Here is a 132,031-nt window from a genome sequence, read left to right on the forward strand (position 1 = left end):
AAGCACCCAACCAATCCAATGATATTCTGATTTTCCCCAGTGATCAATATAAGCCTTAAACTCTCGTTGCCTCATAAAGAGGTACACATTGGTCTACAAAGAAAATTTGTATTGAAGATAAACGTAGAATACACATTTGTTCAAAGTCTTGGCAACACTTTAATGTCATGTAACTGCCATGTTACTGCCAAGCTGTTGGCCGTCGCATTTCGACGTGTTTTTGGCAGATGAAATCATACCCCAATATACCGTTGCACATTTTTAGTCGGAGTAGCATTTTCACCTCATACAAAGGAAACAAAGAAGATAAAAAAAACCGAGATCACTTCAATCTCATACTTGACGCACAAGAAAACTTGGAGCAGATCTTCCTCGACGCTGCATGACGCTCCAGCACAGGTGTAGGCGTTTTTTTTCTACGATTATCAGGACAAAGAACATACTTTCACTTTTAAATATTTCGCCGACGCACCTGTCCGTTCTTGGTGTATGTTTCACAAGCAGCCAGTTGTGTAAATTTCAGCCGCAAAATAACTTCGGTTCTTCTTATCTTCATCTTAACGATGAGATCTTCCTTTTTTTTTCTAAAACACGTGCGCATTTGTAAGGTTAAGTACCGCGATCTGCAGTTACTCCATGTTCAAGCAATTGCCAAGTGCTGACACTGGTACTATTTAGTTTAGTACTCGCACAGTCTAAACTAAAACTGAAACGGGAATTGCTGAAGTATCTCCAGGAAAGGCAGGGGGTGGTTTCAATGCATCGTGCAGATTTTTTAAATTAAAAGAAAAAAGAAAAAAAAAAGTGATGGCACAGGTGGAGAGATATCGGCGCTTAGACAACCCCAAGTTTTCACTGGTTTATCTCCTTCGTGCATTTTGGCACATGTGAATCCAAGATTATAGAGGGATGGGCCCGTTTCTATATTCCAAGGGTCTGCTTTTTCCAAGGCCCGCTATTCCAAAGGTCCGCTTTTCAGAGGATCCGCTGTTACGAAGTTACATTTCACATATATAGGGCAAACAGCCTAAATATAGCATATGAATGCGCTTCTTTGACACGAAGGTCAGAGCCCGGATTACGCAACATTTAAAATCCGTTTAAACGCTGCTATAGCATCAATAAACTTTTTCGGAAAGGCGGACCTTCCGAATGGCGGACCCTAAGAATGGCGAACCCTCGGAATATAGGGCTGCCCCCGTCCGCTCCAAACCATCATCGTGTAAACGTAACAAATCTGGCACTTCAACGGCTGAAAATTTATGCCTCCACCTGTCAAGAGTCGAGGTGGAAATACAAGACACTCAAAAATGCTTTTAATGATATTGATCTCAATTTGAAATATGGGCTTTGTAAAATCATGCCATCCGTTTGCCATATCGGTGGTTCAACGCGCAAATCTTAAGAGACGCTCTAAAAAAATCACTAAATAAGGAATTGTGATACGTGAGACAAAAGATCGCATGCGTGCACTCTATTCATTAAGACTGAAATGGGAAATCTATAAATGCATGGACGATGTATATGTCCCTTAGCATTTCTCTGCCAGGGAGCATTTTTGTTTCCCAGCTTCTCGTCCTGAAATTATCAATAAAATGTCATCTTCACAAATGGAAGTTTGTAGTGGTAGGTCGTGAAAAATGACTTCCACTATGTTTTATTAAACGAAAAGGGGTGTTAATTTGCTTTGGCAATGTACCTCTGATCACTTACATATATTTTCATTATTCAACTTTTTATAAATTATATTTGCATATTTTTTCAATAGTCTTCTTATTGCCCAACCTATGGTGTTGAAAACTAAATACAACCGGAATCCACACAGAATTTCAAGAAACTCTGCTGTAGTAATGATGATAGAAAAGCATAAGCTTATCAACACAAAACTGAGCACGTGAGCGCATGATTGTGCAAGCAGGCACGCGCGAAATACCACGCGCCTGTCGTAGCTACTGTTTTCTGGAGTTATCACGATCACATGGATTTTTTTTTTTTTTTTTTTTTTTGCAATATCTCGCTCGTAAATGCCCATTAATGTAAAGTGCACTTGGACCACCCATATTGGAATTTCATAAAACCTTCTCACACTACTGTGCGACACGCAAAAAAAGAAGAAAAAAACGACTTAAAGGGATAATAACTCTTCGTTTCGGCCAAAAAATGAATTTTCCTGGGGTAAACAACAATTTTTCCATACTTACCAATGGTTAATGAATCCATTTTTACATTCAAAGTTAGTCCCTGTTTTTTTTTCTAAAAAGTTTGGTTTTTTGTTAAAATCTCTTAAGAGATTTTAACAGAGTGTAGCCATCAATGGAGGTCACGTGGTCTAAAGACAAGCTCAGATATCAGAATAATAGCTATAACTGCCTTTTTGTGGTAAAACAGAATATGTTATATTTCTATGAGTTATTCACAATGTTTTTATTGTGAAATCATTTAATGTAGATTTCATACGAAGAGTTATTATCCCTTTAACTTCACCAACTGGCATAAAACCAAGCTTAGATATGAAGGACCGAATAAGCATTGTTTTCCTTTCTCTAAATTTTTAATTTTCCGGTCAGTTCTTACGGGCGTTCGCACTTCCGCGGTCCATCGTTACCAATTAATACTAGAAGGTAAAGACCTTGAAATTTGCTCACATTTTTCCTGATGGTTTATCAACGGCAGATTTTACGGCTTCGATTCTACAAGTGCGTTCTAAAATGAAATGCTGTCGACGATTAGACCGAAATGAGCTACAATTAAAATAGAGAATATTAGCAATTACCTGATAGACATTCCGTTGTTCACTTTAGACGTGTCATTTATTAGCTAAAAACATCTTGCTTGCTTATATGTGGGATAGACGACACTTATACCTCAGACCACCAATAACATAAAGTATTTCAATACTGTCCATATATCTTACATTATCGGCAATGGTGAGCCCATGGTTCAACAAAGAGGTGAAAGGAACACACTTGATTCTCTCTCTCTCTCTCTCTCTCTCTCTCTCTCTCTCTCAAACACACACAAACACACACACACTTTTTATACCCCACAATTCAAATCCCTCAGGATTCATAACCATAGTGTAGGACACGCTTCAAGAAAAAGGCAGCAAAACACGAAATAAAACGTTTTCACATCCCCATTAAGCTAGGACCCCCGGGCGCCAAGACGGACAGGCGACATTTAACGAAGCATCCGCCGATCTCCGATAACGTTGGAATTTTTCTAAGGGGCAAGGCACACACTTAACACACTTTTCACTGAGGTTGACTAACGGTGCGTTAATAAAGCCTGAGATTAAACGCATTCTGCTTGGCGTTTATCACTCGATTGTAATGACTACTTGGTAGCCAGCTCAGCAGAAAGCCAACTTTACCAAGAGTGTGACGTTGTGCGGAGGTCATGTCAGCACTAGAGAGAGTTATCTCACTATAGTCGACTGATGTTATTAGCAAAGTCGCTTAATCTTGGCCTGTGTTAAAAAATGTTTTTATTTCTTTTTTAGTACTTGCGTCTTTATTGTATTTCGGTCTATTTATCGTTTTGCGTTTCTTTAAAGCTAGTTAGCACCTTGTTCGTTTGTTTTCGAGGTCATGTGAGTATTCAGTCATTCATTTGCCCGTCGGTGTTTTTTTATTTTTATTTTCATTTCTTTTTCACTGTTTGATTGTTTATTTCCAAATTCGTCCGTTTCTTTGTCTGTCATCTGTGTTCTTGTTTTTTAGTGTCTATTTGCTTGATTGTGAGTTCAGAAAATGGACACTCGCAGGTAATTAAAAGCGATAAAGGGTAAACGTGAGATTCAAGCACGCCGAAAGATATCCGTGGACTGGGTTTGGGGCGCTGGACGACCTCGGTCCTCGTCACCCCCCGTCATCATTATTTACCGTCCACACGGACAAACTGCGCCCTCTTTACCTCATATCACCCCAGACCTCGACCTTCTGGGGTCTGTTCCAACAAGGAACTTAAAAGACCGAAACTTGGTCTTAACTTGTACATAAAAAATCGGCTGCTTCAATTCAGGAAAATCTGCAATGGTCTAGATACTAGAGCTACTGTTGGTTTAAATTGATAGATAATTCTTCTTTATTATAAAACAAGCGCTACGTTTCATCTTGTCGCATTGCTTATTTATCTGGAGTCAAAAAAGACTAAAAGTTTGGACCAATGTCTGTTGTACAGTTCCTGCTTTAAACAGGCCCCCTACCGTGACTGATAAGGACTCGAAACTTGGGCAATGACGTACGGATTCTTTCTCTATCTAGAAATTTTGGTGAGCCCTTCTTAAAAATATTTGAAATATTTCCTAGAGAAAATCAATTATTTTGTAGCAAGCAAACAGACACTCCCCATCACTTCTCTAGAATACTGATACAGTTTTTTTTACATGCACTTGTTTATTTTTTGCACAGAGATAAGATACTGGTACAGATTTTCTTACATGAACTTCTTAATCTTTTCTATTTGTTTTTTTTTGTTTTTTGTTTTTTTTTTGTTTGTTTTTTTTTTTTTTGTTCATGTACTTATGCACAGAGCGAAGATACTGATGCAGAATTTTGTTATACGTACTTGCTTATCTATCCTATTTGTATTTTTCAGTTCATATATTCATGCACTTGCTCATTTGTCCATTTCTTCATTTTTAGTCATTATTTATTATTTATGTTATCATAATTTACTTAACTGATCATTTTTTCCGGGGTGTACTTTTAACAAACTATCTGTTTTTAAGTTAAGGTCATGGAATTTCTAGTACGCGTCTGGAATATTTCAAAAAGACACATGTCCTAATAGGCAGGGATGTTGTTGCTTGTTAAATTTACGAGCGCCCTCGATTTTTTTCCTATGCCCTCGTGGCTCCTAAATGGTGTACAACGATCGCTGAAAACATGAAAAAAGAGGGAATCCTAGAAATACACCACCGCACCACGCCTTCGTGATTACTAGCCCTAAAGAATGTTTACGTTTTTTGTCCATTGTCACATAGCTGTGTCACAATCGTTTAGAACAGTGCCCGCGAAAAAAACACCACCAAGTTTAATTCATTGACCCTGAGTTTCAAAGTCCAAGCTGGAAACTCTTCTCTAAGGGTTCATTCCCAATACAACTATGGTTCTACGTGAATTAATCGATTCAACTTCGCAGGGACTCTCGCTGACTGCAATCAGCTTAATTGAATGGCATGCCTCCTCCTGGCGTTGAGTAGATAACAGAAAAGCTTCTGATTATAAGAGTACGTTGGAAACAACAAGAGACGTGTTAAACTGTGAAATTGATTGCATTCAGCGAGAGTCCCCGCACAGTTGGATCGATCCACGTAGACCGATGGTGATTATGGGAATGGGGTCTAAGTCACCCAGTGCTCCAGACTCCATTGGAAGCGTTTTTTTTTATTCATGATGCCCTCACTGCCCTCAAAAAGTAACCCTTCTCTACATTTATCAGCATGCACTGTATACGCTTTTGCCATTAAAATAAAGCGTAATATGGGTAGTTGTCACTGAAAAGGAGAACACCGGGTGTAGAGAATCGGGTGTAAAATTCCTTTGAGGTCCCCATTATACTTGCTGGATACAAGAAGGTCGCCAAATTTTGACCCAAATTCAGGGTGATTGAGATGACGCGTGGAATGTATGGGGGATGACAGTGTCTAATAAATTAGTTATTCTGGCTATTTAGCTCTAGGTATGTTAGTACTTTGGCATTGTCCTGTGTTTGGTGACACATGTTGTACTAATTGGTACAAATATGTTAGACATTCGGGAGTGTGTACTGGTCACTTGGGGATAAGTGGTTAACACGGCTGTGAGATGTGTAATCCCAAATTAAGAGTATTATATTCGATAAACAGTATTTTCTGTAGTTGTCATAGCTGTAAAATATAGTAGCCAAAGAGAGTGTGGAGTGTTTACCCCCCCCCCCCCCCCCCCCCCCCCACACACACACTCACACATTTTTTTCTGCCACGTTAGTTGAAAGAATACGCAGGGTGGTTTTTATAGTTACCCACCCCTCCCGTCGCTTTTTCTTTCTGAATAGTTAGCTCCTTACGTGCATTTTGTGACTTTTGGATCGTCATTGGTTCTATCACATGTCACATGTGTAGCCTCTCTCTCTCTCTCTCTCTCTCTCTCTCTCTCTCTCTCTCTTAGTATTTGTGTCTAGTGATAAATTGCTCAGCCCATCATTAGAGACAGCTTGCGAGGAAATCCAGAAAAAAGAGAAAAGAGATTATCTGATTACATTAAAAGTTGCATTAACGTTATCCAACGTACCTCTATGGATTTAAAAAAAGCTGAACACAGATATTTCTAATCCTATAAATGATTAATGGTAATTTGTGGGAGCGTAAATATTCAGAAGGTAAAAAGATAATGGCTGACCCGGTAAAAAGATGAGCGCCATATTTTCCATCTTGAACATTTTTGAAAGACAGTAAGATAATAATAAATAAATATGTATTTTTTATCTCTTAAAGAAAAACGACTAACAATACTACACACACACACACACACACACACACACACACACACATTAGTATTGTTAGTCGTTTCCCTAAGATAAACATCGTCACTGAACGTTAAACTATCTATAAATAAAACTTAAAAGTAATATCAAAACTTAAGACTGTTCAGGCATAAAAACTAATCAAAACTATAAGTTTACATGTATATCCTTGAATATTGAGGTATTGCTATAGAATTCGAGGATACGTATGTAACCCCTAGTATCTCAGAAAAAGCAAAAATAAATAAATAAATAAATAAATAAATAGATAGATAGATTAGATAGATAGATAACGGAGAATTGCACCACTTAAATGATGTTAAACCATACTTTGTGTGGTAAAGGAATTCTGGATAGGAAAAACCCGTGCCAAACACCACAGTTTAAATATGTCATCAGACAGAAGTCTAATATTTGATATACCACATATACCAGTGTTGGTAGATCAAAGTATTGATTATATTTATCTATGTCTGGAGGCTCAATAATATCCACTAACTAGTGATTTTGATATTTATAACTGTTCTATATCGATAAAACTTTTGGATTATATTTATTTTTAGGAGACAATGGAGGATCTAGTATAAAAGGTGGGGGGGACGACATGCATGTGTCCATCTCCTTCCTTATCTTTTAAGCCCCCCCCCCAAAAAAAAAAAAACAAAAACAAAAAAAAGAAAAAAACAACAACCTCTGCCCACCCACCCCCAAAGAAAGATAAATAATAAAGAGTATGAGGAACTTGATGAGACAAAACAAACTACAGTTTCATACTTGCGCCATACAATTTGTAGTACGAATTGTGTTTCATATTTATATATCTTTATCCCCCCCCCCCCAAAAAAAAGGAAATTCTCGGTGCGCAGTCGGTAGATGCTTTCAAATATAACCCAGAAGATTTTATGAGGCCTTTGTCTGAAATGGGTGGTATTATTCAGTAGTGATCGTGAGATATATTTGGAAAAAATTATCTCTGTTATTGGAAAAGAGATCTCCCAAAATAGCCGAGACAATGTAAATGGAAGTGTTCAGACTTTTTTTTTTATTTTACGCCGGAGGAGTGCATGCGTGTGAGTAATTAGTCAACCGCTAGCTATGAACATGAAGTTAGCTACATCTCACAGTAAACAAACAAACAAAAAACAACCAAATAGCAAGGGAGTAACTAGGTTAAAGTTAAATATTTCTTAAGCTCTAAACGCTGGTTACCTCCCTATTGATCCCCTTTCCAATAACCATGAAAAAATATCGATCTTTTTTATCGTACTTACAGAGTTAGTGCTCTAAAATGCATCTCGTAAACCGGCGTGATAGGAATGGTAGTCCGCTAGGAACTTTAGTCCGTTCTTCATTACTTTGTACAGGTGACATGCGTCCCATATACTAACCCTAATATTTCAGCTAACCCAAACCTGTACAGATCTTTGAGACCCCAATCCTTGGACTGCCGTTCCTGTCACACCGGTTGTGACGAACGTAGCTGAGCACTTGTTACCTGCTCGTGCGCTGAAGAACTGCTGCATTGCGGTAGTTGTGAAGAACACATTGTATGTCTCAACAGCTCCAAGTGAATTGTGTTATATGAAAATTTGAGCACCCCATTGTGTTGGCTTCTCCACCTCCCCTCCCCCCCCCCCCTCTCTGTTTCTCTCTCTCTCTCCGTCTCTCTCTCTCTCTCTCTCTCTCTCTCTCTCTCTCTCTCACTACCCTGAGTGTCAGAGAAACGTAAAAGCTAGCTTGCTAAATATACCTCGTGGTGGAGTCGCGCTGACAATACCGGAATCTAGAACCTAGGGTATCTCTCACACACACACACACACACTCACTCACACACACACACACACACACACACACACACTCACACACACACACACACGGTCCCACGTAATTTCCAATCCAGGATGTAATGCGTTTCCCATTGACAAATTATAGTAAATGATAATGTGAACATGTGTCACCTTCCCTCCTCTCCTGTTATCTTTCTGGACCCGCCAAACCGTCTATGTAAAAAGTGATTGGTAAACAGGTTGTCTATTGGCTTAAAAGGGGATTTTCACTTTCACTCAACGTGAATAAAAATAAATAAAAAAAAAAAAAAGATCACTCGAAACTTAATATATTTGTTTTATTCTAAACATGGGATTATCGGCTTATACAAACTCAACAACACGTGTCATATGTATATTTTCTTTTATAAAAATATCAAAATTGAGCTGATATAGTATTCTAGAATTTGTCTTGAATAAAGAAATACATATGTAGATGGATAGTGAAAGAAAGAAACAGACATGTAACTAGATGAAACAAAAACTAATCGAATATATAAATAGAAACTAAAATGCATCCATTTAAAAAACAAAAACACATTGATAAATTGTTAAATAAATAAGATAAAGAAACAAACAAATGAACAAATCAATAGATAAATACACATCGATTATTTAATCTAAGTTTCCTTGCTGCTTACATGATTTATTGCATAGGCGTGCGTTCAATGTTTATCTTTTTAAGGTAGTTTAAACCAATACAGTCTTCGTTAACACCATGCGCGCTCTAAAGCTCCTAAGGTAAAGCCGTTTCAAAACCCAGATAAGCAGTATTTAATACGAGCTATAAGATCTTATCTTTACTTTTTCCCCTCAAATAATGAAACTTATACACGCTCAATATCAAGTGAGTAAAATATTTATTTGTGGAAAAATATGAGATCTTAAAGCAGTTTACCAACCAGCTCACTTGTTTCAGCATATATGAGAACAATCACGATTATGCTTTTTATTTACAGGCTCACGCACAAACATATTGCTGTCTTTTTTTTTTAATAAGATGCACCAGATGTAGATGTTAGCTCCTACCAGTTAGCTGTCGATCAGTTTGGTCACTGTGTCCGCTTACATCTTCACAGGTCAGTCGTCATCCTTAATTAGAAACAAAAATTATCATGTTTTTTTTTTTTAGAAAATCAAAGGCGTTATAAAACGTATGAATCATTATTTTTAGAATTATGAGTCACTGTCTAGAAATCTTAAATTTAAAATTCGAGCTATAATACTATAATTCATATAGATATGATGCTGAAAAGATTTTCGATCATGATGACTGCTATGTGAGATTCGAATTATTAGATATAGATATATTATATAAAATAAAAATGCCATTAATAGCTTCATGTTCTGCAATTGTAATTCCAACTAGCATCTATAAGAGCATATCAGACTTTTCCCCCCTCTCTCTCTCTCTACCCTCTCTCTCCAATCTCTCTCTCACTCTCCAATCTCTCTCTCTCTCTCTCTCCAAACTCACTTGCTCATAAAGCTGTTCTTCTTAGACCGTCTCCTCCGCCACCACAAGATGACAAACATTACGATTAGGAACAGAATGACCCCGACGACGATTCCACCGTAGATTAAGGGGTCCCGTTGCCAATTAAGTCTTGACTCTGTGCAGTGACTATCTGTATAATCGATCTTAACGAAAACATGGTTCTCTGACCGGCACCTAGAAAATAAAAAACAACATTATTTTACAGCTCACTTAATGATAAATGAAGTTCGAATTGATACATTGTGCCGTCCTAAAAGGCCAGATCTTGGTTAAAAAAGTAATCGTTTCTAAAGAGAGTTAACAGGTTTAATGCACATGCCAACACAGTGCACCCTTCACCAGTGGATGTTGAGTGACTTGTCGAAAACAAGAAGTTATAAAGTGACTTACAACTTCTTGTCGAAAATAAGCATCTCATCGTGGCTGGTGGGGAGGGGTGGCTGCAAGCCCCGTGCGAGTTTGGAGAGAGAGAGATAATGTGTGTGTGTGTGTGTGTGTGTGTGTGTGTGTGTGTGAGAGAGAGAGAGAGAGAGAGTAAATATGGGAAGAGAGAGAGAGAGAGAGAGTAAATATGGGAAGAGAGAGAGAGAGACGGAGAGAGAGATATGCTTTTACAGGTGCCTGGTCAGACTTCATTAGTACGCAAAATATCTCCGTACACTCACGAGAGGCAAATCCATACAACTACGCAAGTCAGTACGCTTAATGAAACGTTACACTACGTCACAGCGCTATGAACTCACGTGCACGTGGCTTCGTTACTCGAAGAGGACACCTGGCATTCGCCCCGGCCATTACAATCCCAGTTTTCACACTTGCGGGCGCAGGTGATCGTTGGGTCCTGCTCGTTGTTTTCGCATCTGTATTCATGTGGATTTTTGGGTATTAGCTTTTCGCAAGAGTCTGCGCCATTCAGAGAACAAAGGTTCTTAAAATTGCCCACTGAAAAAAAGGCAATTATTGGCTGAGGTCAATATGTTATCTTGCATGTATAAAAACTATTTGTTTTTGTTTTCTCGTTTATTTATTGAAAAGAGAAAAAAAATGGACGTGACTAACACTAAGTATTACAAATATTATTAAAATTGAAGTTCAAAAAGCCTATAATGCAAGGCGAGACTTATCAAATATGTTAGTGTCGCAACAGCTGTTTAACCAACCCAATGTACTGTATTTCAATTCAAATATCTTATAAAGCAGCTTAAGAAAACACCTTTCCCTTACGGTGTGTCCATTATTCAAGAGTCTTCACATACCTTGACGGTCAAAGCTGGCTCGGGCCCGAGTTAGGTCAGCTGTAAGCTCCTTCCCATTTGTAGTTAATCTAAAAGTTTGATTTTTGAAAAGAATGTCTTTGATTTGCTGTATCGCAGATGTAATGTTCTTTTGATCTCCCAGGAGGAATTCCAGAGGAAATATAATCGAGTAAGTGACATTTATCTCTCCAAGTACGTCCGTATCTCTAGAAAAAAAAGAGCAGTGCGTTTTTCATATTATCAGTATAGGGGTAGGAGCGAACTGTGTGTTCACAATAAGAGAAAAAAACGCATCAACCCTATAAGCGCACGAAGCAGGGGGCGATTAAGGGATTTTTTACTTCTTTAAGGCAAATTTACATATAAATCAGCCATTGGCGTATTACGAGGAGGGAGGATAAAAGAGGGAGGATGTTAAAGTCCAGGAGGTTCTATGCCGTCCTCCAGCTTTTCCTAATGAGTCCCCCACTAAATAATAGTATAATAATAATTGTATTAAATACATAAGTTACATGCTAGGGGCACTCTATGGCTGTGTTCAGAATAGAATTTATCGGTCCAGCAGGATCGATCTATCTCAGCGGGAATTCTCGCAAAGGCGCAACCAATTTAATCAGCTTAATAAAATATTATAAACTTGTACGTACATTGAGTTGATTTCTACGTCTTCATGTCCAATAACACCTTTAAATTTATCTCTAAGCTGAAAATCGGTAGACAAGTGTTCATGTATTAATGCCATTTATTTTGTTGATCTTATGTACAATTTAAATGATTTATTCAACCATGAACCTATTTTGACTTAAAAGTATATAAACAATAGGTAGTATAAGGTAAAAAGTCGCAGATTAACGAGGTTAGGCAATTGAGTAAATAATTTCATTTAATTTAATCTAATCTAATACACTGCTCTTTTAACAGCAGCTAAAACCTGAGTTTTTTTACTCCAAGGTTTTGACTTCTGTCAAGATCTCTCTGAAAACGGAACTGCAGTTGAACAAGTTGTTGGATTCTAGGACAATTCCCCCCCCCCCCGGACAATTCCCCCAGGACAATCCCCCCCCCCCGGACGAGACCCCGCCGCCCAAGAAATATATACTAATATACAAATATAAAGTAAATTAGCGTTAAGCTCAAAACATTTCATCCAATTTATAATATTTTAGTGTGATAATACAACTTCATCATTAAAGAAATTACTTTGTAACAAAAAATCCTTTTACGTTGAGTACAAGTACAGAAAGTATTATCTAATCAAAGTATAACCACCTATCCTTCAGGTAAAGGTGGGGTAAACAGATGAACAGGTAAACAGATATTTTATGAATATTTTCAGTGTGATTGGTAGTGGGTAAGTAGGTAGCAGTCAAGCAATTAAAGGTGACAGATAATCAAAGGAATACCTAGATAAGCAAGAATCTGTTTACCCCACCTCCCCTAAAGATGCATCTTGAATCAAGGATTACTTAATCAAGGGTGGGGGGGGGGGGGATAATGAAACAATTATAAGTAACAGTTAATTCTTCAAAGGGGTTACATGAGAGTGAGATCATCTGTTTACCCAAACTTTACCAGGAGATATACTTTGATCAGATTATTTTAAATAAAATTTTCTGTACTTTCATTTCTAAAACTTTCTGTACTTGTACTCCATGAAAATAATTTGTTTAATGGAATTCACTTTCTCTAACCCGGAGTTGCATCATCACACTAAAAATATTCATAAAATGGATGAAGAGATTTTAACTTTATACTCTTTCCTTTATATTAGTTCATAAATGTATATTCTTCGGGGGGGGGGGGGGGGGGGGGGGTCCTGGGGGGGGGGGGGTTGTTCTGATACCTGTCATACCAGATTGTTGTGCCTCTGTGTAATTAACAAGGTATATATCCAGATTTCAAAATACAGCAGATATCACATAAAAAACACATCCGGCTGGATATTGGAAATTGGAGTACAAACAATTCTGATCTTAGCTGTTTTTGTGCAGTAACTATTTAACAGTTATAATTTTTTAAAGAAATTTTAACAGATTTAATTTTCAAGATGACAATATATCCTACCTGCTGCTCAAGATAATCTGTTATATCATCCTTTTGCTTTTCATCTGTTTTATTGAATGCTGTCGAAGTCGAATTCAGTATAAAGGAAAGATGCAAACCTTTCGTGAGATTTTTTATTTCCTCTGATCCTAGAAATAGACACATATGTACATTAAGGAATCTGATCGCGTATACTGGATGAGGTCAGCATCTACTACCTTGCAAAATAAGCGCCGAAATGTGCGTCCCTCCTCTTCACTAAAAGCAAACAATAACACAAAACATAAAAAGAAAGAAGTAAATAAATGATAATGAACAGACAAAAACAATCGCCAGCCCAAGGTAACAAATTAACAAGGCAGCAAAGTCACCACCCAATGCCGTTTCACCCCTAAATTTTCATTCTATGATGATTAAGTTTATTTTAAATATTTTATTTTTGATTATTGATTGATTGATTAATGATCCGTATCATCACCAAAAACTAATCGTTTGTTCCTTGCCCCCTCCTGACAATTCCTGAAAATTTCATTAAAATCGGTCCATAATTTAGATTTTTTATTATTTTTGATTATTGATTATTGATTGCTTATTGATCCTGATCACCACCAAAAACTAATCATCTGTTCCTTGGCCCACTTCTGACAGTTCCTGAAAATTTCATCAAAATCGGTCCATTACTTTTTCTGTTGCTAACAGACAGACAGACAGACAGACAGACAAATTAACGGAACCAAAAACATTGGCGGAGGTAATTAACAGATAAATAAAGAAGCAACACACACACACACAAACACACACACACACACACACACACATATATATAAAGCCTACCTTTGGTGAAGATCTTTGAAGCATATATCTTTGGGGATGGCGAGGTGGGGCTTGGCTTAGAACTTGCTGATTTACTCGAAGTAGTTTTGCTTTCGTTTGGTTTGTCCGATACGGCGGGTGTCACTTTTGTTACTGATGACGAAGGAGTTGGCTGTTTTTCGGTAGAGAGAGCGCTTCCGTCTGTACTGGCACCTGGCGATAACGTTGGTTGAAGCGATGATGGTTCTGTCGACTGGTCCTTTGGTCCTGTAGTCATCTTGCTTGAGACAGTCGTGTCGTCCCCTTGAGAACCCGGCGTGGTGGATGTTGGCTTTGTTGGCGTGGTAGTCGGCACTGTGCTTGATTCAGCGGATTTTCCCTCCGATGATTGAACGGCAGAAGACGTTGTCAAGGGTCCGCTTTGTGTAGTAATTGGTTTGTTCGACTCGGTAGTGCCTTCCGATGTTCTGGCAGTGGTTGCTTTGATTGTCGGTGTGGTATTAAACTCTGTACTGGAATCAGAGGTGGTTACTGGGTTTGCACTAGAAGATATTGATGTCGATTTACCTGGTGGTAATTCCGTCGAGACGGATGTGGTTGTGGTTGATGGTCCAGTCGAAGTGGATGTGGTTGTGGTTGGTGGTTCCGTCGAGACGGATGTGGTTGTGATTGATGGTCCAGTCGAAGCGGATGTGGTTGTGGTTGGGGTAGTAACAGTGGGTGTGGTTGGTTTGGTTGTACTGTTTGGTTGCCCAGTAGAACCAGCAGTAGGGGAGGTTTGACTACCTCCAGCACTAGCTGTTGATGAATACGTATGTTTACTAGTGGTTGATTCATTTAAAGTTGTATCAGCCACAGTTGTCGTAGTTGTAGGAGCATTTGTAGACGTAGACGTAGACGTAGAATCTGATGCACTTTCCGTGGATGACAATGTCTGCGTTGATGCATCTGTTGCAGTGGTCGTTGTACTGGTGTCATCCGCGCTTGTTGATTCTTTTGACGTCGTAGAAACCGACGTACTTCCCGAGGGTGACGATTTCACCGTTGATGCATCTGTCACAGTAGTCGATGTATCAGCGTTATTCGTGGTTGTACTTTCTGAGGATGACGACGCAGATGTATTGACAGTTGTCGTGGTATTTGTATCCTGACCGCTGACCGGTGATAAACACAATCTGCATATCACGAGCATCATAAGAAGCAGGGACGTGATCGTCATTTTTAAACCGCCGTTATGGATGTCCGCTTAGCAAAGTGGTCTTTGATCATAATCAGAAAAAAATATAAAGTAACTTATAAACGATCATTTCAATAGCCGAGAAAATTGGTTTAAGTTGAGAAAGACAGTTTTCACAGTTTTTGTTACCCAATTCAGTGTCTCCTGTCTTTATAACAGAACTCTTTTTAAAATAGTTAACCTTTTTATTGTTTTATTTCCGTTTTTCAAAAACCAGAGGATCAGTTAATTTAGAAATATTCTGTTTGAAACGGAGTTAATTACTAGTTTTGCAAATATTTACTTAAAATGTTTATCTTAAATTATTGTATTTTATTCAGTTAAACAAATACTATACCAAACAGAATATAATGGAAAACTCCAATATATACCCTCAAGATCATACAATTTTTTCTAATTCGTTTGTAATTTATTCATTAGTTTTAAGGTAAATACACACTATAAATAAACCTTTTCATCTGCTTCTTTAAGTCACTTTTTGAGAACAACTGGACTTGGTTTTATTTCAACTATTAAAATATCTAAGTCAACGGCGAACCGCTGAAATTGAGCGCGTCACCTCAACCTACCTGTTGAACTGGGTGTCCGCCAATTCAGTAACGATAACTTAACTCTTCTTCTTCCAACTTCTAAACCAATATACCCCAAGGCTAACATACAAATTGAAACGATTCAAAATAATCAATAAGAGTGTCGCAACAAAATAAAGCTTGATGCCTTTTGAAAACGAGTATCTCCAGAGAGAGTAAAATAACTGCCGGGGTCGCTTGAATATTTCAGTTGTTACTCCAGCACGTTTTATCGCAAGTTCCTGGTTGTTCTTTTCAGTAAATATAAGCCAACACGTTTGTGTAAACACACATTTTGATAAAAACTCAATAGATAGAACCCTCTTTCGTGGCTGCCCAACAACGCATTGCGAATTAACACACAACTGACATATTAAGCACCCCTGTGCAAACCTAAACTTATCACGTACTATTTAGGTCTATGTGTAACACTTTAGATAAAACAACTTGTAACGTAAATTAATGAGTCTTAGTCTGAGGAGAGTTTGGGCATGATTTATTGTATTTCTTTTGTAATTGCTTTAAGTGATTAATGGACACACGGGGAGATTTATGAGGTAGAAGAAGGCGCGCTGTTGCGTTGGGAGAGACAACTCAATCTTAATTGTGACAGCGCAACACATGCAATTTGGAACCTGAAATCGAAAAGGAGCCGAGATTTCCTTATTCAATGGCCCACCAAGACGAAAATAAAGTATCTACCCCACCTCCCATCCCAAACAAACGCTCCACTAGCCTCCGTGATATCCGGTTTTAGAATTGTAGCAATATGGCACGAGACTTCATGATTACTCCTCCATTTTCTACTGACCTGGGTTCTATCCGACCACCTCTCACCATAATGCTCACCTGATTTGCCAGAAAGTATTAATAGGTTACTTTCTTTCCGTATAGAAGCCTCGGATTGAACTTTACTTTTTAAAATCAGACGCAAAAGCTCCCCCATCCCGGGAAAGGGATTCGGGTTTGATGAAATAATTATGACCACCCCCCCCCCCCCAAAAAAAAAACTTTATATTGCCATTAAACTTGGTATTACGTGATCAGGCAGAGCAATGAAAGTTCATATGTCTAATGAACGAAATACAGTGGGATTGTGTTAGAGAGGATAAGATGCAGTTTCACCCTTTCTACCAGTTACTGATATTTATTTTTGTCATTATAATTTTATTTTTAACTGTTACAGCTATATATGCGTTTTTGTACGTTACCAAGACATAAACTCATGATTAAAAATAAACACCTCGAGGTGTTTTATGTTCAACTATTTTGACAAGTTTTTTTTTTCTTTCATACGGCAGTTGCGGGGGATTTTTATTAGATCATTTTTGTAGCGTAAAGTGACTTATACTCTAAGACGGCTAAGCCCTTTAGTAGCCCTTCGCCACTGCACTTGTGGTTGCATTGAATTACATTGTGTTTTACATCACTGAATGTATATAAATAATTACAATATAGACGGCTAGAAATGCCGATGTGACAGGAATTGTGGTCAGCTTGAAACCGTAGACTGTTCCCCATTACTTTGTACGGGTGACATTTGTCCCAAATACTAACCTCAATTCTCCGACTAACCCTAACCTGCATGTAATGAGCATATGGGACCTCTGACTTCCATTCCTAGGACCTTCATTCTTTTTTTTTACGTGCGTATTGACATATTCATATAAAACAAACAAGAACAACTGAATTAGATGTAAATTTATTTTGATCATTACAACGTCTTATTTATCAAAAATGAATGTATCACAGTGGACGTTACACACAATGGTATCGAACAATAACAGGCGTTACTGCTTACAGTTATTCAAACCCACTTGGCGTTAATACGTCATGAATGAAATTTATCTTTTCTCGCCATTATGGCGTTGTCTGGTATAAACATTGGTACAACATACAAAATATATATAAAATAAATGCTGTCAGCTTGATTTTTTACTGTAATTGTATTTAGTCAAATAAACGTGTCACACCCATATATAAAATTGGTACCTACGTAACTCACGTAATACAGACCGGATACATTATTAATGACGTCATCAGAAGATCCACTCTCTTATGGACCTTTTCAGCAATACCCCGACTCTGTTTTCAATCTATTATAAACACCATGAGCATACAAAGTTACTACAAATTTCCCTCTACAATTAGCATGCCTATGCTAATACATTTTACGAACGTGAATACGATTTAACTTGCAAAACGTTCACAAAAAATCCCGGATCATTCTTAAACATAGCAGCAATTTTTTAATGACTACGTTGCAGTTTTTCAAACTTTTTCTTTTGCTCATTAGGCCAAAAATAATTTTAAAAAAATGCACATCCAAAAATTAAAATGATAAGTTGCTGTCGAGTCAGCCAGGAAGCGTTCCTTCACAACTGGGTGTTTTGAATCTACATATAATAATGTAAACGGAATGAGGGAGGTATTTAAAAGGAATAATGATAGGTTTCCATGTCCAGAGTATTATTAACAATCCATTTATCAACAGACACTTATAATAGGTCTGTTAAGCAACTTCCATCTCGTCTTTAAACTTTGCCGACGTCGTTTACTCAACATTTCCCCCTAAACGAGAGGTACATCTTTATTATATACAAACACTTAAATACTGTGAAAGTAAAATCCTGTAAATATTTGTTGTCCCGACCCGTGGGGGCAAACGTCTTTATCACCTAATGACGTCACATACGTTTGTTACGTCAAGTCGACCGCATCTTGATTTAAACAAAAAGGGTACTGCAGTCTTAAACAAATTTTGATAGCTGCTTTGCTAACACATACTTTCATGACGCCTTAATCCACATTGGTCATGGATACGTCATATTTGATGGCGACTTAATCCACATTAGTCATGAAAACATCACATTTGATGACGACTTAATCCACATTGGTTAAGAATACGTCACACTTGAAGGCGAATTTATCCACATTGGTCATGAATACGTCACATTCCTGAGGTAGTTTGAGCGCAAGACTTGAACTCTTGTGTTCACGTGGTAGATTTCCGCACTTTATTTGAACATCCCGCATGGAGTCTCATCTAAATAAAAGTCCATGTATTTTTCCAAATGGAAGTGTATAGATGCACAATTTTAAAAAAATTATTTGACTAACAAGTTTCATCTTTCTGCTGTAAGGTAAACACGTGGATCATGTTTACAACACTCCCAAATTTGAAAAGGACTCATGTGCGGACAGATTGCGGTCCATAATTTCTTAGTGTGAACACAGCAGCTCATTCATGGATGGCATCCAGTGTGCGTGCTTCCCTAATCACTTCATCGAAATACCTCCGGACATCGATCGACGTTGGAGAAGGACCTCTTGCTCCTCGGGGTCCCCCTCTTCGCAATGAGGCTTTAAGGGAAGATCCTTGGACAAAGAACTACCGCTTTCGTTCCCGGAGTCTCGGTGAAGCTTCTTTGGCAGAGATTCGATGACGGCAGTGCAGTTGTTATTGGGTAATAATACTGTAGACTGATCCTTCCCAATGGAATCCGACAATTGTGAGTCCGAGTCAGCCCGTGAATTGCTTCTCCCAACAGTGACGTCATTTTCCGTGGTAGTGAAGTCATTTTCGATAAAATCGACGTCAAGCGTGACGTCAGCAACCCCATTGCTTTTGCCAAGAACACCATTCGACTTTCGTATTGGCAGTTCTAAAAGCACATTATTGTCTTTAACTTTGCGCGTTTGTGACGGCCGGTCGCTTGGTATATTGTTCCTCCCGTTTATCGGAGGAGAATCTCGTTTGATCACATTATTTGAGTGTATGGAGTAGTCCGAATGTCTGTTTCTACTCAGGTAAGATATTAAGGTGTTAATGTTTTTGGAGGAGCGGCGATCGTCGCCGAACCTGGACAGTTTGTATCTCTCCCATCGTTTACGTATCTCTGTTTTCACCTCGTTGTTGAGGAAACAGAACAGGAAGGCTATCACGGCTCCCTGGAAAACACATATTGGAAAAGTCTCAGTAATGTCCAGGTTAAATTAATGGTTTTCCAAAACAAAAGCTGAACTATGACTCCAATATCTGTGTGTGTGTGTGTGTGTGTGTGTGTGTGCATATGTGTAAGGGCGAGCATGTGAGTGTGTACATGTGCGTGCGTGCGAATGAGCGCGTGGGTGTACATGCCTGTAATTGCGCGTGTGTGCGCATTCCTAAAATGCTGAATTACTTACGGAGAATGATGTAAAGAACATTTCTAGGTAGAGGTAGGCCACCTCGACTTTCTCGTCCAGCTGTCCGTAGAGCAGGGTAAAGGTGATGAAGAGAAGATAGTAGACGCCAAACAAGGGCATAAGAACTAGGGTGGATTTGGCCAGTCTCCTGTAAATAGGAAGCGGAATAAGAATCAAATATTAGGTAATCACGTGGTATCTTTTGAAATTGGAATAAAAAAGGTTCTCGTTCGGTTTCTATGTAAGGGTACAAAAAATTACTCGAGTGGTGATGGCTTGTAAACAATGGCGTAAGACCAAGTTCGTTTTAAGGTTTCTTTTTCATTTTAACAAGTGAAGTTAAGCGGAGAAAGCAGCTCAATTTCCGGATACGTGTGATTTATACATTCTTAAATCATTTTTATTTTACTATATTTATTTATTTGTCGGGACGTGGCAAAATACAAAATCTACAGAGCGAAAGAATTTTGAGCACGGAGATTTTTTCATAAGTCGATTGTTAGAATTTCCCACATATCAAACCTATCTCCAATGCATTTTCCACAGACAAGAGACAATGAACACTGTTAAGGTTTTATGTAATTCTATTTTGCCCATTAAGACCACCTCTCAGATAAAAATAAAATCAAACTGATTGAAAAGAGACACCCCAGGTCTGAGAGTCGGTATTTTTCTTTCTATATACACACATACGCGTATGACACAGCGCATGCGCCATTTGCCAAGTTAATAAAGCGCTGTATATGATAAAATCTACTGGTTAAAATAGTGTGTGGGGGAGATATAACGGTCGTAATGCCAAGCACATTTTGCGTGCAGCAGGTCACACAGGTTTCTAAAAAGCTCATTGCGTTCATTCAGATTATGTATAGTACTTGTATATTTAATGCAACTTATGCTATATATCTGATCACATGCAAAGAGCGTGCACTCTTGCCTACCTAGCACTGTGCCGGTTTGTCTACGTGTGAGGTCATACTCTGCTCCATACTTACCACAAATAAAACCCTAAACCAATCTAAGTGAAAAAAAAATAAAAAAAAGGGCAACTGGGAAAAACTAAATGCAGAAAAACGCTGTGTGGTTTGCTGGATGTCTTGTACATCTTCTTCAACGCAGGGACAGGAATCAAAACGCAGTTTTCATTTGAATAAAATGGCATGGCATTTGAATAAAATCATCATGGCGTGTGAAGCAATCAAATTTGGAATTATAAAGAAGAGACTTTGTTCAGAGGCTCGACAGCTCCATTCCAGATGCAATGGCGGCAACCCCCTCTACCAGCTCCCTCCCCCCCCCCAAAAAAAAAAAAAGAAAGAAAGAAAAAAAAAAGAAAGAAAAGAAAAGAAAAATGTCAACCTCGATTTCCCTAAAATCTTGGTTCCGCCACATGCAGCTAGAGGGAATCCAAGGAGAGGAAAATATTTCGTTAAATAGCACTACAGGGGCCTGTTTCACAGGCTCCTTTGGATCAGTTTCAAAGAAAGTCTAAATTTTTGGGCTAATACCTTAGCCTACTAAGACTTCACCAACTAGGTTGTGTTTCCAGAAGAATCATACACGCTGTTCCCCTTGTCTTTGTTTCTATATCTTAACAAATCCGCTGAGCAAATTATGGTAGCCTTCATTGCGTTTTAAAATCTCAGAGGTAAAATAAGTCCATTCAAAAATGTAAATAAAATTACATTTATCGTGTGTAAACCAACCTCTAAATTCCCATAGACTAATATCTAAAAATCGACATAGCATGTAAAGTCGGCTATCCATTTAGCCGTCTAAGCCAGCCGTCTAGCCCAAAAACTTTTAGCCTTTCTTGTGAAACCGGCTTCGCTAGCCTACGGGGCGCGTGCCTAGCAAAACATGTACCTGTACTTGTACCTCCTTGCCTGCTGGGAGCTACTGGCGCGTAGCTTGATAAACAGCACGCGGACGATGTTCAGGAAGATAATAATGTTTACCTGGAAGAAAGAGAGAGAGATTTCAGTATAATTTATGCGGTAAAGTTAGTGTGAAAAGCATGTCGGAATTCCCATCGCTACCCCACTCTCAGATGTGGTCGACACAGGTTGGTAAACAAGTTTTTTTTATGTATCACGTTTGAGTTTCAACATTAGCAGTTTAAAATAATCATTACATTTTACAATATTATTATTTTTGTTGTTGTTGTTGTTGGTGTCATTCAGTTTCTGTTTTATAAAAATATGTTATACTTACCAGACATGTTAACACGTGGGATCCACGTAACACCCAGCTATACGGTTTGTCCGTGTGAGTGTTCCAACAGCTAAAACGAGAGTGATGATTTCCAAGCCTTAAAAACGGATAAGGAGTTTGCTAGCGCGAACTTTACGACTCGAGCCCCAGCGTAAAATTACTAGCCGCGAACACAGCGATAAGACCCCCCCCCCCCAAACCGTAAATCCAAATCGTCTGTGTGTTTCAGTTGTCCTCGCTGCTACTTATTTTACGTTGGGGTACATTATTCCTGGCTCGAATCGTTTGTAATCTTAAATCTAAGGCTGGCGTTAGCAAGTGGCAATTATCGTTTATGAGGCTTGATTTCATTTCAGACTGTTTTGGAAAATTAATGACATGAAAAGTTGACTGTATCCGCGGTGTCCATTAGAAAGCTTATGTAATCAGCGTTCTGCAAAACAGAATTTGTCTTTTTTTTTGTAAACTTGTCCATTTTTATTATCAATGTGTAAAGTCGATTTTAAGCTATCATTTTATAAAAACACTCAACCTGCGTCCCGACAGTGATTGCGTTAATGTTCAAGATAAGTTCCAGTCTGAAAACATTGAGCTATAGCACCAACGTATGTGGAAAAAATCAACAGTAACTTCAAAATGAAAAAAAAAACTTTATACAAATATCAAACGAAACATGTGCGTCACTGACGCGATTCAAAGAGGCACGATATTTGTGGAAAGACTCAGATAGCATTGGATACTTACTCCTGGTCGTCGTATGTAGCCTTAAGGATCGCCCATGGTATCACAAACAGCAGTGGATAACCTGAAACATCATATACACACAGTAATTACTCAATACATTTGGATAACTTTTAAACTTTTAAAAACATATCCCACACGCGGTTCTTTTAGTAAAAAAAGATAAAAACATCTGTAAGGGCCCATTCCCAATAAAACTATCGTTCTACGTAGATTATTCTACCGAAATCCTTAGGGACTCTCGCTGAAAGCAATCAGATTGAAATATTATCTGGACGCATCATCACCATTTACGGGAAGAAGGGCCATAGATCAAAATTATAACAACATTAAACCTGCATTTGGAATTCTTGTTATTTATCCTTTCATTAATTAATTTATTAATTTCACCCTACTTTATTATTTTATCATCTCTTTTTCTTATCCATAGAAGCAGTGAAAAACAACTGATCTACTCACACCATCCTAGAACTATGTACCACCGAATGCTGCTGTTCTCAGAGAAGACAGCCACAAAGATCAGCATGTGAAGGTACAGTCCTTCCATCAGAACCCAAGAGTAGTTGGCTCCAATGGCGTAGTGGAGCATCACGAAGAGAAGCTTGCACTCCCAATGCTGGAGAATCAAGAAAGAGAATGTTTCATCGCTTTCAGTGTCTCAACTAACACAATGGCGATGCGTCCATCAGACTAGTGTATTCAATTGGATGGAAAAAGTTCGCTAGGAATAGTGGTCTGTTTCCCATTACTTTGTAAAGGTAACATTCGACTAATACTGACCCTATTATTTCTAACTAATTGTAACCTGTATTCATCATATGTTAGAAAAGGAACATTAAATGCACGACCCATTGAACCGCTTGGCTGCGACGCGGGTTAAAAATAATAAATGAACCACAAAAGAAATGAAAATAAAAACAGAGTCTGACTTCTGGCATGATTAGATAATATTGAATGAATTGTAAACAAAAAATATTCCTGGAGCAATGATTGTGTTCATTTATATTTAAAACTCAGACAGGGTTTCCTGCCTGATTTCAAAACATGAATATAAATATTTGCTCACGGCTTGGACGATCATTATCTCTTTGAAACTTAATACCAAACAGAGTTTGTAAAAAAAAGTTTTATATTTGATGCAAGTTTAAAATACATATTCTATTGTCTAAAGAACCCTCGTTCCCTTTTTAAAATTTGGACAAAGGTATATCTAGTAAAGTTTGAAATCAGGAATCGAACACAGCAGATGGAAAATTTCACTTCCGGGAAAAGGAAAGAAATGATACAATAAAACGGTTCCCTGGTCTTCAAAAACACAATGACAGCGTATTATATCAGACAGCAGTCTCCGTTGTCAAAGTTTGCCGATCAGTATTATAACGGTTTAGAGTGGTTTTGTTCAAATATTCATAGAGTCGAAATAAATGTTTGATGGCCAAGATTTCGATTACAATAAATTCGTATTGTATCTGAAAGTGGGCGTTAACGTAAAATAAGACCGATTTTTTCTGCCTCATGGTACCAAGTGCAATACATTAACCTAGTGAAAAAGGGTTCGCCAACAATGACGAAACGACCTTGCTTATTATGTAGATTCAAGCACCCGCTATTACACTCGAAGAAAAAAGTTCGGAGGATTTTTATCTCAGGCAGAAATCAATGTCTGTCGGTGACCGTGACCTATAGATTGCATATGCATTAATTACAAGTTACTCAGTCGAGCTACGTGCGACAATTTTACGTGGGCACGGCGGGTACACAGGGGTACTAACATTTAGACTCTCAATATGATCTTAACTTTTTTCTTGCAGAGACTCAATCAACTCCGCTTTTCTACTTTGCATTAATACGTTGAAATAATGATCTCTTTTTCAATAACACCAACAATTTCTTTTTTTATTAATTAGTTATAATTAATTGATTAATTTGTTAGCTTGATTTCATTAACTGTTTGTTTCGACCCTAGAATATTTTATAATGACATGTACCATTGAGTACGATTACGAATAAATAGGCGCCAAACAACGAGAGATTTAACTCGTAAATGGTTGATTGTCACCTCTAGCTACCAGGTTGAGGTCAGTCGATTTTATTTGACGGTAGCCATCAATAAACTGGGACATCTAAACCCTTGGAACAATTACGCTGTGAAAATGGTGTAGCAAAAACTTGACAAATCGTTATTTACATTCTTTTTGCGTTGACCGATATACCCAAAGGAACGTTATACTAGTAAGTGCTAGACGTATCTTATTCATAAGGTCACAGGAAATGCTGCAAGCGATGTGACATTTCTATCAGAGACAGCTGACACTGGAACAATTACCAAAAACCTTCGCAATTGTTTCCCAATAAACACACTTGCATAAAGCTTTCTAGCCGTTCTTATTCATTGATTTTCACATCCTTTCCGGCAAAAGAATCGTATATCTTAGACAATAAATGTAAATTATTGATGGGGTGATTATAACATAATTGAATAAGTATTTAACCAATGCAGTCAGAAAGCTGTTTCTTAATTTCAGGTTCTTAGCTGTTCTAAAAACAAAAGAAAACTCTCTGAAAGAGAGAGAGAGAGAGAGAGAGAGAGAGAGAGTGAAGCTCCGTCGAAGTAAAATATAACTGATATCAAAATACTATGAAATATTATGCGGCCTATATTAAGTTGAAAGTGTAATCACTGCAAAAAGTCGTTTCGCTCAAGGAACGCTTCATTCAGGAAATCTGCTTAAGCTGCCAACCATCTGAATAAATTGCTCCCCACCATTTTAGCGATGTACGCAAAAATAGGTTAATAAGGTTAGTGAAATTAACGTTTCAGGGAACCCCCAAAACCCCACCCCTGCGCTCTTTTTCTGTCCCCCTCGTCTACATTCATCATTATTTTAACAGTAAGACAATTGGGCAAGAAAAAAATGTTATAAATATAACTTGGTGATGGCACAATATCACGTGTTGTTCATATTATTCTCAGTCTATTTCCTATTATATATATATATATATATATATATATATATATATATATATATATATATATATATATATATATATATATATATATATTTTTTTTTTTTTTCAACTCAACAATAAAGACATCGCTGTGATGACCGATATCCTGTGATTTCGGCAGTTATTCTTGCGTTTTATTTTCATCATTTTTGAATAACCATGCAATTTCGAACTACTGCTATAAAATGACTGAATTGAGAAAACACACGATAACCCACGCACCTGTTCTCGTCTTATTAATTTTCAGAGCTTAAATGTTAAGTCATTTGCTAATGGACTCACCGACACGACAGGAATTCAACATGGGTGGGATTCGAGTGACGGGGGTGGGTGCGTGCGTGTTTACAACGTGATTAAACACTCGTTGTAATTGCCATGACGTACACGTGTTAAGAGAGCAACAAGTCGACGTTTATGACAGCCAGGTGAGGAAAGGTGATGAGTGCTTGTCACTTAATGTAAATAGTTAAAGAATCATTTTTACCGCGTGTAAAGTGCTTTTAAAGCACATGAAATGATATCTGCTTTGCGGTTGCTTCATGCTGTCTAAATGGGAACTGAAACGAAGGTCGGAGCTGCGGTTTAGAGACTGAGTGTGTTCACATAAAAAGACAATTTTCAGACAGTTTTGCGAACTCTTGAAATTACTGAAGATATTTATTTTCAAATTATTACGAAATTCACTTGTATTTGTCTTAAGGAGGTTGGATAAATCTACCAATAAATACCAAGAGTTGCTTCCATAGATTCCGAGTGCGATTTACTTAACATATGAAAACTCGGGTAGTTATATAAGGTGTAGTTATTTGGTGCGATATTCGACCTAATTAGGTCCCGTTTGACATAAACATATAGAAAAGCATAAAAAAACACGTTCACTTAAAAAATGACGTGATACTTGTTTTACGAGGGGGGAGGGGGGGGGGTCGGAATAGTGGCTCATAGATTTACAAACTGGAGCCAACTACGTCTTGACTACGCACTCCACCTACCGTTCCGTTTCCTAGGAATTCATAGATGCCGTTGGTGCGTTGCACCACATCGTTGGGGAGGCCCAAGTCACCCTCCAGTATGTTGTCCTTTAGAAGTGTTATCCCCGCTCTCAGTGCGAATGACAAGAACAGGTTGCAGTGAATGGTGTTTCTTGGACAGTGGAGACGCCTACAGTCGAGTATTAATAAAAATAATAATAATAATAATAATAATAACAATAACAATAATAATAATAATAATGATTGTAATTTTAATAATAATAATACTTATTTTGTGTAAGCCTTACATAAAGATGTTTTACATCTGTCAAATATTCAAGGGAAAATCTTTCGGGCGAAATGAAATCATAACCATTGTGCATCTATGTGAAAAAATAGAAAAATCCTTAGTGTAGCGTTTGGTAACTTCAAACATTTATTATATAGCTTTTCGCGGGTGGCGTTGATGGTAATGGGATTTCATGCAGTGTAGTGAATTTGTGACCAGATTGTACATTTTGTGTAATGATAAATATAGTAGACAGAAAGTGCGAAAACGGTCATTGTGTCTCTTTGTTTCCTTTTGAGACAGATGTTCCTTTATACTGCAACTGGCGAAATAAATATACTCACCTGAAACTAATCATGACTACTAGCGCCACCACCAGGCAGATCAGCGAGATACCGTATCCAATACTGTACAAGAGCTGAATGTTATTTAGATGATCCTAAAAAATAATAATAATAATAATAATAACATGTATACTTATTTAAAGTCTAAAATGTTGTGTAGACCTTACAAATTAAAAACATTTCATATACGAATAAAATACATAGTTAAAAGGGTTTAATTTATGTTCAAATGTAATGGTATAAAAAGTAAAGAGAATAGATGACGATATTCTTTTTAATCACCATGATGTCACAAAATATAGACTGGACCTCCACAGAACGTTTAAATGTACAATGTTTTTTTGTTTTTTTTTTTTAATTTAAACAATTCTTCAGAAATATCGAAATATATAACCCAATGACTAGCAGAGGAATTACGGCCAGGATTTTACAGAAAATTTTCAGTTGCGCATTTAGCTATTCATTCATGTATTTTATCATGTCGTTTTGATGAGTCCACGAACACATAAACACATCAAAATAAACAACCCGTCACGAAATACTGACAAGTCTTTTATCAAACATTTATAAAACATTCATCCGTGTGTTCATTTATCATTTGCGTTATTCATGTGTTAATTTACCGATTGAATGCTTGGTTGATTGATAGGTTGTTTTTCCTTATTTGTCTATTTCCTTCATATAAATTGACAATTTAAGCATTATAAGACATCTGTTACGTAACATGTTTCAGATTGATAGAAAATATTTTATTGAGAATCCCCAGAGGTATCTGACATCGCATAAGATATAAATCAAAAAGAAGCCCAAAATGACACCAGACGCAAATGATGTGGCAAAGTTCCAAACAAACGACGGTAAAATGTTATCTAAATGCACCGTCTGATCGTCCTATGATAAAATCCAATTTCTTTCTTATCTATCATCCTGATGTTTCTATCAGTGCATTCAGAATAACCCTTCTAGGGGTTTAGGTCTAAATGGCGTCAAAGGAAAATCATGTTACTCTTTTCCAGCAATAACATTATATAACTACTGATATTCCAGAATCCCAAAGATTACCAAACTGCTGTAACCAAACTGTTACCCAGCCGATTGTAAATTTCCAGATGAAGCTGTAGTACAACTACCTCAAACTGGGGATGTTGTGCTCAGGTCACATGTGCGTCATTCTGCTCATCTGATCACGTTATTCCCAACAGGGTAACACAACATGAATAAAGGCAAAATAGGGCAACACAACATAAGTAAAGGCAAAATAGGGTAACACAACACGAATAAAGACATTCAGGGCAACGCAAAAATATAAATATTACGAAAAGTGTTAATATTACGAACGGGGTGTCTGACAAACATAATAATACAATCTATGGGTAGTTTGTCGTGCGGGGTAACACAATAAACAAAATATTCAATCAAACAAAGTAATACGTACAGCATACACTGTATACGGTAGTGTCCCATACGGGCTAAAAACAAGCAGTTTACAAGAAGGGTAACACAAGCAGCAGGGTAGTCCAAAATCGGGTAACATTACCTTCATGAATGTCGAGAGGACCGGGATGTCCTTAATGTTTGCCTGACACGTGGAATAATTGGTCCAAGATCTATTGTAGACAGTACTGTAAAACCATGAACCGTCTTCCAGACACCTTTTGGTCGCAGACTCTGAAAATGTGCCCAAAATGAATTACATTAACAATATAATGGCAAATTAGTCCCAGTATACGCTTATATTAAACATGTTTTGAAGTGCATGGCGCCAAACTTTACAAAGTCATGTAAATGTATTTTGGAGCTTGACGTAATGACTTTTGCATCACTATTATCAGCGAGAAACTAAAATGACAAGCTAACTCGATCTCAACACTTTACATCCATGCACTGAGAGAGAGATATTCAGCCTGTGGCGCTTGTTATAAATCTTACCATTATCCTGTTTTTATTCAATAAGCAATGTGACTGCCGATCTATTTAAAATCTGATAACTTTGAATTAGGAGCACCGGCTTCTTGGGAGCGCGTAAGCTAAAAGCGTCTTTTTTGCTCCTAATTGGCGTATACAATCTCATTACGTTTGTCATACTGGAGAGCATTCTTTGGGATTCTGTAATAACTCCGGATAAAGAAGGCTTTTGATGGAACATAACAGACGTCGGGATGCCATAGATAACGAAGCGATTTCGAGATTGATGTTTTTCGGTTTTCGTTTCTAAGCTGAGCATATACTTAAAGTGAAACCAAGGATTTTTTATCCTTGTTCTCGTCTAGTCTTCTGTGTTTTATCTTTCCCCTTGCTCCCGCCGCTAACAAAATCGTGGATTCGGCAGAGCATTTTAAAATTCATTCCAAAGGTTCAGCGCTTTAATCACTATTATCATCCAAATAAATTACAGAACACCAAATGGCTTTCCGTACCGAACTTGGGCTCAATGAAATCCAAAAATGATCGTAGCTTACCGTTTTGCATTTTGGAGATAAGAAGGTCAGACGGTTCTGGCCTACGCGGCAATATCAAATGATTCTACGTGTGCATGTTGAAGGATTAAAGAGCACTTGTTACCTTCAGGTATCAAACTTTCACGTATATCTCGACAGGGGCACCGCTTGTAAGAATCGTCGGTGTTAGCAAGCCTATGGGGATTCTCAGAAAAAGCTTTCGAAATTCTTAGTTGAGAGCATCAGTTGTTCACATTGCATCTCTTATTTCACTTCATATTTGTTTCCATTCCGTTTATTCGTTTATTATTATTTAGCAAATGACTGAATGGCATAATACCGCAAGTAGGGCTATAACAAGCAATACAATATGCATAACATATCTATCGATTCTGAACATCAAAGATGTTAAGTCCGGCAAAAACATCGACAACATCGGTCGAGTCTCCTCAACCTCCTGTCTGAATCTCCTGCCTCGTCAAAGCTTGAAAAATGACTTAATCCGTTTGCTCCATAAATGGCTTACTAATCAAAAAGAAATTCTGCGGAAAATCTTTTCAGCTTCAACTAGATACCGGTACATTCAAGATTATATGTAAATTCCAGCGAAAACGACCGATAAAATAGAACAATTTTTAAGAGTACAAGTACACAAACCGAGCTCGAAGTCTCGCAAAAGGCATGCCGGTACAATTCAAGATTATATGTAAATTCCAGCGAAAACGACCGATAAAACAGAACAATTTTTAAGAGTACAAGTACACAAACTGAGCTCGAAGTCTCGCAAAAGACACGCTAATCGACTGATAGTTCACCGTATTAATCACATCTCCAATGACACACGCTTCAGCGAGCGAAAATGCAATCAACGCAGTCACTGTTGTAACGAAATCAGTACCCAGTGAACGGAACAGACAGATGGTGCAATGTACACGCAGATGTGCTCTGGTACATGTATCCGTGAATCTGAAATTACCGAACGAGACGGGACTCTCTGATTTGGCGTTCACTCCTGATAGTAATGTAGCCAACACGAATATTAAACATGTTTATTTTTTCCTTAACTCTAACTGTATATTTTCAGTCTATTATTATTATTATTATTATTATTAAATCATATACGGGTCCCAATATGGCAGGCTTTGTCTCCTAATAGTAAACGCACTGAAGTTGTCTCACTTCTTTAAGTGGCCAATACACACACTAACTTAACGGTGTCACGTTTTTCACCAGAAAAAAAGGATGCCATTTTGGATTCTGTCCGTTGCCAAGGTTACTTAACCACTTGTCATCCCCACACTATGACTAACTTTTTCCAGCAGACTCTGCGCTTTCAAATGATATATTATTTTGGTCTAAGGATGAAGGGACACTCAACTCCTTGAATAAGGTACTTTTTGTGGATTTGTCGCTCATCTACACGCAGATGATAAATCAATCAATCATTTTCAAAGGAAAAAAAAAACATTTGTTCACACTCTCACTTTCGCATAACACAGATACGATTTTGACCAAAATATACTGCATGGTCCCTATTTTTCATCATGTTCACTTCGTAATAATGACATGGATTTGACATTGGTGAATTTGATAATTAGTATAAAAGTAATGCAATATATATACATTGGATAACAATTCCTTCAATACGGAACATGTTGGGCATTTCTGTAAAATTCAATAATGCTCATTATATTACAGGCCCGTAGCGGGGGGTGGGGGTAGAGGGGGGAGACGGGGTGTTCGAAAGAATCCCCCTTTTTTGCTGGGGAAGTCCCCTTCTGGGTAAAACTTTATCTAGGTACATGAAGATGTCATGGTAAAAGGTCCAACTTTTCAGAAAAAAATGTTTGAAAGAGTTGACTATGGGCCTGATATTAATACAACAATTATTTACCTTCAATATTAAAACCGTTGACGTAGTTTGGACACCGCTGCTCGCTGGTGGTGCCCGCAGGGGTGTCCGGCCAGCACATCACTCCATCCCACGTCCTGTTACAATATGACCCTGGGGAACGGGAAAAATATAATAGTAATGAAGTAGGCATGACATCTGTATGCGTCTCTCTCTCTCTCTCTCTCAGTAGGCTGCATCCCATACTCTCTCTCTCTCTCTCTCGTTTCTGCAAATGGATTCAAAATTAAACACCTAATACCCCTATTTGCCGTATTGATAATCATAATATATACACACTGATGGATCGTTAACAATCTACCAATATCCCATGACAAATGTCAAGTACTGTTAATTGTAAAATTACGTTTGGTAAGTTACCATTAAGCAAAACATATCAAAATTCAAGTCAAGTCATATCAATGAACTAGTGCCCGGAAGAGATCCAATTTATAAAGATGATGAATTTTACACAATTGACATAACAGTCTGGGGATATCAATTGTAATTACTCAACCGTTTCTGTTGCTATTGTTAATACTCTTATGGACGAGACGAATTCACGGCACGAGCAATCTGACCTACAGGTCATAAAACAAATTACTTTGACTGAGAGAGCGTTTATGGCACAATTAACGGGCGCATTTCAAATCAACTTGAGAAGGTTTAACTTAGGACATTACGTGCATCTAAGCAGGTCGTTTGGTTTATATTTCTAAATACTGGTAGTCAACTTAATCATCCGGCTGTCAAGCACAAGAGTCCCTTTCACATCAGAGCTATATTCCAGAATCTTTTTGACTAAGAATAAAGATTATATAATACTCCAGAACTCTGGGGATGGGAGGTCAATTGTGACTGGTGGGTCCTTGTCATCTATATTAAAAAAAGGAATATTTCTATCTATTTAACTTATTCGCCCTCTTCCCCTCTTCTCCCCCCCCCCCCCCTCGATTTCTAATTCTGATAAAAAGGCCTTATTTTGATATGATTAAATTGACACTCTCATTTGGCATGTACTCGGTATAATCCCCAAAAAATTAATGCAATTATTGACAATAAACAGTAGCGTAGTCTTAACGCGCCGCGTCCCTACTGATATCAATTATAGAGCTATTTAAAAGTATAAAGAACAATTAGCACACAAATGCTCATTATTGATCTTACTAAAATCATTATGTTCGTGTTAACCTTTTCTCACTGGAGATACACCAGGATTCAGAATAATCCAACTCTTACCATAAAAAATACATAATGATTTATATTTAATGCAGTGCAGAGCGATCATATCGACTGTCAGACATCTGAATCTATTGTGCATTGGTCTTCTTTCAACTTAATCCTGAAACACCTTTACCTGTCTTATAATAACTGCAGCCTATGTCGGTAACACTCCTTAAGGTCGATTTTCATATTTATCTACATCACTCACTTTTCATATAAAATGCTAGTCCTCACGCCGTCAGTAGGAGTAGTACATGTAGTAGTAGAAATAGCAGTTTGAGGGCGATTCCAATTGAAGTTATCGATCTACATAGATCGATCCAACTCCACGGGGACTCTTGCTGAATGCACATAGATTAACAGATTTACATGCCTCCTCTTGTTTCCGACGTTTAATCGCATAATCGTGTAATCACCAGTTTTTCTGTATTCTACCCAACATAATGGAAACGAGCCCTTACTGCAGGGAAGATTAAAGGTACAATTTGCAAGCATTAAGGGGATCCAGGAACTTACCCGTAATATTGACAGGATCCGAGAGCATCCGCTTCCAACACTCGAACTCCTTGGATATCAACAGCTCCAGCTGTTCCTCTTTTTGTAAAAACACCACGTTCTGCAAAAGAATGAAATACGTTAGTGACGTAATCTATTGGCTGATGACGTGTCATAAGTTCAATGACGTCATATTTATCAGAATAAAGTAACGGATGATGTAATGCACATGGATGATTGTTGGTCAAGTTTAGCAATCTGTTCCAGATGTGGTCCAGTGTGAAACCCGCCATTAATTGAGATTTTATAAAACTTTCATACCTACAATAAAATTACTTATCTTATCTCAGAGCCAACATTTGTGATTTCTAATAAAAATCTAAAGATAGAGCGTAATGTTCCCAGAGTAATATTTCAGCATCTCGTTTGATTATCATCGGAAACATGGAAATGATGTTCTGTTTTACATAACTCCAAAAAAGGCTTTTATCTGAACATTGCTATAGCAGTAAGCGTTTGACGCAATAAACAGATATAACGAGTGACGAAATAACAAAATGACTTCGTAGAAAATAGGAAATGGATGGACAAGTATTATATAAACTTATCTCGTATGGCATGTGTATAATATGACTTATCTATTCCATAAATGAAGACTTAAAGTCAATTTTACTACATAAAGAGCAATGGTATTAATGGTATTCACATACATGCACTACATCCTGACTTGATTTTAAATTTGTCGTAAATTCATTCAGTAATAGATTTACACCCAGACAGGTTATTTTACCACGTAAATGTCAAATTTACTAAAAATAATCATCAGCCAGTCGACACACAAAAAGAATCAGATTTATCCTATTCAATTAGAATCGCTTTAAGAATCGCTTATTCAAGTTACACGTTCCTATAATATAACCGAGAAAAAAGAGTTCGCGGTTTGGAGTGTCACCGCTTTATATCATGATTAATACCAAAACTGTAGAATAACTGGTCTAAAAAATTCGAAAATAACTCCCGCATCTTATTCCTCTGGTTTCGCAATAAAATTTAAAAAAAAAAAAACATGCACGGTAACTGTATATACTTCATCCTTTCCAAAGTACATTCTACAGTTATATATATAAAAAAAGAAAATACTTGACGCTTTTTAAAAGGTTTTCGCTACAGGTTCAAATAAACATTCTGTACACCCTACCGGAGCAATAAGGCGGTAATCCATTGAGTAGCTAAGCATCTTCAGACGCCAAAGACACGAACACTCCGGTGTCGGCCTTTTCGATGTAACAGCAAATTAAGTCTTCTCGAATAAAAAGCGTACTGCTTATGAAATGAGATGACGCTTTAGCCGTAGCACGCAAAAATCGATCTGGGCTTATTTTTTCCCGTAGGTGTGAAGGTCAATACGAATCTGCAGGCTACAAATAGTGTTTGCTTACGGCTTAAATCTCCTAACAGTTTTTGAGCGTTTTGTTCGATTCCAGCGTTTAAGCAATGATTTCAAATTAAAAATCATCAGAATTGTTGATAGGCTTAGCAAACTGTGCAAGCATTTTTTCCATTCACCACCAACAATAAGACAGCTTCGGGTCAAACCGAATGGCCGCATTGCTCTTGTATGGAACACAATGCTAGTGTATACTAAACTATTGGTTTTATTACAGTTTACCGTGTTTGGCGGTTAACGGTTGAGTTGTGGCCGCTTTGTTTTCCCGGGCCGATGTCTATTGTCAAATTATAGATGTTACCATTTAGACGTGTTTACTGGGTTTATTAATAGTTGGCATCGATAGCTCTTAACGACTTTCTTAAGTGGAGGCTACCGTGTAAACAATTGGGAAGGTTTAAGCGTGAGAAACGCTGCCACGGGTTTGAAGAAGGATTTTGGCTTGAAATGCTCTGCTGGAGTTTTCTATATCGTTTGAGTATGAGAGATTGACAACTTAATAACCTGGTCGTTACCAGGGGCGGATCCAGAGCTATTTTCTAACCGTCTTCCAAATTTTCTTTGTTGATCCATCCTCTATTTTTGACCGTCTTCTGACAGAAAAAATTAGATACCCGTCAATGTAAACTTGAAAATCTGATGTCTTCCAGAAGACCCAGAAGACAGCCTCAATCCGCCCCTGGTTACTTAAAAGAGTAACTAAAACGGCGCATTGAGTTTTGCAAAAAGAAATGAACTCCTGTAACGGTATAACATGCTACAAAATGTAGGACCAGGACAACAGAAAACTGTACAGAAATTTGTAACCCTTGACGTGAGCAGGACTGTACACTCTCCATAATACCGCAAATTTATACATTTTGTACATACATGTATAGTTCCCGTTTCACTTTCAATTTCTCTGGTAAACATATTCGGTCCAGTTGCATCTAATTTTTAATTTTTTTGCCAAAAGATACGTAAAATTATTTTATAAATAAGATGGTCGTAAAATCTAAGCACGTGTGTCAGAGATGGTGTTCCCTATTTCTGAGAAAGCTACAAACAATGGTTTAAAAACAAAGACCAAAACAGACACGCAAGAAAACTTTGATTTGAAAATTACACAATTCGCACATCGCTTTTGGGGTACACAGAGTTCAAGGCATAAAAAAGAGTCAAACATTCCAAACTCTCCACGGCAAGTGCTTCAACTCTCTCCGAACACCGCTTGAAAGTATGCACACAATACACAAAGTTTGCGCCACGGCAGTGAGAGTGCGTTTTAACCTTGGTTAAGTTTGCTTTACCCTGGACGTTATAGACGACCAGAAGTGCGACTGAGCAGTCCGGGACTACTTAACAGCACAAACACCAAGCCATGTTGATATACAACAGTTTACTTCTGGCTGTTTAAATATGGGAATGAGTGTTGCAATTCCTCACCCCCTGCAAGGCAAGGACCTGCTCCGTGTAACCGGAGTGGAAAAGTTTGAATGCTTCTTCTGTTTCAAGATGTGTTTAAGTTTTCTGGCCATAGAAATAAACCCATTCAGTTTAGACTGCATTCATTTCAAGTGTTCCGATAATCTGAAGCAAATTGGTCGCTGTTTAAAAACCTCTAGCCACAGACACACGAAAAGTATAAACTGTCAATAGTTTAACCAATCATTTTGCCCTAAAAAGCAGGCTAATCATTTTTATTGTGCTTCTTTAGGTAACTTTAAGCACGCACATCTTGTCTCGAAACTCAGAAAAATATAATTGACTTATGTTCCTTTGTATCCAATATATAATTTTTTTCTTGGCATTCTGAATCATCTTCATTTTTGGATTTGAAAGATTCCTAAATATGCAATGCGGTACCTTTAACTGCGGATGTCAGTTTCTGTTACAAATAAAATGAGGAGTCTAAGGTATCGACTAAAAACAATTGCAGTGAATTGTCTACTTACAAAACTGATTCATTTGGCCAAATTATTGCCCGCCCCCCCCCCCCAAAAAAAAGGTTATATTATTCCTGTTTTATTGTACAATTTAATGACCACACATCTTTCACTTCATATGTCGTTTGAATGCGCGTTCAAGGCTTAGCAAAACTCTACCGATTTATTTTCATATTTGAATTCATTAGTATTCTCTTGAAGGAAGGCTGTCCTTGCATTTTTCTTATTGACCAGTTTGGGCTGAACATAATCACAGATTATAACTGGAACTGGTGGAAAAATATGGTTTATGACTGAAACCATAGCCCTTGGAAGGCATGAAATATCTGAAAAGATGGTAGTCCTTTTTTATAAGAAACGATGAGTTTTTTTTAAAAGTACGATGAGTATTAAGTTATAAACTTTAAACTGAAACCTCCATATTCAGACCACATCTTTACAGTAAAACACTAAGTATTTTGGCAACAGTTAGTCTTAGAATGTATTGTAAATTATTTACTTCTATGTAAAGCACGACCATTCGCTTCTCGAAGAAAGTCCAGACTTTTTCCCAAACCCATTTTTACCAGAAAACGTGTTAATGAACTTTGAACCAGTTTTTCAATGTCACGAAAAAAAAACACCTTTGTTTAAATTGAGACTTGTGTTGGTGTATTTTCAGCTTGGAGTTGGTCTAGTTTGGGAAGTATTTATAGCAACCGCTGAATTTATTATATGTTTTACCCTGGCTGTGTCAGTGCGGTGAAGGCAAGGCGCCTTTGATCCTTAAGCCTGCCTTGTGTCATTGACTGCCAGAATACTTGCATGTGCATGTACGGCATCTTCTGCAACGTCTGTTTGTAAGCTATGGCGATATGATAACAAAGAGGGCTTCATAGATCAAACGGAGTTGAAGGGTTTAAGTTGCGACCGTGGTGGTGGTGGTGTGTGTGTGTCGGGGGGGGGGGGGGGTGCGTGGTCTGGGGTTTTGGCAAGAAAGTTTGTCCAACTACCCCCGTCCTCAAAAACCAGTACACACGCGTTTTAACAAGGATTTCTACTGTAGGTCAATATATTTCATAATGAATAATAATAATAATATATGAAAAAATGGATAAAAGAAAATAACGTTATTTTCATTCGTGCCATCAACCTCATTTTATCGTCATTGGAGCTTTAACTATCCTACCAAGTCCAAGAAGCTTTGCTGCCCAGATGGAACTGACGGTAGAGTGCCCCAAACACGCCTCCGGTGAAGAAACCCATGGGGCCATTGCAAACGAAGGGGCCACACTAAAGCCAAACCTGAAGCCCAGTCAGCATATAGAGCAATGCAGGCAGGAAGCAGGGTGGAATGACCCGATCGTGATAGTGCTAATTGGTAAATGTACCTGACAATCTCCAGCGGCGTACACGCCGCTTAGGGAATTAAACGCTCCCCATGGCGTTGACATCGCTACAAGGCCGAGTAGATCCAAAATACTGGATATAAATTGTAAAACCGACTGATCTATTAAGAATTGCGCGCTTTAAAAGAAAATATACTTTTCCGTTTCTTTAGTACCAAAGCTCGTCTAACTGTACCGACTCCGTGGTATCCGTGGTACCTTCTTCTTACACAAGTCATTTAGGTACCAATTATCAGTAAAAATCCTAGTACGCGGCTGCGAGGTGTGATAGGGAGAAAATTCTTCTCAAATCATTAAAACGGCTACATTCCAGCACAATGTGGATTAGATATAGGCCCCTATTACTAAGGCAAAATTATAGGTATAACGTTCAAGAAAAAAATGATGGAGAATTCCTCTTCTGCCCTAATCAAACCGATTACGTTCCACCCTTTTTTTTTTTTTTTGTTACAGAATTTACATCGAAAATAAATAATATTAATGGTGTTATTATTATTATTATTGTTATTATTATTATTATTATTATTGAATTTAGGGCCAACATTTTTTCTATGTAGCTCTACAGCAACCATATCAAATCCAAAATGTTTTACGTTTGGAACAAGCAAGGTAAGGGCAACCATTCTGCATGGCGCAGTAATATACTACCAGAAGCATCACGTTAGATTTTGAGATATTGCAGCATTCAAATCATAACTTTCCCCTTCAAATGCAGCTGCGGTTTCACACCACACTATGAAACGATTTTGTAAATGTCAAAGATAGTGTTAGCTGTGTTAACATTTGATCTCATAATCATGTAGGCATGTTAATTTGCTCTTACGATAAGAATTGGCTTCGCTAAAGGTACTGCCTTTTTCGAATGATTTGAACTTGTAAGTTTACAATCCTGTTTTACATCGGTTCTTTTCACATAAACCACTTTTCAAGCCGTCAGCCTTGAGTTACAGCTACCATAAATGAATATATATTTATGGTCATTGGCGGCCATTTTGAATTTCAAATAAAAAAGCTGGTTGCCCGGTGACTTCACGAGGCAGGAATGGTGATTATATTGAAGGCAAGAGTTTGAGCCTCAATCATTAACCCAGTTAGTAGGGTAGATCTGAAAAACAAGATTAGGTTTGGTTGCACATGGTAACGAGTAATTACAAAATAAAGGATTTCTATTTCAGTGCCGATACAAGTGTAAAATGCCACCAAAGCATAAAAACCGTGTACTCGTTTACTCAAACAATTCAGAAAGAAGAAAAAGAAAAAACTGACTTATTCCACAGCGAGTTTCATGCCGAGTTTTTATGTAATTGAGTCGAGTCGGAAAACTGATATGCCTTTCTTATAAACTAAAACCCTATTACCGTTTTAAAAGTCAATTGGAACTTTATGTTTGCATTTTCATTAAACCGTACTTCAAGCCCCTGGAAAAAATAATCAAAGCTACCCTTTAAAGAAAACTGTGAGTTGCAGCTCATATTTGAATATTTGCAACATTCTAATCTACTTCTCCAGCTTTCCTTATTACCGTCTGAAACACTTTCGTAGTCTCCATAAGGTTAATCAAGGCGGTTTAAGAGAAATAAAAGTCCTAAAATCGGTTTATTAATTCGAGAATTTGCGTAACACAGTCATATCTATAAACGATAGACTTATCTAATAACATCTTCCCCTTTTAGCTTGCTACCAAACAGAGAGCATTCACATCGAGAAGAGCCGAGGTCTAGCGAGGCCGAGACCTAAATATGGCGGACTTACATGAGAGGAAGACCGCGTAATCCTTTAATGGTCTCTCAATGACATTCATGGATGGGTCACAAATAATTTGCTTTTGGGTATGATATCGTCACTGAAATGCACTTTGCGTCGAAGCTACCCAAACAAAATAGTATGTGTATCTTGACCGATTTAAATGGTACAGTGGACACGCTATAGGCGTTATTTACAAGCTTCACCGTTCGCCCTCTAAAATACAAATTTTTTGGGGGCCCGAGCCGCACGCCGGGGGGGTGGGGGGGGGGGCAGTGTCGGCATCGCATCCGAAGCCTATCATTCCTAAAACGGACCCCCTTCAAATAATCCTTGATCCGCCCCTGTATATTAAAGCGATACATGAAGTCAGCCTAGCGGTAATGGAATACTTAGTGTAAAGCGATACAAGGATGCGTCCTATCCCATGTGACAAATTTGCCGTTGTTATTGTAAGCAATATCATATAACCCTAGTTTAGTGAATTGAGGACGCAATTGAAAGCAGAAAACGGAGAACCCTAACAGTCAAATTGACGTTAAGTTCATGTTCTAATGGATCCGAACTTGTTTTTGGACGATGGAACAATCAAATTGGCAAATCTACCAAAACCACAGCTTAAAGATACAAAAGTGCACATATGAATGAATGAATAAATGAATGAACATGAGATGATGACTGAAAGAAAAATAACAAATACATGATTCAATAAGGAGAATCATATTTAACAAGAGAGAGAGAGAAAGAGAAAGAAATTTGACTTCCGACTGTTCACAACATCTCCCAATGAAACGCTAATTAAAATAATCACATGAACAGAAGCGTGCCGGTAATTCCCGCAAATCCCCTCATGATCCAGTTACAGCTTCATTACAAAAATCTTCACCGATAATTGCTTAAGATTATCATATATGTATGTCCAAACACGTGAAAGACGTAATCTCCGTACCTCTCCTCCTCCTCTTAATTAAAGGGATAACAACTGTTCGTGTGAGATTCACAATTCACAATCTATTCACTGTAAACAACTCATAGAAGTATAATAAATTCCACCGTACCTGTCAAACAACGGTTATTACAATAATTCTGGAATCTGTGTTTGCCATCAGATAGTACATGTACGGAACGTCAAAGATGGCATAGATGCCTCCGTTATAATTTCTTAAGAGATTATTACAAAAAAAAAAGTTTCTAGAAAAAAATATGGACTAACTTTGAATGTCTAAATTGATTCTTTAACCATTGGTAATTATGGAAAAATACGTCGTTTACCCCAGAAAAAAAAAACATGTTTTTCTGGGCCAAAACCAAGTTGTTATCCCTTTAACCTCTGCATCCGCCAGTGATAAATTCTTTGCATTCGTTCCAGAAACGTGAACCAGGTGCAACATTATCGTACATGTCAAACTTTGATGCGAATACACGTGATTACCGCGATTGCTGTTACATTTCCGGGGTTTAGTGCTCAATGTCGTAAATTTGCTGCTACACTGTAAAATACCAACATGTGCAGTCCTTCTTTGATAAGCACGGAATTTTGTGCTCGTTCTCAGCGATAAACAAAATGAAGCATTTTCCCTAGAATTGTGGTCTTTTGAGACCTATCTATTCTATTTCGTTATTGTGCCTTTCTTTATTACTATTGTGCTCTTCTTCTTTCAAATCCATGAATCTATTTGCAACTTTTTGACAAATATCGCGTATTAAATTACGTCTTCGTGACTACAACTTTGCGGAAGGGAAGACAGCCCTAACCATGTCAATTACTCAACCAATGTTCAAGCAAATGACAGACAGACAGACAGACGAACAAACAAACAGACGGAAAGACAAACAGACACACATATAAATAGCAGATCTCGATTTTGTATATACATTGATATCTACTAGGGTCATCTTATCAGATATCACAGAGAGGCCAACTACAATAATGTTAATAAAAGGACACCTACCCCATGTACATAATCCGGTAACTCCGGTGTCGTCGGGGTCGCACTCGTCCGTCCGATAAGCAGAGAGAAACACCCAACCGCTAACATTTGCCGTGCTAACGAAAACTTGATTGCCTCCATGCCCACTGAAGTACGTTGCCCGGGTTATAAAAGTCACAGTGTTACGCCAGATTCATCTCCAGAATTATCGTTATCCATCCATCAAGCTAAAAGTCTACTTCCTATTGCGTTTCTCTCCTGACAACGCTATTATAAAGTTCATTTGCCCGTAGAATAATCCTTTACTCAATTCGCAAACGTAAGTCTTCTATGCCGTTTTCAGACTCCGTTTTAAGTGCCGGGACATAAAAACTGCATCATGAGCAATTTCCATTTGATTGCTTCACACTCAATGATTTCATATCGTACACTAGCTGTTTCTTCGTCTGAATGCTGTGTTGCGTTTAAGGTGTAATCAGAGAGCTTCAATACGATCCACACTGAAATAAGTGTTTCTAGTTTGCTTCTGTGCTGTATATTTAACATGCAATGTTCACTTTTATGTAAGTTAATTTGCGTGTCGTGGGTTTCCTGCCGTTCTATGACGATATTCCTTCACCAGTTTTGAACCTTGTGTCGTTGATCAGTGACCATATATCGTCCGTCGTGCATCTATGTATCGTCTAAATCCAATCCTATGTCAGTGACTACCTATTGTATTACATCACTTATCGGGTTATTTTATACTGGGTTCACCACAACCGCCTAAAAACCACACTGCGTTTGTCCTTTTTATGGAAATAACTTTTCCCCGCAAATGCTGTCGTTTGCGGTTTGTATGTGGGTTTTACTGTCTTCTCACCTCGGACTCACACACTTCACTTGCGGTCAGTGTGCGTGTTCAATTCTCTCCACTTCTCCGCGGCGAAACTCGATCTCGTTATCAACCCACTGTGTGTTCGGGTGCACAGCAACGCTTTTTATTGCGCGTGCTAGGGCAAAGAATCAGCAAGAACAATTGCCTTGATAAGCAGGAATCGGTGCAGTGAATCTACCTTTCAAAATTTTTGATTATTGTTTTTGTTCTAAGCGGCCATCCCCATTTGCAGGCCAGGCCGAATGTGCGCGCGTGAGTATGCGTGTTTGCATGTGCGCGCACGCGTTCTGGTCTGTGTCTCTCCCTGTAGGGCGATGTGTTTTAGCTGTCTCACTTATAATCCGAATATGCGTGTATAAGTTTTCACCGTCGTACCTCTTATAGCGTTACTATTTTTCTCTCTGGCTCAAGTTCGAGCTGGTTATTCCTGACCTTGCCGTTCTGAGGCTATAGTCCAACAGTGTAAAGTCCGTGGGAACCACACATCTGTTACTTATCTGGAATGGATTAAATGAAAAAGTTAATACTGGTCATGCAAAATATAGTACTCATTGATATCTGTGGCAGATGGACATTTATTTATTACTTTTGCATAAATTGTGTGTAAGTGTACTGTAGATATAAATGTCTTAGTTGTCCAAGGAAAATTATGCTTGCTCAAATCTGCTTTTTTAAAGGAGTTTAATTTTTGCAAAGATGATGAAGACGAGGCGACTCCTATTGATTTCCAGGAGGTTGTTTTGCATGTTTCGAAATGTCCAGGTTTTGAAAATAAGTGTAAACATGTTATTGGCCATTGACAATTTAAAAATAATCTTCATTGTTTTTAATTTGTGATGTAGTATTAATGTCATGAAATTGCTTCAAGAGACATAAGGTGAGGACACCTGCCAATTTGCAAATTGTAATAGAGATTGGATCGATAGATTTTTGTGGGGAATGGAATCGATTTGAAGGCCCGGAAATCAGGATGATTCATTTATAGAAAGCTCTCTAGCGCGGCAATTTTGTCTCCATTCTCGACTCATTCTGCTTTTTGGAGGTGGGATCTCTGGGCTCGATAACTCGAAAATTGCGACCAAACGCAAACATTGTGATCCTTCGCTATTTGCGATGGCGATCCCCCCCCCCCCCCCCCCCCTTTGCTTACTCAAAGCCATGCAATCGCGCCGCATTATTTGAGTGGCCCGAAGTAGAATTATACATGTATAGATCCGAAACTTGGATCGCCGCATAAAGTGAAGTGTCACAATAACACACAATATAGTCTAATTTTATTTCATTAATTTTCTCATCAAGAAATAAAAATATATAAAAAATGCAAATACTGATATTTTTAGTGTTTGACACCAATAAAATTTCAAAACAATATTATTTGTAATTTATTTAAGTTGTTAGATATTTCATCAGCCCAACTATACCGCTATTCAATAAAATAAGCATGTTATTAATACTATGGACTTTATCTGATATATTGGTCTGTAGTGCTCAATCTCATAATAACACACACTGAGGAAGGTCACAGTTTAACCGAATGCTTTGTGTCTGCTTTTTCATTTTGTTTGGAAAGTGAAAAGTTTAAACTTTTAATAATTTTCCAGAGACTACACCGATGGACTTTCATCAGAAAATATGAATTTGTATATGGAATGTTTAATTTGAATCTTTTAATTTTATGAATAATAAAATATGAATTCATGTGCTTGCCAATCTCACATTGATGAATTGGAATGTGGCCTGTCCTGAAGATTGTTACACAAATAATATCGGATGATAGTATAGTACCCTTTTTACGTGCATGGCGCTATGTCGGTTTTTGTTTATGGAAACAAGCTGAAAGTGACCGGATACAATCATGCAACTTTGTTTTTTGTAAGCAAGAAATATGTCGCTGGTGATGCTGCAACATTCACATGTACAATAACTACACTTCGCCTCCAGGTAGATGACACAATAAACCGAGGAATATATTGTCTCCAAGATCCGAAGCACGGACACCGAGGACTAACTCAAACAACCAGTGAAGTCGGTACAGAACATCCATTAATTACAAATGCAGTTTTGGCGATAATAGACGTACTAGTACTTAAATAACCAGATGCTTAATACATTTAGGGATTAAACATTGGTGAGGAGCCATAGATGTCCGAATGTTGTAAAAAAGTTGTCTTCCTAGTGCATTCTTAATGTTTGAGGAGTGCTTAAATTAAACATTTGCATACAAAGTGAAATAACTCACAGTGGAGCAAACCCCATCAAATACCTGTACTTGTATTGTGAAAGTAGAAAAAGAAAAGTAGCTGTGTGTGACATAGAAGTTACCACACTGGAAAAACACCATCCAGATGCCAGTTTTGTAAAATGAGTTTATTTATGAAGATAAGTGTATAAAACAATGGAGAAAAAACACAATGGAGAAAAAACATTCCAGTGCCATTATTGTGATATGAGTTTTAAGCAGAAACGTAGCTATTTAAGGCATGAAAGGACACACACTGGAGAAAAACCATTCAAATGCCAGTATTGTGAAATCCGCTTTAGTTCCAAAGGTAACTGTACAAAACATGAGAAAATCCACACTGGAGAAAAACCATTCAAATGCAGGTATTGCATAAAGAGTTTTAATAACAAAAGTTCCTGTATAAAGCATGAAAGGATTCACACTGGAGAAAAACCATTCAAATGCCAGTATTGCGATAAGAGCTTTAGTGACAAAGTTTTATGTAGAGTACATGAATGGGTTCATGTCAGGGAAAAACCATTCAAATGCCAGTATTGCGGAAAGAGTTTTAGTACCAAAAGTAGATGTACACGGCATGAAATGATTCACACTGGAGAAAAACCATTCAGGTGCCAGTATTGTGAAATGAGTTTCAATTTAAAAAGTAGCCATGTACAACACGAAAGGATTCACACTGGAGAAAAACCATTCAAATGCCAGTATTGTGAAATGAGTTTCAATTTAAAAAGTAGCCATGTACGACACGAAAGAATTCACACTGGAGAAAAACCATTCAAATGCCAGTATTGTGATAAGAGTTTTGGTGATAGCAGTGCATGTAGAGAGCATGAATGGGTTCATGCTCTAGAAAAACCATTCAAATGCCATTATTGTGACAAGAGTTTTGGTGTGAAAAGTAAATATACACTGCATGAAAGGATACACACTGGAGAAAAACCATTCAAATGTCAGTATTGTGGAAAGAGTTTTAGTGTGCGCGGTAAATGTGCACTGCATGAAAGAATTCACACTGGAGAAAGACAATTTAAATGCCAGTACTGTGAACAGAGTTTTAATCAGAAGGGCCAGTGTATACAACACGAAAGGATCCACACTGGAGAAAAACCATTCAGTTGCAATTTTTGCGAAAAGAGTTTTAATCAGAAAATTCACTGTATACAACATGAAAGGATCCACACTGGAGAAAAACCATTCAGATGCAATTATTGTGGAAAGAGTTTTAATCAGAAGATTGCGTGTATAAAACATGAAAGGCTCCACAGTTGAGAAAAAAGATTCAAATATCAGTATCGTGAAAGGCCTTTTAATAGTAAAGGTACTAATACCTGTATACAGCATGAAAGGACTCACACTGGAGAAAAACCATTTAAGTGCCAGAATTGTGAAAAGAGTTTTCGTGTAAAAAATAGCTGTATACAACATGAAGATAGGATTCACACTTCTCCTTCACTGCAGTCTGTCAAAAAAGGAGATGAGGTAATGTCACCTGAAGCTAAAGTTTCTCTTCAGTCTCTTAAAAAGGAATTTCAAACTGAAGATTCATCTCTTGGGACAAAGAAACAAAGGGGTGTCTATACTGCTGAAGCTAAAATCAAAGAGGAGTGTGATGATAAGATTGCCCCAGAAGTGAGGTCTGAGATATATATCCTGTTGCAATATTTAGAAATATTTTTGCAGATGCTGATTTATAATGTTTATTAATACATAAAATCATGTGCTCTTTTATGTAAGTGTGTGTCTTCAAACATAAGAGAAAACAAACTTAATATGGTGTATTCCCACAGGTCCTATGCTTGTATATTATTTATACTTGCAATAAAAGTTTTGAAGTGGTTTGCTCGTTACTTGTAATGTGAAAAACAGCATTGTGTCAATTTGCAATAACTGTTGTATTATAATTTGCAAGTCCTTGCTCTTTTGGACAGTTTCATTTGTTAGATTTTTTTGTTCTTTTTTCTTTTCATTTATTTATTTATAAACCTATTTTGCCTTGCCCTCCATGAAATTTTATTAATATTCTGTCTTGTATTTCATCTTCTGGTTAACACTTTCATGCTTATTCTGGCCATTTAATGCAAAGAGATGCTGAGCCCAATGATTGCAAATAAAGGCACTTAAGCAATTACTTGCAGTAAATTAAGTAAATAAATTACTTTGGCCATTTGCTGCTTCCCTACTTTTCCCTGTCATTTTATCAACCAGCTCGCATTTCATTTCACTACAATTACCCGATATACAATGTAAAGGCAAGTCTAAATGGTTATCGTCTAAAGTCTGACGTAGAATCAAAGTACGTGTTAATTTTTTTCTGTACTTGGCGGCTTCTCTCGGTGAGTCTCCAATGTGACGTGACGGAGTCCCCCATGATAGAAAATTAGCACAGATAATCCTCGTCCTAGATTTTGACCCACTCATGTCAGGTTAACCCTAACCTGTATAATTAAATGGAGGATGAACTGTCTGTTACTCAGACCCTCCGCTTCGTCACACTCACATAAGGATATACCAGTACATAAATTGCTTAATGATCGATATCCCGCAGTAAGAATCCGATTTTAGCTTAAATTTTAGAAACATTTATACATGTTTTATTTTAGTAGAGTCTCAAGGTAAAAAATAATTTTAAAAAATAATTTAAAAAAACGTAGGTTTAACCACTTCTACCTTTTTTAAAAAAATTATTATGGTTTTGCATTAACGTCTTAAGCTATGTATGATATGGAATAAAGTTTGTGAAAAACCAAGTTGGGTGCTTTTCGTGACCTTGAGCATGACTTTTGACTTTACTCGCACAGAAACATATGGTACTGATTTTTTAAACTCTTATATCTTTTTATGTTTGCACTAGATGACATGCAGGAAGCTGTAAACCGTTCACCTGTTCGATGTTCGACCATACTTTCCAGAACTTGGGATTTATTAAAATATTACATCTCAATTATAATTATTTGAAGGCAGTCACTGATATATGACTTATTATCCTACAAAATAGTACTACCGTAAAATTCCAATGAATTTGAATAAGTATTGCTATCAGCATATCCGAAAGATATCCAACAGTTTGATATCGGCAGAAAAGATGACCAGGCTTTTTTGAATTGTGAATTGAATGTAATATAATATATGTATATATATTATAATTTCTACCCTCGGGGTTGCTTTATCCCAATAAAGATTATAAAAGATCAAGTTCCGAACACAAAGTTGTGCATGTATGCATCCCCAGCGTCGTTATCATCTGTCACCAGCAAAAGAAGACTGCAGTTGCTGGGCACTGCCCACGCACCTTAACAGGGGCCATTCAGAATGGATGATCCGAGTACTAACTGACCCAGCGACTAAATATGACCGACGCGTGTGGAGGCGGGGAGACCACCAGGAATCGGCGGCATCGCTTTTCAACTGTGGTCTGCCATTTGTAGTCGGCGGATCAGTTAGTACTCGGATCATTTATTCTGAATGGGGCCTTAGACCAGCCAGTCTCTAAACTGTCATTTCGGGGAAAAGGCTCACAGAAGCAGGCCGAATGTAACTTAAGCCGGCAACATCATGAATGATACTGGTTTTCAAACTAATGAGATCCTTTCAGAAAGGAGAGAGAAACAACCCTGGTCTAAATATGCTGCTGCTGTTCTCATTCCGCCCAAGAGCGAAGGATGATGATGGTGATTTTTTTTTTTTTTTTTTTTTTTTTTGATAAATTCTGTTTATGTTTCCAGCTCTCTGAAATGCGAGTTAAGTTCAAGACGCAAATACCTTTTTGTGAATTACTAAAATACGCTAACCTCCGGTAAAAACATGATTTTAGAATTTGTAAGTTATAAATCCGAAAGGTGTAAGAAATTACCGTAGAGAGATACAACCTCTTAAAAATGTCTTAATAAGGACAACGATCGTTGTGCATTGATCAGGGGAAAACCGTTTCCATCAGACGGGAGGAGGCTTAATAAAGAGATGATGCAGTATTGAAAAACCGCTTTCTTTTTCATCAGAGACGACCCGTTGCCCTTTTTCACTGAAAGGGCAAATGTACCCCCAGCACTGTTCCGATGACCAATATTTGTTCTTTGAAACTGAAAACAGGCGAGAACCATTGGAGACTCCAGAGGGGAGAGGGGGGGGGGGGGGGGTAAATATGGCTCTTTCACGCTGAACAATGTCCCAATGTTAACATGGCTCTTTGCAATCATTACGTACTTTTAAAGAGGATCATATTTCTCATTAATGATTCTCCTCGATATATCCGTGATACAAACTAACGGTTATTTTTTTACACATTACGTCTAAATGTTCATTATCACATAAGTGAGTGGAGTTATATACAAGGCAGAAACCTTTTTTCCGCTTCAGTTCTCAAAGGTGAACAAAATAGGGAAGCCCAGAGGAAGTAATTATTACGAACAAAACAGAAAAACCAAGTTATTAATAAACACAAAACCTGTCATCTATCTACACTGAGGTAACCGAAGATCTGCTATGTATCCCTCCGCCTTTGTTCAGTCGACTTAATCGGCTACAACAGACAGACGGGGAGTCCCGATACGTACGCCTTAATGTCCCTTAGCAAACTAATAAAGGCCATAAATGACGAAAAACAAAGTATCACATTTTACAAAATAATTAACTGGAAGGAATATAGTAAATGAGAGGAAAATTTACCTTATATCTGTTCATAAAAGAGCGGTGAAAAAGAGAAGACAAATGTATTCCCCTGTGCAAGAAGGAACGGAGGGAAAAAACTAATCAGGTTAAAACTCATTAATTCCCTATAGTGCGTTAATTATCCAGTTAAATTTTCTCTCATAAGAGATCCCATGCATTATATGGCAAAACGCAACGAACGCATTAGAATGTTATAAAAGATTAACACGAAGCGGAAGTAACAAAAAGGAAGAAACCAAAGGAAATTAAGAATTATTTATTAACTGCATGAGCTCGTCAAGGTGCCAGACCATATTGTTACTCAAAAACGGTGCTCATAGGCCTATTTATTTCATGTTATATTACTAACATTAAAACATAAGATGAGCCCGATGGGTTGGGTATAGGACAGGGAAGAGGGAAAGACGCCCCGTTCAAAACGAAATAGCAGACAGTGTCACATCGTCCATTTCCAAGTTAAAAAGCAGACCAAGACTAAAAAAAGTACATGCCATGCTCCGTGAATTCAGTGCTACAAAATATATACACTACATACATCTGCGCAAGTGATTTTTTCAGCAGGGGGGGGGGGGGTGATCTCACCCTAAATATATAGAAAGGTTGTCCATTATGTATGTAATCTCTACCTCACAGAATATGCAGAGGGACCAATGTCATTTTCACAATGCGTTGCTTTTCCATCTTCAGCACTACGATAGAATGACTGAGTGTCTTATGCCTTCATGTTCTAAGGGATTTGGAGAATAAGAGATAATTCAGTTTATCAATGTCACTCTTCTTTTTTCTGAGAGAAAGATTTGCACCACAGGGTTTTGCTCTGTGTGTTGGAGAGGGGGAGAGGCAGGATGAAAAGTGCTTGTCCAGCTTTGGTCGGCAAATACAAACAGTGAAAGAAGACAACTTTTCATTAATACGTACGTAGGGCACAGAAATGAAAAATGGGGGGAATTGTCTTGCCGTGCTTGCTCTGATACATGAAGCCTAAGAGAGGAGGTGCCTCCAAAGCTCTGTGTGTGTGTGTGTGTGTGTGTGTGTGTGTGTGTGTGAGAGAGAGAGAGAGAGAGAGAGAGAGAGAGAGGGTCACATGAGTGCTTTACACACCCCTGGGACCAAAACAATACCAGTACTTGTCTTTGGATAGAAAGGGTTCCCTTGGAGAATCACATAATGATCCTAAAAATGGAATATTTGATAGGTCGACTTAAGGGAAAAAAACGATAAATTCTCCAGAGGACTTTAAGAAGATTAAGACAAATGGCAAATGATGAATTTAACCGATCCATTGTAACCATCTTTGCAGACATAAGGAAAACCTAAATCGTTTCAGTCTGCGTGAGAAGGCATTGATAGACGGCGTGTGTGTGAGTGTGAGTGTGTGTGTGTGTGTGTAACAATTTTAACATACCACTTTTTAAAACAAACAAATGGACGCCTCAACGGCCACATAATTAAACGGAGGCTACTCTTCGCAGATATACTATCAAAGTAAATATTTAAAAGCGTTGCCAGACCTTTCCGTCTTGTGTACAAAAACACGTTTCAGAGCCCAGGCCGTCGATGTAGAAGACAGATCCGACTAAAAGGTCAGCATAGTTTGTATACAAGACAAGTGGCCGGCACTTGACATTGAAGATAAGACTAATTGCCCATAAGTCCAAAGCAATATGGGATACTTTAGACGATAACTAAATAACTATGTGACGAAGCCAAGGAAAAATTCAGAAATATACCTCGGCTACCGTAGGTTGTTATAAGATATGAATTAGAAGCAGATAAGACCGTCTGCCTACACGCCTAATTTGAGCGAATCCAATAAAAGATATTTGCTTGGATACACTGGTCGCTGAAGCGATTGAAAGCAAAGAAAATAAGTCTTAACTGCAGGTGTACAATACCATGGATGTTAAATTCTGTAAAGGTCAAATTTTCTGAAGATGATACCTTTTCTCTTAATGTTGGAGAATTTACCATATTGTGAATTCAATCAACGTATTTGTTTTTCTGTATTATATGTAACAAGGCAGCGATTTTTGATTATTATTGATTATTTATTGATCATTAATACCTATAAATTAATGCCTACCCTATAAATTTCATCTAAATCGGTCCATAACTTTTTGAGTTATGCCGATGACAAACAGACAGACAGACAGACAGGGGTGATAACATAACCTCCTTGGCGGAGGTAACAAATCATGCCTTCATTAACAAACACATTTACCAAACAGCAAATACCTACCGAATGCTGATGCTGTAACAGCAAGACTGACAGATATATAAATGAATGAATATAACTATATATTTATATTTGGAGAGAGAGACAGAGAGAGAGGCCTAGCGTCGACTATGTTGTCCGTGTTCGTTTTTAAACGCTTTTAAACGTTTTGAAAAACACAAAACCGGAAGGGCTACATTGTAACTTTGAAAAAGTCCAGTTCATTTTTCATATATATATATATATATATATATATATATATATATATATATATATATATATATATATATATATATATATATATATATATATATTAGAAGAGTTTATTAAATTCGCTGTAACGTAAATCCTTGTAGGTAGCTATTAGTAACTAAAGAAAAAATCCCTCCCAGGGCAATATCTACTACCTTGAACCTTAGCTGCCCTAACAGACAACCATCGATGAGTGACTCCCGGCACAAGCGAGATACCAGAAATTTCAATTAGACGCGGTTGCCTTGATAGTCTTCGGTTGGCAGGCACTAAGTAAACGCTGTCGGATTTCTTATGAAAACGCTGCTGATGGCTTGGAAATTCTAAAGACGACGTGGTCGTACCGTTTACACGCGAGAAACGTTCAGAACGCACCTGCTTTGCAACAGAACTTGGGTGGTTTTGAGTGGGTGACAAAGCGTTGGCAAAATGCCGACTACAATCTTGCATCAGTATTGTCACTAGACACAACAATATTCATTGGTAAACAGGAATCATTCAAGATGTCCTTGCACGAGGCCTTTGTCACTATATGACGTAATATATGTTGTAATATATATGGGGCTAACTTTTTAGCTATAAAAGTGAAACTCTGCGTCTGTTTTTTTTTTATTTTTCTTTTAGAGCAATGAAAAAGTAACAGTCAGAACACCATAAACCAGTATTGTTCTTCAATACATGAATTAGACAGAATATAAAAGTAAACAATTAAAATATATTCGTTGGTAAATTATGTCTTATTTCATTCGTTGGCGTACTACACACGTTTGTCTGCCATTATTTCTAACTCCCATTCTCATCCAAATCCCGCGAAATCTCGCTTGATTTTACTGTAAGTCGCGAGACTATGGGCGCTCTCGGATTATCCCCATTACGCAAAAACCTTGTGTAGAATTTTTTCAAATCCAAACGAGTTGACAGCCAATTTGTTATATCCTTCAAAATCAAGAAACATTTTACAAAGTCATGTATGGTTCTGTAATGGAAACTATGATACCGTGGCATCGATTCAAACGTTTGGCTGACTTAAATGTCAAACAAAATTTCATTCTTCAACACGATAACAGCTCTCAAAAATTGCAGTTGTAAAACGATGCCCGCAGAACTCCAACCAAATCTCTCGCTAACTGACAAACGAACGAGACCTTTGAACAATTAATAATGAAGTGAACAGGAAGAGCAGCTTTTAGAAATCCCCCGGTAAATCGAGCCAGAGTTAATAAAATAAGACGCTACATCAAAGAGCTTTTGTGTGTACTTACTCAAAACAACCGATTTAATCTCACCTTGACTGAGGTAAGCTGCTAGTATTACAAAATAGACTTAACCCGCAAAAACGTATACTGTGTACTTTAAACACATGCAGTAATAATATTTTCATAAGACGTCTGTTATCTTGAAAGAGATGTTTGAAACACGCCAATGATATGTATACTGTATCTATCCAAATGACAGTGGATAATGTAAATATCTTTTATCAAGAACACCTGCAAGTGTTAATGTTTGGGGGCGTGCGCGTGTGAAAATAGAGCGTGCACATGCATGTGCATATATCTTATCGATCGATCGATTTCTACTTACTTACCTACCTTCTTACCTATCTGTCTATCTGTCTACCTGTCTATCTGTCTGTCTAGCCTGTCTGATTTTGTTACGTAACAATTCAGATAAACCTTTACCTCTGATGCAATATTTAAAAATGAATAAATAAACGAATAAATAATAAATAGTACTCGGGGACAGTTTTACTATAATGATTGTTTGGTGCAGGGAAAGGAAAACTGCAGGATTATATCACGCTTTATTTGCTATATCATTTTATCAATATTTTTTCGGAGGAAGAGGGTATCTAAAGAAACGTTGTCCACAATGTTCCCTCAAGATCCACCGTTGATTCTATAGCAATGATGCCATTTAATAAGATAAAAACGGTTTTTAAAGACTTGCTTAAAAATTCAGCCATAAAAAAATCAAAAGAAAACAAAAAACATATAACATGCAAAGAAAAAGTAGTAGTAATAGTAGTAGTAATATTGTTTTAACATTATTAGCACACGATTCGCGCGCGCCCTCTTACGTTCAGGACACATGTACTTCCACGTTCATACATTTCACCTCAAAAGATAATCAATGAAAAATAGGTCAAATATTCAACATGTGTACATCTTTCCCGAACCTTTGACCTCTTGACGTCAGCTTACTCCCCCACAAACAAGCACCACCGCATCAACAGACGGGAAATCATGATAAATTCAAATGGGGAATCAATTCGAGCCTAATAACATTGTAAACCATGAACCACAATTTAAATACTACACTGTACCTGTTGTATTTGCATCGACCACGTGAGGACATTCATTCAAAACATTAAGCTTAATAATTTATTTGCTAGATAAACAAAAACATTTGCTAAGAGTAGAAGACACACAATGAATCAAGAAAAACAACCTTTGTATAGAATTGATTGTATCAAGCTAAGACGCTTAATAAAACGTTACAATAGATTGGCCTCCAGCCAACAACGTCAGTTGGCCGAAAACACAACGTCATAGGTGCGTTAAATCGAAAATCTGGCATATTTTGTTCTTTTCGTTTAATCAGAAGTCCAGTTAATTCTTTTAAATTCTTATTGTTATAATGAATCGATAGAATACTAATGAAAGAAGAAACACCGAAAAGCAAAAGTTGTTTCATTAGCTGTGTTATGCACCCAAAGTTTCAATAATACAGATTAACCACTTCTGTAATATTTCACTCCTCATAACAAAAATGTTGTTGGAAGAACTGTTTAACTTCAAAAGCTATTTGCAGTTATTGCTATTTGCAGTGTTTGTCTCTTTATCTTTCTCTTTCTATGTGTGTCTATTAATATACCTGTCTTTCTTTGCATAGAATATAATCAAATAAAACTTACATAAGTGCTACAGGGAGTAATAACCTTTATGGCTAAATGGAACGCTGCTGCGGCCCCTTTTCCCGATTCAACACTTCGACCTAACGGTGCATTAGCAAAAAAAAATCAATGAAAAGAAAATATTTTATCAGAATCTTATAAAAATTCAGTGTAAATAGCGATTTCCCAGCTGGTTTTTGAAAAATATACGAATGTACTTTGGCTTATATATTTTATCGAATTTGTTTTAAGGGGAAATCACCCGAATGGGAAACGCTTTTGGACTATTAGTAACTTTAATTGATTGCAAGACTATTTTGTACCATCCATTCTTCCTGAAACTGCTGTCGTAGCATCCTCAACATTGGGGTAGAGAAAAATGAGACGTTAAAATTTCCTGCGACACGGATGAACGCGTCCCAGACGCTATCAAGACCCTTTGTCAACAAACTTTGTTTTTGGGATGCTTTTAAACGATTTTTCCATCAAAAAATAATCTGTCGTTGTGCAATGTATAATTGAGACATGATTAATCTACCCAAGCTTAACTGATTTTATGGATTGTGCAGGTATTATACGAACAAGGAAAATAATGTGTTTAAATAACCATTGTTTCCGCTATTGTCCGCCTATGAATTATATTCAGAGATTTTTTTTGGAGGACTGTACAATAAAAAATCCTTCAGCAACAAGCGTAACGCAGTCCTAGTTCACGAGTTCGATTTCGAGCCGTCATAAAATGGACGAATACAGTATTAAGCTAAGTCTCCATTTGTCATTTACACAGTTGCGTTTATGCTGCTCTGTTGATTTCTCTCCTTGTAAATATACATAATGTAACATATATCTTCTATTTTCTATTTGGTAAATCCACACACACAGGTTTCTAAACTGTCTGATTAATCTCAGATTCAAGTAACCAAATAATTTTCACATAAAACAACAGAAGATAATAGATGTTGTTCCAGACAAAAACGTAACCACCTGACTGCTCGCTGAAACCACATTGTTCGTACAAAACCAACAAAATCAATGCAATTCCACCGTGGACACTGCCATTGATAGCCAGTAAGTATTTAATGTTCCCAGCGTGTTTAAGCATCAATAAAAAGCTAATTGCTAGTAAGGTGAAAATGACCAATGCCATCCTAAGTCAAGTTAGTTACTTTGCCAGCGGGCAATCAAAAAAGAAACATAAATTATTAAAAGTAAATTGACGCATTTTGCCTCTTGCGTCACCTTAGGCTTATTCCGCCACTGAATCAAAACTGATGCGTTTTAAATTATAAATGGTGAACCATTTTACGTGTTAACAAGTAAACACATTTAACGATGACCTAAGCCAATTCAATGCTACAGATTGTCAAACGAAATTAATCAATGTTTGCTTTGCACCTTACGATTCAATGCGTTTAAGGTCAGTGACACGTGTTATGAAACTGTCGAAATAAAACGAAAGCGAGATAGCGAGATCTCGCGAGACCTAAAACCGTTTCTGTGCCCTCTAGCGGCTGACCCTCGGTGTAGAATCATCCCTTTTTGAGTGTGGTAGTATTGAATGAAAGAAGCATCTATAAAATTTATCAAGAAAGGTGTGAACCACCAGGTCATGCGTGTTGTTTTAAATCTTACGCAATTACACAATAACGATTTCTGTGGCCCAAGATGAAGTGACCCAAACACCGGATACCTGCAAGTCACGTTTTAAAACAGTCGGCACTGAATGAAATAACGATTTTTAATTGGCCCATTTCAACTGACCCGTGTCTTCCCACACCTCAGTATTGATAATAGCATGACCATGTTAATAATAGCACTGGACAGTCCGGAAAACGATGGAGCATGAAGTCAGGTCCAGCGTTATAATTATAACGTATCTGACCCTTTGCTATGACGTTAATTTCTTATTAAATGTACACGCTAATGCGTCCACCACGTCAAAACACACTAATTAACATCAGTTGAGGCGCTGCACGCTTTAGTCATTACACACGACGTGATATAATTGCATGGCAATGCATGCTGAGTGGCCTCCAGCTTGATTATGATATGAACATCTTTGTTGAAATCCGTATGAATAAGATGTATTCCTAGCAAAGCTGGATAAATGGCACGTGAACGGAAACTGTCGCAAAATATCGTTTTACAGTCTAGGTTCCCATCACATCAGTTTTAACATGGCGCTAATTAAATGACTTGAGGCGAAGTTCAACACGATTCGCTTAATTTGTTCAGATCAAATGTCAAACTTGTCGTTCTTTTGATTTGAACTTTCTCCCTTCTTGTCACGTTTTACATTATGGCGCAAAGTTGGCTTACTTTCAGTAAATGAATCGTATTAGTGAATAAGTAAATGTTGAAAAAAGCAATTTTTTGTCTAAAACTCTTTCACTGTTACGTACATGTATCTTTTAGAACTACTGCAATGTGTTCACTTTCATGAATAATTTAGCCTCCCGCCCAGTGAAGAAGCAGAAAATATCCATTAAGCCCACAAAATCATGTTCCCCATGTGCAGTACTACAAAATGCCATCATAATCGCTTCCCTCGCGTCCTAATATTTTGTACCCTTTTAAAAACCGCAGGTTTCTAGGCAGGAAAAGTTGCCAGTAATTGAAGTGGTTATTTCTTTTGTTCCTAGAAATTGGAAAGACTTAAAGCAGAATTTCGTGTTCAAATGGCATCTACGTCCCACAGGCGAATTGGGGAAGAGGCGCGGTTTGCTTTGACATTGCATCCAACTAATCTTGAAACGCAATATATGAATATTTTACATGTATAACAGTGCAAACAAAGGCATGATACAATAAAGCACTTACCGACTCCTAGCACAGACGGAGATAACTTTAAATTGTTTTCTCTTTTTCAACGAAAGCTGTCGTTGTTAACACATTGTTGGTTTTTTTATCATCCTTTAACGCACGTCTGCGCTGAAAGAACTTCGCAATGTACACTCAGCTCCGTCCGCGAACATTTTCCAGTGCACTTACTGTCTTCTCTCTCTCTCTCTCTGCCACGAACATTAAAAAAAAAAAGATTGAACCCACTCACTGTATATGACACATCAAAAACAGATACATATATCTACTTCTGATACGACTGAGATTGGAGCTTAATAATTATTAACCCACACTTATCAAGTAGAGAACAGAATAAAAAAAATCCAAACACTCCCTCCTATCTTACGTTTTCATATATAATAAGTTGTGACATTCAATAACATGTGGTTTAGAAGAGTTAATGACTACATTATAATCTAGTTAATGGTATCCTGTCATTTGTTCCGATGAATTAAAAAATATAATAATAATTAATTCAAATTCTCCATGACATTGAAAAAAAAAGGAAATATACATCAATCCTTAATAACAGTCAGTCTGATTTAATCTGACAATGATGATATGATTGGTGATAAAAAAAAAAAAAACTCGGGATTAATTTATAACTTGATATTGCAGTACAGCACTCCTCGACCCAAATTGGATTCACATATCCGTTGTCTTTATTTGATAATTGCGCCATACAGTATCTATGTCACTACTACGTTTTTAGCAGCTACCCTGCGTTTCGGAGGTTTACGGGTGACTTTCACCAACTTTTCTTAATAAACTTGATACACCCTAGGCGAAAAGTGAAACTGAAAGTGAATCTACAACGAATTTTAGTTCATATACCCATATCGTTCATGACAGTGTGGGAACAACTACAGCACTAACAGCAGTACAGGTTTCTGTACCGGTTCAGCTTGAGGGATTACAATGAACCATTACGAAAAGCCTTTACAGAATATAGTCACCACCTATAGGCATCAATTTTGACTGGTAGTTTGGGGCTTGTGATAAGGACACACCCCCCCCCCCTACACCTCACCAGGCCCGTAGCGAAATTAAGTTAAGACCAGCCAAAATGTTGTGGTACAGAAAATTGTATCGGGCGATGCAAGAAGGGGTTTAGTATCTAAACGAGCATATAAAACGAGCTTTATTCAAATTTCCTTTCGGAATAAAGCTACAATATCCGTAACAGACCTTTTCAAAAGATAAAGGAAGCCGCGATGCAAGAGCATGTACACTGAATTCCACGTTTCAGGCCTCGCACTCGACTGACTATTTCCGGTCCAGGTACTCGTTTCGCGCTCTTAACGACAAATTTAGTTACCTTGAATATAATCACACACACACACACACACACACACACACACACACACTAGAAAGCGGATCTAGACTGTTCCGACCAAGTACATCAAAAACGGAGGATGAAGAATATTTATTCCTGGAATTTATATACTAGTATTGCACACCATGGCGGAAGAGGAAAAATAACTCGCTAAAAGATAAAGAAGCATATACAACCTCAGTTTACAAATAGCAGCAGACGATCTTGGAAAATCATTCCATCCCCCAGACAGATCTTAGCAAACGCCTTGAATACCGTGACACTGTTTATCAATTTGACGACAAAACGTCCGTCACTAATCAAATGATTATCGATATTAATGTGAAAAATAACAGGATTTAATGCATGTATATGTCCTTTTAATGATAAGTTATGCGAAACGTGCACTTGAAATCACAATTTATCACACTTCATGCTTAATTACGTTGTCAGTTTTATTTTACTTGTGTTATTTAATACTAAGTATTTCCTGGTATATGGTTTGTTTTGGAATTTTTATGTTTTTTTTTTAATTCTTATATCGTACAGAGTGCTGATATGAGTGTCCGGTTATCATTATTATTATTATTATTATTATTATTATTATTATTATCTTACTTCAAATATACCATCAACTTAGAACCATTGAACGAATTTGATCAAAGCCACATACAAACAAGAAGCGCAATAACTATAGTAGAAGATACCTCACCTTTTACGTATAACTGGGGGCTTCCCGCAGAGCATTGGATATCAAATTGATTTCGATCTCTCTGGTTGGCGAGTATCTCAACTACGTTTTGGTTCTCGTATTCCACATAACCTTAAACCGTAATTACATCCTCCTCGCAACTTTCCGTCGACTGTTGATACCCCGAGAGTGGAGTAAATATAACGGGAGCACTGCATAAATACAAGGCATGTGGTTGAGGGGGGCTAGGGACACTGCAAACTTTAAGTAACAGTTCAAATGCTATCACTTGCCTTGTTGCCCATGCTGTTATCACCAAACGATTGCCATCTTTTGGTTTAAGTGAAATATTGAGTCTTACCTTGCTAGCAAGTTGAAGTTTTTGCCAAGCATCTCTGGCTTCGCTGTTTACTGTTTGATCTAGCGTTCCTCCAATAAGTCACAGAAGTCAACGACACGCTCGTGTTGCGCTCGGACACATTACCATACGAAATAGCCCTAAATATTTGCTCAGTCATACACATACGCGTAAACAGCGCACCAGGTAAGTCAAGCCCCACTGATAATGCCACCGAATACCTGTGATATTTGCCAAGTCAAACAGTTACCCCACTTGGTAGAGAGAAGAGAGAGAAACTGAGGTGGTAATTACCGGTTTGTTAACCTCCCTCCGCATTCCTCTTACGTCCAATAAGTATTGTTTGTCTGTCATTGAAACACAATTGATTTTTCATGCTGCCGACTTGATCGATCTTCCAATAACAGGACTTTACCCTTTTGGACCCCTACGCTCGTGACGGGCCACATTGATTTTTGTCGTGGGCCCGTTGGTCGCGGGACAGGACCAACATGCGTGATATGCTTGGTTCGGGGCCAGGATGGGATTTGGTCTGAGACCTGCTCCTGCACGTTGGCTAGGAAACAAGCACCTTGAGATTGTATTCCGAGACAATTTATGACGACTTAACTTGGTACCTGTGTTCTTAACAGAGCTTATATTTACGGTTTTAAATCAAGAACGACGAATCTAACGGTTTGCGTCTTACCTCAAAAACAATGAACAAAAAAAAAGGAGTCTCGAAACGGTAAGAAATAACAGAGTTTTTTTAGTCAGATACCCACATATATTTCTCTGGTTATTTCTGCTCTGTAGTGATTGTTCCGGCGAGAAATTTTGTACAACTTCAGGTACACCCTCACCCCATCCCCATCCCACCTTCCCACCTTAAGTAGAAAGCACGGTACTCTGTCACGCAGAGTCGGTCTGAGCTAGCGCGCACTAAGCTGGGAAGTCCCAGCTTGACTGAAAGCGCGACCTGATACGCACGTGAGAACGTGCCTTTATTGCCCTTCCGGTTAGATGGTCGTGAAAGGTTTGCACGAGATTGACATGACATGATGCAACCCGCACTTCATTAAGATTCAAGACAGGTGTGATTTTAACACGGTAGAAATATGAAATAATTGTTTGCTTTTGTTTTTCCGATTCATGACATGACATAACCCTCATTTCATTAAGGTTTACGACAGGTGTGATTTTAATACGGTAGATATACATGGAGTATTTGTTTTCTTTTGCTCGTCTGATTTATCAACTTTCTCAGATATTTTGTTTATGTTGTACATTTAAATCATTCTAAGTAAGTTATATCTGACATGCCTGTGTGATAGGCCTTGCTGGGGATTTATGGGGGGGAGGGGGGGGGGTGTAATATAGTTATACATCGAAACCAGTCCAGGTATGTGTTTTCAAGTTTCTAGATGTTGTTTTCTGAAATTTGTTTATCATATGTGGAAGTCCCAAGAGCATTCACAAATTTCAGCTCAGCTACTGACTTTTTGAGGCAAGCAGCACTTCAAGTACGCCTTTCCTTCTTAATTTATTCATATTTGACTTTTTTTGTTATAATTCATCTATTTTTTATTGCTCATTGGTTTTGAAGTGGCAAATTGTCGCCTTACACCAGTGTAGGGGTCTTTGCTCACATTTCGAACCGATGTATAAAAAATGAAAGTCCATGTAATAGAGAGTCCGCCTTCCATTAAATCTGCGCAGGTTAGGGTAAGCGATACGCTAGTGGGTCAAAATATAGGATGGGGCTTTTCTGCACAAATCAATGGGAATATGGGAATCGGACCCTGTTTCACGGAACACACGGATGTTACCAGGCTATACGTTAGCAGGGATAAAAGCCCATACAATCACATTAATTCAGAATATAAAATTCCAAGTAAGACGCCCAATGATTTTTATGTTTTGTTTTGTTGGTGAAAAATGTTATGAACACATAGTTCGAAATCCATTTCTTCCGTTATGCTGTTCCTTCTCACCCAAAAAAATCGAGTCGAGAAACAATTGGTTTACGTAAAACTATTCCCGAGTAATCAAAAACGTGTAACGAGGATGTAAGAAAATCGAATGTTGAAGCAATCGGTTCGCGAACATGTAAAAGGTTTTACTAGAAATCAAAATGTGCCTCTAGGATACTTGTATAATGAAATTAAAGGGATAATAACTCTTCGCATGAGATCTATATTTCACAATAAAAACATTGTGAACAACTCACAGAAATATAATATATTCTGTTTTACCATAAAAACGTCAGTAATAGCTATTACTCTGATATCTGAGCTTGTCTTCTGAGCACGTGACCTTCCTTGATGGCTATACTCTGTTATAATCTCTTAAGAGATTTTAACAAAAGACCAAACTTTTTAGAAAAAAAAACAGGGACTTGTTTTGAATGTAAAAATGGATTCATTAGCCATTGGTAAGTACGGAAAAATTGTTGTTTACTCCAGGAAAATTCATTTTTTGACCAAAACGAAGAGTTATTATCCCTTTAAGTATTAAAACAGTTGGCTTACGTAAAAAATTTTATCAGAAACGTGTCGCAAGGATGCAACAAAATCGAGTTTCAGAAATAACTGCTTCACTCGTTTTTTTTCGTTCTGGGATATCAAAAACAAGACACGAGGAAATAACAAAATTTTCAAATCTTTAATATTAATGGAGTCTATTTAATAGAGTTTTTAAAATTAATCTTCACTGAAAAAGTCAACATTTGTTAATTTGTTAATTACATTTGTTAATTAGTTCATCAATCATCACTTTTGTATTGCAACTCTTTGAACCACACAACAATTCCTAAATGCGACACATCAACAAAGCGCTTTTACCTCATTCAACGTAATCAATAATCTTACCATTAACCACTCGTTCAAACTCCAGTCCTGCTGTCACTATTAAAAACCTACTCTCTAACCCTTTATATCCAAGTATAACTTGTTTCCATATCTCTCTCGCAGCAATTTGAACGTCTACCTCTAAAAACGACTCGAAAAACACCCCGACTGAGTTCATTATTTGTTTCTGTAATCAATGGTTTTGCCATTTAACGTGTGTTTACGCCCACCGTCAGCAAATTAGACTAATGCTTGCCTTGATCAATGCGACAGAGGCTGGTTGTGTAAAAGTCAGTCGATGAAGTGGCAATTAATGCTTAAGTGTCTGGCAAGCTATTGTTACAAAGTGAGCAAAAATTGAGTGCTTTGGAACAGTGGCGTGATCAAGATTTTGCTAAAAAGGGGGGGGGGGGAGTTCATCGTTCAGCTGTCGAGAACACAATGCAACTTAAGTTGCCATGCAATGCGCAGTGTTGATATTGGTTGGTTCAGTCCCACTTTACGAGTTATGGTGAATTGTTTTTATTTATCATCCATACATTTTGGTGGTGGTGGGGAGGGGAGCAAGGGAAGGGGATAGTTTTGAGGCTAGGAAATAAACGAGCCGCTATTCAAACCCACCTCATCCCAATCCGCCATTATGGAAAGCCTTCACGCTTTAATTAGTTTTTATGCTGTTTTTAGCAACATTTCAACTGTCAGACGAAAAATGTGTGGTCACTATCTTAGAGCAAATCGTACCAGCGTGTCAACTTAGCCAGCAGGTTCACCTTATGATTGAATACGATTCAGCTTATGACTTCTCCACCCCACCCCTAACTTCCCTGAGACCAGTAGCTCAGCTTGAACCTCATTTTGTGCGTGTGCCTTTCCTGCAGATTCTTGGCAGGTTACAGTGTTGTTGCTACATGCTTCGTTCGATTTAACACGGAGCTAAAGGTTCTGAATTTGGCGCGATTTGCCACCGAAGGTTTACTTTAACGCGATATTTAACACGGCCGGCTGCTTTAACTAGCTGGAAAATATCCCAATCCAAACAATAAAGCCAGTTCACCAGTATACAAGCTTAAAATTACCCTTAAACCATCAAAAAACTTAAACTCAAGACATGTTTACTTTTATATAGAGTGACGTGAAGAAAAGTTAAACTTCACCCAGAAATAAAGATCTCTTGTTTTAACAAATGAATCACTGTGTTGCGCTGTGTTTTCAGCTGTGTGGGAATTGCGGCATATTACTGCAAGTACTCCGCAATATGCTTGCTGTCAGTTTTAATTATTGTTCGCTGAGGTAACAGTGGGCTTTTGAGTTTTTGAGAATATGAGAGAGAGAGAGAGAGAGAGAGAGAGAGAGAGAGAGAGAAAGGCGTGTATTGGGGTGTGTGTGTGTGTGTGAGAGAGAGAGAGAGAGAGAGAGAGAGAGAGAGAGAAAGGCGTGTATTGGGGTGTGTGTGTGTGTGTGTGTGTGTGTGTGTGAGTGTGTGCGTGTGAGAGAGAGAGAGAAAGAAAGCACAATCTTATTTAGTTAAAATACTACTGTTCCCAGATGCTACCGGTAATACATCAAAGCCTTTTTATTTCTGACTGAAATTGTGTGGAGAGGCAGAGAGTGGGCCGTCTGTTAACCGTACGAGTTAGCTGAAATGCTAGAGATCCATTACCCGCAGAAACAAAATTTTCAACTTAAAATAGCCATTCTTTTGATGTGTGTTTATGCATGATTATTTGGTCATGGCTCTTCCATTCAGAGTTTTTATTTTGTCATAATAGATCATGCATCACAGGCAAAATCAATATCTTAAAAAAGAGGAAATAAGTGATCTGTTAAGAGATTATTGCAAAAAAAAAAAAACTTTTTAAATGACTAGCTTTAAAAGTTGGAACGGATTCGTTATCCATTGGTAAGTACATGTATGAGAAAACTGTCGTTTGCCCCAGGAAAATCCTTTTTTTTTTTTTTTTAGGTCACAATAAACAATTATTAATCTTTTAAAAGTGTAGGTCATCAGCAACAGTTCCCACACAGCTCATAACCTTTTTAGATCTTTACCAAGCTTTAATTTATTTAAAAGGGGAGTAAACGATTCCTTAATCTAGTTCTTTACCCATCAGCTGTATGTTTCTAAACACAAAATCTTAAGTTTCTAACCCTTACTACTTTTTATGAGCTTATAACACAACAACGCTTTTACAGGATAACGGGTTTCCAATATTATATACTTAACAATTCATTGCCTAAGTAAATTTTCATCTCTCTTATCTTGGAGTGTGTGAAAAAAAACGGAGGTGGATGCTAAACTAATCTATCTCGCATAACAACTTCCCTGCTTTTCAACTTATTAAAAGTTGAAATTATCTTTATTCTTATCAAGTAATAAGCGAGGCCCCCTATCAGGATCTTGAGAAAAATCGCAGATAAATTTCTGGACAATTCTGAGCATATCTAAAAAGTCCACAGATAATGTCTTTGCTCAGAAATGACGTCAGCACCCAGTTGGTATCAGGCGGAGAGTCAATAACCGGAGTGAAATCCTAAGAGCTTACTTTAGATAGAAAAGCAATTTCCAATGTATTTGTTCTCTTTTTTGGCCGAGTACTGTACGCATTTATAGTTGTGTCCCGAGATGGACAAGTATTGTAATGACCAGATGGTGTGACTTCACAATAAGAGTTTTCGATAAAAGACTATTTAACACTCAACTTTCTCTCTCTCTCTCTCTCTCTTTCGCACACAAAAACTCCCTCTATCTCTCTCCTTTTCTATCTATTATTTACATTTTAAAGAATTAACTGTCGAAATGGTCATGTTCAACGGCTGCATACAAGCAGTATCGTATGATCAGAAAATAAAAATTGAGGTTAATCTGCGGAGAATGATTATTTGCATGAAACAAACATGCCCGAATAATACAAATATCCCGCTGAATGCGTCAGAATCTTATTTGAACGCATACACGCTGTTAAGTGGAGGTGAAATATCCCCAACAGAACACGAGTTGTGAAGATGGCAATTACATATTTCAAATGCGAATATTGTCACCTCGTATTGTCCAAAGAAAAGTATAAATACTGATTATAAAAAAAAAATCGACAGGGGTGCCTATACAATTCAATCTTATCAATAAATCTGTCTGTTTATTTATTCATTGATCTGTCTTATATGCTTATCTATTTTTCATTCATCTATTTATCTTTTTATCCTTTTATTCATGCATTCACTTCTTCATTCAACAATTTCTATATTTATCCGCATTTCTATTTTGCATCGTGCTATTCCCTTCATCAGATTCTCCCACTTAATATGAAAAAATATCAAATAACAGCTTACATTAAGGAACCCATTTTGCACACTGAGCGCAAGGGAGGCCAAAAATAACGCTATCAATCACCCTTAACGACCCGAATTTCAACGTCTCAGACTGGGCTATTTATATCCGGTCTCCCCGATCCGTATCGACCTTGATTTATTGAATCCACACCGCCTCCGTTAGACCAGAATAAATCTCTACAAAGGGGCGTATGTGTGACTAGTTGTACTGTTGGAGAGGGCAGCTTGCGGACAAGCTAGGACAGCATTTAAGATCATTTAAGACCGATATTTAAAGTGATGACGTGCGTGTATGGTGTGATGTGAGCGCGTGGTAACGCACGCGTGTGTGTGTGTGTGTGTGTGTGTGTGTGAGAGAGAGAGAGAGAGAGAGAGAGAGCGTGGTTTCTTGCATGATGAATCTTTGCCTGCGTGCATGTGCGCGGGTGCTATAAATACACTCACTTACATTCATTATACACTTCAAAACTCGTTTTGCCTTTGCATGTGCATGACGATAAAGGCATGCGATCACATGCACTATGTGAAAGGTAGAAATCGGAATGTTGGAACCTCCTTGCAGACACACCCAACACGTTCGCCCATATCATATACGATTAATGTTACCACCGAACCTCTTCCACTTCATTCCTTAATATAGCCACTAATTGGTGCTCTTTATAAATTGCCCGGCTCCTTCCATCTTTCCTCACCAAGAGATAGTTAACAAAGTGGAACGCTTATAAGTCTCTTGACCTTTGGTTTAAATGCCATGATCGACAATTTCTCCCGTCTTTACTTTTAATTCGGCAAAAGAGGGGAAAGGATGTTAGAGAATCGATAATTCCCGTATCATTGGGACACTAAAGGAAAGACAACAGATGAACTGGATTTGTTGTTTTGACAGTTGCAGCAAGCACACGATGGCTAAAAAATATGTGAAATTAATCAACGTCTATTTTATGTGCTTGATATATGCTTGAAAATTAGATTTAACATTGATGTTCTATGAAATAAAACATGTTCGGTCTTTTAAGGCAAGATAAGCAATGTCTGTCATCCCTTCAATTTGCGACAGGCCACACGAGTTTTATTCCTCGAAATCGAATCCTTTATTTAAGCGAAGATGATTTGGTATGGTATGGGGGTCGTTATATTGGCTCAGAGTTTAATGGTGAATCAATGTCGGAATTTCTACCGAACCTTTGTCCAAAATTGGATCAACAGCACAGCTGTCTTGTCAACGTTGGATGCATATCTGTTGAGCAACCGAAAATTCCAACCTATAGCTAGAAGAAACGTTCGATCAAATATGCATTTCTCTTGGGCAAGTTCTAAAAAACAGCACCGCTGACTTTTGCCGCTCTCTTGTGTTAGGGCACATTCACAACTTAAGTTGATCCACAGACTAACAGATCCAATATGGCCGAATAAAACATGGCCGACCCACTTAAAGGCTTACCGCATAATTCCAGTGGGGAATCTTTTCAATATCTATTAAGGGATGCGGCAAGCTTTCAAGTGGGTCGGCCATATTTGATCCGCGGACCAACTTGCTCTGAATGCGCCTAAGAAATCAAATCTAATTAAATAACCCGCAGGGTTAGTTATTAATATCGTACTTTATTTCTTTTCGGAAATCTAAATCCTAATCCTGGTTACATAGCGGGTTTTCCTGGCTTAAATGAATAGCGGCATTCTTTTTCTGAGAAATCATGACGGTAATGACAACAAAAATAAATGCCTAAAAATGATTGTGAAAAGCTTGTCTGAAATCAATGCTTACATAATTCGCAGTAGCGTCTCGAATTATCGATTTTCCAATTTAAAAGTCATTTTAAGTAAATGCACATATCCCATTTGCGTTAGTCATAAAATTTGTTTGATTAATTGGAGTATTTCTCATTATATAAAGTATTTTTTAAATATTTCGCACGTAATGACTGTGTCACATATGATATTTCATAAATTATAATTACCTGACTGTTTCTTATACTTTTACCAGCATAGGTTATTGACATAGAAAACCACAAATTGTGGTTTTCTATTTTTTTTTTCTTAGTATCAAATCGGGGTCATCAGACTTTTTGGTGTACAAAAATACATCCTGTGTTATAAACCGGTGTGACAGGAATGGTAGTCAGCTAGAAATTGTAGTCCGTTCCCCATTACTTCTCTCTCTCTTTCTATCTCTCTCTCTCTCTCTCTCTTGATCCCCTTAAAAACCGTGATACCAGGATTTTGTTTTCATTTAAGACCGTGTCTTGATAAGTCGTCTTACCTGTGATAGCCATGCAGATTCCTACTCCCACACGCTATTTCCAGAACTTCACTGAATTTTCTAAGTGGGTCGGACTACAGCTAGAAACTGTAGTCCGTTCCCCATTACTTTGCAAAGGTGCCATTCGTCCCATGTACTAACCCCAATATTCTAAATACCCCTAACCTGTACTGACCATATGGGGCCCGGACTTCCACTCCTGTCACACCGGCCAAGAAGTTGTAAACGGTACAACTTCTTGCACCGGCTATCGACGAGCTGACCACAGGTCGTCCACCCATGTACATCAGTGACTGACAAGCAGTAGTCTCAGGCCCATAGCCAACAGTTTCAAAAGGGGGGTTCTTTTTCTGAAAAAGTGGACCTTTTACAATGAAACCTTCGTGTACCAAGGGGGACCTTTTCCCGGAAAATTGTGGAATTTTTCGAACCCCTGAACCCCATTGGCTATGGGCCTGCAGCCATAATTTTTCATTGTGTCTTTACTGTCTGTCCTACTTATTCTTCAACTGACAACCCCCCCCCCCCTCTCTATCTCGCGCATCGCCATATCCGACAATACAGACCAAATGCCTATGCAGAATCTATGAATTTCTACAGGATTACTGTTGATAATCATATTAGACCCCATTCCCAGAGATTAGATCCAACTAGATCGACCTAACTCCCTGGGGGTTCACGCTAAATAGCTTTCAGCCGAGCGGGCACGAAAGTTTATTACCCCCTTACAGCTTGTAGTAGGCGGGACGGACAATTAAGCCGGATTATCTGACAGTAATCTAGTGAGATTCCCCATAGATAGATCGATCTAAAATCTATGGGAATGCGCCCTTAGTGTTTTATTATCCACCCCCTACACACACACACACACACACACACACACACACACACACACACACACACACACACACACTTTTTCGGTTTTGAAACAAGGACAATTTAGGTAGTCGATACAAAGTTATTACAGGATATTAGTTGCGGTTAAGGCGTAAAATACACAAAACCCAGCTACACTTTTAAAGAGGATGTTAAGGTTTTGAAACCAAGCTTTTTTTTTTCTTTTATGCTCTATGTCTTTAAAGGGGATGGGACATGACTTGTTTGGCGTGAATAAAGTGCATGAAATCGCATCACTAAAATATCTGTCACTCTTCATAATATATAAATCTCTTTCAAACCTAGCTTTCATTATTAGTTCAACTTCGGAACATGAGAACTCTTGAAGCACCATCTCTTTGTGATACTTTTCATTTCCTGACTCTCTTACCAGAGACACGCTGGGAAATGACGTCATTTCCGCCGCCGCCCCCCCCCCAAAAAAAAAAAAAAGAAAGAAAGAAAAAGAAAAGAAAAGAAAAAAATAAAAAAAGTCACAGAAGAGAATGAGGAAAGTATTAGCCAGAGACAAATCTGCGAATATCCAGTGAAAAACGTCACTGTGGCCCTGGTCCTTGTAGTGACTCTATAGTGGGCATCATTCCACGTTGTAGGACTATTTATTGTCATCTTCGTCGTAACTCTTATTTCATTGGCACTTATTGAAATGCCAAAATACAACACGAAATTTATCGTTCTGTCTATTAATCAATTTCAGAAATTTAGGACTAAAAACTAGGAAATGTTTTAGCTAATCTTGATCAAATCCAAATCTTCATGTGTTGTAAGCAAACTGTTCTCTGTTAGAAAGAAATATATTATTCAAGTACTACCTTGTAAAATGTGTGCCCCTAATAGAAAAAAGATATGCTTTTACTGCAGTACTAAGGAGTAAGAATGTAATACGTTGCAAAATAAAAGTTTTCTATTTAAAATAAAGGGCAGTTATAAAATAGAACATTTTAGTAGGCGTATTTAATTAAACAAAAAAGACGCTTAACTTGTCTTTGTGTAATAAAACATCTTACTAATCTAAACAGTATTGAGTCGTTTTAAAGATTGAAAATACAGGTACGCTAAATAATTTCAGTGTTTAAAGAAAGGGGGTAGTTTTGTGCATGTGAATTTACCATACATTATGTAATTACGTGTATATTTTCTTTGATAAGGAGCATACTAGGTATGCTTTTTTGTTTACATATTTTATTTCATTCTTATCTATATTTTCATTTATTCCTTTAACCACTTATTTATTATATCAACATAGAGCGAGTTTTTTAATTGAAAACTTTCAACGGCCCCAATCTGCTTAATGCAATACATTTCAACTTGGTCATTAAAAAAACCGAACTGCAAAGAATTAGGTAGGCCTAGATGGAGGGGATTTAGTAACGACAAGGAGCAAAATTAAAAACCTGATCAGGAAAACATTTACACATGTAAGGACACCGCCATATTTTGAGTGTATAAATAGGGTGAAGTTAACGGCGAGCATTAAAGGTGTCGTAAGTGAAAGCAATCTGTCCCGTGGAGTGTCTTGCGCCATAGTTCGCCCCCTACGTCTTTAAAGAAATTGCAAATTTTAAAGGTCAAAACATTTAATTTAACGAATTCTGGGTTTAATGATGAAAAGGGCATATGAATGTTGCGTTGCGTAATAAGTTAACTGGACGAGGGCCAAATATAGCCACCATGCGCTACGTTTGATAAGACCGACATTTGATCCCATTTGAAAGAAAATGATTCAAAACGAAAATGCCGGAAGTTGAAGTGTCTTTAATTTAGAAAAGACTTGACCTCGTTGTGCACAGTATAGAACAGCATTCGTGTAATAGCGGTATGATTTTCGTTTTAATCTATTTGAACCGACTGTGAGAGGTGACCGGTGAAGGTAGTTTTGTAATTGAGTTGTTTATTTGAGAAAAATAACAAGATATGTAACTCGGAACATAATTTAATAATTTGTGATTGCGCTGTGTACCCGTTTCCACACGAATAGCTATCATTCTGCGTCACACTTGCGTGTGTAAATCCTGCCAAACAGCTGTGCATGTTGTCGATTCACGCCCGCGTCAAATATTCGCGTGTTACTGGTTGCAAAACAGCCGTGAGCGCTGTTGTCTTCGCTTTTTAACACGGAAAATCATTTCAGCCTGCGTCAAACTTTCGGGCGTTACTGGCTATCTGGCAATCAACTGCGAGTGCAAGCGCTGACCTCTTCGCTATTATAAAGAAATGTGGTTTCAGTCTGCGTCAACTTCACGTGCAAAATTGCCCGAAAAACATCTACGAGTGCTTGTCTCCTGCGACACATTTTAAGCCATCTGTCACCTGCGACATGACTTGTTTGAGCCCCAGTAGAAAAGCATCACGATCTGCCAGACAATTACTTCGGAGGTCATTAACTGAGTAAAATTTTAGAACCTTTTAGTAAATTAAGCTCTTTGCAACATGCACAGCACGCTGAAACATAAGAGAACCTATACCTACCCAACTACCTACCTGTACCTAACTTCCTAACTACTTACTCACAGACTACTGAAGTAACTATTTAACTAAAGAGTTAACTTGACAACTAACAGGCTAACGACTGACAGGTAGATTTAACAGACTGTTGATTAATAGCTTTGCTGTCCTGCTGAAATGCTAAGGTCAGGTTAAATTCAAGTTCAGGTTAAAACTTTTGCTCCCGGTCACCGTTCATTTTAGTTATTCAAGTTGCTACTTTCCAAGGCATTTATACTTGTGACAATTTATGATTTAGCCCGTCATCGATAAATATTCAAACATGATCCGGATTGCCCTACAGTGACTTGTCACCGACTTGTGAGCTTGTGGGTAAATGATTCACGAGATATGGGAGGGGAGTTCTCAGTAAATTCACTTTAAAAAAAGAATGACAGTGACGTTTTGTGACAGCAGCCTTCTGAGTAAAAACGACAGCATGAGCCCCAAGTGTAACTCTCTCTCTCTCTCTCTCTCTCTCTCTCTCCTTAAAAACCTTGACACCAGGATTTTGTTTTCATTTAAGACCGTGTCTTGATAAGTCGTCTTACCTGAGATAGCCATGCAGACTCCAACTCCCACACGCTATTTCCAGAACTTCACCAAATTTTGCACCGATTCTCCGGCGGATCCTCACCACGCAACTAAAACAGGTTGACCGAAATTTCTACTGACTAAAATTGGCTAGGAATTCCGATGCAATGTCACAAGTCCTAGTAGCTTGTAGACCCATCTGTCAACTACGCCGAAATGTCCATTAGTACTTGTAGTAAGTTGTCTAATCGCGCGGTGAGAAAGTATCTGACACACATACTAATTATAAACCGAAACTGTCCCCAGTCTGTGTCTGAATAAATCGACAGTGAAAGCTTCGCTGACACCGTCTCAGAAACCTCTTCCGGCTTCGGGTGTGCGCTTGCTCTCACATATATACAAACGTGAGCAGGCTTAATTACGATATCACACAGTAAAATTTCTTCACGATCTTATTATATTGAAGTTCCCAGTGCTGTATTGAGTACTGGATCAATTACATTAGCCCGTAACGCCTCGACGACATTGTTAAGTTGTTTTCACCGTCGGTGTGGAAGGATTTGTAAATCACTGCACCGGTAATATTTTGGGGGCGACGAGACACGTGTCGTCCTCGGCGTCGCGTTACATTAAAGCGCTTGTTAACTCCCTAGTATAAATGTCGTATCATATCTTAACTTAGTCGATATCGGTTCTGTTTTGCTCACCACTGGTAAAACCTGCAAAACCTCCAAATTGTAAATCGCCGTATCAGTGATTTACACGCTCCCGCATTCCTTCTCTTTTCTCGCTACTTTTAAGTCGACGAGTATATCGTTGAGTATGTTACTGTTTACTTTTCTTCTCAACTCGGTTTGCGCAGCAGGTGCATATGCATGTATATGTCCTTATCAGGGCTGATATTTAGCAGCAAATATTATTTCAAAGCTACAGGTAGATGTTTTTATGTACAGTACACTTTTTAGTCTTTTTACTGGATAAAGTCCGTCCTGTTCTAATCGGATACTGAGTGACTAATGGCTGATTTATAAACCGCAGTTTATTTCTAGTTGTTGATAATGCGGTGCCTGGTTAAATAAATATCACGTATCTAAATCCCACTTGAACAAAAATGAAATTCAATATATTACGTTTTATAGATAGTGACAATACACTTATGAAGCAAGGGCGGAAGGGGGGTTGCAGTGTCGGATTTAGAGGGGGGGGTCAGGGGGATCCTGACCCCCCCCCCCTTTGATTCCTGGTCCCCTCATGTAATTAGAATGTTGACTAGCTAAATCATAGTTCTAAACCTTACCAAATGACACCGTTTGCCCTCTAAAATACAAAAAAAAAAATTTGGGACCATGCAGCGGGCCCCGAACCCCACGACAAGGGGAGGGTCAGCTTCGTATCCGTGGACCCCCCCCCCCCCTTGAAATAATCCTGGATCCGCCCCTAGGTTGGGGTGTTCACGACGGGCATGTGCCCTTCTCAAAGCCTCTGGAAAAATCTCTTCTCCCCCCCTTTCTCAGTCCGTAAGTCATGGTTAGTGGTAAGGCGGTTCTTGTTCAGCGTTTAACTTTGTGCTTTTCTCTCTGAACAGAAATACTGTGAACTAATAAGTACGGCCGAGCGTTATTCTTCTGTCTTACCTGCAAAGAAGAATCTCCCCTCCTCTCTTGGACTAGTCTTCTAAATCCTAGTAGATTTTCCTAGCTTTAAGAAACCTTGTTATCGGCGTGGTCCGGGTTATATATCATGGAATCTATAGCGACACACTTGTCGTCTTGTTTGGGCTCGTTTTTCGTGGAATTCTTTTAAACAGGCTTGTCATTTTGTTGTCTTTTGTGCCCTGTGGGAAATTTACCGCAGCGATCATTTCTGCTATCCGGGTGGGTTCTTGCGGCTTGGTCTGCGTATTGTCAAACGTTATCCAGAGAGGAGGAGAAGGTTTATGTGAACGTATTTCGCTCAAATAAGGTTTTCGCTACTTCAAGCAGGACCGTCAATTTCCAGCTGAGCCCATAATATCCAGATGCCCGACAGAAGCAGACTTCTGGATGCTCGTTCCGTATGGCATTTTACAGTGATATCTCCCAGCGCCTTTAACTCCTAACTTCCAGGGGCGCACCTCTACCTAGCTACATTTACCAAATGCTGCAGTGAAGTTGGCCTTCAAAGTTGAAGGTGATGTTATGGCTTGTCCACGACAAACTTCAACAATCCTGATTTTCTTCCTTTTCTTTTAACCTGCAGCGAAGATTCAGTCTTCTTGTTACGTTTAGGAAACGGTGGCCATTTTCGCCGTAGGGTCTTACAGGTCGGGACCTTTGGCTTATTTTTCTCTTTTTATTTCATGTATTGCAAATGCTTTTGACAGATGACAGTTGACTTTGGCCCAAAAAAAAAAAAAAAAAATTTGAATGTCCATAAATAAAGCTGAGTGTAGAGTTTTAAAGTGTTCAGTGTCACGTTATCATGACCTGTTTATGGTCATGGTCTGAAATTGTTACGTGGGCGCATTAAAGGGACCATTAGCAATGAGTGTTATGACCTCGCCTGACCTAGCTAATGTGCACTAACTTCGAGGTGAATCTCGCCGAATGCAATCAGATTAACAATTTAACACGCCTTCTCTTGGCATTGAGTAGAATATAGTAAAAACTCGTGATTATATAAGTACGTTGAAACAGCAGGGGGCATGGTAGTCTGTTACTCTGATTGTGTTCAGCGAGAATCCCCGTGGAGCTAGTGTCCGTAAGCTAGTTCGACAGAATACATTGTGAACGGTCCCAAAGAAACGGTTTGCTTGAGTGTAACTAGGAAAGGCAAAACTTCCTATGGTGTTTGTGACAGGCAATATCACCACCTTTCTAGCCTCACTCTATTAAATTCTAAAGAAATAAAATATACTCTAATTACTTGCGAATGATTTCGCAAGTTAATTCTTCACTTGGCGATTTTGGGGCAGAAGTTGGTTATGCGGGCAGGCTGCCTTGTTTGATGTTGGTTTTTTTTCAGTTTTTTTTTTCATTTTAAATGTGCATGGAAATAAAATAAATACTAAGCAGTGTGAAGACCTTGTTACCTACAAATGACACAATATCCTTCAGAGGAACAAGTTCATTTTTGATCTTTATAAAAGGAGCACAATAAAGAGGTAATGTAAAAACAGAAACATCACAACACTTCAAAAACGCATGGCTTTTCTGAACCAACTGCAGACTATAAAAGATATTACACGGGTTTCAACATAAGTAACGCTGTATAAACCAAAATATTTACCGTCATCAATTAGGCCACAGCTCACACTTTAGCCGTTAATGGAATTTGTATTGTTCTTATTGATGAACAGTATTGACTGCGAGGACAAGCATTCTACACAGGGGTTTGTGCATATTTACTCTCCAGCGGGGGCGCTGGCACCCTGAGTTCACAGGACTGGTAAGGTAATGGACTTCACTCGAATTGAATTCCTCACTGCTTTTACTGCTATACCCCCCCCCACACACACACACACACACCGGCGCGCGCGCGCGCACACACACACACACACACACACACACACACACACACACACACATCTTCTCTACCTGGGTGTGATTGCCTCGACATACCTCACCCTCTGTCCTAGGGGCTTGATCATATTTGAATTTCTTTTATCAAAACTCGAATATATATGTATGAATCAGAAGACCGTGTCCGATTAGCTTAAACGGTCACGGAAGTAGGCCTACTAGTACACTGTAGATCCATCTGATTATGAGTCAGCTCATCAAAAACCTTCCTCGTTCATCCAGCTTTATCTGGACGTTTCATTTCTCCATTAGGTGATAGTACATTTTACAAGAACTATTAAGCTGCCATTCTCTCATATTTAACTACGACCTCATAATATATAATTGAAATGATCTTACAACATTAAAGACTGATATGATTTGTTTTGGTAGGTTTGTAAAAGTACACCCCCTTCTCAAAGCGTGATGACATATTAGGACTATCGGAACAGTGAGATAAGAGAAAATTGTACTATTCCACGTAAAACCTCAGAGAACCAATGCATTCTATAACTACATTACAAACTCTACAATAACAACCTTTAAATAGATTTATACAAGACTGAATAGCAAAAAACAAAACTCATGATGAATACTGCAGCTGCACAGTGGATAGAAAAGAAAGTGAAATTATGTCAAAATTTTACATAATTTTGAAGTAGTATTCAAGGACCCGGTAGGCGTCGTGGGGAAGAGTGTGCTGGGAATCAGTCAGTTCTTTGTAACTCAGGGTAATATGACTGGTTGCAAAACGAAGGAAATATTGACTTGTAAAACGCAGGAAACGAGCATTGTGTGATTCTCAGGGTGTTAAGACCGGCAGTAAAATGGGAGAAATATTGACTCGGTATTAATATACAGGAAACGAGCATAGTGTGATTCCCAGGGTGTTAAGACCGGCAGTAAAATGGGAGAAATATTGACTCGGTATTAATATACAGGAAACGAGCATAGTGTGATTCTCAGGGTGTTAAGACCGGCAGTAAAATGGGAGAAATATTGACTCGATATTAATACACAGGAAACGAGCATTGTGTTTGGTGTGCTAAGTGCCAGCCATGCTTAATTTTTTAATTGAGAGTGAGATTCGAGTGGAAATTTTTGGGTTACCCTGCGCTAAATATAAACAAATACCTGTGACAAAACAAATAGTCTGATCAAACAGCATTTATCATATTGAGATGTGAGTGGGAGGTTTGGGGTGATTTTGACTCTAATATAAACAGATATCTGTTACAAAACAAGAGTCTGACCAAACTATGCTAATCATACGTAGCCTACATGTACAATGTATCAATACACGGACGACGTTTTGGAATCTGATATGTCTGGCCTGTCGAATTCTTAAGGATTGTTCCTGATTTCAGTTGTATAAAAACTTAATTAAACTAAATGTTCACCCTCGTTCGCTATATCTCTATCTTTAGTCTGTCTTACACCAGTCTAAAGTCAGAGCGAAGACAGACCATCAATGTCAAACATGGCTCACGCCTTTTTACTATTTAAGCGAAGCGTTTCCCACAATTTCCCATATGGGTGACTTAAAGGGGTAATTAGTAATAATCGCTGAATGAAATGGAATGGAATTTCTGTTAGCGGATCAGAGAGAGAGAGAGAGAGAGAGTGAGAGAGAGGTGGAGATGAGTGGGGTGGATGAAAGAAGAAGTAGAGAATGGCGATGAACAGAAAGGCAAGCCGAAAGAGAGGAAGCCCTTTCTTTCTTTTCTCTATTCGTACAATGCCAGCCCATATTCTTAATTCCCTGCAAAAATACACCCAAAACAGCATCCTGTACTTAGCCATTCAAAGTGCATCTCAAATATTGACCGCAAGCGCGTGATACCGCTGCCTTACGTCGCAGGATGTTTTGTGTTTGCAAAACAGCAAAAATATGTATACACCGGATGACAGCGTTGCGTCACAGCAAAATCTTTATATTGGTCATTTAAGTTGACAAGAATCGATGTTATGCAAGTTGTGCGCCTCAGATGTCTGTTTTCGACTTAACTTGCCATTCTTCGTATTGATTCACCAGAGCTGAGTATAGTTACAGTTTTGTGTTATACAGCGTCGTTTAATTGGAGCACTGAGATTGTGGGACGCGCGTCCCACCGTTGAGGTACATTGTATAAGTCCGATGCGCACCGAGGGATTTAACTGGTGAGCTACGTACAACACTGGCCGCGTGAATTGGAGCTACCAGCTCAGTGTGTGCGCTAGTTTCCTTGCTTAGCAAGGGTCATTCGTTGTCTTGGGCAAGAGCAATTAAGCGGATGGTTGTGCCGCCAGGCTGCCGCGTTTAATTTTTTTTAATACCTTCTCCTCCCCCCCCCCCCCATCACATTCCTCTCCCCATCCCTGTCTGCAAGAAAGAAAAACTCGACACAAGTTCACCGTGACCGAACTTCATGCGCGGGTCGATCGGTAAACCTGTGGTTTTCGGTGACGCTTGAAAGAATATTCGTTTTAATTGTCAAAGGGTGACGCACATTGTACAAGTGGATAATTTCTCACAGGTGCATAAACTCTATATAGCTGCTTTAAATCACCACAGATGCCAAATGCTTTTGCCAATTATTGATAAAATTTACATAACGGTAGGCAACAGTGAAGAAAAAAAAACTCAAAATCTATCATAACAATTGCTTTACTTAAAAGTGGGAGATTCAAATGCAGGCCTCCGTTTCACAAATCATTTGAATTCAGTTTCTGAGATTTACTGGCTACTTGTGTTGAAATCGATTCTAAAAACCGCTCATCTCATTTTTTTTCTGCCTAAAATCATATATTAATTTAACCTTATACCATGGGGGCCTGAATTGTCTAATGTCTTTATTTATTTGTTTGTTTGTTTGTTTGTTTGTTTGTTTGTTTGTTTGTTTGTTTAAGCAAAAAAACAAAACAAGATTTTAACTAGAGTGCATCCTAGATTCTAGCAAAGGGCACTTATAGATTTAATATATGGTTTCCTCTTTCCTACAACTTGTAAAGATGAAAAAAATCCAAGAGAGATAAACACTCTTAGACTTTATATTAAGCATTTGTCGCGGTATGTGAGCTCTTTTAAAATAACTGTTTAAACCAAACTCCGGCTAAAGTTTCGTCTGCAAGTTAAGAGACGCTGTTTAAGCATAATGCATTCCATCAAGTTTGAGAAGAGCCATGGTAACAGCATAACAATACGACAGTTACAACGTTAAAACGCGATTTGTACCGAACACGTTATAAAAAAAAATGTGTACTTTTGATATAAAGAGTATATCCCTCTCTCTCTCTCTCACCCTATCTTTGTCTCTCTCTCTCTCTCTCCCTCTCTCTCTCTCTCTCTTTCTCTCCCACACACATATATACACACACCTAAACAACCCCTCTCTCACACACACCTACATGTACGTACATACATACATACACACACCGTTTCTCTCTCTCTCTCTCTCTCTTTTTTCGATCAATGAAATCAGTGAAATGAATTGGAATTCATATTATTCTCTGACACCATTATAGAAAGCCTTTGATTTGCATGACCGTCTGTTTAAAAGTGCTAACTAGTAATTTCAGTCAATGATTTGCAGGTGTTCTCGAAGAAATATCCAGCCGAATCTACATAAACACATTCTCATTTACAGCATGACAGAATCGATCAAAATGTATTCCCACGTTATTTCACAGAGCGAGACAAACGATCTTAATGTGCTACTGCTGTTCTATACAGAGCAAAACAAACTGGCAAAATGCGTCCTCGATTTTTTTAATAAAACAGACTCAATCCACACGATGTAATCCGTCGCCTAGCTCCAAATGCGTTCACGCGACATGAAATGAAATGACATTGATTGCATTATATCACAAAGAGCCATCAACAAATTTCCACTAGACATCATGGTATAGTCATCATCAAGCCACGTGATTGAAAAAAAACATTCTGGAGATCGCTGCGTGTTTTTCCACCCATCGAATTGACCGCACCCCCTCTGTGTGCTTCCCGTTACAGCGGAAGAGCGCGTATCGGGTGACACAGCCCCATATTAACACACCTATACGGACATTAAGACCCCGTTCCCATACCTAAATCGATCTAGCAGGATCGATCCGTCTCCCAGGGGTTTCTCGCTTAATTGCATTCAGTTTAAGCGGCTAAGATGTCTGGCACGCCTACTGAAGCTGCTTAACGATAGTTTATTATCCCCTAACAGCTTCAGTAGGCTTGCCAGACATCAGAAGCGCATAAGCTGAATGCTTGGTGATAAAGCAAGGGAGTTGAGGGTTTGCTGGTATGAGCATGTTAGACGGAGAGAAGAAACATGTGGGACAGAGAATGCAATGAAACCCCCAGGAAAAAAAATAAAAATAAAAAGGAAGGACAAGGAAAAGATATAAGGATGCAATCATTGAGAATATGAAAGAGTTGGGAGTTTAAATGGCTATGTGCAGGACTGGTGTGGGTGGAGACGGATAATCCGCTGTGGCAACCCCTGAAAAGAGACAGGTCCGAAAGAAAAGGGACAAAATCGGTCTGGATAACACGACCACGATTGCTTGGTTGAGATTGCGATTGTGTGAACTGAATCTCATCTACCACAATTGAGAGAGAGAGAGAGAGAGAGAGAGAGAGAGAGAGAGAGAGAGACCATTCACACATATTACAATCAACGATATCGCCTTCTAGCATAAAAAAAACGAAGATAACAGTTATTCAAAAGCTAAAAAAACATAAATAGACCACTGCAACAGAGATCCAATTAACCTACAGGGAAAGCACAAGCGCGAGCACCTTCAGAAAATTTCGCAAACCAAGTCGCATTTACACTTTCTGATAGCCCCTATCACACTCACTAAGTAAATTTTCCCTTGATACCAGTGCAATAACAGGTCACATGTGTAATGAACCTGATAAAAAAGGCATCTTTCAGTTTGAATTTCTGGGTCACACAACGATCAGCCGGTGAGAAAATTCTGTCTGCTCGAGCAGTTAAGGATTATGGAGAGAACGAGGATTGTACTTCTTACTTTGATATCTGTCCTTGCAGTTGTGCCTCACACAGGTAAATTTTCCAAAATTAAATTGACCATCTTAGTCTTTTCTTTTCATTTTATTAGGTTTCAATGTTGGATGTTTTACTTTCTCTCTTCGCGGTGATTTGAACTAATTCAACCGTGAAAAAAAAGTGCGGAAATTTGAATGTAGGTAGTTGCTTTTTTATTCGCAAGATGGGCTATGAGAACCACTATTTGTTGACATGTCCCGCGTTGTCTCAAGAGAGCGGTTAATGTTAACTGATAATACAATGGATGACGTTTGCATTTCAAAGAATTTCTCTGCAGTCCAATGCTTAATTATGGATACATACACAAATCAAAAATTCTAGCTGTTACATAGAATGCAATGTAATGTTGAAACAATCAGATTGAAAAGATGATCAAATATATATTAATCTAAGCAAAACCAATAATTATCAAGACTTTCCGGGGAATATCCTTACATTCAATCCTTACAATTCAATCCTTAGATTCAGAAAATGTCTTTTACGACCGTTAGTAATTAGGAATTATAAATATGTTCATAAGTATGTGTTTTATTCAATATCTCTAGCACATGCACAGACCGTCAAGATCGCAGCGATTCCCGGACTACGGGTGGTAACCGGATCCTCGTTCAATTTGACCTGTACCGTAAGCAATCACAACTTCACGGCTGGGAATCAGATATACTGGAAATTCAACGGTGAAGCAGTAGTCGATACACAGAGCCATAAAATAGCAGATAAATTCAAAGACCGCTTTGGAATTCTTAATGGAAATAATGTTCAAATCCTTACTAGAACAGGTAAGAATCATCTGTTTTTTTTTTGTTTGTTTTGTTTTTTTTTTTTAAGTTGGATGCGAAGTCATGTATTATAATGTGCATTGAATTCATGACTCTACTCGACCGTGGTTTCATTTACGTTTTGTCATTGTTATCAGTGATGAATGAAGGCATTTTGACTTTAAAAGGCAGATACCTGTTATCCTTTTTTTATCCATACCATTGCAAACAGAATTAGTGGGCTTATATAAAAATATTGTAGACAAGGAATCATATGACGTTTTAGTTTACCACAGAAAAATAAAGCAATAAAGAAACTAAAAGCATATATGACCTCTATACTTCAGAGGCAAATACAGAGGACGCAGGAACATATGAATGTGAATTAAAAGATCAAGACAATTCACTTAGTAGGGATACAGTTTCCCTGCAAGTGGCAGGTAAGTTGGTGTGGGTTTGAGCTAAAATAGGCACGGTTGCTGTAAGGTGGCTCCTGAACAGTTTTCAGCGTGTGCATTAAGCATTGACACTTTCAGCATGCTATTAAAATAGGATACAAATGCTAATGGTAAAATTGCCTATGCTTTTGATGTCTTACTGCCATATGCCCTCTCATATTACATGTAGTTATTGGGTTTTCCCCCTTCCTTAAACTTAAATATATTTAAATTTTGTATGAACTCCATGTTAAGAAATATATCAGCTTTTCTTGCGTCTTCGTTTTTGTTAATCAAACAACCAGTTTGTTCCTAGGTGACCGATTTACGCTTTATTTCTTGCAGATTCATTTTCTTCTAATGCCCCACCATCCACCACCAAACCAAGCACCACTTCAAAGACGTCAACGCCAACTCCTAAAACTGACCGCAACATATCAGCAGGTAGGTGTCTTTTCTTAGATACAGCTCTAACTAGACCTGCGCTAAGAAATGAGGGAAATGAATAAAATAATAGAAGAGAAAATTAGATTATGGCATGGATAAATATGGATAAATATAAGTATATGAATCGATTATTGCATTATTTTTCTTTTCTGAACTGTTGAGTCGCGGAGGGCAGGCTAAATATATGTAGGAAAATTCATACAACTGTCTAACTTCCAAAATGGAGTTAAAATTCGCCGTTGCAGAACTCGTATGAATATATCTTTGTATTTTTGTTTGCTAAAAGGATAGCCTCCATATGTAGCAATAAAAACACTGGCTTTTATTTTGATGCATTATACTAGGGGCTAAATATGATGAAATATAGTCTAAACTGAAGCGGTTCTAGTTAAAGAAGAAGTAAACGGGCTACGTGTAATTGCTGTACATTCTTATCAGCGCCCGTAAGTCAACACTGCAATTTGCTACGACGCGACAGATAAATTGTTCAAATACTGATTTTATTTTCAATCATGAGATAGAAATGCAGCTGTCATACGTTGATTTGGCCGAAAGACAGGAAAATGGCGGTCTACCAAACGGAAGTGAAATTCTATAGTTGGAACTGAATCAGAAACCGTTTTTGTTTTCGAGATAATTAGTGTACTCTTAATCATCGACAGATTCATCGGTATTAATGAAATGAAACGAGAAGTGCACAAGAGATTTGTGAACGATAAAAAATTAAAATTGTTATCGAAAAGATCTATTTTAAATAAGCAATCCTTTAACTATCTAGATATGCATTTGTCTTGCTGTTGATAATCATTGTTAAGGTAAGGAGGTAAATAATATCTATCTACATCCTATTTCATAGGCCCCATTCCCAAAGGTCCCATTTAGGACAGGGGACTAACTAGTCCGAGGATCAAATATGGCCAACCCACTTGAATACTCCCCATGGGATATCTATTCAGTGTCTATTAGCGGATTAGACAGCAAGTTTTGTAGTTGGTCGCCATATTTGACCCTGGGACTAGTTAGTCCCCTATTCTGAACGGGGCAAAGACACCATCGATCTAACTCTGAGGGGACTCTTGCTGTGTGCAATCAGACTAAATAAATGACATGCCTCCTCCTAGCGTTGAGCAGAATACTTCAAAGGTGGTGATTATACGAGAACGTTGGACACGAGAGTGGGCGCACGTGTTATTCACTTAAGCTGACTACACTCAGCGCGAGTCCATGCAGAGTTGGATCCATCTACGTGGTGTCTTTAGGAATGATGGTCACTGATACAGAAAGATATTATGCTTTCATGTGTAATCTCTGTAAGCAGAAATTATTAATTAGTAATTTCATCTCGTCAGTTGTGACGTACATGTAAAACTGTTTGTAAATTAAATTTTTGCCATTGGCTATTAAATTTTTTAAATATAACCTTTCTTTTTAGCCTCAAGTATCAAGAGCAATGGTCTTTGGTGCGCGCTTATGACATGGACTTGTTTTCTGATGTCACTCCGGAAATACATGTAATATTAGTTTATAGTTTTTTGCAATTTTATAGTGACAGTTCCTGGGTACACAGCTTGGACATAAAATGTTTTTTGTTATTCTTGTTTTAAAAAAATAATCAAGTTTGACAATCATGATTTCAACAACATGTCAGCATTTTTTTCTGACAGTTTTCTAGGGCTTTGTCCATTGCGCCATTTTAGATATTTAGTAATTTCAGCAAGCTGATGATCAGCCCGACATTTAGTCATGCTCAATCTGTTTTGTATTTACATAAAAATATATTATTATGCAGTTTAATTACTGGACAAACCAGACAGTTATATTCTATCAGGTTTTTGCGATTTCCAACGTGTAACACTGAGTTAACCATTGAAATGTTCATAATTTTTAAGGGAAATAGTTACGACCAAATGGCATCACTAAACGATTGATGCTGTCCACGTATGCTGACTCCTTCTCTCCAAAACCAAATAAAAGTGAGGCAAGAACTTGTTGTTCACCCAGGCCGTAGCCAACAATTTCAAAAGGGGGGTTCTTTTTCTGAAAAAGTGGACCTTTTCCCATAAAAACTTCATGTACCTAGATCAAATTTTACCCAGAGTGGTCCTTTTCCCAGCAAAAGGGACGGTTCTTTCGAACCCCCCGAACCCCCCCCTCTGGCTACGGGCCTGCACCTATAGTTTACTCTACCAGTAAACCTAGGGCGCATTCAGAGCCAGTTGATCCGAGGACTAACTAGTCAAATATGGTGCGAAACACTTATAAGCGCGCCGAGATTTAATTTCTCTGTCCCTGCTGGGAGGTCTCGCACGGAAGGCGGGAATCCATTGTCAAGCGCACACATATTTGATCCACGGACTATTCCGTCCTCGGATGAACGAGTTCTGAATGCGCTCCTAGATTGCATTGAACTAAATATTTTGCCTAGACGTACATGAACAATACAGCTAAATTAGAGTTTCATGAACAGAATGTCTAAGGTTGGCAATATTAGGATAGTATAAGGAATGCATATATACACACACTGGAGAATAGAAGTGTCACCCCCTGAATCAGAGTAATCAAAGTTATTAACCTGAAGAGGCGGAATATAAGCAACGTCAGAATATCGATACAGTTGAATTGTTAAGTCAGAAGCGTTTCTTTTTGTGAAATTTGATGTTAATAAAATGACACCAGGAGCATATCATTCCACAGTCATTTATCTCCCCCAAAGTACTGGTTCAGTAGGGGTGACACTTCTATTGTCCAGTGTGTGTACATGTTTAACCGGCAACACTCCTTCACCCCCCCCCCCCCCTCAACTTTGAACCCCCACCAAACTCTTCTGTTTATTCAGTGGACTTCACCAAGGCTGCCTTTGAAACGACCGTTATGAGTAATGAACTTTATCAGGGCAACACCGAATAAGTAAACTCTAAGAGTGAAGCTTATTTATCTGAAGGCCACATAAAATGACGCATATGACCCGTATTAGACCGGCTACTAAAATGAGCGGTAATAAGATATTTGTAATTTGTATATATATATTTTTTAATTTGAAAATCTATTACCACTAGTAAAGCATAGTTTAGGTGACTTCATGCCTTTTCAATTTATTTATTTATTTATTTATTTATTATTATTATTATTATTATTATTATTATTATTATTATTATTATTAATTCAGTATGCAAACTTTAAACTGTGATATAAATTCATAACGGTCCATTTTAAAAAATCCAGGCTTGCGTCTGAGTGTATAGAAAGTAGTACTGTTACCAATCTTGGCCTTAAAGTAGTTCGCAAGATATCTTTATCTCATATTCTGTTTATTTGGTTACATTTCCCACATCTTATCAGTTTGAACTTGTGGGTTTAATTTGACGTTATGACTGGGTGATATGCAAAGCTAGTACTTTAAATCTATGTCAATTTTTTGTAATTCTAAACCTTTCCCTGTATATAATGCACTGATGCTGTGGCAAAAGCGAGCAATAAAAAAGGATATCATTTTAAATAAATGATTATTTGTTTTAGAACCTTGTGTGTTGTTAGATTCTTTAAATCATATTTTACACTAAAGTTGATACTAATTGTATGAAATTGTTGCCGTGTTGTTATTTTCTTCTTTCGCTTGTTCCAATATTTTCCAATTTTGGAGGTCGTTGGGGCGGGGGATAGATTCCCCATTCTCTCGAGGGAGGGGTCAATTATTGGCCCACCGTGTCCACTGGATTTATACTAAATTCAGGTAGTCCGATTATCTTCTGACTGGTCTTCTTAAACCTAATGGCCGAAAAACTTAGAAGAAACGTACATGTATACGATCTTCAAAGCTCTTGATATTCGTAAGAAAAATGTTACATGTAGGCTACATGATTTGCTGGTTGGAATAACGTTGCTAATCTTCTCTCTGCAGGTTGCATTCTTACTAATCCTCGGATAGGTATGCGACATGGTGTTTGACGAGAAAACAGACGTACTAGTGATTTGAAAACGTATAATCCACACAAATTAAACCCAGATTTTACCTTTATTCAAATTTTAAATGCCATAAAAGTTGCATGGCTGGAAAAAATGAGGACTTATCATATAACAACTGGAATAGAGCGCGCGGTGCCTTGTAAGCCACTCATTGGAACATTTGATATCCATTTCGTCTGCGTTTGAGGGCAGGTATTGTTTGTGGAAAAAAAAAGGGCGGGGGGTCCGGTGCACACATGTAGCAGTTTCTCTCTCTCTTCATGAATTTAAGATGTACTAGTAATAAAAGATTAGCGTTCGTCAGCCTATTTGCTTTGTATGCACCTTTCCTTCATGTACATGCTCAGAAATAGGCTTTGCTTGCTCTTTCAGAAACACAAACACGTTTTCATATGTTGGAATATGCAGCGAATAAATAGATGTCATATGTTTAGTGTACTGAAATTAAATATAAATTTTAATTTTATTCAAAGTGTGTTAAAGAAGCATGTTGAAAATCTGGTGTCACTTCAAGCACGCGATACTGTCAGAATGTGAATATCATGTCATTTACTGTGCTATTTGCAAAACGTGTACAGAACGCTTACATAGGTCAGGCCAGTCGAATAGACCAAGACTGGGTTCTCATACCTAGATCGTTCCATCTGGATCGATTTAACTCCCTGGGGAGTCTCACTAAATTGCTGTCAACTAACCGGTTACACGTTTGTCACGCCTACCGAATCAGTAAGGGGTAAAGATAATTACCCCCTAACAGCTTTACTAGGAGTGACAGACATTTAAGCCGGTTACGTTGATACTAGTTTAGTGAGACTCCCCAGGAAGATAGATCGATCTAAATATCTGTGGGAATGGTCCCTTACCAGCACAGATTAAAGCCCCATTCCCATAGATATTTAGAACGATCTATCCCCCTGGGAAGTCTCACTAGATTGGTGTCAGCTTTAAGCCTTTACAAGCTTAAATGTCTGTCCCGCCTACTAAAAGCTGAAAGGGGGTAATTAACTATGGTGCACGCTCGGCTGACAACAATTTAGCGTGAACCCCCAGGGAGTTAGGTCGATCCAGATGGATCGATCTAAATCTCTGGGAATGCAGTCTAAGTGAGGGTACCCAAATAACATATGAAAGATCCAACTCTACACAGAGCACACGAAAGGGGACTTTTTTCCGCTCAACTACACACACTGGACAAAAGAAGTGTCACCCCTACTGAGCCAATACTATGGGGGAGATAAATGACTGTGGAATGATATGCTCCTGGTATCATTTTATTAACATCAAATTTCACAAAAAATCACAAAATGAGAACAAAATATACATTCTACCAAAATATGTAGTTTCAAGTCCAAAATTAGTACTTAGTGGCATAGCCACGTGAACTAATAATAGGTGCCAGTCTACGAAGCAAGGATTCATTGAATTGTCTGATGCGTTCAGGGCTTATGCTGGCCCAAGCATGAAACACTGAATATAACAGAGTTTCTCTGCTGGTTAGACGGGCATTTGTAAAAAGTTTTCACATATCATTCCACACATTTTCTATTATGTTTGTATCCGGACTCTGGGCAGGCCACATCACCCTGCGAATGTCCTGTTGGTCAAACCAATCATCAACTGCTCTGGGCCTGTGACAAGGAGCATTGTCATCCTGGTGAACAGATGTATAATTCCTTTCACCAAACATGTTAGTAATAGATGGTAGCAAGCCTGACTCCAAAACTATATATTGTCACAGTGATATTATGGGCTTACATGGAGTTTAGCATGCACGTCATTTGATATAATTGAATTTACCAAGTCAGTAGTGAGGTTAATATTGACATTCTCTTGCCGTCAATATCTTACCTGATGGGTTCCAGGCACAACAAAAATTCTCGTTTAGTTTCAGACAAGGTGTTACGGAGCTTACGATTGCAGTAGATGTGACCGACCGCAGCAATGGAACTTGATTTCAGCGAGGACTTGATTACAAGTCCTTGGTTTCAGCAAGTTTTTTTTTCTGTAATGCGCCATAGCAAAAAAAACAACAACAATCACAATAATGTCTTCCGTACCATGGGATATAGCTACTGCAGTGCGTTCCTTCCGGTCAAACTTGGCTGGTATCAGTATAAATGCGTAGACTGCGCCATGTAGCGGAGATGCAGCGAGGATCGCATGTTTTTAACTGAAAGTTTCACCCTTTCAGTGTTATAAAACTTTATTTGGAATGATGTAAAATGATACATGTAAGTGGAGGATCCTTTCTGTGACAATGGAGTGAATTGTTAATGGTTATAATAATAATAATAGGCTTCTTATATGGCGCCTTATATGCTACCTCGAGGCGCCTTACAATAATGGATAATATAACTAAAATTATTAAAATGACTACAATATCTAAATCTAAAACATAAATTGGAAATCATTTAAAATTAACACTATTAAAAACACAATCTTATTGAAATATTGTCAGAATTCCAACTCACTATTATTAGTATAGGGCTGCCATTATTTTTTCCACACCTGGTCTTTTTATTTTTGGCGGCTGGATGGGTGAAATTGTTGCACGCGACGTCAAGGGCAACCACCATATACCGTATCCTGTTGCCGTTTTAGACGGAATCCTCTGGTTTCTTACAATGAAGTCCTTTTTGATAAGTAGACATTTGGAACTATTCAGTGCTTCAATTGCGTTAAAAATCCACAGTCGTTGCAGAGGTCCTTTGATTTTCTGTTGATAAAGCACTACCAAAGACATTTCATAAACGATTTGAGAGTTTCCGGTAGGCCTACTTTATAAAGATCAAGTAGAATACGTGAGATTATAAATCTTCACGGTTACAGCAACATTAGAAAATCATCTCATTCCTTAGTTCACGGTCATTAATATCATCAACAGCATAATCTTTATGATTGTTTCATAAATGTTTTATCAACTTTTTCTACTTTCGTTCTAGAGTTTATATTAAGGTACATGTAGGTCTATTCGTTAAATAGACGCGTAGCTTTTTTCGGCCTTGCAACCGTGTATTACAAATTTTCCACCGTCCTGAAAAAAAAACATAAATAGATTAAATAAATAAATAAATAAATAAATAAATAAATAATTGATCAATGTAGGAAAAACCTGGTTAAATCTAGTGATTTCATTTTTAATACGTCCTGCGTTTTACAGATGATATAATACACCGGGACCTTTTGTGTTTAAGATTTTTTAAGTCTACACACACTGGACAATAGAAGTGTCACCCCCTGAATCAGAGTAATCAAAGTTATTAACCTGAAGAGGCGGAATATAAGCAACGTCAGAATATCGATACAGTTGAATTGTTCAGTCAGAAACGTCTCTTATGTGAAATTTGATGTTAATAAAATGATACCAGGAGTATATCATTCCACAGTCATTTATCTCCCCCAAAGTATTGATTCAGTAGGGGTGACACTTCTATTGTCCAGTGTGTGTATGTATGGAGGAGCCACACTCAGTTCACTTTCATCACTCTGTAAAATGTCTTTTATTTCTCTCTCAGACTTTCATGATAATGCCTATGATATGGATCAGAAATAGTCGCCCGATAATTTAACTATTCATCAGACACCAGAAAATGGTGGAAAAAAGGCGAAATAGATACATTACATTACATCACTATATATGAAATAATTATAACCATTAGGGCGAAAAATAAAATCTGACAAAACGTGCCAAAAGATGCGATGAAATTGAATATTTTTTGTTGAGCATCTATCTGATTTGTAATAATAATAATAAAGTGCACAATAGTCGGTCATACTTGGAACAGCTCATATATATTGCGAAAAGTGCTGTCTAAGCTGCAGGAAGGAGCCAAGACACAACCAAAAAGAAAGACCCAAAAACACATCTAAGAACTGGAGGAATTCCCATCATCATCATCATCATCATCATAATAATAATAATAATAATAATAATAATAATAATAATAATAAAGTACAATACCTTTATTAATCCTGGCAAAGACCTCCAGAAACTTTCGTTCGGGATCATCTCCGCCCCCTTGGCGCCTTTAACAAACCTCATCACTAACACTCCTCCTATGAGATATACCACCACCGCACATATCACACTGTAATGTAGATATCAATTTATAATAATAATAATAATAATAATAATAATAATAATAATAATAAAAATATGTATATAAATATTAAAAAATCTAAAATCTGAGCGGTTTCCGGATACAATGGACCCCCCTCTCCCCCCTTTTTTCCGCAAAATATATACATTTTAATGTTATACATGTATGATATATTTCTACATTATCAATTTTTCTAGTATCCTAAAGCTATGACGCATACTTACATGATTATTAAAATACTTCCAGCACTGAGTCCGCCCGCTGACCCACCTGCTACGCATGCGTACTTCGTTTTCAGAGTCATATACTAAAATTCAAAAAAGAAAAAAAAAATGAATGTTCCAACTATTGTTAGATAAATTGATTAATTGTCTAAAAAAGCCTAAAATCCGCAACCTTGAACTATCAATAAGCCTACAAGTGCATCTTTAAAACACTGATATCGCCGTTAACTTCACAATTTAAGTAGCTTTAAATATGGCGTCTTGCAATAATACAAATTCATAGATAGAGAGTGTGTGTGTGCGTGTTGTTGCAAATCAAAAAGGCTCCAAGTGGTAGCCAATAAGATCGTCGTAAATGCAAACCAAAATATTCTATGATGAAGAAGAGAGAGAGAGAGAGAGAGGGAGAAACAGACAGAGAGAGACAGAACGTACGTATTTTGCCTGACCCACTTCACCCTGCGCCGTTAGGTCTCCTTCATTTGGACCGCAGTCTATGCTAACGTACGAATCTCTGCAAGAAAATTATGTAGGCCCTTGACGTGTATTAATAATAATAATAGTTATTATTATTATTATTATTATTATTATTGTTATTATTATTATTATTATTAAATCACCATCGATTTCCCTAGTACCCAGTTTTCATCCCCTATATACAAGGGATCCCCATTACATTACGTACAGTGCGTTTATTTCCGTGTAGTAATACTTTGTTTTAAGCAACTGAGCAAGTTGGGTTTTACCAATAAAAATGTGGTTTAAATAAATAAATAAATAAATAAATAAACGCACGAATAAATAAATACATAAATAAATACATAAAATAATTAAGGGGAAAACGAAAATGAAACTGAGCTGCTGAAGACAGCAATCTCAAACATCTATATACCTTGTAACCCCAACCGTGTCCACAGCCTGATAATGGATGGTCAGTCCGTTGGTGGGATCGTTAATGAACTCAGCACTCTCCTGTATTCCGATAGGATAGGTGTCCCCTCCCCGACTCTGACACGCCTGGAATCATGGTGAAATCTCGCTTAGAGCAACGGCGGATCCAGGGTTTATCTTGGGTACTTGTCCTTTTTTTGTTTTCGTATTTTGTTTAACAATTTTCCATACGTATTGTTCACAATAAAGTGAAACCATGCAAAATTCTGGCAACCTCTCCCCTTCCCTCACCTCCCTCCCCTAGCGAAACCCTAGACCCGCCAGTTAATTTGGATGAGCAGCTTATCATTAATAGATGCGGACTATGACATTTTCATTGACATTTCTTTCCTTTTCGGAAGAAAATGTCGCTAAAAACACGCTAATGCTGTTAGTTCGTTAGTCCGCGGATCAACTTTGGTTGTTAATGCGGCCTTAGACTCTTAAAAAATGGTTTAATTTTTACCATCTCCTTACAAGAGACATTGGAAAAACCATTTATTTTTTTTTTAATCAACAACACTGCCTCAGCTTATGCTTACAAACTTAATACACTCAATACACTGTTTTCATAACCAAAAACGAAGAAAAAATCCGTTTACAGAGACAGAGGTGCAACCTGCACCCTCGTTGAATGGACTGCATGGGTTCCACGAGAATTGATCAGTGGCCCCTGGTTCAGTGTCTGCGATATCTTTGAATCTGTAAATAGATAAAAATCATTTAAAGGATTCCATCTCCAAAACTTAAGAAACAAGCCAACATGAAGTATATCTTACACAGTTTTTTTTTCTATTATTTGAAACGGTGACAGTTGAACCGACACAACGGCTGCTAATGTAGAGCTAGGACGTCGGAAAAGCGGAAGATCTGCAGCTTTGGTCGAGCCCACACATTCTAAATATATTTTGTTTTTGTATAATAAGTATAGGTCTCACGTTAAGTCCAAGGTAGAGAGGATCCGAATTAATTTTAAATGTAGTTTGTTAGTAATTTAAGCATTCTCTCTTGTCACCTTGGCTCTTACTAGTTATCACAGGAAATCTAGGAGAGCATTTGTGAGTACTGCTCAGAAGACTAGCCAGTCCTTATAAAAAAGCCAAGGTCAAATTAGCTTTATTACCGGCAATAGAGGCCTTACTGTTGGTCCACAAGTTATGAATTATTCCACAAGACAAAGAGTTATGCTTTTTACTGACAACTTGCAAAAACTTGGCACATTTAGTGTGCTTAACTGTCTTCAATATTCATAATTTTAGACCGTCTTTCCAAAATCTATACACATAAATTACACTTGCAATTGAGGAAATGGTTTGAAACCATATTGAGGAACTTTTTAGACCAAAAGTAAACACTCATGATAACACATGACACATAACACATGCTAAAATGCAGTACAATATACAATATTACAAAATATACCGTGGTGTATTGTCCGTATTAGCCAGCGGTGTAAGATCGATAATGCCACCACTACTTTCACATCTACATGCTGTCTTCTTGGTACAGTCTATGTTCAGGATCCCTCCCACCGCCGCCACCAGTGTCAAAACTGCCATCAACCGTATACTTATTCTTTCATAAAAAGTCTTCATGTTTAATCCATAAATAGTCCCTTCAATTTCTGATACCCTGTAACATGCAGATAATGAACTTAAGTCAGTGCGTTGACACAGATTGACACAGTATTCTCTTTTTATCAGTAGCGAGTTCTGCTGTAAATTTGTAATATGCGCCCCGTGTAGTAATGTCCTTAATGATAAGATAATGATTTGCAATAGCCCAGTTGAAGTGTATGAAATGAACGACATCAACTTTGAAATGGAGGTTCAGAGTATTTCTATCGGTTTTAAGGATTGTGATTACATGCAAAAAAAGAAACTGGAAGAAGAGAGATACAGTAGTAAAGGGGCAACGATATTCAGCGTTTACAGTAATTTGGTGGAAATGTAATCACAGCCCAATTAGGTCAAAGGGCACATTGTGATGCAGGCCCGTAGCCAGGGGGGGTTCGGGGGGTTCGAAAGAACCACCCCTTTTGCTGGGAAAAGGTAAAGAACCACCCCTTTTGCTGGGAAAAGGTCCACTTTGGGTAAAATTTGGTCTAGGTACATGAAGTTTTTATGGAAAAAGGTCCACTTTTTCAGAAAAAGAACCCCCCTTTTGAAATTGCTGGCTACGGGCCTGTGATGTCAGCTGATATTGAGAGGGGGCATTCACCAACAGTGTCAACTAATGCAGACAATACTAGCGTGATAGGGACCATTCCCAGACCCTATCGTACTAACTGTGGATCGATCTGTCTCCAAGGGGTTCCTCGATAAACTGCTTTCAGCTTAACCGGCTTAGATGTCTGGCACGCCTACTGAAGCTGCTAGGGGGTAATTAACTACCGTTTAGCAGCTTCAGAAGGCGTGCCAGACATCCAAGCCGCTCAAGCTAAAAGCAATTTAGCGAGAAATCTCTCCGAGATGGATCAATCCTGTTAGATCAATCTAGGTATGGGAACCCAGTCATAGCTTGCTGTGCGTGTGGCATCATCCACTGCATCGAATTGCAGGCACTTTGTGATAGCGCATATAATTATGTAAAGGTTTAATGAAATGATTTCTAAAACATAGCCAAGGTACATTCTAATCATGCAATGCTAAAAACGAGGTGAAATCACTAATTAATTGATATTCATAAATAAGAATATATCCTTTAGCTTTTAAATACGAATAATGTGTATTTCTTCAATATGGATGAAATAACAAAACAGAAAAGATCACATTTTTAAATGATAGCTTTATTCCTGGTTAACTGAACATGACTGAAAAAGTAAAACATATGTATAGAGTGTGTCATACACATTACACATCACAAAATCATCTGGTTTCGATGTAATTTATCCACCGTTGATATGGAGGCCGTGTAGGAGCTATTTGAACCTATTTGATACTATTCCATATCTGATTATTACTCTATATCAGTACAGTGGCCAGGAGTTTTATGACGTTATATCCGTGTAAAATTAAAAAGGTAAAAAAAATAACTGGCCAGTACAGAAATTCGCATTAGTCAAAAAAATTATCTGTGGATACCCAGTGAAAAAAAATCGCTGTTGCTCTGCAGAGGGTATAGTATCTAATGGCTTATTTTCAAGTGGTGTCTGAGGGCCATCTTCCAATGCTCCTGGTGTTAATAATAATAATAATAATAATAATAATAATAATAATAATAATAAGATTCTTATATGGCGCCTTACATTCTATCTCAAGGCGCCTTACAATAATGGCTAATATCCTAAAATCATTAAAAACCAATTGGAAACCATTTAAAATTTACACTACTAAAAATCATCTTATTAAAATACATATATATATATATTTAAAAAAAAACTAAGATATATAGACAGAATTAAAAATGTGGGTCTTTAAACGAGATTTAAAATTGTCAAAGTCTTATGTTTTTCTAATAAAATTTGGTAGACCATTCCACACTTTTGGGGCGTAGATTATAAAAGCACGATCTCCATAACTTTTGAGGCACCCCTTCTCTAAAACAGAATGTTCTAAAATAAAATCATTCTCAGTATTAAAACGTGTGGACCGCCGTGGGAAGTTAAAACAGATAAGATCAGATAAATATAATGGTCCTTGTGAATGGATCGCCTTAAGAATAATACAAAGTACTTTAAAATCAATCCTCTGCTTCCTCTGTGTTAAAGGTGTGATACTCTACAATTGTGGTCCACTTGGAAAGGTTGCCCTTTTAAAACTGGCAGAGATTTTGCACCACTGCACACAATGCACTGTAATTGAAATAAGAACAACAATAAATAAATAAATAAATAAATAAATAAATAAATAAATAAAATGTAATAAGGTTCGTTTTTAAATCTGCTTAACTGGTGCTCAACTTATAAAAGATGTTATCAAAAATATGAATCTTTGGCGTGGTGGTCTCTATTCTTGGGTCGCGTAAAGCATAGTCAAGAATATTTTGTGGGTATACTTACATAATTATGAAACTGCTTCCTGCACTGAGCCCACCGATCGGTCCACTTCCTGCTCGGAGTACGCCCAGCGGCCCACTTTCTCCATTAAGCCCGTCTATCGGTCCACTTCCTGTTTTGGGCCCACCCATCGGCCCACTTCCTGCGATACATGCGTACTTCGTTTTCAGAGTCATGTACTGAAATGCACCGAAAAGAGAAAACAATACTTAAATCCTGTCTCAAACTTTTAGTTAAAGTTTCGATAAACTTTATTAAACCAAGGCTTGCTGTGGACGTTCCTAGTATAGTTATGCTTCAAAAAAAGTGTGATTAGTGTGTGTGTGTGTGTGTGTGGGGGGGGGGTGTGTTTGGCCAGTTAAAAAGTCTCCAAAGACCAGCCGACTAAAAAGTTGCAAAAGCAAAATAATAGTGTTTACGAAAACAAACAGACGAAGTGCCTTCAAAGATCTGTAGTGAAAACGAGAGAGAGAGAGAGAGACTGGAGAAAGCGAGAGAGAGTCAGAGAGAGAACGTAGGCTTACGTATCTTGTCACTGTCTTTTCACCCTGCACCGTCAGCTCTCCCACAGTTGGACCGCAGTCAATGCTGATGTACGAGTCTCTGCAAGAAAACGATAAAGTATCTTTACATGTATTATTATTATTATTATTATTATTATTATTATTAATATCATTACACTTTCCCAGTACCAATTTTTCGTCACCATACACTTCACTTATATATACTTCACTACTCTCCCTTCGTTACGCTTTTTTTTTTTTTTTTTGTAATGAGCAAAAGAAACAAGTGCAGTGCAACATTTAAGTGGATATAAATATGGTGGTTTCATAAATGAATAAGAAAATGAAAGGCAAAGAAAATGTAACTGGACTGCTAAAAACCTGTAAACTCAGGTTTCATTACCTTGTAACCCCAACCGTGTCTATAGCCTGATAATGGATCGTCAACCCGTTGATGGGATCGTTGATGAACTCTGCACTCTCCTGTTTTCCGATAGCATAGGTGGCCCACTCCTGCTTTTGACACGCCTGGGAATATAGTGGAACCTCGCTTTAAACAACATTGGCGGGTCCGGGGGGGGGGGGGGGGGTTAGCTAGTAGGGCCTACGAGTCCTTCCCTATGATTATGAGGTGTACCCTTCCGCTCTCTCTCTCTCTCTCTCTCTCTCTCTCTCTCTCTCTCTCTCTCTCTCTCCCCACACACACACACACACACAAACACAAACACACAAAGGTAATGCAAAAGAAGAAAAGGAGGACAGAAGAGCGTAAGGAAAAGGGATAGGGGTGGTAATTCGTGTCTCGTAACCGTAATAATAATAATAATAATAATAATAATAATAATAATAATAATAAAAATGAATATTTACAGAGACGTTGGTACAGCCCACGCCCTCGCTGAATGGATAACATGGGTTCCACGAGAACTGAGAATCGGGTTCAGTCCCTTGGACATCTTTGAATCTGGAAATTAACCATGATCATTTTAATGATTCCAATTTCATATTGAGAAAAAAAAAATAAAGATGTTTTTACACAGATTTCTATTATTTGATACAAAGACGGTTGATTCACTAGTAGAACTGCAGTGTAGAGGTTCGTTCAGCGTCACCAACGTCAAAACAGATAAAAACTGTATGCTTATTAAGTTATTGGGAAAAACGTTCTTCATTTTGGCAGGGAAATGCCATAAAACTGGTAGAAACCGTATACCTAAAGGAAAGCAACCCTTTATTTGGCGGGGGAGTTCCATAAAATATTTTTTTCCTGGGGTAAACGACGATATTCCCATACTTCCACAATTTTTCTTCACTTTCAAATGGTTTATGAACCGGTTCCGACACTCAAAGTTACTTTTTTATTGCGGATTTTTTAAATCTCAAATGAAGAGTTCTTATCACTTAAAACTTTTAAAACACGCCTTCATATTTACAACTACCGTATTACATGTACATGAATATAATGTGTTACTAAACTTACCGAGGTGTATTGTTCTTATTAGCCAGCGGTGTAAGATCGATAATATCACCGTTAATTTCACAACTACATGCCGTCTTCTTGATACAGTCTATGTTCAGAATCCCTCCCACCGCCGCCACCAGTGTCAAAACTGCCATCAACCGTATACTTAAGCTTTTATAAAACATCTTCATGTTTAAAACTGAGGACGGTTCCTTGAATGTCTAATATCGTGTTAAATGTACTTAGTTAAATGTATCTAATGGGATCGGTGTGGAAACACTGTTTGACTGAGAACGCCCTCTATTATCAGTAAGGAGTGCCGGCTGTAAGATTGCAATACGCCTCCCGTGTTGCAAAGTTCATTATTATTAGTCTTTCAATTTGAAATAAGTCAGATGAGGTTAATGAAAAGGATGGCACAAACTTTGAAGGGGACCACGAAAATATTTTTGCCGGTTCAGACAAAAGTAATACAAAAATAAAAGAAGTGAGAGAAGAGCGATGTAGTTTTAAAGGAGTGGACAGGGTATTCGTTGACAGTTAGGGCCTATTTTTGTACACGAACAGGCTTAGCTCAAATAGGTCAAAGTGTACGTTGGCTGATATTCAGGATGGTCTTGGCAGGCACTCTGTCAATAAATAGAGACAATATTAACCTTGTAGTTCGCCATACACGTGACAATTTTTAGTATATCGTATCGACCTTTTGTGTTGGCACACATAATCACTCACTGCATAGACTTAATAAAAATAAGCAGTTTACACTTTGTATTCATGTAGGGCTACAGACCGGACAAATCCTCAGCCTGTTAATTATGAATCATTGTCATAAATAACAAAAAAAAAAAAAAAAAAAAACATTTCAGTTTTAAATACGAAATAATTGCACTTCTTCAATACCATTACAAAAATAACATCAAGAAATTATTAGATTTTTAAACAATCGCTTTATTCCTGGTTTACTGTGAACACGACTGTGAAAAATAAATTTAAAAAAACCCTTCACTCCAGGACAACTACACAAATAGGGATGAGACTGCCATTTATTGAAAAAGGTCAGGAAAAATGACACGAGGTCCAGGTGGCCGCCTAGGCTAATGATATTTTTGGTTCCAAAAAAAGTCGAAAATCCGATTAAAGTGTGAAAACTCTCATCCCTCTGTACAATACATCTAATCACATCTGGTATTGATGTAAATTATCCATTGTTGAAACTAGGGAGGCAGTGTAGGTACTATTTGAACCCATTTGACACTAGTCCATAATATCCATTTATTCTCCAACAGAGACCCAACTGAGTGGTGATGCCCTTTCTGTGTAATAAATAAATAAATAAATAAATAAATAAATAAATAAATAACAGTGGACAGAACAGAAATGTACCCAGAATAAACCAAAAAGTTCTCCGTGTCTATTTAAATACCTAAATAGTCCGCTAGAAACCGTAGTCCTTTAAAAACGATTTCTATTGCTTTGTAAAGGTGACAATTGTCAGGGATAATTTCATTAAAAGGATAATAACTCTTCGTATGAGATCTATATTTCACAATAAAAACATTGTGAATAACTCATAGAAATATAACATATTCTGTTTGACCACAAAAACGGCAGTTATAGCTATTATTCTGATATCTGAGCTCGTCTTTAGACCACGTGACCTCCATTGATGGCTATACTCTGCTAAAATCTCTTAAGAGATTTTAACAAAAAACCAAACTTTTTAGAAAAAAACCAGGGACTAACTTTGAATGTAAAAATGGATTCATTAATTATTGGTAAGTATGGGAAAATTGTTGTTTACTCTAGGAAAATTCATTTTTTGGCCGAATCGAAGAGTTATTATCACTTTAATTACGACGTATATAATAATATACAGCTGTATTTATAATAAACACTCATAACAATTAAAAAACAATCACTATCAAACATGTAAAAACAAGTATGATATTAATAATACAACACCTCCCTTCCATTAAAATGCGGTTTTGACTCTTTCCAATGGAGAAAAGGATTATTTAAAGCAATGTTCTTATCATTAGAACACTGTCAGCAACAAAATTGAAAAGCAAGCTAACAAACATTTCCATTCTATTAAATAAAGGCACCACAAGCTCTTAATAAAATGTATAAGGATTCTAAAATAGTGTATCTGAAAAATCGAGTATATTTCCCTCATTGGAAAGATGGAATCATTACCGTAGTAGCTAGCCAGATGCTACGAAGGCCATTTTGCCTGTAAAGCCCAATCCAAATTCCAACACATAACATATAATTCCAAATGCCATTAAGCTTATTTTCATTTTGAAATAAGCCCAAGAAGCACAAAGTTTTATAACAGTATCTAGGTCACAATGAAAAGTTTGGATTTTTTCACTTAGTCATCTGTTCAGATTTCTTTTCTTTTTTTTTAAATCCCATTCAATATTTGCTGTGATAAAGGAATATTTGTGAATTGCAAACAGATCTCCACTCTGTTGTTATTCCTATCATGTCCAGTGATCTCACAGAAACTATGGCAGAAATAGCTCATTTGCAAAAAGTTAGAAGAAGATGAATTAATCTATAATTTATAAACTGCTTGACTGTGCTGCAGCTAAAATCAGAATAGCAAAAGCAGTGCTTGTACAAGACATTTTAAAAAAATCTTATATTTCAGACTTTCCCAAAGTGTTAGTCCTTCGCAGCCTAGAAACCACTATTGGCGAGGAATGATCTGTGGCATTGTGCTGGGCTGGGGCAACTGTCTTCTGAAACGATTTCTGAAAATAAATAAATAAATAAATAAATAAATAAATAAATAAATAATTGTTTATCCTGAAAACTTTATCAAATTTATTAGGCACTTTAGACATATCTTCCCAAAAATAAAAAAATGCACAAAATAAATACAGAAAGAAAGCTGCTGAAAATATACTGTTCTTTATTGACAAAGGTAACGTATAAAATCAAAGAGGCAGGTGTATAAGGAAATACTGACCTGGGTCAGAATGGGCCTGGCTTGTTTCTGGTCAGCAGAACTGGGGCTGTGGACGACAGGACTGACCACAAGGTCCTCCAGCCACTGGACCCTGCTGGACTCACGGACTAATAAGAAAAACATGGTGTGTCATAGACAGGAGTATTGATAAATTAAAATGTAAAAAATAATGTCACTCCATCATGGAGCTGAAAAGCATACAAGTGTTAAATGAGAATATCAGAATCTAAATTAAAATGTTTTAAATTGACAGAAGTGAAAAAAATCAGTTGTTCCATCTTAGCACATCAAAATCTGTGACTGGCCTGTTATCCAAACTTGACTTTTAAATATACCTATTTTTTTTTCTAATCCGAAAATCACAAATAAACAAATAGCAATTAATTGAAGTTTCATGAAAAAAAAAAAATTGTAAAATTTAAATCAATAAATTGTATAAGGAAGAACTTTTTTTTCTGCAGAACACAATTCACAGTACAATCAGTCATCAAACACAGCCAGTACCAGGATAGTGTTTCACCACAGTCTTGGTCTTCTGCTTGCCCACCACTTGAGAGATCTGCTGGCTGTTGCACAGTGTGTGCAGCTTGGTCACAGCATCAATCTCACGCTCTGTCTAAATGAGCAAAATATAATACACAAATCATATTGTAACAGATAATGATCCAATTGAATAAATGAAAGAAGGAATATAAGAAGACAATCATATTGGTATTCATTTCAAAGTGTTAAAATTATTTTAAATGTTAATTTATAGTTATTATAAACAGTACATAAAATTTAAAATGTTTGAACTTGACATAATTGACTATACATAATATAATCATTTCATCATTATGAACAACACATCCTTATTAAAATCAGGTAAATAAAATCACCCTGCTCTTTTAATTAAAAAAACATGAACTATACTGCAGACTTTAAAAGAAGTCATGTGGGCCATTACATTCTTGAAAGATTCCTGAAGGGCCAGTGGGCCTGAAATTTATAGGCACAAACAGGGGCACCTAGTGGTCAGTTGTGGTACTTACCAATGCCAGGGCTGGCATCCCAACACAGGCAGCTCTTGGCAAGACAGTTGTCTGGTGCTGGGTACTGTTGGCTTTGACTTTAGGCAAGGGAGACTGAAAAAGAAAAATACCAGAAACTTGAACAGCTGACTTGATTTCTCTAGTTGATAAAGCTAGGACATAATACACTTTCTTTAAAAAATACACCTCTTTTACTAATTGTGCTCTCTCACTCTTTCCTTACACCCCTCAGCCTCACCACCTTCTCCATACATCTCTTTTCAACCCAGGCCTCTTTCTCCAAACATCATTTTTCTCCCGAGATAGAATGACGCATGCCATACTTCCAATCTCTCTCTCTAAACCTAAATAGACTACCACATACCATACGCTCCATCTCTCTATCTATTTGTACCTAGATAGAATGTTTTAGGTCATATTCTCTCTCTCTCTCTCTCCATACCTTGGGGTACACTTTCTTCTGTTCCCCTTGTGCAAGCCTCTTCTCTAGTCTCTCCTTCTCTTCCCTGAGCTGCTGCAGCTTGGCCTTCTTCTCTTCTAGAGTGGTCCCCCACAACCGCCCACTCTGGGGGGACAGCAAGGTCCCTATAGGAGAGGCTGAATAATAATAATAATAATAATAATAATAATAATAATAATAATAATAATAATAATAATAATAATAATACTAAATAGAGCACTCAGTGAAGGCAGACCTCTATGATGGCAGTTCAATTCTCATTATCAAGTTACAAATCACTTGCCTCTAAACAGTAACCATTTTTACTGTATGCCCATTCCTGGTCTTTCCTAAAAACTTTTTGAGTTAGGCTGTTAACTAACAAACCAACAACTTTTCTGCACAAAAACATGATCTCCTTGGCAGATGTAACAAAAAATAACAAATTAATTATAATTACTATTGATAATCTAAATGTCCAAAACGAAGATTTTTTTCCACCTAAAGCACTAAAAACTTACCAACTTGGCACGCCTGGTTCAAAAATGGACTCAAAGTTTCCGTCTGTAATTTATCATCTTTTCCTACCATTACATTCTCCTCCACGCTGCTGCAGCTTCCACTGCTGAACAGTCCACTGTCCAGTGCTGCCCTGTCAGCAGTCACTTCACTAGATGCCTGGGACGAGGTCTGAGACACCAGACTGTCCATCTCAAAGCTACTCTGCGAACTGTCTGACTTTTGTATCTGATCATTCTGATCTTTTCTACCATCGAGACTGTCAATGCTTAGATTTCTTTCTTGGTGATTTTCCAGGCTGTCCCTCAGTTCCTCACCGACTTGGCTTGAACAATCTTGTGGCTCCCCCTTTTGGTGAAGGTCAAGTCCACACCTAGTGTTGCTGCTGTCTTGGGCAGATGTGGTATGTGTCTCCCCTTGGTGGCCACTCTCCAAACTATCTGTGCTGTTATGTTGTGACACTTGCCCGTCACTGTTGAGACTGTCAAAGCTCATTCTCCCGCCTGTCCTACACTGACATTGCTCATGACACTGACAATGACAGTCAGTGTCTATTGACCCACATCCTGCATTTGTCAATCCATCAGATTTCTCATTTCTAGCAGAGGCTTTATAATGACTGTTCCTTGAGCTAGTGTCAGAAACTCCATTCAATATGGAAGGTGGGGTCTGTGTCACTTCATCCACAGTCAGACCGCACCGCTTGACCACAACACTGGTCACTGTGTTGGTTGGAGCAGATACATACTGGGCTGATGTCTGACTGGAGTATCTTGGTGACGGAGCCCCCTGGTGGGGGTTGAAGACAGTGGTGACGTCCTGTGTCTTGTATGGTGACAGAGTGGTGAAGTAACCTGGCTGTGCTGGCTGCACTGCTGTGAAAGGTGAACTGCTCAAGTCTGGGAAGTAAAACAAAACATGTTACTGGGCTTAAGAGACACGTTTTTTTCTGCATCCAGTAGACTGAAGGAATTATTAATGGATGTTATTTCTCACATTATCTTTATTAAAAAAATTATAAATTAAAGGGTTCTGTCAAAAAATAGTCATAGTAAAAGGTTAATTCTATCAATTTAAGTAGACATTATGAAATTGGTAAAAACAGCTTATGAAATGAAAATAAATACAATCAACAATAATAATAATTAATAATTCACATATTTTCATGTGACCACTAAATAAAGTTACAGTACATATTTACCAGTGACAGCAGGGAAGTATTTCCCATGTGTGGTCAGTGGTGACTTGACTGCTGGTCTCAGCACTCTGGAGGTAGTTGGAGTGCCCACTGGCGTGAACGCACTCCCGTCTGCCGAGAACAACACCTTGGTTGGCGTGGAAACCTGAAGACTGGGAAAACTGTGGAGTAAGTCGGACATCAGCGGTTTCCATACATGAGGATCTAGGTGCTCTTTTCCTGGGATATCATCTCCCATTTTCTCACTATTTTCACTGGCAAATACACCATCATGTTGCAGGGTGTCTTGAATAACCTCCTGCTCCAACATAGAATGGAATTTTTTCGAAGGAGTTCCATTTTCATTGATGGTGCCTTTCAGACATTTTTGTTGTTCGTTATTTTTATTCATTATATTTTCATCACAACTCTTCATGCGTTTTAAATCCTCTGAGATCAACTTATCACTTTTTAAATCACTTTCTGAAGATGTGGACTCCATCTTTGCCACCCCCGACACCTCTATTGTATCCTCTCTAATTGTGGTGGGACTAGAATTATTCATGACATCTGGTTCTCTTATGGGTTCTCTAAAATCACTCTCCGCAGCACCATCTAAAGAAAGCTTTGGGAAGGAATCAGAACAACCAGATAATTGGCTGTCTGTGTATATTTGGGCCTCGTTGAGTGGGTCGTTAGAAGAAGCTACACTGGCAACACTAGGTCTAGCTGATGACACCATGGAATTTGGAGGAATTTCTCCAGAGGAGAACAAACTACTGGTTGGCCTGGAATAGAGATGACCCTGGTCCAGTTCACAATCGTCTGTGGCTTCACTGGCACAATCCGATGTGACACTGATACTGCTGGGTCTATGTGCCTGTTGCTGGTCACAATCTTCTCTAACACAATTGTCCTCACTTCTAGTACCACTTTTACTAGCACAACTCAGTCTATCTGTTGAGCTTAAAGCACTCTCTGGTCTAGATTCAGGTAAATCCAGACTACTAGCACTGTTCATGATTCTAGCATGGTCAAACAGGCTGCTGTTTGAGGTACGACTGGCAACACTGCAGCGACTGTGAACGCCAATGTTTTCGTCATCATCGGGGCCTGGAATCTCATCCTCCTTAGGATTGCTTTGACAGACCCCTCCCCCTCCGTTTTTGGCTTCGTCTCCTGGGTCTTCCAACTTGAGGTGTCTCCTGAATCCTGGTATGTACACCATGGTTCGTCTTTTGTGAGACAGTTTATCTGCCTTGCTCTTTTCCTTCAGTGACATGTCCCCAAAGAAAACCTCTTCTTCATCGTCACATTGGTCTCCATCACAGAACTGCAGGGGTGGGTCTGATTCTTTTCTAGATGAAAGTCAAAAGTGTCAGTACAAAGCTCCTTCTGTTATATTAATATATTGCACCATGTTAAAAATTGCATTTTGTCATAAATATAATTACTCATAAAAATTTCTCAATCAGCAACAAACAAGTTTGAACTGTTACTAAATATTACAAAAATTTCATTCACAGTAAACCTTATATCAATGAGGGTTAACTATATGCAATAAATCTATGACGAAAATGAAAAACTTGGACAAAAGTTGAGTGGTTGCCATGAATTGGTCATTTTTAAGATACTAGTAGTTGCTCTTTTTTTTCTTGTTTCTCTCAGTTTAAGACAATTTAATTTAATCTAATAAAATGTTTTCATACTGCGTACATGTAACACAGCACATACTATACCTTTCTGCTTTCTTGTCTGCTTGCAAGTTCTGCATCTGCTTAAGCGGAGAACGCTGGGTGATATTTTTCTCAGCAAGCGCACCAACGGCAGGACTGGGCAAGACGATTTTGGCTTTCGCTGGGCTCTGCTTCGAGCCATCAGTCTCCATAGACCTCCGAGCTCTCCCAGGGACGATTTGACGAGACTGTTTCTTGCTCTTATTTTCCTGTTTGTTCTCCATGTCATTCAGTGTTGCAAAGCTAAATCAAACCCGCTGTAACTCTCGTCAGCGGATACCTGAATAAGTTTCGATCAAGGAAAGCACTTTCAAAACAACCGGCACATATCCCACAATGCAGCGGCTCTCGTAATAATACGCTTAATCTCGCAGAACATAATGGGACCCGAAAGGGAAGCTTAGTTACAATATAAAAATAATAAGCAAGGTTAGCAATAATCAAACATAGAAATGAAATATAATAATAAGAAACTTGGATCTGATTTTATTTAAAGCGTTTGTAATTAAGACAAAGTGTATTAAAACCCAAATTTTGTTCTCGGTTTTTCATTTCACTTACTATTTATAACCTAATTATTGGACCTGAACACAAAAACAAACAGTTTTGTATAAACGTGCAAGCTACCTGTACTAGTACAACACCACTTTGGGGTTTGCGAAATGATAAAATGGATCGTGATAATCTACATCAAAAAGGGAAAGTTGCTTAATTATTTTTAAAATTATAAAATGGTGTTAAGTTTAAAAAAAAAAAAAATTTAAAAGAACGGCAGTGACTAATAATTAGTTAGTGGTAACTTCATTACTGGTAATTATATATACTAATTATATATACAGTAGTTAATTTTATAATTACAGGTAGATCGAGTATTAACAAAACACTGAAATAAATAAAGTTATGATTAATTGAATGAATAAGTGAAGTGAATAAGTGATATTTTTGTAAAAATTATAATTTAAAAATAAATGATATACAGTACTTTCTATTCAGCTAATGCATGAAGGTAAACCCAGTATATAAAAATAAATCAATAATTGCATATATGGTTTATGATTTTTATCTCAATTTCAAATAAATATTATTACATTGCAATTAAGAACAATTACACACTACATGTAACTGGTATTTAAACTGTAAAATGATTCAGAGAATGCAAACCCAGTACACTGAAGTAAAACATACTAGTACAGCCATTTTAAAATTTTTATTTATACATACAAATTTATATTACAAGTATATACGTAGATATATTAATTTCTTAAGAACCACAATAAAAATAATTGATATTTTTCAAATATATTAACTTCTTTAAAACTGTGTGTCACATGCAAAAAGCTAAAATAATTCCTTTGATATTAAAATGTAATTAAGTCACTTTCTTATAGATTACTATAATACAAGTACCTCATACAGGCATACCATGTACTAATATATTCGTAATTATAACCATTATAAAAAGCTTAATTTCTGCCCAGCTGTATAGGGGCAGTCCCTCCCCCCAGGCTTTTCTGTTTTCTCAGTTTATAGAAAGTTATCTTACAGTATGTAATTTCTATCAATCAGAAGTAGTTGCACAATGTAGGACAGTACTACATGAAGAAGCAACGGAATAAATGAACAAGCCAGTTTCAGAAAACAGAAAAAAAAATATTCAAAAATGTGTATAACCAGAATAGTGATTTCGTGAATATCACCAAAAATATGGTCCAATGATTTTAATATATGCTTATTAAGCTCTGGTAATACGTTTTTGTATTTTCTGCAGCTGCAGCCATGACTTTTGTAATGGACACACCCCGAAATCCCTCTTAGATCTACAATTGCTTGTAAAATTAAGAAACCTTTTTCCTCCTTGTTTTTTGTTTACCCCACTTTGCACAAGGGCATATAAATCAAAAGTGTTTTGATACTTTACTGACTTTTGAATTTATTTATTTATTTTTGAATTTATGCAGTGGCAGATCCAGAGATATTTTCTGACAGTCCTCCAAATCATCTTTGTTGATCCATCCTCCATTTTTCAGCATCTTGCGAGAGAAAAAATTAGATGCCCGTCAATGTAAAGATGAAAAATTCTAACCATTTTCCATAAGACCCAGAAGATGCATGGCCTTCATCTGCTCCTGAATTGTATCTTAAGATTTTTTTTCCTATGAGTAATGAAGCTTTGACTCTTTATTAATGAGTCCTTATCTCAGGACAGGGTTTTCCTTGTCTCCCTCTCAAAGTGTCCCAATACAGACCACAATGCTAAAATGTGAAAAGTCCCTTATAATTATTTCAATAACTGCAATTAACACAATGCTTTCTTGTTGTCACAACTAACACAATCTACTCCCTTTTCCATGTCTTGATGAGAAATATAATGTAAGCTATGAGTCTGTAGCCAACAAGCAGAGCCACCAGGAGAAGAATATTCCTTAAAATGTTCTCCTGTAATATAAAAAAGTAAAATGACAATTTTTAAATTTAAAAAGGGAGATTAAACTGTAATGGGTTCAATGATTACTTAACTCCTGGGTAATGTTTTTGAAGAGCTATAGAGCTAAATTTTCTACATAATTTTAGACAAAACTCTCTCTCTCTCTCTCTCTCTCTCTGCACTGAAGCTGTAATGGTCCATTACTTATATATTTTTATATCATCAGAGTGGAATTTTTTCTCCATTCATCTTTTTTCTCATCCTCTCTCTCTCTTTGTCCACTTAATTACCTCCTTGAAGCTGTAGTAGTCTATAATGTCTTGCCCTGTTCTAAATGCACAGCTTGTACCATTATGACACACTAAAATCAAAAAGTTTGAAATATATACTAACTTGTTCACCATACCAAGCCTGTACAACTTCTTAATAAGCTCACAGCTCAATAAAATGATTCTTTATAATACATTGTATGTCTCTGTTCTATATGAAAACAATGTTCATGGTCTCTAAGAAAACATGATAAAAAGTTACATGCATTTTCAACTTATGTATCAAAATAACTAGAATCAAACAACATTTTGATCCAACATCTACAGATCTTGATCATTCCACGTCTGAAAAACAGTACTTATTAATAATTGTAAGCCTTAGGTAATGTACGTCAACTAGTTGCAACACCAACTGTCCACTGTACGCAATATACAAGAGCATATAATTATAATAAGGCGCAGTGGACGACAAGTAGTTGGCTGCTGGGGCTTTGAACAATAGGATATTGCACCGAAATGTATGAAAACACAGGCAATAAATTTTAAGCCTGTATATGAAATACCTGTACAAGTGCAATTATCCTATTATTTGAAGTGCCAGCCATAATAAAATATTATAACTTACAAATGGTGTCCACATTTCTCCACTGAACAACTGTGATGACCTCATTGGAGTACGGGAACCAGGACATGTAGTTCAGCCAGATAAAGTACACGGGTACACTACTGCAATTCGGTGAAGAGAAAAATGAAGAGAATATTAATTTATTTTTCTTATAGTCTTTTAAATATTTTCTTTTAATTCCCCATGATCAAAATTGAACGAATTAAAATGTCTATAAAAAGTCTCTTTAAGTCTTTTAAGTATATCAAAAACTTAATATACATTTTTAAAAAATTTTTGGAAATAAATTCTGGCTGTGTTTTTCCTCCAAAGAGGGCAGCACTTACTCCTGATTCAAGAAGAACCCACCAAACAACATGAAAGGAATGAGCAGAGGTGGAGCTAATGCCAATGCCACAGTCAGCGAGTTAGCAGCTGTGGAGATAATGTAGCCTAGAAATAAAATGAATGGATATAAAAAAATTAATAAAATATTAAAATATGTTTAGTACCTAGGGTCATTTATCCACAAAACAGTAACATGTTCACACAATTTGTTGCCATGCTCAGCTTATCTATGGTTATTATTATTATTATTCATACTTCTATTATTTTTAAAAGGTTTTGTAATAATGGACTCATTTTAAACATAGTATCTCACAGTGACATAAAATGACATCCATTTTTCATGCCCCCCCCACCAAACCAATGGCATAAATTTAATATAGAGGAAATGAAACATAGACATAAACAATATTTGTCAAATTCTTACCGAAGGACACTGCACAGTTTGCCACCAGGATGAGCACAGCCATGTTGAATAAAAACTCCTCTCCCCCAGGATAAAGACCTACCATCCAGTAGGCTATAGCGGAGAATATCAACGGTGTGATCACATAGCTTGGAAACTATAACAAAATTTGCAAAAATTGTACAAAAATTGTGTTTTTTTATGACAAAAATTATTTTAGTAGTTAATTGTTTGAAAGCTAGTAATTTAAGTTGCTTTTAACTTTTACTGTAAAATCATGTTATACGAATATTTTAAGTTTAAAATCCATTTTAAATGTTAAGTAGGCATTACATAAAAACAAGTACGGCAGGTATTTGAGAACACAGTTTCAAAATATATAAGGATTAAAAAAGTGAAAAGAAGAAATTAATCTATCTGGGCATTAATTAGAAAAGAAATGAATGCTTGCTTGCTTTGGCAAAACAGCGAGATTGCAATTAAATGAGAAATTAGAAAAAAATTTATTGAGCCAATGTGGCTGTAGTAAAATCTCTCCACTACCTCAGCAAAAGTCTTGCATAGAAAATAGACATCTGTCCTGTACATGCCATTGTTGTGGTCTCTTTTGAACACTGGAATTTCTAGAGGAAAAGTCTGAAAAAAAAACATTAGTAAGTAAGTAATCGATAAATATTGTTGTGAAGAATCAAACTTATCAATACTATCAGATATTGATAAGTGTTATCAATAACAATTATTCATTAATGTAAAATATCTAAAATAAAAATTTTAATATTTTTGTATGCTCACAATGTCTCCTTGGGCTTTGAAAAAAAATTTAAAAGTATCATTAAGTAATAAAATTGGAATAATAATAATAAATATTAAATTTATATAAACTCATATCAATAAATGTCCTTTACTTTTTAGTTTTTTTATTAAGAAAAGAAATGACTGACAAAAGATGAAACAGCACAAAAAAGTTGAAACTTACATTGATAACAGGGAACATGTTAGCAAATGAATTATTTGTTAACAACAAGAACATCAGACCATTGATGTTTTGAACTGCAGACTGGTCATAATACCCTTCATTCTTATCTGGTTGACGTAAATATATGAGGCCCAGTAGTACTGCGATGAACTGATAATATAATATAATATAATATAATATAATATAATATAATATAATATAATATAATATAATATAATATAATATAATATAATATAATATAATATAATATAATATAATATAATATAATATAATATAATATAATACAGAATGGGCTTAATTACCAAAAATTAAAGAGCCAAGGAGAACAATTTTCTTTAATTAAAAAATAATAGGGCATGGTACACACAAAAAAAAAAAAAGAAAAAAAATTACTTGCCTCTGCCAAGTTTTTCTGCTTATTTTTTTTTCATGGATTGAGAAGGGTGTCTGCAGTGCCTACCATATCCACATATAAAAGACAGAAATACTAACTTACTATGCTCTGTATTGTTCGGATCCTGTAAGCCATAGGATCTCGTACCATAGTCAGCCAGGAGCGCCAAAATACGGCACGGAATTGTTGAAACCAGTTTGCTTTGTATCTGACAGAGTGAAAAAATTAATCAATTAATTAATTAATTAATTAATCAATAAAATATAACAACAAATGAGTTTTCTTATGATAATGTCTTTGGGAAAATATGATCTGATCAACAATTGATTTTTAAGTTACATTTATGCTATTATTGTGTAAATTTAAAAAGAAAAAAGACAAAATTTGATGGTGACTGTGAAATAAATCTGCAGATGAATTGACAGCAGTTTGTTTAATAAAGCCAAGACTTCAAATCTGGAAACTCATTTTATCAGAAATGAGTGTTGTTATATCATATGATATTATTCACATGTAAACATGAACTTTATCTACTTACACAGCTTTTCCAGATATCGCTGCATCAAGCTGAAATCAAATTGAAATAATCTTTTGACTACATGTGTTGTTAGCAATAAGAAACTTTGTTGTGGCTGATATCAGTTATGAAAAATAATCCAAATATATGCTTATAGTAAGTTATATATCATATAACAGTGAAGTAAATAAATTATATTAAAGTAGAAATTGATTCTTGAATTATAGTAATTTAATTTTCAGTGAAGAATCCTGACCAAAAGAATAAATTAATAAATATATAACAACTGAATATTTCCAATGACAGTTAAGGACAGTCTAAACCACAGAAAAGTGTTACAGTGTCCTCGTCGTGAGATTGTGTACTGTTCTTACTATCCATGTTTTTAATAAAGTATGGTAAGTTTATTTACGAAAAAGTTATCTCCATTCTCCTTTCCTTGTTCTGCCATGTTGTCTTGAATTGCCTTGGAAAATGGACTGGCATCATAACCATCACAGATTTCCTGTGAAAATGGAAGGTGGACTTAATAAAGGTTTTGTCATCTTTTTTTCCTCACTTCATGCAATACTTAATTATGATTGTAAAATATAGTATATGTTAACTGATGCAAAATATCTTCGATACACTTTTAAGTTACTCTTGTGATTGAAAAAAAGACTGATGAATTTCACTTATGATTTTAAAAATTAAAAATTGACAACTCCAAAACAGATTAATTGATTATTCTACAACTTTCACACCAGTTTTGATTCAACCATAAGCTTTTCTAGGTAATAAAGGGAATATTGCTGAAATATTGCAAAAAATTTTGATATATGTATCTTTCTTCTTTCTTTTCGCAGCTCGTATATAAAACTCTTACATGCTTTTATGTCTTTATTGACATGCATTAAGGCGTACTGGTCATACACGTATATAAAATTCTAACATGCTTTGTATGTATTTAAATTAATGACATGTAATTATCAAGACATGCTGGTCATTCACCATCCCAGACCAGGACAGACCAATGCCCATACTTACATTAACCCTCTGTTTGCAAGTGTCCACTTGTCCAGGTTTAATGGCCAGTGTATGGATGAAATGGTCAGCTGGGTTGAAGTTTGGCGGACAGGTAAAATTCAATCTAAAAATGAAGACATAATTCACATAGCAAGTTGAAAATACAGACTTACGATTATATTTATATTATTCCTTGGAGTTATTATTATTACCATACTATGTCACTGTAATTGCAAGAGCTGCAATTAAATGAATTGCGTTGTTTTCAGTGTTTGAATTCTAGATACTTTTAATGTACAGAAGATTTAAGAACCTACTGCATGCATGGTACATTTTTCACTTTCAAATACAAGGGTTTTCCCACAACAAAAAATAAATTGATAACTCATTATTATTATTATTATTATTATTATTATTATTATTATTATTGTGAATAGATTTTTTATATATTCTAAATAGTGAATAACAAATATTAATGAAAAATGTGCTATAAAAAGTTTCTTTACATGCAAATACTATGGAAGATGTATGGCAACTTTTTTTTTCTAAACTTAGGCCTGATTTTACCCCATCCCCTCCACAGTGATTCATATCAAAATCCTAGAACTGCAAGTTGTCAGTGTCTTTCAACGTTGCCTAGATGTTTACTTACTCTTGAAAAAACTTAAAGGCCCCAGCTGTAGGTCCCATGTACGCCACACGACCCTCTGCTAACAGTAGAAGTCTGTAACAGATAAAATGTTGTTGAAGTTAAACAATTTTTCATAATATATTAAAATCACAAAATGTTTATCATAAAACTTACTCAGATTTATTTATTTATTATTTTTATTTACTTACATTACACAATTAAGCCAATTTATTTACTTACATTACACAATTAAGCCAATAAAAAAAACTTACTGGTCAAACATGGCAAACACCTGTGAAGAAGGTTGGTGAATGGTGCAAAGAATCGTCTTCCCCTTGCGCGCCATGGTTTTCAGGGTGTGTACAATACTCTCCGCCATGAAAGAATCCAGGCCTGATGTAGGCTCATCACAAAACATCAGTGGAGGGTCAGTCAGTGCCTGAAAGGGTTTTCATTTTTAAATTTTTTAAAGACAAAGGTACTTTTTAGACCGAGTTGTGTACTTAAGCAGTAACATTTGTATCTGCAGTGCTAAGGTCCAAAGAAAACATTACCAACAGATCTGAAAAAATTGAGTAATTAGTGTAATTAAAATTTAAATTGCTCTCACCTCAGATGCAAATGACAGCCTTTTCATTTCTCCACCAGAGATCCCCTTGATTCTTCCAGGAATTCCTATCCTGGTGTCTGCACACTTGGACAGTCCAGTCTGACAAATAAATAAATCAATAAATAAACAATGGCAAATGTGATCAATAAAATTTTAGCACACAATTATTGTGTAATGATCAAGTACCATTAATTGTTGTATGCAATGACCTAAACTTGGTCTAATAAATTTTTTTTAAGAATGAAATAAAACCATACAATACAATACAATGCAATGCAATGCAATACAATATAATAAAATACAACACAAAATTAAATAAAACTATACAAAATGAAATAAAGTAAAATATTTCATTACCTCCTCAATCACTTCTTCCACCCTGTCCATTCTCTCCTCAAAGGGCACTTCTCTATCCATCCTCAACTGAGCCTGGAATGTTCATGACAGAATTAAATCGAAATAATATTCTCATTATATATTTATACATTCTTTTAAAGAAACATTCTTCTGTGAAGACTTTGAAAAATTTGCATTACATTGAACTATTGATTATTTTGCAACATAAGGTAGTACATTGTATATAAACATGATAGTCTTATGCTAGCTTTGTTATAAGTTTAGATAATTTATCAACTTTAAAATAAAAATTATATTTTGGTTGTATAAAACAATTGGCATAATTACTTGGAACTGCAAGTGCTCCCTGACTGTGAGAACCCCAATGAACAAATCCTCCTGTTGAACATACACAGAAACATTAGTGATGCCTGGTCCAATGACCTTGCCGTTGACCTTGACTGTCCCATCTACCACTAGGTTTCCACGGTTACGGTATGTCAAGACATTCATAAGGGTAGACTTTCCTGCTCCACTGTAGATGAAATAAATAAATAAATAAATAAATAAATAAATAAATAAATAAATAAATAAGTGATAAAGACAGAATAATAACAGGAGCATAAGCCTAAATACAATTTTTACTTTATAAAAAAGTATAATGTTAAACTGCTTTATCTGACAAAGTTCCCAAATTCAGATAGGCCTACATCTTTCTCATCTATCACACACCTTTCTCAAGACTCCTGTTTATTTTTTATTTTTAATCTTTTATTTTGAAAGGACAGTGCATTACAGGGGCGGATCCAGATATATTTTCTGACAGTCTTCCAAATTATCTTTGTTGATCCATTCTCCATTTTTGACCGTCTTCCGACAGAAAACATTAGATGCCCGACAATGTAAACTTGAAAATCTGACCGTCTTCCGGAAGACCCAGAAGACGCCCTAAATCCGCCCCTGCATTAATATATGTAAAGATTGAAATAAATTCAACATGCTGACACTGAAAATATCTGAAGGCATACAATTATTAGATCATTAGATCTTTGTACAAAAGATCCTGGGAACTTCAACAATTTCCCCTTATAAAGACATTTTATCAATGAATTTAAAAATGGTACATCTGACAGAGTAACTGATTAAAGGAAAGAAGTTGAAAGTCCTAGAAAAGTTAGTATTTTGCTTTATAAAGATTTTATGCTCAGTGTACGCTTTTTACAAACCTAGCTCCAATAACTGCTAATAGGGAACCTGGTTTGACACATCCATTCACTGAAACATGAAAAAAAAGTAATCTTTAATAATAAAAAAACAATAATATTTCTATCATTATTTTTTTATATTATCAAACTTTGTCAAAATCTCAATGACACAATGCCACAGTTGCCAGCCTTCAAAACTACAAAAATACAACAATAAAAATTCAAATGATGCTCATAATGATAGAAATTTTATGGGAAAAAAGTTAAACTTACTGTATTACTACTATGTGAATGGAGACAGCCTTGTAAGCTTGAAAAATTATCTTTCTTGTATAAAATATATACTGGATATCCTTACCATCCCTCAATATGTGTTTAGCCGTGGCCCCGGGGGGTGGACCCCGACAACAGGGTCTACTCTTTGGAGGAATGTAAACATTAACATTGTGCCATGTCAGTGTTATTTCTTCTGAATTCCCCGTCATACTCAGGGTACGTTTGATGGCACTGCTGTAGTTACCTGATGGTGGGATTGATCTCAATTATTCCATTACAAACTTTCATTTCATTTTTTTAATTAAAATCTCCTAGATTGAGAATGTAATTGTCAATATTTTAGTATGCATAACAGCCAAATGATCCCATGCCATCTTAAGGTTTCCCTTTTTACGTTTTTACTATTTTTTTTTTTACTTCATTTTACCAGGGAAAAATATTCTCTTTGGTTTTAATTTCCAAAAAATCATTAGCACCTGATCAAAATATCTAAATTTTCATACTTACGACTGAATTCTTACTTTTTCCATTAGAAAACAATAACAAATGAAAAATCTACCCAAAAATCAACTCAGATTATTTTTAAAATCACCCAGATTATTTTTAAATCGGAAGTAATGGGATTATACAAAACATCAGAACAGCCCTCACCTACAGAAGAGTTCCGTGATGACGGTCGCTCTGTCGGCATGCTGCCGTAACCATTGAAGGTGATGGTGTGTGTGTCGCCATTTTGATGATGATGCAGCAAGGATTGCTTGGGGTCTGTATCTTCCTCCATCATTGTTGCAGATTATATGTTTTGGCTACTTTACTATTTATACAAATGAAAAGAAATAATTAGATCAATTGTGTTAGTAGTACCTGGTATAGCCTACTGGTTGGCGAGTCATTTCTACAACAAGAGTCCAATTAAGAAGAAACACAGAGTTGGAGTGCTTTGCAGAAAATTGGTCAATGTTTAAAGTGTTTTTATTTTCAAAAACTGTAAGGAAAGATGTGTAAGCTAAATGCACTTGCTCTGTTAAAAAATCGTGACCTAACACATTGCCTATAAAGAGCACTGCAATAAGGCCACTGAAAAAAAATTAATGAAATTATAATACTTTTCTTCCATATCCTATACCCAGGTTTTATATCAGTGGCGGATTTAGGGGGGGGGGGGGAGTCAGAGGGTCCTCCCCCCCCCCCCCTTCGATTTCTAAAAAAAAATCACACCAATGGTTCCCTCTTAAAATTGGACTTTTGACTAGCTGAATCATATTTCTTAACCAGGGGCGGATCCAGGATTATTTGAAGGGGGGTCTGCGGATGCGAAGCCGCCCCCCCCCCCTCTACTTGACTTGGGGTTTCGGCCCCCGCTGAAGGGCCCAGAAAATTTTTGGTATCTTAGAGGGTGAACGGTGCCATTTGGTACGACCAGAAATCGAAGGGAGGGGTCAGGACCCCTTAACCCCACCCCCTCTAAATCCGCCACTGTAAACTTAACCAAATGGCAGCGCTTGTCCTCTAAAATACCGAAAATTTTCGGGCCCGCTAAAGGGCCCCGGGCCTCACGCCAAGGAGTAGGGAGAGTCGGTTTCGCATCCGCGGACCCCCCCCCCCCCCCCCTGGAGCCGCTGCTGTATATTTCTATAATATTCTGGAATAAGGAACAGGAATGAAAAACCACTTGTTTTACCACACTTCACTCTTTATGTTGCAGGGGAGAAAAAATAACAGGGAAGACATCCCAAACGGAACAATATACTAGTTCTTAACTGTCCAAGGAATATTTTGAAAATTAAAAAAATAAGAACTAAAAACTTACCTTTTTAAGTAATATTACTCTTTTGGAAAACTCACTTAAGACACTAAAACTTATCATGGAAACAGCAAAGACTGTTATATGTAAACTACTGGAGCTAAAATTTTACACTGGTAACAAGCAGGAACAAAGGTTCATAATTTTATAACCTTCCTATCAGATTTAAGATAACACTCAAAGATACAGGCATGACTTCCCTATATTTGACGTGTACTGAACTGCAGGGTCAGGTGCATAGGCAGCAGATTTTATGTGTGTGTGCGTGTGTGTGTGTGTGTGTGTGTGTGAGGGTGTGTTGGGGGGGGGGGCAGGAGATGAAGTGTACGGTAACCATTAGAAAAAATAGTAACAGGGGGCAGGAATTATTTTTCTGTGCTTACAACTAACGAGGTTGAAAAAAGTTGGCACGGGTGCCCGTAGCTACCACCGTCAAGAGCCACATACCTAGCATCGACCTAGTCCTATGTACTTCCACCTTTATCATTTAATGATACTATCTGGATGATCAGTAAATTAAGGCTAGTGTTCCCTTTTCTTTCGGGGACATCTCGATAATCCGAATTAAGGTTCACTAGCCCAAGGTTCATTTGTCCTAAAAATCATAATCGCGCTCCTCTGATGAATTTATAATTATTTGCCAGTACACTATACACTTATTTGATGCATTTATTAGGACTATATCGAACCTCTTTCTATGACCTTTTCATTTACACATTCCTATCCCCTGTACAATAGACCATGTATCTTTTAAGTGATATACACGTCATACAAGATATATATATTCCTCTACCAGGACAACAGGCCGATTTTTTATTATATTCACAGATATGGCTCTGACTTATTTGCACTTTTCTCTTCTGCACAGAACTGACAATTTTACTATGGGCGCATTCAGATTCTCACATCGCACGAGCTGGGTCGGTCCAGCTCTGCTGAGATTCTCACTAAAGTGGAATCAGTGAAATCGGCAATATCAACACACAATAGTTAATTACCCCCTAGCTCGAGGAGGTGTTATACAGTTAAGCTGTTTCAATAGCTGGAGCTACCCAACTAGTGCAAATCTGAATGCAATCTTAAAAAGACTCAGTGGAACACATGAATCTGTCCCCCCCCCCCCCCCCCCCCCCCCCCCCACCACCGCCTTTTCAATGGAAAATTTTCCCATGTCCTACTTACTGACCTGTGCATCAATGTCATCAAGTTCAGGATCCCTAGCTCTCACCCGTTGATGGACTTTGAGTGCGACTATAATGCCCGCATATGAAGACACATATACTACTTATACACCGTGATAGCGAGTTGAACTCGTCACCAAGTGGTTTTATGTGTTAAACATTAACCTAAATACAGGCAGTGGTTTAAACACAGACGGCAAACAATTTGGGGCAATGTGCATTGTTATGCTAAGGCAATATTGACATGACCTGCAATGCAAAAGACTTGTCTGTATAATGTTTGGGAAAAAAAAAACTTTCTAGAAAAATGTATCGTTATATTTGCACTCTGCACAGGTTATTTTAAGAAGGGCCGGTACCATTTATTTATTTATTTATTTATTTATTTATTTATTTATTTTTGTATTATCAGATGTAGATGTAAAATGTATCATACCAAACTGTAGGCAAATCAGACCCTCTGTTTAAAGTTTGTTTCAAAAAAAAAAAAAAACTGTTTTATTATTAATTAACTGGTGACGTAGATCTTCGTCTTAAAGAGAACATAGAACTTGCCTTCAACTATCGGTGAAAATTGTTCATATGATACATAAGTTACTGATACAAACGTGAACAAAAATATGAAGATGTTATTTTCTTATTTCATTGATTGTTCTCTGTTTCTATGACTTTGTGAGTGCGTGTGACTTTGTATATGATAGCACGCATGCTTTTACGGCGCTCTTTCTTCTTTCTTACGTTAATTTGAGACATACGTTACCGATATATACGTTACTACGAAGCCTGTAAATATTTATTTATTCTATTTTCATTGGTTGTCTTTCGGTTTGTGGGCCAACACTTATGCCTTAATGTGACATTAAAATGAAAAAAAAAACGAGACAAAAATATTTCTAACCTTCAACTATCTGTGAAAATTATTCATCTGATTCATACGTTACCGATATGTTCGTAACCAAATAATATGAAGGTGTTGTTTTTTTATTTCATTGTTTACTCTCTCTTGTCGCGACTCTGTCGTTGCGTGCGACGTTGTATATGTGCGCACGCTTGTTATTACGTCGCTCATTCTTCTTTGTTACGTTAAAATGATACATACGTTACCAATACATACTTTTCCATGAAACGTGTAAATAATTATTCTATTTTCATTGGTTTTCTTTCGCTTTGTGAACCAACACTTATGTCTTTTATTTGTGTTTCATTAAAATAATGTTGACGCACAAAAGGAAAGACAACCAATGAAAATAGAATAAAAAACATTTACACGCTTTATGGTAACGTATGTATCATTTTCACGTAACAAAGAAGAATGAGCGACGTAATAACCTGCGTGCGCACATATACAACGTCGCACACAACCACAGAGTCGCGACAACAGAGAACAAACAATGAAATCAGAAAACAATACCTTCACATTATTCTCTAACGTATGTATTATATAAACAATTTGAACAAACGGTTTCAAGTCAAGTAATCTTTACTTGCCCTGCATTTCCTTCTTATTTTAATGTACAGACTTGACATTTAATATGGAATATTTTAGTTTCGAAGGTGTGTGTAGGTAGAAATGCGTTCTTTTTTCAAAAAACTAAGATCTCATATAAGATATGTGAATGGAGAAGTGTGTAGTCAGGTGTGTCGCTTCCAATTAACTGAATACCAGGTTTGTTACGCTGCTGCATTATGTAATATGAAGTAATTTTATTGGGTAGTGCTCCTTTGGGCAGGTCAAAGCTTGGCTTTGGCAAAGCACGGTTCTGTCAGAAAAGTATCCATATGTCGGCAACTGCTGCATAGAAGAATTTGAAATTTTGCATGCAAGTGGTCGGTTTTGCAGTGTGTAAAATGAGCTATGCAGTGCTTTGCAAGTTTGTTAATCTGTGGCAAAATGGCGCGAAAAAGACAGACATTGCCAGACAGTTAATTGCGCCAAACGAAACGGTCCGCACAGTTTTATAGAGTAATGCCCAGACTGATGTACCTACATAGAGGCCACACCCAATGTATTAAAATCTTACCACCAGAGTATAGGACCCACTGTCTTTCAGGATATGCTGTTGCAACTAAACAAAAACCACCCAGTCCGTTCAGAATGAGGGGTAAATTGCCACCAAAACGCATTTTTCAAGGCCCTTAGCGAACACCAAACTGGTTTTAGCAGGTTAGAATACCAGACGACCTCCGAGGAACCCACTGTAAACAGCAAAACATCGTTGTATGTTTCTCTAATGAATTAGGGACCATGATCGTTTCTGGGTTGAACACTGAAACCTCGTGGCTTTCTTTATTGAGGTCAGATTTCCCCTGTACCGCTCAACTAGTCAAAACAGAGTTTACAGACATCAAGAAAAGGCCAACGACGAAGTGTGTGCCGCCTCTAAAGTGACTTAGGTCAATAACAGCGGCAGTATTTGAAGTGGACACCACATTGGTGCCAAAACACCAATGGCAGTCATCGACGAAAACCTGAACCAGATTAAATAAAGGAATAATCTGGGAACCACTTGACTATCATTTGATAGGGGGCACCTTAAGAACAATTTTAGGTTGTACGGTGGGATTGCCGGTTCACACAGAGCACTTTTAATAACAGATTACTTAGAGAACCAAGGGAATGAACAGCTACCCTGGTCATCAAAACCGCCATATTTGAACCACGTAGACAATATGTGGGTAGGCCATTACTCGCCAAATGAATGGCCTACATGTCCTACAACAAAACTGGGCCAAATAGGACAGATTTCGACCGATGCCTGGAATGTTATTCCAGATTGAACTCTAAAAACATATCCCAAGGAATGCCTTGCCGCTTGAGAGCGCTGGTAGCAGCCAGAAGAGGTCAGGCGTAACAGCGACTGTTACTGTGACTAGACACTGGCATGAGGGTCCTTTGTGGAGCGTGTAACTCTTTTGCAGACAATAATTTGGAAAATATGGAGATCCAAAATATCTCATTTAATGGTTGTCGTATGAAGTAGAAAAGGCAATGTGTTTTTGTTTGCTTCTCTGGCGAATTCCATTAATGAACTGATGTCACAATGACATCAAAGAGATAATTAAAAGTTATTAGAACACGATTTTAATCCTTATTTTCATTTATCAGTCATTAAAATAGGAAAAAAACTGATGAAAAATGATTTGGAAAAAATATTCCATATTAAATGTCAAGTCTGTAGTATGCCGTAAGAATAAGGCGTTTGCTCATAAAACGGACAACAAACAATAAAAAGAAAAGTATTTACACGCTCCATGGTAACTATTTTTATTGGTTGTCTTTCGTTTAGTGCACCATCACTTATGTCTTAATGTTACATTACAATAAAAGAAATCGATAAAATTTAGATTTCTTGCCTTCAACTAACTGTGAAAATTGTTCATATCATAGATAAGTTACTGATACATACGTGAACAAAAATATGAAGATGTTATTTTCTTATTTCATTGATTGTTCTCTGTTTCCATGACTTTGTGAGTGCGTGTGACTTTGTATATGTGAGCACGCATGCTTTTACGGCGCTCTTTCTTCTTTCTTACGTTAATTTGTGACATACGTTACCGATATATACGTTACTACGAAGCCTGTAAATATTTATTTATTCTATTTTCATTGGTTGTCTTTCGGTTTGTGGGCCAACACTTAGACTTGCCCTTCAAGAAATCGACGGAAAATAGCTCTTTTTCAAATTTGAATGGGCACTGTAGAAAACATATAACAGCTAAACCTCTCAAATTAAGCACATATGTGTGATATCATGTGAAGAATAAGTTCTGTAAATTTCAATCCAAGCAGTTGAGTACATTTTGAGACAGAACGCTTTAAATGTGCAGCAAACCGTAACGCTAATCCCTTCAAGATCTCGACGAAAACCGGAAGTGCGTCATGACGTCACTCGCTTGTACTTGGAAAGCTGCTGGGTGATTTTCCGATGAGAAATATTTCGTGGCTTATACAAATGGTCGGAAAATGACCATGCAGATTAAAGAAAATTCACTTATCAAAACTGAAACTGCGTAATTACATAGAAAAACATTGTGCATTCCTGACCTCGACTTGTCAGTGTAAACAAAGTGTACTGAACGCATCGCAAGCAAGCACGTGAATGCCGCGTTTGATACTTTGTATCAGACGCTTCATTTTACTTGACAACACATTGTTTATGATGGGCATGACAGGAAATACAGTGCAAAAAACACGCACTTCCGGTTTTCGTCGATTTCTTGAAGGCGTCGATTTCTTGAAGGGCGAGTCTATGCCTTAATGTGACATTAAAATGAAAAAAAAAAAAAAAAACGAGACAAAAAATATTTCTAACCTTCAACTGTCTGTGAAAATTATTCATCTGATTCATACGTTACCGATATGTTCGTAACCAAATAATATGAAGGTGTTGTTTTTATATTTCGTTGTTTGTTCTCTCTTGTCGCGACTCTGTGGTTGCGTGCAACGTTGTATATGTGCGCACGCTTGTTATTACGTCGCTCATTCTTCTTTGTTACGTTAAAATGATACATACGTTACCAATACATACTTTTCCATGAAACGTGTAAATAATTATTCTATTTTCATTGGTTTTCTTTCGCTTTGTGGGCCAACACTTATGTCTTTTATTTGTGTTTCATTAAAATAATGTTGACGCACAAAAGGAAAGACAACAAATGAAAATAGAATAAAAAACATTTACACGCTTTATGGTAACGTATGTATCATTTTCACGTAACAAAGAAGAATGAGCGACGTAATAACCTGCGTGCGCACATATACAACGTCGCACACAACCACAGACTCGCGACAACAGAGAACAAACAATGAAATCAGAAAACAATACCTTCACATTATTCTCTAACGTATGTATTATATAAACAATTTGAACAAACGGTTTCAAGTCAAGTAATCTTTACTTGCCCTGCATTTCCTTCTTATTTTAATGTAGTATGCCGTAAGAATAAGGCGTTTGCTCATAAAACGGACAACAAACAATAAAAATAAAAGTATTTACACGCTCCATGGTAACTATTTTTATTGGTTGTCTTTCGTTTAGTGCACCATCACTTATGTCTTAATGTTACATTACAATAAAAGAAATCGATAAAATTTAGATTTCTTGCCTTCAACTAACTGTGAAAATTGTTCATATGATAGATAAGTTACTGATACATACGTGAACAAAAATATGAAGATGTTATTTTCTTATTTCATTGATTGTTCTCTGTTTCCATGACTTTGTGAGTGCGTGTGACTTTGTATATGTGAGCACGCATGCTTTTACGGCGCTCTTTCTTCTTTCTTACGTTAATTTGAGACATACGTTTCCGATATATACGTTAACACGAAGCGTGTAAATATTTATTTATTCTATTTTCATTGGTTGTCTTTCGTTTTGTGGGCCAACACTTATGCCTTAATGTGACATTAAAATGAAAGAAAACGAGACAAAATATATTTCTTACCTGCAACTGTCTGTGAAAATTATTCATCTGATTCATACGTTACCGATATGTTCGTAACCAAATAATATGAAGGTGTTGTTTTTTGATTTCATTGTTTGTTCTCTCTTGTCGCGACTCTGTGGTTGCGTGCGACGTTGTATATGTGCGCACGCTTGTTATTACGTCGCTCATTCTTCTTTGTTACGTTAAAATGATACATACGTTACCAATACATACTTTTCCATGAAACGTGTAACTAATTATTCTATTTTCATTGGTTTTCTTTCGATTTGTGGGCCAACACTTATGTCTTTTATTTGTGTTTCATTAAAATTATGTTGACGCACAAAAGGAAAGACAACCAATGAAAATAGAATAAAAAACATTTACACGCTTTATGGTAACGTATGTATCATTTTCACGTAACAAAGAAGAATGAGCGACGTAATAACCTGCGTGCGCACATATACAACGTCGCACGTAACCACAGAGTCGCGACAACAGAGAACAAACAATGAAATCAGAAAACAACACCTCCATTGTTACGTGAAAATGATACATACGTTACCATAAAGCGTGTAAATGTTTTTATTCTGTTTTCATTGGTTGTCTTTCATTTTGCGTGTCAACATTATTTTAATGAAACACAAATTAATTTTCTTCTTTATTACGTTAATATGAGACATACGTTACCGATATATACGTTACTACGTTACTACAAAGCGCGTAAATATTTATTTATTCTATTTTCATTGGTTGTCTTTCGTTTTGTGGGCCAACACTTATGCCTTAATGTGACATTAAAATGAAAAAAAACCAGACAAAAAATATTTCTTACCTTGAACTATCTGTTAAAATTTTTCATTTGATTCATACGTTACCGATATGTTCGTAACCAAATAATATGAAGGTGTTGTTTTTTGATTTCATTGTTTGTTCTCTCTTGTCGCGACTCTGTGGTTGCGTGCGACGTTGTATGTGTGCGCACGCTTGTTATTACCTCACTCATTCTTCTTTGTTACGTTAAAATGATACATACGTTACCAATACATACTTTTCCATGCAACGTGTAAATAATTATTCTATTTTCATTGGATTTCTTTCGCTTTGTGGGCCAACACTAATGTCATTTATTTGTGTTTCATTAAAATAATGTTGAAGCACAAAATGAAAGACAACCACTGGAAACATTTACACGCTTTATGGTAACGTATGTATCATTTTCACGTAACAAAGAAGAATGAGCGACGTAATAACCTGCGTGCGCACATATACAACGTCGCACGCAACCACAGAGTCGCGACAGCAGAAAACAAACAATGAAATCAGAAAACAATACCTTCACATTATTCTCTAACGTATGTATTATATGAACAATTTGAACAAACGGTTTCAAGTCAAGTAATCTTTGCTTGCCCTGCTTTTCCTTCTTATTTTAATGTAGTATGCCGTAAGAATAAGGCGTTTGCTCATAAAACGGACAAGAAACAAAAAAAATAAAAGTATTTACACGCTCCATGGTAACTTTTTTTATTGGTTGTCTTTCGTTTAGTGCGCCTTCACTTATGCCTTAATCAGTCATATGGCAACTGGCTGCGCGTAGGAAAATATTCAGAACGGAGCGCGAGCGCTGAGATGACGTCGCGGTCGAAATTTTGTTAAATGCGTAACCATCGCAGAAATTCATGAATTTTCCTTAATTGCCCTCATACGTGCTTGTGAAAAATTAAGACATGGTAGAAGAGTTCACTACGCGTCTCGACGTGTGCGATTCACTTGCAAGGAAGCAGAAATGAACGAGTTAGAACTCAACGAAATCGGCCAACGGGTCAATTTTGGGCCGTAGCAACACTGTAACAATTTGAGATTTCTCCTTTATTAGAAATAACGCATCTTAGTAAAGTCCGTAAAAGGTGGCTTTTTTAATAAGAAATATAATTGTCAAGTTTCATCAAAGTTTATTGTAGCAACTTTTTATGCGAGCTGTTGAAGTGCATTTTTTGACCCTATTCCGCTAGGTGTCAGCCATATTCTGACGTCATATTCTCCAATACAGAAGCAAGTGAAGGTCTGAAGATTTAATTAAATTTCGAAAAGTAAAATATTTTTCACTTATTTGCACAATAAAATGGCCTTTTTTAGTATAATAAATAATATCTGAGGTGTTAAACTAATTTTACCTTCATAGATGTCTTATTTCAAAAGACGGACGTTTATCGGTTTCGCACCTGCACAAAACAAGCCGAGTGATGCGAATCCTCCTCGAAATTTGCTGCCATAAGTTTAATCTGCACAATCCTGAGTTACGAGTAGACTGAACACAACATATTCATTCTGTTTACCATTGCGGACTGCGGCTCTGCTTACACTGTATGTTTTTTATTCATATTAAAAATAATGAAAAATAACCGACTTCTTATCATCTCGCAACGGTGAATTGAGAACGGCTTCGATAGTTTTTCCCGTGGTGTGGAGGAGTTGTATTAGTAGGATATAAGAACAAGAAAAATTTGGCGTTTAAGGAAAAAGAAGAACTATATTTCTCATGGAAATCCTAAATTTTCCAGCTTAAAATATTCTTCAAAAACTCATATATGTCAATTAAGTCAAATTTAAAATAATTTACCCTAAAATCTTGATTCTTCTATTATTCCCACACCCCCTTCATTTTGCAACTATGAACTGCTAAGCCACCCAGCTATTTGAGATGTGGCATTTGAATCTTTGATACTTTTTGGATACATTTTTTCACTTGTCAAACTTGTTTACGAAATGTTTTATAAATAGGTCAACATATAACCTCCTGCATAAATGATATCAGAATACATAAACCCTATCTTAGGATCGATTTTTTTTATAAATGATAAAATCCCATTGATGAAATCTAACAGAATAGGAGCAATTTTCAAAATGCACCTACAAAGTTACAGGGTTGCCTGTCGCATGCCATGCATCACGGATAGGTGAAGGTCATTCAGGAAAATACTCACTGGAATGACTAGTTTAAATCGGTTGCGTTCGATTTAACATCGTTCTCAGGTTAGTTTTTATTATATTTGAATAAAATTTTTAACTTTCAGCAGTATCAAGGTCGAGAAATTTCACTGTTTGGCAGAGGTATCGAGAAACGTCATTTTTTCAGTTTTATTTCGTTGACTGTTGAATTCGGGAGCAGTGTGACTATACTAGAGATAACGCATTCTTGAAACTTTGAAATTTTAAACCTATGATGATATTTTACATTATATCTAAAAATGAATAAAATTCAGGCTAGCAACTTTTTTCCTCGCACTATAGTCCCACCCCCTACGAGATACATTTTTTGGTTCATTTTTTTCCAAAGTCCTAAAATCGTGTCCGTATTTCATTCATAAATGATGCTCATTTCCGTAATGCTTTGAAACCACGGGTAAGAGTACATGCTTTTCTACATGTCTATAAAAAATGACTGCACAGAGTGCCTTTGTTAGATTTTAATAGAGCTTTATTTGCAAGGTATGGTTTTTCACGTCGGCCATCGCAGTTGTCCAATAACGGCGCTATTTCGTGACGCGGACTCACTGAAAAGTTTCAAATAACCGCCATGACGTTACGTTTTTCAGCCAGTTGCCATCTGACTGTAATGTGACATTAAAATGTAAAAAAAACGAGACAAAAAATATTTCCTACCTTAAACAATCTGTGAAAATTTTTCATTTCATTCATACGTTACCGATATGTTCGTAACCAAATAATATGAAGGTGTTGTTTTTTGATTTCATTGTTTGTTCTCTCTTGTCGCGACTCTGTGGTTGCGTGCGACGTTGTATGTGTGCGCACGCTTGTTATTACGTCACTCATTCTTCTTTGTTACGTTAAAATGATACATACGTTACCAATACATACTTTTCCATGCAACGTGTAAATAATTATTCTATTTTCATTGGATTTCTTTCGCTTTGTGGGCAACACTAATGTCATTTATTTGTGTTTCATTAAAATAATGTTGAAGCACAAAATGAAAGACAACCACTGAAAACATTTACACGCTTTATGGTAACGTATGTATCATTTTCACGTAACAAAGAAGAATGAGCGACGTAATAACCTGCGTGCGCACATATACAACGTCGCACGCAACCACAGAGTCGCGACAGCAGAGAACAAACAATGAAATCAGAAAACAATACCTTCACATTATTCTCTAACGTATGTATTATATAAACAATTTGAACAAACGGTTTCAAGTCAAGTAATCTTTGCTTGCCCTGCTTTTCCTTCTTATTTTAATGTAGTATGCCGTAAGAATAAGGCGTTTGCTCATAAAACGGACAACAAACAATAAAAAGAAAAGTATTTACACGCTCCATGGTAACTATTTTTATTGGTTGTCTTTCGTTTAGTGCACCATCACTTATGCCTTAATGTGACATTAAAATGAAAGAAAACGAGACAAAAATTATTTCTTACCTGCAACTATCTGTGAAAATTATTTATCTGATTCATACGTTACCGATATGTTCGTAACCAAATAATATGAAGGTGTTGTTTTTTGATTTCATTGTTTGTTCTCTCTTGTCGCGACTCTGTGGTTGCGTGCGACGTTGTATATGTGCGCACGCTTGTTATTACGTCACTCATTCTTCTTTGTTTCGTTAAAATGATACATACGTTACCAATACATACTTTTCCATGAAACGTGTAACTAATTATTCTATTTTCATTGGTTTTCTTTCGCTTTGTGGGCCAACACTTATGTCTTTTATTTGTGTTTCATTCAAATAATGTTGACGCACAAAAGGAAAGACAACCAATGAAAATAGAATAAAAAACATTTACACGCTTTATGGTAACGTATGTATCATTTTCACGTAACAAAGAAGAATGAGCGACGTAATAACCTGCGTGCGCACATATACAACGTCGCACGTAACCACAGAGTCGCAATAACAGAGAACAAACAATAAAATCAGAAAACAACACCTCCATTGTTACGTGAAAATGATACATACGTTACCATAAAGCGTGTAAATGTTTTCAGTGGTTGTCTTTCATTTTGTGCTTCAACATTATTTTAATGAAACACAAATAAATGACATTAGTGTTGGCCCACAAAACGAAAGAAATCCAATGAAAATAGAATAATTATTTACACGTTGCATGGAAAAGTATGTATTGGTATCGTATGTATCATTTTCACGTAACAAAGAAGAATGAGCGACGTAATAACCTGCGTGCGCACATATACAACGTCGCACGCAACCACAGAGTCGCGACAGCAGAAAACAAACAATGAAATCAGAAAACAATACCTTCACATTATTCTCTAACGTATGTATTATATGAACAATTTGAACAAACGGTTTCAAGTCAAGTAATCTTTGCTTGCCCTGCTTTTCCTTCTTATTTTAATGTAGTATGCCGTAAGAATAAGGCGTTTGCTCATAAAACGGACAAGAAACAAAAAAAATAAAAGTATTTACACGCTCCATGGTAACTTTTTTTATTGGTTGTCTTTCGTTTAGTGCGCCTTCACTTATGCCTTAATGTGACATTAAAATGTAAAAAAACGAGACAAAAAATATTTCCTACCTTAAACAATCTGTGAAAATTTTTCATTTCATTCATACGTTACCGATATGTTCGTAACCAAATAATATGAAGGTGTTGTTTTTTGATTTCATTGTTTGTTCTCTCTTGTCGCGACTCTGTGGTTGCGTGCGACGTTGTATGTGTGCGCACGCTTGTTATTACGTCACTCATTCTTCTTTGTTACGTTAAAATGATACATACGTTACCAATACATACTTTTCCATGCAACGTGTAAATAATTATTCTATTTTCATTGGATTTCTTTTGCTTTGTGGGCAACACTAATGTCATTTATTTGTGTTTCATTAAAATAATGTTGAAGCACAAAATGAAAGACAACCACTGAAAACATTTACACGCTTTATGGTAACGTATGTATCATTTTCACGTAACAAAGAAGAATGAGCGACGTAATAACCTGCGTGCGCACATATACAACGTCGCACGCAACCACAGAGTCGCGACAGCAGAGAACAAACAATGAAATCAGAAAACAATACCTTCACATTATTCTCTAACGTATGTATTATATAAACAATTTGAACAAACGGTTTCAAGTCAAGTAATCTTTGCTTGCCCTGCTTTTCCTTCTTATTTTAATGTAGTATGCCGTAAGAATAAGGCGTTTGCTCATAAAACGGACAACAAACAATAAAAAGAAAAGTATTTACACGCTCCATGGTAACTATTTTTATTGGTTGTCTTTCGTTTAGTGCACCATCACTTATGCCTTAATGTGACATTAAAATGAAAGAAAACGAGACAAAAATTATTTCTTACCTGCAACTATCTGTGAAAATTATTTATCTGATTCATACGTTACCGATATGTTCGTAACCAAATAATATGAAGGTGTTGTTTTTTGATTTCATTGTTTGTTCTCTCTTGTCGCGACTCTGTGGTTGCGTGCGACGTTGTATATGTGCGCACGCTTGTTATTACGTCACTCATTCTTCTTTGTTTCGTTAAAATGATACATACGTTACCAATACATACTTTTCCATGAAACGTGTAACTAATTATTCTATTTTCATTGGTTTTCTTTCGCTTTGTGGGCCAACACTTATGTCTTTTATTTGTGTTTCATTCAAATAATGTTGACGCACAAAAGGAAAGACAACCAATGAAAATAGAATAAAAAACATTTACACGCTTTATGGTAACGTATGTATCATTTTCACGTAACAAAGAAGAATGAGCGACGTAATAACCTGCGTGCGCACATATACAACGTCGCACGTAACCACAGAGTCGCAATAACAGAGAACAAACAATAAAATCAGAAAACAACACCTCCATTGTTACGTGAAAATGATACATACGTTACCATAAAGCGTGTAAATGTTTTCAGTGGTTGTCTTTCATTTTGTGCTTCAACATTATTTTAATGAAACACAAATAAATGACATTAGTGTTGGCCCACAAAACGAAAGAAATCCAATGAAAATAGAATAATTATTTACACGTTGCATGGAAAAGTATGTATTGGTATCGTATGTATCATTTTAACGTAACAAAGAAGAATGAGCGACGTAATAACCTGCGTGCGCACATATACAACGTCGCACGCAACCACAGAGTCGCGACAGCAGAGAACAACCAATGAAATCAGAAAACAACACCTTCATAATTTATTTGTGTTTCATTGATTCTATTATTCGCATCGTTACTTCTACTATCTACCCTTAGAGTTACGAACATGAATGAATGGGGATTGATAAACCAGTCACTTTTTTATGAATGTGCATAGGTCTTTGAGGAATGTAGAGAACAGCAGCCGCGCACATAGCACTAAACGGACTTACAGCCCTAGGCATGAATATAGGTCAAGGAATCCAATTAAAAACTCATTCAAGGCCCTACACACTCAGAAACCCTGGCGTTCAACTAGCCGTTGTGTCTCTATACAAAACAAACATGTTAATTAATCAAAAATAGTAATTAGCATGTGTGTCGCTATACAGAGGCTATGCACATGCAAGGAGTCCTGCAAGTATGGAGTCTTGAATGGGTTTAGTGCTATGTGCTATTAACTTGACCTACATTCAAGCATACCGCTAAAGGTCTGTTATTAATATAAGTGCTGTCTGCTGCCTTCT

At 37.2% G+C, this 132,031-nt stretch overlaps 8 protein-coding genes and 1 long non-coding RNA gene across 19 annotated transcripts; 3 read left to right on the plus strand and 6 right to left on the minus strand.

The window, feature by feature from the left end:
* Positions 1 to 8,611: 8,611 nt before the first annotated feature.
* LOC147761718 (uncharacterized) lies at positions 8,612 to 15,162 on the minus strand. The gene is made up of 7 exons (XM_087014048.1): positions 13,965 to 15,162; positions 13,152 to 13,279; positions 11,735 to 11,790; positions 11,088 to 11,293; positions 10,575 to 10,773; positions 9,811 to 10,005; positions 8,612 to 9,425 (listed from the first exon to the last, which is right to left on the minus strand). The coding sequence occupies exons 1-7, from the start codon at positions 15,160 to 15,162 to the stop codon at positions 9,407 to 9,409; spliced, it is 2,001 nt and encodes a 666-aa protein (XP_086870174.1). The 3' UTR covers positions 8,612 to 9,406.
* A 2,273-nt stretch (positions 15,163 to 17,435) lies between these two features.
* Positions 17,436 to 74,770, minus strand: LOC106181383 (secretin receptor-like). Of its 7 annotated transcripts, none has more exons than XM_087012420.1 (13): positions 74,298 to 74,770; positions 42,009 to 43,361; positions 33,575 to 33,674; positions 31,838 to 31,948; positions 29,043 to 29,173; positions 27,506 to 27,600; positions 26,894 to 27,062; positions 23,352 to 23,508; positions 22,896 to 22,956; positions 22,152 to 22,221; positions 21,816 to 21,895; positions 19,938 to 20,085; positions 17,436 to 19,700 (listed from the first exon to the last, which is right to left on the minus strand). In XM_087012420.1, exons 2-13 carry the CDS (start codon positions 42,126 to 42,128, stop codon positions 19,029 to 19,031), a joined length of 1,914 nt encoding a protein of 637 aa, XP_086868546.1. In that variant the 5' UTR covers positions 42,129 to 43,361; positions 74,298 to 74,770; the 3' UTR covers positions 17,436 to 19,028. The 7 variants fall into 7 exon arrangements, with proteins under 7 accessions (XP_086868546.1, XP_086868541.1, XP_086868544.1 ...); XM_087012415.1 differs by having other exon boundaries at positions 21,804 to 21,895; positions 74,298 to 74,761; XM_087012418.1 differs by lacking the exon at positions 74,298 to 74,770 and adding an exon at positions 72,681 to 73,489 and having other exon boundaries at positions 21,804 to 21,895.
* On the plus strand, positions 21,843 to 24,331 carry LOC147761719 (uncharacterized). Its single transcript, XR_015334425.1, has 2 exons — positions 21,843 to 22,002; positions 23,323 to 24,331. It is a non-coding gene; the product is annotated as an uncharacterized LOC147761719 (long non-coding RNA).
* Positions 44,642 to 46,939, plus strand: LOC106156133 (uncharacterized). The gene has a single exon (XM_013531241.3). It carries the CDS (start codon positions 45,260 to 45,262, stop codon positions 46,370 to 46,372), a length of 1,113 nt encoding a protein of 370 aa, XP_013386695.2. The 5' UTR covers positions 44,642 to 45,259; the 3' UTR covers positions 46,373 to 46,939.
* Positions 74,771 to 81,062: 6,292 nt separating the features above from the next.
* On the plus strand, positions 81,063 to 86,407 carry LOC106156126 (uncharacterized). Its single transcript, XM_013531235.3, has 5 exons — positions 81,063 to 81,244; positions 81,793 to 82,026; positions 82,353 to 82,445; positions 82,788 to 82,886; positions 84,322 to 86,407. Exons 1-5 carry the CDS (start codon positions 81,181 to 81,183, stop codon positions 84,402 to 84,404), a joined length of 573 nt encoding a protein of 190 aa, XP_013386689.2. The 5' UTR covers positions 81,063 to 81,180; the 3' UTR covers positions 84,405 to 86,407.
* LOC106173187 (uncharacterized) lies at positions 82,898 to 93,829 on the minus strand. 3 transcript variants are annotated; one of them, XM_087012425.1, is made up of 7 exons: positions 93,529 to 93,829; positions 92,709 to 92,808; positions 92,069 to 92,193; positions 91,612 to 91,690; positions 91,177 to 91,259; positions 90,814 to 90,940; positions 82,898 to 82,927 (listed from the first exon to the last, which is right to left on the minus strand). In XM_087012425.1, the coding sequence occupies exons 1-7, from the start codon at positions 93,699 to 93,701 to the stop codon at positions 82,913 to 82,915; spliced, it is 702 nt and encodes a 233-aa protein (XP_086868551.1). In that variant the 5' UTR covers positions 93,702 to 93,829; the 3' UTR covers positions 82,898 to 82,912. The 3 variants fall into 3 exon arrangements, with proteins under 3 accessions (XP_086868551.1, XP_086868552.1, XP_086868550.1); XM_087012426.1 differs by having other exon boundaries at positions 82,902 to 82,922; XM_087012424.1 differs by lacking the exon at positions 82,898 to 82,927 and adding an exon at positions 89,014 to 89,886.
* Positions 93,830 to 94,873: 1,044 nt separating this feature from the next.
* On the minus strand, positions 94,874 to 98,343 carry LOC106156127 (uncharacterized). 2 transcript variants are annotated; one of them, XR_015334424.1, is made up of 7 exons: positions 98,087 to 98,343; positions 97,477 to 97,570; positions 97,010 to 97,134; positions 96,628 to 96,706; positions 96,107 to 96,282; positions 95,807 to 95,899; positions 94,874 to 95,283 (listed from the first exon to the last, which is right to left on the minus strand). XR_015334424.1 is itself a non-coding variant. In XM_087012427.1 (6 exons), exons 1-6 carry the CDS (start codon positions 98,257 to 98,259, stop codon positions 95,860 to 95,862), a joined length of 687 nt encoding a protein of 228 aa, XP_086868553.1. In that variant the 5' UTR covers positions 98,260 to 98,343; the 3' UTR covers positions 95,294 to 95,859. The 2 variants fall into 2 exon arrangements, 1 of the variants encoding a protein (XP_086868553.1); XM_087012427.1 differs by lacking the exon at positions 94,874 to 95,283 and having other exon boundaries at positions 95,294 to 95,899.
* A 649-nt stretch (positions 98,344 to 98,992) lies between these two features.
* LOC106173209 (uncharacterized) lies at positions 98,993 to 106,293 on the minus strand. Its single transcript, XM_087012412.1, has 8 exons — positions 105,951 to 106,293; positions 104,236 to 105,569; positions 103,037 to 103,933; positions 102,519 to 102,673; positions 102,077 to 102,169; positions 101,550 to 101,661; positions 101,046 to 101,152; positions 98,993 to 100,827 (listed from the first exon to the last, which is right to left on the minus strand). The coding sequence occupies exons 1-8, from the start codon at positions 106,169 to 106,171 to the stop codon at positions 100,714 to 100,716; spliced, it is 3,033 nt and encodes a 1,010-aa protein (XP_086868538.1). The 5' UTR covers positions 106,172 to 106,293; the 3' UTR covers positions 98,993 to 100,713.
* A 952-nt stretch (positions 106,294 to 107,245) lies between these two features.
* On the minus strand, positions 107,246 to 119,090 carry LOC106173177 (protein white). Of its 2 annotated transcripts, none has more exons than XM_087012413.1 (20): positions 118,937 to 119,090; positions 116,598 to 116,760; positions 116,029 to 116,190; positions 115,692 to 115,740; positions 114,814 to 115,000; positions 114,487 to 114,558; positions 114,130 to 114,228; positions 113,792 to 113,958; positions 113,541 to 113,612; positions 112,910 to 113,012; positions 112,296 to 112,388; positions 111,905 to 111,933; positions 111,469 to 111,574; positions 110,973 to 111,122; positions 110,540 to 110,632; positions 110,018 to 110,153; positions 109,593 to 109,698; positions 109,267 to 109,367; positions 108,663 to 108,733; positions 107,246 to 108,383 (listed from the first exon to the last, which is right to left on the minus strand). In XM_087012413.1, the coding sequence occupies exons 2-20, from the start codon at positions 116,728 to 116,730 to the stop codon at positions 108,282 to 108,284; spliced, it is 2,031 nt and encodes a 676-aa protein (XP_086868539.1). In that variant the 5' UTR covers positions 116,731 to 116,760; positions 118,937 to 119,090; the 3' UTR covers positions 107,246 to 108,281. The 2 variants fall into 2 exon arrangements, with proteins under 2 accessions (XP_086868539.1, XP_086868540.1); XM_087012414.1 differs by lacking the exon at positions 118,937 to 119,090 and adding an exon at positions 117,757 to 117,774.
* Positions 119,091 to 132,031: the final 12,941 nt, after the last annotated feature.

This window comes from Lingula anatina, chromosome 5 (assembly GCF_051362555.1).
Source record: "Lingula anatina isolate TDL-2025a chromosome 5, LinAna3.0, whole genome shotgun sequence".
In the NCBI taxonomy this organism is placed as follows: domain Eukaryota; kingdom Metazoa; phylum Brachiopoda; class Lingulata; order Lingulida; family Lingulidae; genus Lingula; species Lingula anatina.

What these genes read in the sequence shown, in the direction of transcription:
- LOC147761718 (XM_087014048.1), bottom strand. Translation starts at nt 15,162, where the DNA reads ATGACGATCACGTCCCTGCTTCTTATGATGCTCGTGATATGCAGATTG. An exon ending in CAGATTATCTTGAGCAGCAG is followed by an intron (nt 11,791 to 13,151) that starts GTAGGATATATT and finishes ACCGATTTTCAG; the next exon opens with CTTAGAGATAAATTTAAAGG. An exon ending in AGTAACGAAGCCACGTGCAC is followed by an intron (nt 10,006 to 10,574) that starts GTGAGTTCATAG and finishes TTTATTTTCTAG; the next exon opens with GTGCCGGTCAGAGAACCATG.
- LOC106181383 (XM_087012415.1), bottom strand. Translation starts at nt 42,128, where the DNA reads ATGGAGGCAATCAAGTTTTCGTTAGCACGGCAAATGTTAGCGGTTGGG. An exon ending in GTAGTCATGATTAGTTTCAG is followed by an intron (nt 27,063 to 27,505) that starts GTGAGTATATTT and finishes ACTCGACTGTAG; the next exon opens with GCGTCTCCACTGTCCAAGAA. An exon ending in GCAAGGAGGTACAAGTACAG is followed by an intron (nt 20,086 to 21,803) that starts GTACATGTTTTG and finishes TCCTATTTACAG; the next exon opens with GAGACTGGCCAAATCCACCC.
- LOC106156133 (XM_013531241.3), top strand. Translation starts at nt 45,260, where the DNA reads ATGGAGAAAAAACACAATGGAGAAAAAACATTCCAGTGCCATTATTGT.
- LOC106156126 (XM_013531235.3), top strand. Translation starts at nt 81,181, where the DNA reads ATGGAGAGAACGAGGATTGTACTTCTTACTTTGATATCTGTCCTTGCA. An exon ending in TCAAATCCTTACTAGAACAG is followed by an intron (nt 82,027 to 82,352) that starts GTAAGAATCATC and finishes TCTATACTTCAG; the next exon opens with AGGCAAATACAGAGGACGCA. An exon ending in AGTTTCCCTGCAAGTGGCAG is followed by an intron (nt 82,446 to 82,787) that starts GTAAGTTGGTGT and finishes TATTTCTTGCAG; the next exon opens with ATTCATTTTCTTCTAATGCC.
- LOC106173187 (XM_087012424.1), bottom strand. Translation starts at nt 93,701, where the DNA reads ATGAAGACTTTTTATGAAAGAATAAGTATACGGTTGATGGCAGTTTTG. An exon ending in CAGGTTGCACCTCTGTCTCT is followed by an intron (nt 92,194 to 92,708) that starts GTAAACGGATTT and finishes CCATGATTCCAG; the next exon opens with GCGTGTCAGAGTCGGGGAGG. An exon ending in AAGTGGGTCAGGCAAAATAC is followed by an intron (nt 91,260 to 91,611) that starts GTACGTTCTGTC and finishes TTTGAATTTTAG; the next exon opens with TATATGACTCTGAAAACGAA.
- LOC106156127 (XM_087012427.1), bottom strand. Translation starts at nt 98,259, where the DNA reads ATGAAGATGTTTTATAAAAGCTTAAGTATACGGTTGATGGCAGTTTTG. An exon ending in AATAAGAACAATACACCTCG is followed by an intron (nt 97,571 to 98,086) that starts GTAAGTTTAGTA and finishes GTTAATTTCCAG; the next exon opens with ATTCAAAGATGTCCAAGGGA. An exon ending in GGAAGCAGTTTCATAATTAT is followed by an intron (nt 95,900 to 96,106) that starts GTAAGTATACCC and finishes TTTCAATTACAG; the next exon opens with TGCATTGTGTGCAGTGGTGC.
- LOC106173209 (XM_087012412.1), bottom strand. Translation starts at nt 106,171, where the DNA reads ATGGAGAACAAACAGGAAAATAAGAGCAAGAAACAGTCTCGTCAAATC. An exon ending in GAACCAGGCGTGCCAAGTTG is followed by an intron (nt 102,674 to 103,036) that starts GTAAGTTTTTAG and finishes ATTATTATTCAG; the next exon opens with CCTCTCCTATAGGGACCTTG. An exon ending in TGTGGTGAAACACTATCCTG is followed by an intron (nt 101,153 to 101,549) that starts GTACTGGCTGTG and finishes TTTTCTTATTAG; the next exon opens with TCCGTGAGTCCAGCAGGGTC.
- LOC106173177 (XM_087012413.1), bottom strand. Translation starts at nt 116,730, where the DNA reads ATGATGGAGGAAGATACAGACCCCAAGCAATCCTTGCTGCATCATCAT. An exon ending in GGGAGCACTTGCAGTTCCAA is followed by an intron (nt 114,559 to 114,813) that starts GTAATTATGCCA and finishes TGAACATTCCAG; the next exon opens with GCTCAGTTGAGGATGGATAG. An exon ending in ACTACTACAGCTTCAAGGAG is followed by an intron (nt 108,384 to 108,662) that starts GTAATTAAGTGG and finishes TTTATATTACAG; the next exon opens with GAGAACATTTTAAGGAATAT.